General features: G+C 32.5%; 13 protein-coding genes across 22 annotated transcripts; 9 read left to right on the forward strand and 4 right to left on the reverse strand.

The window, feature by feature from the left end:
• The first annotated feature begins 3,530 nt into the window (after positions 1-3,530).
• LOC110408837 (UDP-glycosyltransferase 74G1-like) lies at positions 3,531-5,335 on the forward strand. Its single transcript, XM_021417943.2, has 2 exons — positions 3,531-4,257; positions 4,348-5,335. Exons 1-2 carry the CDS (start codon positions 3,604-3,606, stop codon positions 5,071-5,073), a joined length of 1,380 nt encoding a protein of 459 aa, XP_021273618.1. The 5' UTR covers positions 3,531-3,603; the 3' UTR covers positions 5,074-5,335.
• Positions 5,336-12,468: 7,133 nt separating this feature from the next.
• Positions 12,469-15,669, reverse strand: BIR1 (BAK1-interacting receptor-like kinase 1). Of its 2 annotated transcripts, none has more exons than XM_021417991.2 (3): positions 15,283-15,669; positions 14,013-14,979; positions 12,469-13,874 (listed from the first exon to the last, which is right to left on the reverse strand). In XM_021417991.2, the coding sequence occupies exons 2-3, from the start codon at positions 14,853-14,855 to the stop codon at positions 12,858-12,860; spliced, it is 1,860 nt and encodes a 619-aa protein (XP_021273666.1). In that variant the 5' UTR covers positions 14,856-14,979; positions 15,283-15,669; the 3' UTR covers positions 12,469-12,857. The 2 variants fall into 2 exon arrangements, with proteins under 2 accessions (XP_021273666.1, XP_021273667.1); XM_021417992.2 differs by lacking the exon at positions 15,283-15,669 and adding an exon at positions 15,147-15,278.
• Positions 15,670-21,165: 5,496 nt separating this feature from the next.
• Positions 21,166-26,891, forward strand: LOC110409159 (FRIGIDA-like protein). Its single transcript, XM_021418419.2, has 5 exons — positions 21,166-21,487; positions 21,752-21,835; positions 23,973-25,033; positions 25,687-25,859; positions 26,265-26,891. Exons 3-5 carry the CDS (start codon positions 23,983-23,985, stop codon positions 26,679-26,681), a joined length of 1,641 nt encoding a protein of 546 aa, XP_021274094.1. The 5' UTR covers positions 21,166-21,487; positions 21,752-21,835; positions 23,973-23,982; the 3' UTR covers positions 26,682-26,891.
• Positions 26,892-28,906: 2,015 nt separating this feature from the next.
• LOC110409602 (UDP-glycosyltransferase 74G1-like) lies at positions 28,907-30,567 on the reverse strand. Its single transcript, XM_021419003.1, has 2 exons — positions 29,890-30,567; positions 28,907-29,781 (listed from the first exon to the last, which is right to left on the reverse strand). The coding sequence occupies exons 1-2, from the start codon at positions 30,544-30,546 to the stop codon at positions 29,059-29,061; spliced, it is 1,380 nt and encodes a 459-aa protein (XP_021274678.1). The 5' UTR covers positions 30,547-30,567; the 3' UTR covers positions 28,907-29,058.
• An 8,571-nt stretch (positions 30,568-39,138) lies between these two features.
• On the forward strand, positions 39,139-43,931 carry ATSPO22 (Tetratricopeptide repeat (TPR)-like superfamily protein). Its single transcript, XM_021419406.2, has 5 exons — positions 39,139-40,760; positions 41,288-41,477; positions 41,566-41,598; positions 41,754-42,374; positions 42,532-43,931. The coding sequence occupies exons 1-5, from the start codon at positions 39,403-39,405 to the stop codon at positions 43,204-43,206; spliced, it is 2,877 nt and encodes a 958-aa protein (XP_021275081.1). The 5' UTR covers positions 39,139-39,402; the 3' UTR covers positions 43,207-43,931.
• Positions 43,932-44,631: 700 nt separating this feature from the next.
• LOC110409006 (Rhodanese/Cell cycle control phosphatase superfamily protein) lies at positions 44,632-47,481 on the forward strand. The gene is made up of 4 exons (XM_021418213.1): positions 44,632-45,477; positions 45,585-45,687; positions 46,509-46,748; positions 47,164-47,481. The coding sequence occupies exons 1-4, from the start codon at positions 44,762-44,764 to the stop codon at positions 47,209-47,211; spliced, it is 1,107 nt and encodes a 368-aa protein (XP_021273888.1). The 5' UTR covers positions 44,632-44,761; the 3' UTR covers positions 47,212-47,481.
• Positions 47,482-52,543: 5,062 nt separating this feature from the next.
• On the forward strand, positions 52,544-55,343 carry ATG10 (autophagocytosis-associated family protein). Of its 4 annotated transcripts, none has more exons than XM_021419415.2 (7): positions 52,544-52,792; positions 52,883-53,088; positions 53,170-53,229; positions 53,325-53,414; positions 53,580-53,679; positions 54,690-54,787; positions 55,130-55,343. In XM_021419415.2, exons 2-7 carry the CDS (start codon positions 52,888-52,890, stop codon positions 55,328-55,330), a joined length of 750 nt encoding a protein of 249 aa, XP_021275090.1. In that variant the 5' UTR covers positions 52,544-52,792; positions 52,883-52,887; the 3' UTR covers positions 55,331-55,343. The 4 variants fall into 4 exon arrangements, with proteins under 4 accessions (XP_021275090.1, XP_021275091.1, XP_021275092.1 ...); XM_021419416.2 differs by having other exon boundaries at positions 53,179-53,229; XM_021419417.2 differs by having other exon boundaries at positions 52,898-53,088.
• A 242-nt stretch (positions 55,344-55,585) lies between these two features.
• On the reverse strand, positions 55,586-59,231 carry LOC110409905 (bacterial hemolysin-like protein). 5 transcript variants are annotated; one of them, XM_021419410.2, is made up of 10 exons: positions 58,961-59,231; positions 58,561-58,642; positions 58,237-58,316; positions 57,981-58,083; positions 57,728-57,884; positions 56,773-56,901; positions 56,326-56,412; positions 56,083-56,127; positions 55,818-55,971; positions 55,586-55,723 (listed from the first exon to the last, which is right to left on the reverse strand). In XM_021419410.2, the coding sequence occupies exons 1-9, from the start codon at positions 59,058-59,060 to the stop codon at positions 55,831-55,833; spliced, it is 924 nt and encodes a 307-aa protein (XP_021275085.1). In that variant the 5' UTR covers positions 59,061-59,231; the 3' UTR covers positions 55,586-55,723; positions 55,818-55,830. The 5 variants fall into 5 exon arrangements, 4 of the variants coding, with proteins under 4 accessions (XP_021275085.1, XP_021275086.1, XP_021275087.1 ...); XM_021419411.2 differs by having other exon boundaries at positions 55,601-55,718; XR_002444620.1 differs by lacking the exon at positions 55,586-55,723 and adding an exon at positions 56,520-56,568 and having other exon boundaries at positions 55,877-55,971.
• Positions 59,232-63,107: 3,876 nt separating this feature from the next.
• Positions 63,108-64,110, forward strand: PSAL (photosystem I subunit l). The gene is made up of 2 exons (XM_021418479.2): positions 63,108-63,419; positions 63,502-64,110. The coding sequence occupies exons 1-2, from the start codon at positions 63,255-63,257 to the stop codon at positions 63,991-63,993; spliced, it is 657 nt and encodes a 218-aa protein (XP_021274154.1). The 5' UTR covers positions 63,108-63,254; the 3' UTR covers positions 63,994-64,110.
• Positions 64,111-67,964: 3,854 nt separating this feature from the next.
• On the forward strand, positions 67,965-72,262 carry LOC110409197 (alpha/beta-Hydrolases superfamily protein). Of its 2 annotated transcripts, none has more exons than XM_021418467.1 (13): positions 67,965-68,173; positions 68,259-68,313; positions 68,414-68,469; positions 68,571-68,671; positions 68,851-68,920; positions 69,078-69,147; positions 70,115-70,171; positions 70,293-70,360; positions 70,461-70,541; positions 70,672-70,749; positions 70,953-71,213; positions 71,344-71,496; positions 71,892-72,262. In XM_021418467.1, the coding sequence occupies exons 1-13, from the start codon at positions 67,994-67,996 to the stop codon at positions 71,973-71,975; spliced, it is 1,314 nt and encodes a 437-aa protein (XP_021274142.1). In that variant the 5' UTR covers positions 67,965-67,993; the 3' UTR covers positions 71,976-72,262. The 2 variants fall into 2 exon arrangements, with proteins under 2 accessions (XP_021274142.1, XP_021274143.1); XM_021418468.1 differs by having other exon boundaries at positions 70,953-71,108.
• Positions 72,263-73,152: 890 nt separating this feature from the next.
• On the reverse strand, positions 73,153-80,654 carry LOC110408935 (GTPase Der (DUF707)). Its single transcript, XM_021418088.2, has 14 exons — positions 80,495-80,654; positions 78,503-78,625; positions 78,142-78,201; positions 77,951-78,052; positions 77,035-77,115; positions 76,787-76,905; positions 76,589-76,690; positions 75,556-75,672; positions 75,248-75,313; positions 75,018-75,084; positions 74,591-74,644; positions 74,414-74,503; positions 73,724-73,762; positions 73,153-73,604 (listed from the first exon to the last, which is right to left on the reverse strand). The coding sequence occupies exons 1-14, from the start codon at positions 80,516-80,518 to the stop codon at positions 73,491-73,493; spliced, it is 1,158 nt and encodes a 385-aa protein (XP_021273763.1). The 5' UTR covers positions 80,519-80,654; the 3' UTR covers positions 73,153-73,490.
• A 16,011-nt stretch (positions 80,655-96,665) lies between these two features.
• Positions 96,666-100,231, forward strand: LOC110429387 (glutamate receptor 1.2-like). Its single transcript, XM_021445408.2, has 5 exons — positions 96,666-96,831; positions 97,414-98,747; positions 99,045-99,348; positions 99,474-99,856; positions 99,971-100,231. The coding sequence occupies exons 1-5, from the start codon at positions 96,687-96,689 to the stop codon at positions 100,229-100,231; spliced, it is 2,427 nt and encodes an 808-aa protein (XP_021301083.2). The 5' UTR covers positions 96,666-96,686.
• A 2,160-nt stretch (positions 100,232-102,391) lies between these two features.
• Positions 102,392-109,130, forward strand: LOC110409682 (glutamate receptor 1.2-like). Its single transcript, XM_021419120.1, has 5 exons — positions 102,392-102,697; positions 106,016-107,361; positions 107,800-108,091; positions 108,186-108,574; positions 108,668-109,130. Exons 1-5 carry the CDS (start codon positions 102,409-102,411, stop codon positions 109,061-109,063), a joined length of 2,712 nt encoding a protein of 903 aa, XP_021274795.1. The 5' UTR covers positions 102,392-102,408; the 3' UTR covers positions 109,064-109,130.
• Positions 109,131-136,659: the final 27,529 nt, after the last annotated feature.

Raw genomic sequence — 136,659 nt, forward strand, 5'->3', positions numbered from 1 at the left:
GTAACCATTGCCATCCCTAACAGTGTATAGCTTTTATGTATTATCACATTACCGAAATTGTCACTTCGTTAATGAGGTAAAACTAAAAATTTTTAAAAACTTAAATTTAAATATTAAAATTTTTTAATAATTAAATAAATAAAAAAATTTCTTTTTTTCTCTCTCCAACTCGCTCACAACTTTTTTTATTGTTTTTTTCTTTTTTATCTCTCTTTTAACTCCATTTTCTTTTTTTTCCATTGAAAATAAAAATTAAAATATTTTTACTTTTCTCCAAAACCTCCTTCACCTTTTTTTTTTCGTGTTTTTCAACAAGTATTCAAACCAAAATCCTGTTGAATCCCTAAAATACAGTGTTGCTAAAATCAGCGAGGTATTTGAAAAAGAACAACTAGTTATTACATTATAACCCTAAATTAATTATAAAAATCACTCAAAAATATAGCATTAAAATCAACAAGTAAAAACTATCTTGAAATCTCTAGAAATTACAAAATTTTGCCAAACCTAATTTTAATAGAAAGAGAAGGGAGAAGAAGGTAATAGAGTTAGGGAGGGATAAAAAAGAGGAGAACAATGAAAGAATGCTGTGAGGGAGTTGGAGAGAAAATATATTTATTTTTTATTTAATTAATTATTAGAAAATATTAATATTAAAATTTAATCTCTCAAAAAATTTGTAATTTTATATCACTAATGAAGTGACAATAGTTGATGAGATGATTATGTATAAAAACTATATACTGTTCATACATCAACTATAAACTCCAGTAATAAAGTACACTCATTTATGATTTTGGTAATCCTCATTACTACATATAAAAATATATTGATTGCAATATATTTTTATTCATGTGAGTGATGGATAATTCTAGAAATCTAGAGCTTAGACAGAGTGCTGGACTATTCATGAATAAGTTAACGATGTGTATATGGTCACAGAAGTAGAATTCTTATTTGTATAGAGAAAGTGCTTTCCACGTACAATTTTGATCCATATCCTTAATTTCTTGTATGATTCATTTTCAATACACAGCATTCGGTGATTCTTAGAACAATATTTTTATTTGAAAAATAAGAAAAACAAATTCGATTTCAGACTTTGGTTTTGGGTCTGATGGTCGGCACTTGGCAGCTGATGCTTATTGCCTATACTAAGAAAAACAAATTTAAATGTACTATATATTAAAATAAAAATTATAAACATATATTAGTAGTGAAATATTAAATATAGTGGAGGATGAAACTAAAAAGAGATTACAAATCAACTTCAATGATAGGTTTGTTGTACATTAACAAAATAAACCTGTGGTTAAGACACGGCATCTGTCATTGAAGCCGTACGACTATAAAGCTGGAAGTTATGTACTAGTTGTATTTGAGATTTGAATACTGTAAGTGCATATATTTCTTATTTAAATATTAGATTTGAATCTCTTTTTTTAATATTTATTTCACTAAAAAATGTTATTATGCATGATCTTTAGTTTAATTTAATTGTTAACATTTTTAATATTTTGACACGAAAATTCAGAAAAATATTTTGAATTGAGTGTTTTTGCGATTTTTTTAAATAATTAGAATAAAGGTCAACTATATTAATTTTAAATACCAAAATTTCAAAAAAATATTAAAAATCATTTAAAATATAGAAAAGTAAAAATTTTAGTGTATTAAAAAAGTAGACATTAAATTTGAAATGTAGGAAGTTCCACTTGAAAATTTTTATTCATCATTGCATTTATATGGCATTTTAACATGTTTGGTTTGTGGAATGAAATAGAATAAAATAATTATTTTATAAAAATAAAATAGAATAATTATTATATAGTTTGGTTCATGAAATGGAATATGATAATAATTGTTATTAAAACTCACTCTGATATTTAGTTGGTAGAAATAATTTGAAAATAATTAAGGAATAAATAATAAAATGACAAAATTATCTTTTATTATAATTTTGTAAATTAGACAAAATTACTGATTATTACAATTTAATAATATTTTTTCTTTTTTGATATTTTATTATTAAATTATTAATATGATATTTTTATTTCAATTTTTTATTTTTTCTCTATTTGTATTTTCATGTTTTAATCTTTTAATTTCTATTTTTATTAAAAATTTAACCATTAATAATTTATTATTAAATTATTAATATAATTTTTATTTTAATTTCTTTTTGCTTTTTTTTAATTTTCTATTTATAAGTTGTAATTATTTTTAATAAATAGAGATATTTTTGTCCAATAAATTTTTGACTCTATTCCATAGTCATGGAATAGCCATTAATATGGAAAAATAGAGAATGGTTAAACTAAGATTTTGGGTCACCTTAAAAACCAACCAAACAAAAGAATAAAAACGAGAAAAAGAACATGAGGAATGGCTTAGTTATTCCCCATAGCAAACGTGGCATTTAAGTATATGAGAAAATTGTGAGGAATAACATTTCTTGATAAGGGCATTTCAAAAATAACTATCAAAATAAATTTAATTGTTTTTAGCCATATTTAGTCATGACTTGACAAAAATACCCTTGAAACTGTTTCAAATAAATTAAATCATTCATCACAATTTCTTTCCATTTGTACTTTTGATTTTTCTCTCTCAATATACCACTCTCTCTAATTTTATTGATTTCTCTTTCGGCATTCGTCTACCATGCTCCCGATTTCTCTCTCTCGCTTTCAGATTTTTTTTTCCAACACTTTGAAGACACCAAACGATGGTTTTGATGTACTTGAGTGGATGACTATTTGAAGAGTTTGATTTTTAAGTATTTTGAATAAAACTAAATAATAAAAATGATAATAGATGTTTGAAATAGCTTTTATTTGGATCAATTCGGAATCTAGACACTAATAAACTTAAAAATTTAAAATTTATAAATTTAGGTTTTCAATGAAATTTTTTTTTCAATTTTTAGTCAAAATAGGTATTTTAGATAAGAAAATTTGTGTTTTGATTTATAAAAACATATTAAAAACACTTTAATCGGTGTCAAATTGTAAAAAAAATAAAAAGAAATAAAAATAGTTGAAAGAATTTGAAGTTTTGGTTTGTAAATAACAATAATAGTTTAGGCATTAAAATGTAACAAAATATTTTTGAATATGACATATAACAACTTTTTTTAACCATAGTGTGTAACATATTTTTGTAGCTGGCGTGTAACAACAATATTTTTTTTCAACATAACATGTAATAACCTTTTTTATCTAAGGCGTGTAACATATTTTGGTACATAGCATATAACAATAGTATTTTGTTTAAAATGACGTGTAACAATCTAACCATGACATGTAACATGTTTTTGCACATGACGTGTAACAACCTAATCATAACGTGTCACACGTTTTTGTACATGACATGTAACAACCTAATCATGACATGTAATATTTTTTTATACATAGTTTGTAACGTCATAACATGTAATTTCATTAAAAATATTTTTATCCAACTTGATTAAAAAAATTAAAATTATAAAAAAACTTTAAAGATTATTGTTTAAAATGTCCCTTTTAAGTATTATTGTCTGCGAGGGTTCCATAGCAGGGCTGGATAAAGCTGCGAGCACCTGCCAAACTGAATAGAGAGAAAATGGGGGAGGAAAACAAAGCCAAAAAAGCTCACGTTCTAATCGTTCCTTACCCAGCCCAAGGTCATATAAACCCCATAGTGCAATTCGCTAAACGCTTAGTCTCCAAGGACGTCAAAGCCACTCTAGTCACCACCGTCTTCCTCTCCAAGTCCACGTTTTCCGACCTGACCAGCTCTGTTGATCTCCAGACCATATCCGACGGCTTTGATGAAGGCGGCTATGATCAGGCTGGCAGCGCTGATGTCTACCTCCAAACTTTCTGGTCCGTAGGCCCTAAGAGTTTAGCAACCTTAATCAAGAAACTTGTTGATGCAGGTCATCCTATTCATGGCCTTGTCTATGATGGGTTTTTGCCTTGGGCACTTGACGTTGCGAAGCAGTTTGGGATACGCTCGGCTGTGTTTTTTACTCAATCTTGTGCTGTCAACAGCGTGTATTACCATGTTAGCAGGGGGCTTCTTCAGCTGCCACTCCAGGGCTCTAATGTAATTTCTCTTCCTGGATTGCCTCCACTTGAATTTTCCGAGCTACCATCTTTTGTTTTTCGTCATGGATCTTATCCAGCTTGGTTGGATGTGGTTGTGAATCAGTTTTCCAACGTTGATGAAGCTGATTGGGTGTTTTTTAACATTTTTTACGAATTGGAAAAAGAGGTATAGTGCGTATTGCTTTTTTAACACTGATTAATTTATAGATTATTATTAATGTTTTTAAAGGTCTTGATCTTCTGGATTTTTTATTAGGCGGTGGATTGGATGTCAAAATTCTGGAAGGTGATGACGGTAGGGCCAACTGTTCCATCTCTGTACTTGGACGGAAGACTCGAAAATGACAAAGATTATGGCATGAATCTCTTCAAGCCAAGCACTAGTGCTTGCATGAGTTGGCTAAATGGCAAGCCAAAGAGTTCAGTGGTCTATGTGTCATTTGGAAGCTTTGCATCACTAGGAGTCGAGCAAATGGCAGAGCTAGCTTGGGCTTTGAAAGGTTGCAATTGCTACTTCTTGTGGGTTGTAAAGGAGTCGGAGGAGGCCAAGCTGCCAGGTAATTTTATAGAGGAGACGGCGGAGAAGGGTTTGGTGGTGACTTGGTGCCCTCAGTTGGAGGTGCTGTCTCATGAGTCAACAGGTTGCTTTCTTACCCATTGCGGCTTTAATTCCGTTCTAGAGGCATTAAGTCTAGGAGTTCCGATGCTTGCAATGCCTCAATGGACGGACCAAGGCACCAACGCAAAGCATGTAGAGGATGTATGGGGAATTGGAATTAGAGCTCGCCCTGATGAGAAATTAGGTTTGGTGACAAGAGAGATTATAGAGCAGTGCATAAAGGAACTAACGGAAGGAGAAAAGAGCAAAGAGATTAAGAAGAATGCGATCAAGTGGAAGAATTTGGCGAAGAAGGCAGTTGATGAAGGTGGGAGTTCAGATAAAAACATAAATGAATTTGTAGCTAAACTAGTCTGTGACTAGTGTTTCTGTCTGGGAATGAGCACGTGCTGCATAACAATCCTGTATACTCGGAATCGTTTTATGATCTAATAAGCAGTTGTTGAAAACCCATTAAGACTAAAATAAATGTTGTACTTAAACACATACTTTACTGTTTCTTTTTCAATTTATCTTTTAATAATTTGCGTATGAGATTTTCACACCTTTGTTAGACTCGCCCACTGTCGGTGTCCAATGTAGAAAGGCAAATCAATCCACAAATCCTTTTTCAATCCCTTGTTCATATATATGTCTTTGGATTCCGAGATCCAATTCACTGCCAGTGAATTCTGCTTCTTGGTCCGGGCTGCACATGTCTATTTAACTTGTGCTTTTATTGTTTGAAATCACACGGTATGTTTTTTATTTTAAGATTTGAAATAGAAAATCATCAGATTGTGAAAATTTAAATTAATTTTTAAACATTAAAATATTCTTTTGAAAACAATAGAATAGTGGTGTGTATGTATAAAAAGAGGAAAGCCATGTTATTTTAGTCCAAAATGTCGATTGATGCATGTATCACTCAAAAATGGCATATTAATTAATTAAGTAATATAATTGGAAGGGTATTTGTTAATGAAAGTGGTTCACCTACTGAGACCTTGGACACATACGGCAGGATAAGGTATGGTTGAGCTTTTTTTGTCTTTTTATGTTTCCTTACCTTTCATATATTTGTGGAGGATAGCTGGACTCGTTAGATTGGATGGAGATGCATGAGTGCGGCCGACCCCCTGCCTCGTGTTTATCAACCTGTTTTTATATTCTATTTTATAAAATTTATCATTACCAAATAAATCCATAAATATACAATTTTTGTTAATATTAATTTTATGATGCAGAGGTTTTCCTTGCATGAAGGTCAGCACTGACGCATGCTTAAAGTTGCATAATTACTCTTTCATTTTGGGTTGAAGTACCCTATTCTCTCTCTCTAAATTTGTTTTGTCCAAAAGGTTTTTGTCTTTCAGAGTACGATTTAGCTGTGAGCTAAATTAAATCTTTGGAACTGACAAGACAAGCTGGTGCTTTAATTTTTACCCATTGGGAAAAACAAAAGTTGCAAATAGATAACACAGGAATAATTATACTAAAGAACAAAAAAAAAGGAATAATTATACTTTCAGTCCTAAACTTTTGCGTGTTCGACGCTGTTACACCTTCGTTAACTTCAAACAAACATCATTTCGCAGTGCTTGTGTGGATGTAATGATCGCCATGTGGGTAGGTTGTACCATGTGGCCATTAATATTAAAAATAATAAATGCTAAAAATTACAATAAAATTAAAATAAAAAATGCTAAAAGAATTGGAAAAACTTGGAAAGTTGCAGCTCTCTTTCTCTCAAAGTTACAGATTTAACTGAGGAGTAAGGGTTTTGTTTTTACCCTTTTTTTTTTTTATATATTGTGAAATTATGTTTCGGTAGAAAGTAAAATAACAGAAAACTAACAAGGAAAACGCAAGTTAGAATAAAAGTAATTATTTCCCAAGTTCAGAATTATTATCATAAAGAAAAAAACTCAGGGGCAATTTGGTCATTAGAAACATCACTCCTTTGTTTTGCAAACTGTATAATCATGCTTGGACCTTATTAAGATCAATCATCTTTCATGACTTGATGTCTTTATGTATTTCATGTCAATAAATATTGTAGATTTTGATTACTATCAATTCTCTTAAGAGCATGTTTGGTTCACGAAATTATATGCAGAGAGAATAGAATGGTTATTTTGTGATAATAAAATAAGATAGAAATAATTATTACATAGTTTGGATAATGGAATGGAATAGGATTTGAATGATTATTATGACTTATTTTAATATTTAGTTGATAAAAATAACTTTGAAATAATCAAAAAATAAATGAGAAAAAAATAAAAATGTCCTTTGTTATAATATTTGATTTTTAATTTAAAATATTTATTTATAATCAGTTATTAAACATATTATTAAATTATTATTTAAAACTTCAATATAATTATTTATTTATTTTTAGAATGCTAATAATTTATATTTCATTTAAAATAATAATAATTTATAATTAAATATTAATACCATTATTTTATTTTATTCTCTATTTTGAAAATATTAAAATTTTTTAATTAAAACTTTAATTTAATTTTAAATTTAAATGTTAATTATTATAGTTTATATTAAAATTTTAATTTAATTTTTAAATTTAAAATATTAATTTTCATAATATATTAAAACTTAAGTTTAATTTAGAGAGAGAAGGACAAAGGGAGATGGGTAAAGGGAGAAAGAAAATGTGAAAATGAATAAATTACATCTTATATAAAAAGGTAATTTTTAAAATTGATAAAGCGTAATTTTGTACAATATTATTTTTTGTCTAGTCCACCAAGTGTGGAATAGCTATTACCTTGGCAATGGCTATTCTAGTTTCTCTAGGAATGACCATTATTCAGAATAGTCATTCTCATGAATCAAATGTAGGAATAGGTAAGTAATAGAAAATGGGGGAAACGGTTATTCCATTCCCCAACCAAACATGTTATTAGAGTTGTTTTATACTATAATATTGTATAAAGAATAATGAAATTAACTAGAAGAAATAAAATACTACTTCATCTAGAACAATTAGAATAAGTAAAATACTATTTCATAAAAAACAACTAAAACAAATAAGCATTACTTCATGCGAAACAATTAAAATAAATGAAACACTACTCCATGCGAAATAATTAATACAAGTGGAACAACTATTTTGCACAAAATAACCACTTTACACAGATAACAGTGAAAGCAAATCAAAATAAGTGAAAAGGTTCACGAATTATTTTCATCTTGAGATGTTCCAGAAAGTTTGGCTCGGTGGCTTAAATGTGGAAGTAATTAAAGGGTCTTCTTTTTAACTTTTTCTTAGAATATAAGTATTTCTCTCTCTCAACTTTACCTCATTCTTTTTTGCCTATTTAAGTATAGCTTATTCTCTTATACTTGTTTGCATACATCTTTTTCTCTTAATTTGTTCTCATAGAGCTTTTCTTGTATATCTCATTACTATTACCTTCTACTTGAAATTAACTATTATTACACTTAATTACTTTACCAGTTACATAATGAGTTTCTAACCGTTACTCATTATATACCATAAAATTACTATCTTAATAACATAATAGCTTATAGTAATCAGTGCTCATATTAAAACTCCTCATAATTATGTTATTCATTGTACACATTAAAACCTATTCTTGAGTAACCGTCACTTTTGATACTATATATAGAGCTTTCACAATTCATTTGAGGGATTCTTTTCCTAAATTATAACATTATCGCCCAACTTCTCTTTCTAATTCTCTTCTACTCTCTAATTCTCCACCCATTCTCTTCTTATTTTCTTTACTTGCAGCGAAACTCAATACTTTAAAAACTGTTCATATTTTTCTCTCTGTCACTTCCAGTACGTCTTTTTACTTACTTACTACACTTCGTCTCCTTATCACAAGAACTCCTTTTACAAATATCAAATTATGTAACTTGGTCTCAATTAGCTTAGTAACTTAAACCAAAATTGAAATTGAAACTTTGCACATGTTTTTTTTTTTTGAAAGGTAAGCACATGTTGTTATGAAGAACTAAGTTCGGCAACGACCTAATTGTTGGAAAGTATGAGACAACAGCACATGACTATTTGGCAATTGCACATAAACATTTTTTACTGATATTGAATAAATGAAAGATTTTAAAGAGCATGCTATATGATCAAAAGCACCCCAAGTCAAATATCTAGCAATGAGAATCAATCACAGAGAGATTGTGTAAATTGAAACAACAAAGTTTAGTAATCATACATGCTATTGATGGATTTAAGATTGATTACTTGGGTTGTTGAAAATGCATACTATTATTACTTGAAAAAGGTGGGCTTTCACCGACATATAAGTGTCATTCTCATGGATAAGCTGTATGTGTTTATAGAGTTCGCCTTGATAAGCAACATGAGTTTCTGAAATTGAATTTTTGTGAGAGACAAATGAGACAAGGCATTGATAGCTTCTTCATGTTAAGCAGACTGAGTGTTGACCATGGTGCTATTCACAGAAGAAACAAATTTCCTTGGTTTAATGTTAATTAACTTTTTATTACTTATATTTAGTTTTTTAATATTTTAAAATTCCTTTAATTTTATATTTAATTTGAGTTCAATTGTTGTATATGGTACCATGAGCTTGTAAAGGCTAATGATTTGTTCATCAATAAACAAAATGTCTTAAATCTTTTATGATTAAAATATCTCCAGTAGTTTGGAATACTAACTTGTACTATATTCTTATAAAAAACTTTACGTGATAATTATTGAATTAAAAAAATCATTGTTTGCTTTCAAAATTTTTATTTTATTTTTGATTGAATTAAACTTAGGATGCTAGTAAATTAAACTTGGACTGTTCTATCGGAGATTGTGAGCGTAGCCATTGGTCTCCATGCATATTCCGGTGCCAACACTCAGACGATTATGAGGTAACAAAGGCATTGGATGGGGATTACTCTTAATCTTCTAGCCAAGGACTAGTACCGGCCATCGTCTCAGAAGAAGAGTAAAAGGCAAGGGCGAAGATCTTCCACCTGAATTCTTGATGAAGAGTTTCTGCTTTCCAACCTAAGAGAAAGATATCATTCTTCAGCAAAGGAGGAGAGAGCCAATGAGAGGGGAAGCAAAAGAAAATGAGGAGAGGAGGGGAAAGCCTAGAACAAATGAAAAAGAAAAGATAGGGTTTAGTATGAGATATTGTCACTGAAGAGCAAAGATGCCTACGATCTCATCAAATTTCGAGATGAAAGCAAAGAAAAGAAAGTGAGAAGTTACATGTATGACTTTTTCTTTGTCGCAATAGACCCAAGGCTTCTCCTCGTACAAATTAGTTTTCTTAAAACTCCTTTTCCGAGCTTTACTCATTTCAAAATTAAGGATCAAAATCGATCTCAGTTGTATATTTATCCCAATATCTGAAAGTTTAAACAAATTATTGTACAAACTAAATCTATATTTTTTGTAAAGTACAGAAGCTAATTGCATAATTTAACTGGCATTGCATTGTTAGCGGTATGCACTTGGCAATGAGGGTAATTAGGATTACGAGTCCAGTTCAAGCAAACCGTCACTTGTAGGATGCAGAAATAAAGGCAGCCGGTAATGTAGCTTACTTGGCTTTTATCATACACTAGTAGATGGTTGGATGCTTATAACCAATCAAGTGCCAGTGGTGCCAGGGGCACCAAGATTCAGGTCGCTAGAAAGTTACGTAAATCTATTGGTTTTTCTGATGAATGAGTTGTGATATTCATGCTTCGAGTGGTTTGTGTCCCTTTCTTATGCCTAATGGTGAACCTCTTACCATTAGAAATTGTTTCACAGTGATATGCCAAGGGTGAGCCTAATCAAGAATGAAAACTAGGGGTGGTACTGGCAAGGTTGACGACTCCAAAATTGCCAACTAAAGTTTCATACCAGCATAGCAAACATAGTTGGGGCAACTGAACATCCCATTCTGTGAAACCAAGTGACAACATTTAATCCATTTTGTGACCAAGAAGGGGGCAAAGAGAAAACGAAAAGAGGCCACTCTGGAGTCTAGATGATAGCAATAGTTTTACAGGATCAACTGCCTACTTCTCTTGACTAATCCATCAAAAACCATTATCAGAGATATTTGCTTAATAAAAGTAGTAAACTAAAATGTAGATAAGAAATTGTATAATAAAAATTTTAACTAATGCTTAAGAAGAAAAAGGTTCATAACAACATAAACAAGATGCATTCCCTACATATGATGTACTTGGCAACCAAATCAATTCAGACAAGCAGGACAGACAACTTAAATAAACTATCATTACCTTAGGAAAATGGACCATAAGTGTAGCATCTCCCAAGAAAATTTATAATCCAAAATTTACAAATAAAATTGAAGTACAACTTTAAAATATGCTGAGCTTTAAATAATAGAATCAATTAAAGATAATTTTAGACCAGTACCCTCCAATACAGTTTGAAGCCTTTATATTAACCAGTAGAAAATTTGAGCTTTAACTGTAAATATGCTCAGTTTGATATCTTATGGACAAACAAAAAGAAAAAAAACATAAGATATGCATGTGCTTACTTGCCTCGGAGTCAAAAGTAGCAGAAACAAATTCCTCAAAATAAACAAAAAAGGACTGTGGAATGATGTATGATAAACAGTTTGCAGTGTGACAAGGAACCTGAAGTGCAGAAGAAAATTTCACTCAAATATATACAAAGAGAAAAGAAGCTTGGCACGATTGGCAAAATACTTCCTGCTAACAGTCTGCACCGCTATTACATAAACTGAAATGAAACAAGCAATTTATGCCATAAAAAAGGTGCAGTAAACAGACTTAGGATTTCTAAAATTAGCAAACGAAGAAGGAAAAAAATGGTTAGTCATTCATGAGAAGAAAGAATTACTCCTGGGAGAATTAGCAGAAATCCATATTGGAGAACTCAACCAGCTTCTCTCACTATTTAATAAGAGTATTAGAATCCAGCTAAATTTCTTGATGAAACCTAAGCTGTCCATATCCAATTGAATTTATCAGCACCTTTTATCAGCAGATTAAAGATTATGTTTAGAGACAAGTGGGCAGAAAACCATGTAGTAACTTCAGGCCAAGAGCAGTAGCATATAATGTACTTGTGTCTTCTTGTGTGCTTTTTAGCTATGTATGCACTCACACACCAAAGCAAAGTATGCTGTACGGGATACGGTACTATCAGAGTAAGAAGTGAAAATCAAGATAAAAATCTTCAATGCTTTGAGGGAATCAAGCCTCCAAAAAGAGAAAATGGGAAGATGAGAGCCATACAGCATCTGCACATTCTTTTACAGCTCTCCACAAAATAAAGGAGAACAATTAAAATAGTTGAAGTTACTGCAATCCCCAAAAAAGATACCAATCCCAAGTAAAATTGAAAAGCTGAAGTTATGCGGTAAATACAGCAGTATCCGCACAAATACATGCAGGTGCATCTAGAAGTTTCCTGGTAATTATTCAATTAAAACTCTCATTGTAACGTGAACATGCTACTTGCATGCTGGCATTCATGCAGGTGCTCCATGATTCTCAACAGTGCATGAGAGAATTCTGTTATTGTTAGTGTTCTCATGCCAAATTTAAGATTCAAAATCCAGAAATTGCAACAGGAACAACAGTGACTCATTTCACCAATTAAAAGTAAGAAAGGGAAAAGACTTAAAAGTCTCACAACTGTAAGTTGTCTAGCCCATGTTACATACAGCTGTCAGTTGATTTAAATAAAATCACTCTGCATACAGAAATAAAGGCAAAAGCACTCAGCAAGATACAATATCACATTAATGAATAAAGGAAAACACAAAGGAAAACACTAGTCCCGCAACTATAAATTGATTTAACTTACATTACATATACCATTCACTTGGTGTAAATCTAATCATTCTGCATACACAATCACTTACGGAGAAAGCCTCAGGAGAAAAAAAAAAAATGAATCTAAAGTTTTTCCTCCAGGATACTAGCCAAGGATTCTAATACGAAATAAAAGATAGAAAGACCTAACATAGATGCTTGAAAACTATAACTGATGCCATTACAGTGAGTACTAAATTTAGAAAGTTGAAACTAGTAAGTAAAGCATCAGTACACATAAAATATCAATCTTTATTTTAAGCATGCACGATAACAAATACTTACACATGCACTATGCCAAGATGCACCACTCACCAACCCACATTTTTTCAATTATTCTCCTTGACTTCTCGAGCAACAATAAGTTCCTCTATACAATCAGCATCACCTATATCAGAAGGCATCGACAGTTCATCCTCAGCAGAAAAATTGTATCGCTCCCCAATAGCTCTTAAAAGCTGGTATACCTCAAACATGGTAGGCCTCTCCTTGGGAGGTGGCAATACGCAATTACTTGCAACTTTAAGAAATTGGAGAAGTTCATTATCAACACCCTTCCCAACCAAGAATGTGTCAATGGCATCTTGAAGTTTACCATCATTTGATAGCTGCGTAATCCATTCTACCAGATTTCCCTTGAAGCCATCAGGAGCTTTGGCTACATGGGTAGGTCTCTCACCAGTCACCAACTCAAGAAGGACAATGCCAAAGCTGTAGACATCTCCTTTTGGAGTAGCCACTAGAGTTCTCGCATATTCAGGGGCAACATAACCTAAATCCCCAAATTCACCATTCACAAAGGTGCTCAGATGCGTATCAATCGGGTTCATGAGCCTTGCAAGACCAAAGTCGGATATTTTGGGCTCAAAATCAGCATCTAGTAAGATGCACTTAGAGCTTATATTTCGATGAATTATACGAGGATTGCAGTTGTGGTGGAGCCATGCAAATCCTCTGGCAGCCCCTACCCCGATCTTAAGCCTTAAGGGCCACTCCATAGCCTTGTTAGCATCATCCACAAGATGCAAATTATCATTCAGAGTACCATTTGCCATGTATTTGTAAACTAAAAGCCTCTCCTTCTTTGCCATGCAGAAGCCTAAAAGGGGAACTAAGTTACGGTGTTTCACACTTCCTAGAGTAGCCATCTCTGATGCAAATTCTTTGTCAGAGTGTTGAGAATCCTGTAACCTTTTAACCATTAGAGAGGTTCCATCTTCAAGGACTCCTTTGTACATAGTCCCTGTTCTTCCTGACCCAATAATATTATTTTTGCTGAAACTGTTAGTGGCCTTCAAGAGATCACTTAATCTCATTTTGGAAACTGACTTTTCAAACATGGAAACCTGCAATAACATTACCTTATAAGTAAATCACAGATAAAACCATACTAATAATAATAATAATAAGAAACTACTTGCGGTTTCATAATGGAAAGAAGAGCATCTGCTGTATTCTGATGTGGATGTATTAAATTAGCTTGCCTTAATGCCTTTAGCTCCCTTTAAGCCCTTTGCCCATTTGTTTCCTTCTGGATCATCATCCTTCTTCCTCATGACAGATACTTTACGGAAATAGAAGAACAGACCAATACCCACACCTATTGCGGCAACTGTCACCCCACCAATAGCAGCCCCAGCAATGACTCCAGTTTTAGTGCCCTTTGAAGTAGCCTGACACGGATCCAAAGGCTTCCCACACAATCCTGGATTATTTGCAAAATTGTCTGCTGATAATGACGAGAAATTTGGAATTGGCCCTGTCAAGAGATTACTAGCTACGCTAAATTCTTTCAACCTACTGAGCAAACTGAGTTCTGCAGGAATCTGGCCCGTCAATTTGTTGTGGTCAAGTTTCAGAATGTTTAAGAAGCTACAATTTGCAAGGCTTGTCGGTATATTTCCAGAGAAATTATTAGATGAGAGATCAAGGGTAGTGACATATGGAAGAAGTACAGAGATATTGGTTGGAATACTTCCATAGAGTTTGTTGCTTGAAAGATCTAAGCCTGTCAAACTTTTGCAATTTATGATTCCTTGAGGAAACTCACCCTTGAGTCCCATATCTGAAAGCCGGATATTTAGAACCTTATTCTCATCCGGATGCCAACATTCAACCCCAGTAAATCTACAAATAAATCCTTCAGTATTGTTGTTGAAATTCCATGAAGAGTTTAAGTAATTAAAGGGGTCCTGAAGCGAAGCTCTGATGCTCTTCAAACAATTAATATCTTCCACAGAAGCATAGCTCAAACTACAGCGAAGCAGTGACCATGCGAAAGAACTGATAAGAACAGCAAAAACTCCGCTATGCAACACCATGATCATGAAGAAGCCCCTCACAATGGAAACTGAAAGCGTGGATTAACAAAATCCACTTGTGCAGCTAATAACAGCTTAACAGAGATTAACTGTCAAATCCATTAAACCATACTTCTCCTAACATTTAAACCTGAAACAAAGTTAAAAACAAAAAGGGGAAAAAAAATCAAATTCACCTTTCATAAATATTCGAAAACACTAACAAGAAAAGCTAAAGAAAAAGGGAGCACAGAGAACGAAAATTCAGCTGATAAACCCCAATTTCACAAAGACCAACACAAAAGATAGAAACTTTACGCCGAGAAACTTAAGCAAACCAATTGAAGTTGACTATTTGACTTAGATTCTGATCAATATAAGAGAGTATCAACAAAGCCCAGAAAAGGAAAGAAAAGAAATAATTAAACTTTGGAACAAAAATTCAAAGACCCACCTCAGATTTCTCAAGTTTTAACCGAAGAAGATCAAAGAACAGGCAGAAGGGTACTGGAAACTACAGCGAAGCATCCTTCTTTTCCACAGAGAAACTCGGAGAGAAGACGACCAATAGTTCATAAAGAAAGAAGACAAAGTCTACGTCACGGTTTAAATATTCAAAAGCATAATTCAAAGCTCAAAAATAAAAGCTCCAAAGAAAAAAAAATGAAGTGAGATATGTGTGTAAAGAGTGTGAACTAAAGATTGTTTTCTAATATTTTGGCATGATCGGGTCAAACAAGGAATGGCCAGTTTATGTGCTTTGGTGGTTGTTTCGTTTTCCAAGCCATGGAGACGACTGGACTCCAAGAGGGGCAAAGACTTTTCTAGTGCGCCTTGCTTGACTTGCTTTCCGTTGAAAAACTTTGTGCTGAAATATTATTAAAAATAAAAAGGTTAAATTGAGAGCGGGTAAAAAATAATAGAGGGAGTTAAATATATTTGTTGGATGACCTAGAAACACTTGTTGGCTCTCAACTTCACTGTTCATGGCCGTCCATTACACTGGTTGTTGAGTCGTGGAGGATCAAGCACCTGCCAATCCCCTTCTGCCGCGTCCAAATGGGAACGACGCCATGAATTCTTTTTGGAGATAAGAAAGAAAGCAAACAAACTTGTATGCAATATCTTTTTCCGCAATTAGCTGTCAAAGTAAAATATTCAAAAATAAGTTTTCAATACCTATAAATTTTATTTTTCATCTGATACTGTATTGTTTTAAAATATATTTGAATTATTTAAAAAAATTTAAATAAATTAAAAAATAATTAATCATTTTTTATTTTATATAATAAAAAAAATCACCACGTAATTATATAATTATGTCATATCATTATCGATCAATATATTATATCGACATAACGTAACATAATATAATAAATAATATTTTAATTAATAATAATTAATTAATTATTATTTGATAAAAATTTAATTAAATATAATACAAATAAAATTTTATTAAAATTTTTTTTAAATATTATACTTTAGTTTTTCCACTCATGATTTCAACTTGACATATTAATTGTCAAAATATAAGATTAGAAGGTTTTAGTATTTTAATAAAAAATTTGAATACCATGTCATTTGTGAAACCCTCCACTTTGCTTTAAATTTCTTAACTTACCATGACGTGGGTTTCACATGTTTATCAAATGTAGGGGTTACCACCCAAGTGTTAAAAAAAAAAAAAAAATGTTTTCCAAGTTCCGAGAGTGTTTGATACGGCTTTCACAATCTTCAAAGAAACAAAATAAATCATGAAATTTCTATTATTTACACATATGAATTATTATAATTATTATTGGGTTTTTACATTTTCATATTCGAACTATTTATGGGTATTTAAATGGGATTTCTGCCATTAGGTAAAGTAGTTTTAAATCGAAAAAATAATCTAGAGTTGGACAGTCAAAGAGGCAAGAAGGATCCACGAAGCACTACATGAAAAAGAGTATGGCTGGTGGATTAATGTTTCATTGCTAGGTTGCTTCAGAATCGTGAAAGTTCTGACTTTGTCAAATTAGGCAATCATTCGCAAAATCTAGCCACCTTGGCCTTTTTAATTTTGGGTACGTAAAAGGGAGTGAAAGGAGATTCAATGAGAAGTTTCCATACTTGATGAAGGCAAATTCAGTCGAAAAATAACAAGGAAAATTTACTTTACTTTACTGTGATCTTATATTATCTTTTAAGCAATCGTTTGTCAAGATTAAAATAGATAATGAAATTACATTAAGATTTAGTTATTATTTTTGGGATCAAACTCCCAAAGTGACACTCAGTTAAAATGAGACAAGAAAAGAGAAGAAATACCTTAGAATAGAGTAATAGAATCAAATTAGATTATCAACTTTAGGTTGCTCATCTCTTAACGGTTCTTCTGTACCCGCTTCCTTAAACCCAAACCTAATTATATATGTGTTATGTGTTAGATTTGATAGAGACGGCAAAATCTTAATGAGGGAGATTATAATGCCCCTAAATCTCACATTGGGAATTTGTGAAAGTTGCTATGATATGTATGTAAAGACTTGAATTTGTATTTGTGAAATGTTTTTTGTAGATAAAATTAAGGATGTAAATGGGTTATTGTTAGATGAGTGTATGTGGTATTTAACCTAATAACATAGGATTGGGGTATCTAATATTCGATTATAATGCAGATTAGGTTAAGACTTTTAAAATTCGACATTGATTCGAAGTAAGTTTCAAGTATCATTTTTAGGATACCTTAAACCCAAACCTAATTATATATAATGTTACAAAAATTTAAAATTTTGTGAGATTTAAACCTTTATCAATCTTACCAATTTTGTAACTTAAGATATATAAAAATTTATTATTAATAGGGATTGAACTCATAAGAGGATGGGAAACATTCCAAGGCTTTACCAATTTTGCTAACTTAAAATGGATAGTTCTTTACCATTAGGATTCAGTTTTGAATAATGTTTTACAATTTTAAGCGGGTTTTAATAGGATTTGAATACCTTGATAATTAAATAGTTTAGGATCTTCTACTATGGTGATGTCTTGTCTGTTGTGTTTATTGAATCTGATGGTTAAAGGAAGTGTTAAATGGGGTTTAGGGTGGTTTTTTGTTTTTCTTTTTTGGGAATTTTTCTGGCATGGAAATGTAGGTGTTGGAAGGGTAGGGTTTTTTTTTTTTTTGCTGTTTTTGCATATAGTACAGAGGCAATGCAAGCTCAAAGGAAAGTTTAGGAGGTATAATAGTGGATGATGCTGATATGCTAAGCTAAATCCTCATTCTAACCACCATTGATTTTGTACAATGTTCTGGAGGTGATCTCTTCTCACTCCCTCCAAGGTTAATGAAATCATTGTTGATCCTTCAAAAAAAAAAAAAAACTAGAATTAATAGTCTGCACAGCTAATAGACTTAGAGAAGGTGACTTTAATTTCTCCTTTCTCATTTCTCAAAGTACCCCCAATGCCCGTTGGCCTAGGGCATCTTTTTGTAGCACCATCCACATTAAATTTCAATTGTCCTTACATAGGAGTTTCCTAATTAATACCTTTATGGCCACTTTGAACCTCTTTAGCTACACGAACACTATTAGGTTGCAGATAAGTTCTTGGTGCGTTAGGAAACTCATTTGGCCATTTTGCTTTAGCCCACGTTGTAGTTCTGATTCTAACGAACTCCCAACATCTTGTAGTGTCCCAACTCTTACCGTCAAAAACCACTTCATTTTTTTTCCTTCCAGATAGACCAAACAATTGCAACAAACACCATTGTCCAAATTCTCTTATCGACCTTTTCTATTTGGTAGTCGTTCTAAGCCTTAAGGCCTGTTCTTGCATCTTTTGACAAAATTCACTTAACATAAAAAAATCTTGCACCATCAACACCATACCTGCCATACTTCAAACCAAGTGATGAGAAGATGGCCATTGGTTTCACCGTGTTGCCTACATAGCACGCATAATGTCACATTCTCTCTTCTAACCCTCCTAGCAAGTTCCTTCTTGACTCCTATTTTTCCATGCATTACTTGCCACACGAACACCTCAACTTTGTGTGGAGCCACCCCTGCCCATATATTTTTTCAAAGCTTTCGCCTTCTAATGCTTGCACACGTAATATTTTAGCAAAATGATTTTATTGCATAGTCCCGCTTGTTTCTCTTTTCCACACTATTTCATCTTTGAAGTTTTTACTAAGTTGAAAGGTCTCCCAACTATTGCTATTGTTCTATCTCCCAATCAAAAATGTTCCTTCTCAAGGTCACATTTTAGGCCAACATTATTAATTCTACTTTTAACATATAAAATAGATAATCATTTTGAGTTTCCTAATTTTAAATATAGTCATTTTATTGAGAATAGCATAAGCTATCATATTTAATCATTTGAAAGACTTTTTGTTATTTTGAATGATTTTAATGTGTAAATAATCTTTAAAGAATTGGATTGTTTCTTATATTTTTGTATGGTTATAGATAGGCTTTTGATTGTTTTATGAAAAAGCAAGATTATTGGAGTATAATGAAATAGAACCTCACACACTCTTTATCATCTTATCGTATATATAATTTTCATTAAATGATTTAAACATGTTATTTTTTAATTTCAACGTATGAAAAGAATTAAAGAATTAAGCATATGATTATTTTCAATTTAGCTTATCTACATGATGGATCGTATTTTATAAATGAGCTATGAAATCTTTTATTTTCTTTTGAAAAATATTTTAAAAAGTTATGAATTCATTCTCAAGGAGTGAGACAAGCAACGCTAGAATTAGTTCCATAATCCTATCAACAGGTTTTGATTTTTTGCTCAAACCTACCTACTGATGAATTATAATAATTAGTAATAATCATGAGAATTATATTATTAATAGAACTTTAGTGATGTGACTAAAGATGATGGAATTTTATGAATTTTAAAAATGGAATTTATAATATGCTTTATAAAATATTTGAAAGATGATATGTGCGGTCATTAATTTATAAATTTAATATGAAAATTTTCATTTTGATTATAATAATAATAATTTTGCAACTGTTTTGATAATATGATTTATTGATCACCTTATAAAAGTATTGAAACATTTTAGTTATTTGAGATTTTTATTATAAAATGCAATTGATTCTTATTTTGATGGAGAATTTAAATTCATTGTATTAATCTTTAAATTTAAATTAGACTTAAATAAATACTCGAGTATTTGATTCATTGGTTAATGTATGATCTTCTTGTCTAGAGAGTAAAATTTGAATCATCTCTTTACTAATTATAAAAAAAAATTAAATTTAGATAATTTTTACCAAAACTTTATTCGAGTAATTTTATATTTAAGATATTAGTTGAGAATTTGCTTTAGAGAATATGTTTGGTTTTATATTTAGATTTCAGATCAGGACACAAACAATGTGAAAAGAAGTGGCAAATTTTGATGTATTCTTTTTTCCTTTTAATAAAGACGCACAAATTTAGGAATTGGTATTAGCCAATCATCCAAGGTAGTAAGTTGAACAAGACGCGGGTGATGTAGCCCATACCCGCAGCAACAGCGAGACAAGCGTTTTGCTTTAGCCGGACCGCTGATGCGAGAAAAAAGGAGCACAACACAAAGCTCCACTGTGTCAGCTTCGTCAAAGTCAAAGTATACACTCTTGGCACCTTGGTTTGCTGTCATTGGCGCAACCTAAGATACCCAATGACTAACAACCATTTAAACCATCATTGAACAAAACCCATTGGAAATTAGTGCATGCAAAGAATAAAATGGATCAATAAATCAAGATTCATAAAATTAAACGATAGACCTTAGAATATTTTAGGAAGAAAGTTCTTTTTTATGGAAAAGTGTGACTATTATCCAGTTGTATCTCGTCTTAAAATTATCTATATTTGACATTTTGGTAAGGAAAGTAAATCATACATATCACTTAAAATTAATAATTAATACATAATTCCAACTTTTTGTTTTGTGAACAAATTAAGAACGAAAGTATCAGTATCCCTTTTTTTTTCTATTTTCTTATTTGTAGTTTACATTTTTAATTTTTAAAGTTGTATGAAGGAAGGAAGAGTAAAAAAAAAAAGGACAAAAAAAATATTAGACTATATTGACAAAAGTTTTTGTAATGATTTTGGTATTGGCCAAGCCCAGCCCGCTCAAGTTGTTCAGACAAAGGTCGGGTGCAGCAACCAAAATCCAACACCAACATGCCTCAAAATCTTGGTCTGAATCCAACGTGGCACAACTTTAAGAGCACTCCTAAAGCTCATTAACACCCCACCGGCTAAGACTCACTTTACAACGAAGCGCAGACACAATTGTACACTGTCATACAACAAAAACGAGAGTGCTCCAAAAAAAAAAATAAAAATAAAGCGAAAAGAAAGGAAGCGAGAGAGAGAGAGAAATGGTTGTGCAGTGCTTAATAAAACACTAGCTTTTAGCTCTCAAGACTTTTCTCCATCTGCCTCTCTCTCTCTCTCTCTAGGGATTGAAGAGTGGTAGCAGCCACACATATCCACTCTCCCAAACACCAACCCCCCTTCTGTCTCTCTCTCTCTGTCTCTCAAAAAGAAAAAAAAAAAAAAACCAAAGGTAAAAATGGATTGATAATTCGAATCTCCATCGAATTAGGTCACTTTGTCACTCCATTTCCCTTGGAATCAATCAGGTAATTTCTCTCTCCATCGCTATTCCTTTCTTTTCCTTTCGTTTTCACTCTTCTCTCCGGATCGGCACACTCTTTCTTTCTTTTCTTTTTTTTTTCCTTCCTGGAAAAAAATTATGAAAAAAACCCTCCATTTTCCTTCAAATTTGTTTAATTTTTCTTTTTGAACTTCGAACCTACTTTTTGAGCTACCAAATTTCGTGTTTTTTTTAGTGTGCAGTGAAAATTGAATATTGGACTGTTCTGATCGTGTTCTTTCGTTTTTAGGGTTTGGTGTTCTTGTTGGTGTGGTATAAACGATCTCTGAGTCGGCGTTGTCTTTCTGTAAATTTGAAGCCTGTAAAATCACTGGTGAGAGCAGCTACTTCTTTACTGTAAAATTATAAAAGTTTCAGATTTTTCCTTTGTTGTTTTTAAGTGCTGGGTTCTTTTTCGGTTCTCTAGAGTTTCAAAATAAGCTTGAGCTCTCAAATTTCTTTTTGGTCTTGACGACTTATTTATATAGCATTTGGTCTAGGGTTTAGCTTGTGGTTTGTTTCTATTTATGGAATGAAGGAGTGCTTACTTTAAACTTAATAATGGTGAACTTATGAGTGATAATGATACTAATTAATTTTGGAAAGCTGTTAATCTTTATGGTTATTATTGATGTAGCTAAACTTCTTTTTAGTGGTCCTTATTAAGTTAGGCCATTTTTTGAATTGGGAAATAGAGAAAGCTAGGAAAAAGTTTTAGTTTGCTGAAACTCATTATCTTCCAAAAGGGAGCTTAGGTTATTGTCATCTGTTATTTTTTTTGTTTGGAAAGTACTTCTTGTTGTGAGAGGGTACTACAAGTCTCATCCATGAAGCAACATTTATTGTTTCATGACGCTTTTGAGGGTGGAATTTTGTTGTGATTCAAGGTAAACCTGCTGGTTTTTGGAAGTAGTTAATGGAGACTAATGAAGGAAGAGTATAATGGTTGAGAACCAATTAAAATAGCATATAGGAAATTGCAGAATGGTCTACTGGAGGGTGTCTATTTAGATGGTTGGCCCGTGGAAGGCGTTCAGATGCATGTTATTGCAATTTTTCTCCTTTTCAATTAAGAGTGCTACAATTATTTTAGAAAATGGATCGAGTGCAATTATAATGGGAAATTTTGTTTGGTTACTTGGTATATCTCTATTGATATAGGGGTTAACAGTAACATTCTTATTGGGATCTTGTGATATTGTCTACTTATTCTTTCTGTAATTTTGTGACTTGTGGTGATGGTGGTTTTGGGGGGGTTGAGGGTTTGATGGGTATGAAAGAATGATTGAAAACTATTGAATATGATTGCTTGAGATTCCTTTTTTCTCCTTTTCTGATTTACGGTGAAGGATTGTTCCTCACTACTTTAAATTTTTGGCATTGGTGTGACAGAAGTAACCTTTTTCTGCAATGCAACTAAGTACAACTTTTACAATAGATGGATTGATTTGAAGGAGCAGAATCTCTCCCCAATCTCCCATCCTTCCTAGTTGTGTATTTTTTTTCTTTCTTTCTTTTTGGTAAATACTGAAACAGTAAATGCTCATTGTTTCTAGGTGTCTATTTGGTCTGCAAATTTGGGAAGTTTAGAATGATGTTTAGCCATGTCTTCATTGACTTCGTTACTTGTTGTGAAAAGTGTGGGAAGGAAATGTCAATGGTGGTGGAAAGTGTCATTAAGGAGTGATCTGATCCTTTTGGGAATTAAGATGCTTTGAAGAGTTTCTTAGTGCCTGCATCTTGGTTTTCACCTTGTCTTTTGAAGTTGTCTCATTGATTATCATTTGTCACCAATTATTGTAATTGCATTGTTGGTGAAGCTACTTGTTGTAAATGATCCTCTTTTTACATGCAACATTTATGATATATGGCTGCTGACGCACTTGGTGCAATCATCATTCATTCTAATGGGATTAGTTCATAGTTAACTAAGAACAAAGACTGTATAATGTCGAGACTTGTTTTCTGCTTCTAGAAGCAAAAAATGCTTGTGCTCTTGTACAGAAAGTGTTTTCTTGGACAGCTGCTAAGTAAGATATCTTTTCAGTGACTACTAAGGAACCTTTAGATGGTTCTTGCACTGGCTTCTAAATATAGCTGCTGAGTTTTTTTCTTGATATTCAAGTGGTCAAGTTGTGATATTTTGCCCTAGTTATGTAGATAACTATATAAGTCCTCCAGTTTTGTTGCTTTCATTACTCCATTATATCATCAGTTTATTTTGCTGTATTTGGTTATTAGCTTGTTACTGTTGTTCACAGACAATATTCAACTCTTTGAAAGAAAAAATGTGTATATTTATGTTGAACTTTACCTTCCATGATATTAAGTTTTTTAATTTTATGTTTTCTGTTCATTTTTCCCCTTTGGTTTTAAGTAAAGGTTTGTGTAGTTTAAAAATCTGTTTGGTTGTACATTTTGTCTTTCGTACTGCAGTGGGAATCTGATCTCTGCTGACATTTCTTTTTCAGGTTTTCTGCCATGGAAGATACACAGTCAGTTGCTACTCTCATAGACTCAACTACCTCTAAGATACAGCAGCTTCAGAAAGCATTTGCTGAACTTGAAAGTCATCGTGCTATAACACTTAATATGAAATGGAAAGAACTTGAGGAACATTTCCATGGGCTTGAGAAGTCCTTGAAGAGACGCTTCCATGAGTTGGAAGACCAAGAAAAAGAGTTTGAGACAAAAACAAGAAAAGCTCGAGAAATGTTGCAAAAGCGTGAAGCAGCTGTTGTAGCCAAGGAACAAGCCTCATTGTTTAGGTTACAAGAAAAGAGAGATGCTGCTGTTTTTGCCATTACTAATGCTCTAGAGAAGCATAGGAAGTTATCATCTGAAGAGCCTGCTGATGTCAGCTGTGATGGAGACAGTGGTGAACTGTCGGTTGAGGAGAAACCACCTGATTCTGTGCCTTCTGAAAGTAACTTGGAGGACATCAAAAGTTCTTTTGAGAATGGAAATTTTGAGGTGAAATCTTATCCCCAACTGGTAAAACTATGTGAAGAGATGGACTCTGAAGGACTGCACAAGTTTATATCAGATAACCGAAAGAACCTTGCTGCCCTAAAGGAGGAAATCCCTTGGGCATTGAAAGCTGCAGCAAGCCCAGCTTGCTTAGTCCTGGAATCTTTGGAAGGATTTTACCTTTCAGAAGTGCCAAATGTGGATGGAAAGAAAGATTCAAATCTATTGGGTCTCAGGCGAACCTGTATCATGTTGATGGAATGTCTTAGCTTTTTGCTAAGTAATCTGGATGTGGTTTCTGTTTGTGCTGTAATCTCTGAAGATATTAAGGAGCAAGCAAAGTCAATTGCTGAGGAATGGAAACCAAAGTTGGATGCTCTTGACATTGATGCCAGTAATGGTAACTCATTGGAAGCTCATGCTTTCCTGCAACTCCTTTCTACTTTCGGTATTGCCTCTGATTTCAATGAGGAAGAACTTTCAAGGCTGATACCAATGGTCTCTCGTCGTCGACAAACAGCTGATCTCTGCCGTTCCCTTGGTTTGTCCGAAAAAATGACAGGTTTGTGTTGGTATCAGCTCACATGGTAACATTTTACAAGTCATTTACAGAATGTACTTGTTTTTGTGAAAAACAACAATGATTTTGAAAATTGAGCTTGAATGTCTTTTTTACCCCATGGGTTTACATTTTATTCATCCATTTTGTTTATTTTATTCCATTTTAGTAAAACTGATATGACTAACCATGTCTGGTAAGTCTTTTTCTTATTATCCCTAAACAAGGTGATCTCTAGCCATTGGCTCCATGAAAACTCTTCTTTGCTCTTAGACCGATAGGCATCTTCCTAAAGTAACTAAATGCTTTTAGGTTTAGGTATTTTTGAAAAATATCTTTGTTTAAATGCTATTTTGGAGTTGATTGGACCATCCTGCATTGTGTATGACCTTTGAATGACACTTTTAGCTATGTGTCTTTTAGTATCAGTTGTTTGGAATGAGCTGAATCAATGTTAAATGATATTGTTTTTACTACCTTAAGTAGTATTCATGCTCTTGAAACAACAAGTGAGGGATTCAACATATGGTAATACAGTTGTAGAAATCAACCATTTCTTTCATTGTACTGGTTTTGTTAATTTGTGCTTTTCTTTCTTTTATTTATCTTTTCTATTAACTTTCTTTTATTCATCTTTTCTATTATTTATATTTTAGGTGTAATTGAAGTTCTGGTGAATAATGGAAGGCAGATTGATGCAGTTAACCTGGCTTTTGCATTTGAGCTTACAGAGCAGTTCTCTCCTGTACCCTTACTCAAATCCTACTTGAAGGAGGCAAGAAAAGCTTCTTCACCTGTCAAGCCTGGAAATGCCTCACCCTCTGCTCAGGTGTGTTCTTTACTCAACTACTTTAAGGTGATTGGTGTTTCCTAATACTGGCTGGCCTTAACCATATGTTTGAGGGGCAAGCACTTATCTTCGTCAGTGCCCACAAGGTCTTGTCTGAAGCAGATTGGACCAGCTTTCTGGCCAGCTAGCCATTCGAACATACTTGGGTCTTGTCTGATCATTTAGGATGATTTGGCTAGTTAGATCCAACTGCAATAGATCTCAGCAACCTGACACTACTTTGGAAGTTAAATTGTTTAGCATCTATTTACATGTCACCCAGAAAGCAGATTTATTCTTGCAACTTGAATGCATGAGACTGATTTGCAAATATTCATGCTCATGATTTTTTTTTTCCTGCTGCATTTTGGAAAGTGACTGAAATGCTTGAATTCTTTTTTTAAGACTGAGGTTAATGAGCGGGAGTTGACTGCTCTTAAGGCTGTGATCAAGTGCATTGAGGAGCATAACCTTGAGGAGCAATACCCTATTGATCCGCTCCAGAAGCGGGTTCTCCTGTTAGAGAAGGCGAAGGCAGACAAGAAGAGGGCAACTGAAGCTGCAAAGCCTCAACCCAAGAGACCTCGTGCCAATGGTGCAGGATATGGTCCCCGAGTCACTAACGTAGCTGCTGACAAAGCATTCTATCCTAGAATTACAGATAGGTACCCGCAGTACGTGTATGACAGACCCTATGTTTACACCGGACCTGCTGACAACCACGGGCCCTCTCTTCTTGGTTCTGCCACCTACAACTTCTCTCCTAGTCATGGCAACTACTTTGGAAATGGCTACCAGTATCAGGCTCCGTATCTTCACTAATTTCCAAACATGGCGAAAAGGTGACTGCGATCCTCTCACATTAGCTGTTAGCCTTAACCCTTGAGTTCCTTCCATGTTGCAGTGTATGAATGGATTTAGTATTAAAAAGAAACAAGAAAAAAGAAAAAAAAAATTGCCTTGTTAATTTTAATCTGGTGTACAAGAAGATATTTTGATCCTCTAATATATGCACTCTGTTTTGTATGTAAATACCTGCTTTACTCGTTTGTATTTTGGTATGGAATGGGTTGTTGCAATTCGCGTAGGGGTGTGTTTGGTACGCCAGATGAAGGATTCGAACCCGGATGGTACTTTTCTTAATGGAGGATGGAATGGAGTGATGAGCAAGAAGATTAGCAGTCTCCGTAGGAATATACTGGAGCTCAGATGGACTTATTAGTTGGCATGCCCAGCTACTGTTGATTAACATTACAAAACGGTTTAAACATTTTATTCGTATTTTATGCTTCCAAATTTTATAAACATAGAGGTCGTCTCTTGCATCAACAATATAATGTTACTAAAGTGTGGATTAAGATGGAGGCTTAGTAGTGGTATAGCTAATACAGAAGAGTAGTAAAGGATCACATGATATACAATATTTGCTAGCCTCTATAAGGAAGTGTTTGCAAACAATTTATTATAGGAATTCCCATATTCTTCGGGAAGGAAACTAGGCAACGGATTGTTTGTCTAATCTTGGGTATTCACATCAACAACTTCAGGTTTTCTCTCAAACTCGAGAAGAATTACAAGGTATTTTACATTTAGATAAAACTAACTTACCACATGTTAGGGTTAAATAAATGTAAAAGGAATAGTATTTTTTATTTATTTTTGCAATTTGTTTTTCATAGACTCATGTAATAGATTAATTATATTATTTATCTGTTATGCTCTTCAGCATGTAAAGAAAGTAATATCCTTATTAGGTATTCCTTTTTCAGTATCTCATGTAATTCTGGAGATAAGGTACATGTCTTCTTTCTAAATGTACGTTTTATTTTTTTTACTGTTGAGTCATGTGAGAATTTTTTGCATTAAAAAAATAATAACAAGATAATAATTAAATAATAAGTCAGGCGAAACTAAAACTCAGCGTTTAAAGAAAAAACCAGGAGACGATTCATAAACATTTCTTAAGGTAATATGTCTGTGTCTCGGCCTAGTGCAATTTGACTTCCATTAAACAACACTTGGGAGACAAATGGAATAAGGAGAATTCATGGGGAAAATGCCGTTGCATTTAGAAAACTAAGCATGCTTTAGCTTGTAATAAATTAAGATTAAAGAGCCGGCTCTGTGGAGTGAATCAGGAAAGTGGTTCATCCATTTCCTAAATCAAAATCCACGTAATTTGACGTACACGAAAAGGAACAAAAAAGCTATAATAATGAGAATTCATCATCAAAGTCTTTTCGAGTTTTGATATATCAAACAGATGATTGCGAACGTGGAAGTTTAAATATGGATCATTTCTAGCAACGTTTTAGAGCCGGCAACCGATGCTTGTCCTGCTTACGAATTCCTGAGGAGGCTCATCTTATTGTAATTAACATTAACATAAAAAATTGAAACCATAATTGTAGTCATCGTAGCTAAAAAACAAACAAAACGTAGAAATGTCAAAAGAAAGTGTTTGGGTGCATGTGGTTAATGATTTTTTACTTTATTTTGTTTTGGAAAGTGTTCAAACAATTTTTTAATGAAATATTAGTAAATTTATTTTTGATATGTCTAGTTTTGATATAAACTTGACTTTTGTTTCAATTTTCTGAAACATATATAAGTAAATGAATCTATTTATTCGAAGGAAAAAAAAAACAAATGTTTGTTATAAACCCATTACAGAAGTTTATAGTATATATGAATCTAATTAATTCCATTATATATGAAGAAAAATTAGGATTATTCATTGATTATAGGCGCAGTCTTGCCCAAGAAACTGGTTACAAGGATTCATTCGTGCCGACAATTGATCAAGTTATAGTTTTTTCGTTAAGAAGATAGAAATATAGTGAGGAGAGTTGATAAAAAAGGTGGGAGCTGGAACAAATCTTGCTATCTACACTTTATTCCGTTGAGGAACTAAATAAAAATATGATTGAAGGGCTACTTCATCTCCTATTTATCCCTCTTAAAATTCCTCCATCTTTTTGGAGAGGGGAGTCATTGATTTTCCACAAATGTTAAGAGATACCCCATTTGTTTAATTGACATAAAATAATTACTGCTTTACTTATAAGGTTACACTGAAATACGTAGCACAGCTCACACATCCCTATGTGAGATTGTTCTCATTATTCAGGCTTACTTCTACACATCCTGTTGCCTCGTGAGATGAAATTGAGACACCAGATCCATTGGAGCAACACTATTATTTAGCAAATAGGTCAGCTACAAATTGATTAATGTGCTTATCTGAGCTCCCACCTTCATCAATTGCCTCTCTAGCCAAATTCTTCCACTTGTTTGCATTCTTCTTAATCTCTTTGCCCTTTTCTCCCCCCATTATTTCCTTTATGGACAGTTCAATAGCCTGGCTTTTCACAATGCCTTTCTCGTCAGGCTGAGCTTTTATTCCAACCTCCCATATATCCTCCACAAACTTTGCATTAGTAATTTGGTCAGTCCATTGAGGCACTGCCACCATTGGAATTCCCAAGCACATGGCTTCCATAACAGAATTTAAGCCGCAATGAGTAAGGAAACACCCCACAGACTCGTGTGATAGCACCTCCAATTGGGAGCACCACCGCACCACCAAACCCTTCTCTGATGTCTCCTCCATGAACTTGGTTGGTAGCTTGGCTTCCTCTGATTCCCTCACCACCCACAAGAAGTAGCAGCGGCTTCGTTTCAAACCCCAAGCTATCTCCCTCGTTTGTTCAACATCTAGTTCTGCCATGCTCCCAAATGACACATAAACAACGGAAACCTTTGGCTTCCCATCCAGCCAACTCATGCAAGTGCCAGTGTCTGGCTTGAACAGATTTACTCCATAGTCTTTGTCATCTTCAAGTCTTTTATCCAAGTACATAGATGGGAGAGTTGGTCCTATGGTGCCCAGCTTCCAAAGTTTTGACATCCAATCCACAACCTTTTTAGGGAGAAAGAAAACAAGAAGATAAAAAAAAGTCAATTAAATCATTCATGAGCTAGCAAGACAACAAATTAATGTGTTGGTGAGATTAAGCAATTAATTAACCTCTGTCTCCAACTCGTAAAAGTCATCGAAAAGAACCCAATCTACTAGGTCAAGGTTGGAGAATTGATTCACGACCATATCAAAGAAAGCGGGGTAAGATCCATAGAGAGATACGTAAGAAGGCAACTCGGAAACTTGAAGTTCAGGCAATCCTGGAAGAGAAACATTAGACACTGAGAGAGGAAGCTGAAGAAGACCCTTGTGAACATGGTAATATATGGAGTTGACAGCGCAAGACTGCGTAAAAAATGCCACCCCAGCCACCCCAAACTGCTTGGCTACGTCAAGCGCCCAAGGCAAGAATGGATCATAGATGAGGGCATGAACAGGGCGACCAATTTCGCCTAGTTTCTTCATTAAAGTTGCTAAACTTGGTGAGCCTACTTTCTGAAATGTTGCCAAGTAGTCTTCACTGCTCTCTGCTTGGGCAAAGCCGCCTTCGTCGAAGCCGTCCGATATTGATTGGATATCAATAGGGGTGTTGGGGTCAACAAGCATGGACTTGGAGATGAAGGTGGATGTTACCAGCGTGGCTTTGAGACCTTTGGAGACTAAGCGTTTAGCGAATTGGAGCATGGGATTGATGTGACCTTGGGCAGTGTAAGGGAGGATTAAAACGTGAGCATTGCTGGCTATCTTGGGATCTGTCTCTCCCATTTCGTCTGTCTCTCCTCGGGTTCAGGCTCAAACAAATGCTTCAGTCCTGTAGGCACTCTTTGGTTTCCTGTACTTGGGGCTTGACTTGGAGTAAATTTATACAAGGGATGTCGTGTTAAATTATCCATATTGAAAAAAGATTTTAGATCTCTTATATTCAACTATTAATAATGGTACATATTTCTCCATTTTTTTAATATTTTATTTTATAAAAATATTTAATAAATAAAAATTAGAAACTTAGAGTTTGAAAAGCCTCTTTTTCCTACTTTTATGTTTAACATCAACATTATTTGTCCAATTTGACTTTTACAAAATTTAAGAAAAAAATTTTGAAATGTTTATATTCTTTTATAAAAATTTGATGTACCATGATTTTTAATACTAACAAATAAAAAAATCATAACAAATAATTTTAAAAAAGAAATGTTAAAAAAAAAGATGAGAGACTTTAACAAAATTGTAGGACATAAAAAACTTTTCCCAAAAATTGGAAAGAGTAATGGATAGGTATGATTGAGATCCAAGATGTGTGAATGACACATGGAGCAAGAAACTTATCTTTAGGTAGGTGGTGACATCTCCTTCATGTTTCTAGTTGTTAAATTTCATGCATCAATTATTTTGTTGATATATTAGAGATTTTAAGTTCCGGTATTAGAATAAGAGTAGTTGTGTTTATGGGATTAAAGAGGTTAGTTTCAATTATATTTATAATTCAAAACCATAATTTTTCAAAAAAAAAATTAATTTAAGTTCTTCCATAAAGTTTTCAATTTAAATACAAAATCTAAAAATAAGAACTTGAAAATTAATAGATTTAATCAGATTAACAATTCATGTGTGCCCAAAAAAAAATCAAATTGACCCAATGAGTTTAACAAGTTATTAAAGCAAAAAAGTTATTAAAGAAGTGCTTCAAATATAAGTTTTCCTTTATTCAATAAAAATAGGTTAATATTATATACGAAGACACAAGAAATACATTAGATTATTTGAAATTGTCACAGCTGATCATGGGTTTAATAAATTAAGATATTATTTATTTTCTCAAAATTTTAAATTACTTACATTACAAAAAGATTCAAACCGAAAAGCATCTTTCTCTTATACATGTGAGAGGAATGAAGCAAGAGAAAAAGAATAAAACTTGTAAATATTTATAAAGTTTAAGGGTTATTATTGTAATTAAAATAAATTTTATTTTATATTTGTCTTTATAAATACTTATTGTATTATGTAACTTAGCCGCAACTTTCAACCGTTATAAAAAAAGAAGATGATAATTCTAGAATTCTTATTGAATTTGCAGTTTTATTTTCTTTGTTTCTTCTTTTATATAAAGATTCTTTTATGGTATCAGAGCCACGGTTCGATTTTTAGGGTCTTTTTTTTTCACTTGTTTTTATCAAGAATCTTCTTCAAATTAGATTCTTTGAGCATATATCCACATGACTTGCTTTGGTACAAAATTTGTTTCTCCATTAGAAAATCCCCAATCACCGTTTCTCATCTACCATTCGAACCACCATGGTTCGATGGTGATTACCTCTAAACTCACAATGAATAATTACATTGCTTGGAGTTGCTCATTCCTTCTTGCACTCTCGATTAGAAATAAATCAAGATTTATTGATGGCACCATTCCAGAACCAAAGAATTCTAATGCACTTCATGCTCCTTGGACAAGGTGCAATAATCTCATCATTGCATGGCTTCTTGAGTCTTTTTCACCGCCCATTGCATCCACTGTATTTTATATCAACTCAGTAGCTCAAATTTGAGAGACATTGAAGAAAATATTTTCTCAACTCGATGATTCCAAAATATGCAATCTGCCATTCACCCTTTCTAACCTTACTCAGGGTATTTATATTGTTGATTCTTACTTTACTAAATTAAATGCAATATGAGGAGAATTAAGAAATTTTTGACTGTTAGATTAATTAGCTCAATATGATTAGGTCCAAGAAGGGGTGAATTGAACTATTTTCAGAATCAAAAAATCTTTTTAAACATAATCTTTTCTTTAATTCAAAAGCTAAGTTTAAAGAGAAAACAAACTAAATGGTTTTTAGATCCATGAAAGAGAATTCAATTTTCAAGTAAAGTGAATAGTAGATAAATCAACACAAGTGTTTTAAAAAGGTTTGACCTCCTTACCTATGTCTTCTCCCTTAGATTCATTAAGGAGTTTAAAATCCACTTCTCAATCAAAAAGCTCCATACAATGCCTTTTGTGGATAAAGTATAATCATACAATACAATGCCTTTTTATTGTTAAAGCACAACTACTCTACCTTTTCTATTGGTTAATGTATAACCACTTGAGCAAATACAATAAGAGAAATGTAGGTTCAGCAAGGGTGCTTCTTAAAGGCTGAGTGAAGAATTTGGTACAATACTTGAAGAAAAGAATGGAAGCTTAATAAATGCTTGACTAGAAGACTTTTTATATTTAAAAAGAGTATAATAAGTTGGGAATGTATCTTGGCTAATTCTTCTTTTTTGAGTTGTGTTTTTAAGTCTTCTAACCTTTATAAATGTTGAAGAAGCTTGTATTTATAGCTGTCGAAGCTTCAAAGGTAGTTAGGAGAGCATTAAATCTGAAAATAACCATTTTTCTCTTCATCCAATGCTCCAACGATCATTTTGTATTGATACATATGAAAATGTATCAATATATTGCCTTTTGTTTTGAATTCTCGTCGAGTTGTATCAACACATTTATTCATGTATCAATATATTTGAACTTATCTGCAGGGACCTCTGTAATCTACTTAAAAATGTATCGATACATGATACTATGCATCAATACTTTTATATCAGTGAACATTCTGTTCAAAATATATCGATACATTTGAGAAATGTATCGATACTTTTAGGTCAGTATGCATTCCGTCTCAATTCTATTGATATAATTGAAGATGTATGGATAGATTAAATTTGACTCTTGAATTTTGACTTTTGTTGAAGAACATGTATTGATACTTATTCAAATGTATCGATACATGAAGAATATGTGTCGATAGATTTGGACCAGAATGCATTTTTAAAGCTTGTTTTCACATCTTTTCTTTTCCAAACTTACTTGGCATTGTTTGAGGACATGAGACCTTTGATCCTTTGTGAGTTAGGCGAAATTTTGATCATTTCTTTTTGTCATTTCAAAATATAAAAGATAAATAGGTTAACATTGACCTTTACCTCACTGCAAATGTGGCGATTGTAACTCTCAATGCTTTCAATAGTATATAGATTTGGTTCCTAAGGACAATGTATTGAACTTCTTGAATGGATTAAGTGAGTCACACACTGCTTTGAGGTCACAAATAATTTTGTTGAAACCATTTCCAACCTTAGATGAAGCCTATAGCTTGGTAATTAGAGAAGAATCTCAGAGAAATTTATAGTTGCAATCTCAACCCTTTATTGGGAAGTCTGCCATGGCAAGTGTCACTGATAGCAAAAGGAAAGTTGTTAAGTCAAATTTGATTTGTAGTAACTGTGGAAAAACAGGGCATGTTAGAGATAAATGTTTCAGATTAATTGGTTATCCTAGTGATTTTAAGTTGACAAAGAATAAAGGTGGTCCAAAGAAAGTGGCTGCTTCAGTGAATTCTTCTATAGTTGATAATCAAGCTACTGAACAGGAAGAGTTTGCCAACACTTTGCCTCATCTTTCTTTTACAAAGTCTCAATATCTAAAAATCATGATGCTAATCAATGAGGAGAATATAAATCCTGGAGATAAGCCATCCTCTTCAAAGAACTGTGGTATGAATTCTCGTCAATATAAGCCTTTGATTGTCCATTCATTAGTGGCAGGTATCATTGCTAAACCTTCTTGCTTCAATTCACATAATTTTTATAAGATGATTCTATGCATCAAAATACCTTTGAAAATGATCCTTATCTCTATATAATTGATTTAGGTGTTTTAGATCACATAACATGCACATTAAATTTTTTTCATTTCATCAAGGCATGTTAAAAATATGTATGTGCAAATGCCAAATAATATTCGATCTGTTGTCACTCATATAGGATCAATTAGATTACAATAGAATTTGGAATTGCATGATGTATTATATGTTCCTAACTTCAAGTTTAATCCAATATCCATGAGCAATTTAATTGAGTAAAAAACACATCAATTGATTTTTATTGATTTAGAATGTATGATTCATGACACCCAGTAATGGATGATGATTGGTCTTGCTAAGGTTAAAGTTGGATTATACATCTTGCAAAATAAGGAAGGGGCTATTCCAAATGATCAAACTACATTAAAAGTCCCTGTAGCTTTTCTCCTCAATAATGGTGTTTTCAAAAATAATGTAGTGCCCTTTTCATATGTATATGCTGCATCTTGAAATTCTTTGCCAAAAACATTCAATTTTTGGCACTTTAGATTGGGCCATATTTCAATAAAAAGATTGCAAGCTATGCATAAAAAATGTCCAACAGTGACTTTTCTTCTAAATTCAGTTTGCGAAATTTGTCCATTGGCTAAACAAAAGAAATTCCCATTTCCAATTCATACTAAATCTACTGTTGAATGTTTTGAATTAGTCCATATGGATGATTTTAGTAAATTCACATAGGTTTACTTGATGAGAGCTAAATCTAATGTCCCTTCCAGTATTCCTATGTTCTATAATCTAATTTTGACCAAAATTTGATTAAAAAATAAAGTAAATTAGGTCAAATAATGTCCCTGAATTTAATTTACTTTAATTTTATTCATCAAAAGGAATTATTCATCAAACTTCTTATGTGGGGACTCCTCAACAAAATGGAGTGATAGAAAAGAAGCACCAATATTTATTAAATGTAGCTAGATCATTACTGTTTCAAGCAGCGCTACCAATTATTTTTTGAGGTGAATCAATTATGGTTACAGCTCACATTATAAATAGAGTGCTTACGCCTATTTTAAATAATTTGACTCTTTATGAAATAATGTTTGGAAAAACTCTTGATTATTCACATCTTAGAGTTTTTTGAGTCGTAATAGAAGAAAATTTTGATCCAAGAGCTAGAAAATGCATATTTATAGGCTATCTTTGTAGAAATGAAAGGTTTTAAATTATATGATCTGTAGACACAATCAAATATTTGTTTCCAGAGATGTTATTTTCTTTGAGCATATGTTTCCATATCAAGATTCACATCTCATTCATCAACCTCATGACTATGATAATTTATTTTCTGCAAATCTATTTATTGTTCCATCACATTCTTGCCTGGATATAAATTGTGATTCTAACCTTTTACCTTCTTTGGATGTTGATGACAACACTGTTGTACCCATTGATACCTCACCATCAAGTCTAATTGATTCTATTCCTCTCCATAACTCCTTGGATAATCTTTCTGAGCAAAATGCCTCTAATGAATTTGTTGTTGATAGTTATGTTGATGAACTACATACCACACTTATTCCATTTTTTGAGTCTTCACCAACATCCTCCCTCACTAGAAAAAGCACCAGAATAAAGAACATTACAAAATATTTGAAAACTTACCAACATGACTTACCTTCTCAATCCAATTTGGTCACCAATCGTCCAATTCAAAATGTACTTTCTTCTAGCTTGACTATCTTATCCTCATAGAATTTTGACTACTTCTTTAAGCCAAATTCTCAAACCTAAAACCTATAAATAGGCAGTAAAGTATCCTTGGTGGCAAACGGCTATGAAATCTAAGATCGAGGCTTTAGAGAATAATGGCACTTGGTCTGTGGTTCCTTTTCCTAATGATGCACGTACCATAAGATGCAAATGGGTGTATAAGGTAAAATTGCGAGTTGATGGGAGCATTGAACAACTTAAGGCTAGGCTGGTTGTGAAGGGTTAGAGTCAACAGGAAGGATTCGATTATCATGAGACTTTCAGCCTTATGATTAAACATTCAATAGTGAAGGTATTTCTCTCTCTAGTTGTAATTTATGATTGGTATCTATCTTAATTGGACATAGACAATGCATTTCTTAATGGGGACTTAGGGGAGATAGTGTATATGAATCTACTCGAAGGCTATCTAGTTCAAGGGGAGTGTTCAAGATCCTCACGACTAGTTTGCGCTTAAACAAGCTTATAGAAAGTAGAATTCTAAATTCACTATTACTCTCATAGATTTTGGGTTTCAATAGTCTAGGTTAAACTGTTCTCTGTTCACAAAAAAGACTGACAAAGGAGAGTTCATAGCTTTGATGGTCTATGAGGATGACATAGTAATTGGCATCACTACAACAACAGCAGCAAAGGAGGTGAAAAAATATTTAAAAACAAAATTTAAGCTCAAGGGCTTAGGACTTAAATACTTCCTTGGTTTAGAGGTGGCAAGATCAAAAAAAGGTATTTTTCTTTGTCAAAGAAAATACTCTCTAGATTTGATCAATGAGCATGGATTATTGGGATGTAAAACCTGTTTCAACATCCATAAACTATAATCATAAGCTTGCAAAGCATATGGTTAATGAAAATTTTGTGAATCCTATTATATAGAGGCAGCCGCAACTGGTGGGGAGACTTTTATTTTTAACTTTCACTAGACCTGATATGGCATATGCTGTCCATTGTTTATCACAATTTATGGAGAAACCTAGTGATGTTCATTTGCAAGCTGCATATACGGTTCTCAAGTATTTGAAATAGGTATCAAAGCAAGGCATACTACTGGCATCTCATTCTGATTTGCATTTGAAGGTGTATACTAACACTGATTGGGCTAGTTGTCAAGACACCAGAAAGTCTATTGCAGGTAGACCTGTCAAAATGGGCTTGGCCCGTCGGGTCAGTCCATTTTTTTTAAAATATGGGACGGGCCGGGCTTAAAAATTTAAGCTCGTATTAAAACCGGGTCTAAACGGGTTGGTACGGGCCAGCCCGACGGGCCGCAGGGGGGAATCGGGACTCGTGGGAGCCGGAGGGGGGCGGGCAGGGCCGCAGGGGGGAACCGGGACTCGTGGGAGCCGGAGGGGGGCGGGCAGGGCCGCAGGGGGAACCGGGACTCGTGGGAGCCAGAGGAGGGGGGGGCAGGGCTAGCCCGGCCCGACCCATGGGCTAGCAAGGGTTGGGCTGGGCTGAACATTTTGTAGCCCATATAAAATATGGGCCGGGCCGAGCCAGCCCATATTTTTTCAGCTCACAAGGGTTAGGGCCCGGATGGGCCGGGCCGACCCATATTGACAGGTCTAATTGCAGGTTTTGGTGTGTTCATAGGTGATTCTTTTGTGAGCTGGAAATCCAAGAAACAATTTGTTGTGGCAAGGAGCTCTACAGAAGCTGAATATAAGGCCATGGCTGTAGCATCTTGTGAAACTGTATGGATTCTATCTCCACTTGTTGATTTTGGTGTTACACATAAAGAACCAATTGATTTTTTTTGTGATAATCAATCTGTTCAACATATATGTAAAAATCTTGTCTTTCATGAAAGTACTAAATATATATAGATAGATTGTCACTTTATTAGAGATAAAGTCTTGGATAGAATCATCATTCCACATGTCTCCACAAAGAATCAGTTGGCAGACATGTTCATAAAGGCATTACAACCTGCACAGAATTACCACTTGATGGGCAAGATGAGCAGTATGAACATTTATGCCCCTCCGGAGGGGGAGTGTGAAGAATGAAACAGGAGAAAAAGGATAAAATTTGTAAATATTTATAAAGTTTTAAGGTTATTATTGTAATTAGAATAAACCTTATTTTATATTTATATCTATAAATATCTCTCGTATAATGTAACTTAGCCGCAGCTTTCAACCATTAAAAAAAAGAAAGACGATAATTTTAGAATTCTTATTGAACCTGCATCTTTATTTCTTTTGTTGCATTTTTTATATTCGGATTCTTTCAACATGATATTATTAGTGTTTGATTTTCTTTGACATTACAATTTTTGTAAGGAATTGTTGGAGAAGTTAATCCTATTAAATTGTAAGTTAAAAGGTAAGAGGATTACCTATCCTGATAGTATAAAACAAATTGCTTGTAGAAATTATTTGGAAAGAGACTAATCAATAAAGTATTTAGATCCAAACTCAAAGGTTAACCTTTGATGAAAAGGAGTCTACTATTAGTTCAAGGAGTAATGATGACCTTTGGATGAATGGTCATAATTAACTTATCTATAAATAATTAGTCAGAATTAATTGATTCAAAATAATTATTCTATTTCTATCTTTTAACTCTCAATCAAACTTTTTTTCTTTTGTTTTAATTTCATCACTACAGAGGGAATTCCATATTGGTTGTTTGTAATTTTCGGATGGTTTTGTTGAATTTTAGGGATATATTACCATTAATCTCAATAATCATATTGGAGGACATAATTACTTAAGGACAGTATGTGATTATAATCTATACACATCGAAGCATAGAATAATAATCGTCAAACTCTGTTCTTCAAATTGCATATAAATAACAAATTCAACTGGAAGTTCTGTGGGAGGGGAGGGGGAAGGTTGAAGAGAAACAGAGGAAACGAAAGAGAAATAATAATAATAATTTTGACATATTTGCACTATGCTATCTAAGTAAAATATAATCAAAATCATCAATAGGACACATGTCGTTTTGTTTTAATCTGCAACAAGAGTTATTGGTGTTGTTTTCTTCATCACAATAAAAGTTTATTTGAATATAAAGAACAGTTTATGCCACGATTAACAAGATGAATTTTAATTAACTTAATTTAAAAAGAAATTTTAAAGCCTGATTTTTTTGTTCTTTTCATTCATTGGATGCACTAATATAAGGTTTTTCAACTCGATTCATAAGGATCCTTCCACTTAAAAAAATCACTCTGTTTTCAAATTTTCGCGCCAGAAGAAGGAAAATGAGAATCGCAGAAATCTCAACGCCGGAACTCCGGCCACCTGCACATGACCCGCAATCCCCTTCGCACCACCAAGACAATCACCTCCTCTCTCAAATCGAATGCAAAATCAAACAGACCGAAACCCACCCACCCGATACTCCACTACCCGACTCGCTCCCTTCCGATCTCCGCCAACTCTTAACTCACCTGACTCAACTCCTTCCTTTCCCCACCACCAACAACTCTCTCAAACTCCACCTCTGGAAACTCAGCTACCGTCTCTGGAACGCCTGCGTCGACCTCTCTAACGCCGCCGCCATCCGCTCTCCATCCTCCAATTTCTCTCCTCAAAATGTCGCTATGCTCCGCCACGTGGCAGCCGATATGCTCTTCCTCGCCGTAGATGTCGTCGGCGTCCCTTCTCCGGTGATCAAATGCGCTTCCTTCTATTACAAGACAGGTCTGGTCTGGCACGATCTTAAAAACTTCGATCTAGCCTCAACATGCTTCGAGAGAGCCACGGATCTCATCTCGAAGCTCGATATAAGGAAAATATCGGACGCAGGAGAGAGGAAGCTTCTGTTAGATCTAAACATCGCGAGGTCTCTCACCGCGTGGGAGATTTCAGATAAAAATCTCGCGATAACATTGCTGAACCGGTCCAAAACTCTCCTTTTCGGTTCACCAGTTCACTTCAAAGCTCTGGCGAACCAGTTCTTAGCTTTTGCTAAGACCGCTTTATCGAGAACTGAAAATAATGGTAGCTTCAACGAAGCCTTGAAGCTTATGAACGAAGCTTTGGAATTATGCGAGAAAGGATTATCTATTTCCCGAACACGAGAAGAAACGGTGGAGATCAAGGAATTAAAATCCAAAACCCTGCGTTTCATCTCAGCCGTCCATTTGCAATACGGAGAGTTCGAAAGCGTGATCAAGTGCGTTAAAGTTTTAAGGGAGAACGGTGGTGAGAGTGGAGATCACCACGCTTCATTGCCGGTTTTGGCAATGAAGGCGTGGCTTGGTTTAGGGAGGTATAGTGAGGCGGAGAAGGAGTTGAAGGGTATGGTTGTTAATAAAGGGATTCCCGAGGGCGTTTGGCTTTCTGCGGTGGAAGCGTATTTTCAGGCTGCGGGAACTGCGGGGTTGGAGACTGCGAAGGGGATATTTTTGGGGTTGCTGGGACGATGTCATGTTAGTGCACGCGCGGCTGTGAGGGTGGTTCATAGGGTGGTGGGGGACGATGGTGGAATTGAGGGGTCGAGGATTAGAGCGAAGGTGGTGTCGGAGCTGGCCTCAGATGAGAGAGTGGTTGCGTTGTTTGCGGGTGAGGCTGTGGCGAAAGAGAGGACGGCCATGCATGCTGTTCTTTGGAATTGGTAAGTCGGTAGTTAGATTTACCGCGATTTTCTTTTCTAGGTGATTGCATGTTTTGATTGAGAAAAAAGAATGCATATGTGTAGAATATTCAATTAAAGGGGTATTTAATATTTTGACTTCACTGTTAGAATTATGCAGTTACATTGCTTTTGATTGTTCTGAGCTAGATGAGTATGGCCGGAGTAGTTTGGTTGCTTCATTCTTTCTTTCAATGGCACAATACCATTGTTACTTCAATGATTCAATCACCTTACTGACAAACATATTAGTAAAAGTTACGTAGTTATATAAGAGATAATTAAAGCTATATAGGGACAAATAAGATATATAAGATGGTACCATACATATATACTCCAAAATATATTTGTGCTTTACCAAGGTGTCTCTTTCCCTGCAAGAAATGTATGTGTTCTTTCTTGTTACAATAAACAATTGAACTCGCTTGATGTGACAGAATTACTGTAATCTACAAGTTAATTAGTATTTGTTAGCTTTGCTCCCTCTCAATTTCATTTTGCCTTTACAGTGGTTCAGGTAATTTCCGATTGAAAGATTATGAAACGAGCGCTGAGATGTTTGAGAAATCTATGCTTTATGTACCACATGATATAGAGAATAGAGTTCTTCGAGCCAAGGGCTATAGAGTTTTGTCTCTCTGCTACCTTGGTCTTACTCAACTTGATCGAGCTCAAGAATATGTCATTGAGGCTGATAAGGTATCTTGTGATCTGTGAATTTTAGTATCTAAGATGACAAGGGTCCAAGCACTATGTTGATTTGTCCCAATCTTCTCTATTTCTGCAGCTTGATCCAAACATCGTATGTGCTTTCCTTAAGGTACTCTCTTTCTCTCGAACACGCACCCCATGTATTGGACTTAAGACAAACACTGTCAATCTGTCACTGGTGGATTCACTAGCTTAATTACAGCTATGCAGTACTTAATTAATGGATAGTCATAATCAATTTTATGCCTATCCTGATTTATGCAGTTCAAAATCTGTCTGCAAAAGAATGACCACTGTGGTGCTATCAATCAGATAGAAACAATGATAACCTGCATGTGTTTCACTCCAGACTTTCTGTCTCTCTCAGCCCACGAAGCTGTTGCTTCCCGTGCTCTTCCTGTTGCTGTTGCCGCACTTTCCAAGTTACTTAACTTCTACACCTCAGGGAAACCAATGCCAACAGCAGAAGTTGTAGTGCTACGCACCTTGGTCGCAGTTCTCTCTCAAGACCTTGGTCAAGAGGCTGAAGTCCTAAAATTCTTGAAACAAGCATATGATAGAGCTTCTAAGCTTGGAGCTGACTGCTTTTTTGGAAAAGGAGAGGTTGGAAGACGAGAACAGAATTGGTTTGCCGTAACTGCATGGAATTTTGGAACAAAATGTGGAAAGGAAAAGCACTATGATTTATGTGCTGAATTTTTTAGACTGGCTTCTGGATTTTATAGTTTTGTTGTTGATGGACAACTGGAAGAAAACCATATCATGACTTGCAGATCATTGATACTGACTGTATCTGCAATGACTGCTTCAGAGACCCAAAGAATGATTCCATTGCCAGATGCTGAAGTAAAATGTGCTGTTGAGCTGCTAGAGAGAGCAGGGAAGGCATGTGTCATAAATTGTCAACTTTATTATTCTCCACAAGAAACTATTAAATGTTCATTTTGTGTTGCAAATGCTTGAAGGCTGCTGTTCATACTTGAATATTTCTTCTGTTGAAGCTGTTTTCCCATATAATACTTTGATTTGATGCATAATGCAGATACTGAATTCGCTCTCAGTGGGGTCCCAGCTAACCGATGATAAAGTTGATACCATTGAGTCTGACCTCTTTTTCATGTATGTGCTCAATGCCTATGATATGCATGGAAGACTTAACAATTTAGAGTCCCAACAACGCCTTGTTAAGAGCTTTGCTGGCACAAAGGCTTGCAGTCCTCAATACCTTCTCCAAATTGGCCTGAATGCTTCACAGGGTCCAAGGTTCAATGTAGAAGTGGCAACCTTTGCTCTCAGTGAGTGTCTCTCAGGCTTTCTTTCTTCTGCCTCTCCAGACTACCAAAATGTGGCACTTATTGTCCGAAGGCTGATTGCAATAGCTAGCATTCACAAGGGTGATACAGATGACGATGCGGTGCTTAGTATGTACAAGCAAGCATACCGAATAATGGTTGGGTTGAAAGAAGGGGAATATCCAACAGAAGAGGGCAAATGGCTAGCAATGACTGCATGGAATCGGGCAGCCTTACCTGTAAGGATGGGACAGATTGATGTGGCCAAGAAGTGGATGAATGCTGGGTTGGAACTTGCTAGGAAGGTTGTGGGGATGGAGACTTATCAGGCATGCATGGAGGATTATGTTGCCGGATTTGAAAAGAAATTTCATATGCAGGTTGCTGGTGAAAGCCGGCCTCAACTAGGGCAGCAGCATGTGTAAATCGCATAGATTTTAATACATGTTTCTTGAAAGAGATAGCGTCCATACATTCGTTAAACCTCATATACTGTATGTGTCGTGCCAAATGTTATGCAACAGGGAAAAAGAAAATGAAGATAAACATTTACTCTGCTTGCCATTCCAATGACTGTAATGCAATCTTTTTTTCCTGTTGTAGTTAAAACAGGAAATTATAAAAAAACAGAACAAACTAGGAAGCTACATCAGGATGAGATGTAGCCCCAATAGCTTGTATAAGTTCTGGGGTGCGCAACCCCTACAACAACCGCTAAAAGAGCAAGGGAAATACAATCAGGAGGCGTATTATACAAAACAAAATCCAGCTCCTGAGTGACACCAGCTTTGGCAAGGATATCAGCACAAGCATTCCCTTGGCGGGGCACATGCCTGACTGCTTCAGCTCCCGTACTCTGCACAAGCTATCTGCAATCAGCGATGGGGGAACCATAAGAATGATTAATGGTACCGTTAGCTGCAACTTCAAGTCCTCCATAGATGGCCCATAATTCAGCACTGAGGCTGGTAAGTGTCACCAAGCCTTCCAGAAAATCCAGCAATGAATTTCCTTTTATGGTTCCTGATGACCCCTCCTGCCCCAGTGGGAGCGGGATTACCCCAGGATGAGCCATCAGTGTTAATTTTGAAGTGACCTGTAACTGCAATCCAATCCTCTGGTGAGATGTAGTTTTAATATGAAACCAATACTTTACTATCTCAAACATAAATGGAAATATTACCTTTTTGTACCACTCCAGGCTTCTTGTCTGGACTCTCGAGATGCTCATGACTACTCCGTTAACATCTTAAAAACCACACATTTAAGTTAGGTATATTATTAAAATATTAAAAAAATAATTTTATATTAATATTTTAAATTCTTTAAATATATTTTAAAATGAAAATCAAAATAATAATATTTTTGAAAGAATGTTAACGGGTAAAGTAGTGTTATTTTTAAAATACCTTTAAATTGAACTACTTAAATCTTATAAATACGTGAATAAATTTTTAAATTGTTTGTTGAACTTATTATCTATTAATTATTTTATTAAAATAATTTTATATATATTATTAATAAAAATTAAATTAACGAATTAAAATTAATTTATAAAATAATAAAATTAAAGTTTAAGATCATACTTAGAATAATTAATAAATTTAATTAATATTTTATTAATTATAAAAAGTTTATAAATAAAAAATAATTTAATATATATTTATGAAACTAACTTTTAATATTAAAAATCATTAATCAAATTCAAATATTGAGCATCCTTCTTGAGCCTACCCCCAAATGACAAGAAACAATTTTTTATTTAAATTCGATTATAAAATATCTTGACTTATCCAAGTGTATTTGACAAGTATATCTTCAATTAATTGAGCCTAGGAAAGAAACTAGGGGTCAAGCCTGTTTTAGGCCTTTGAACTGATCTTGGCTAGTGAGAGCTCACTTTACCAAAGTTTCCCAGCCAGGCCAATCACTTTTACTCTTATCATCGTCTCCCTCTCTCCGTCTTTCTTGACCCTCATAATGGAGTCCGTTTCTGTGATCCACTCATCATCTCCACCCTTCCGAAACCATCCAAAGACCCACAAACCAACCTCCTCCAAATCCAATCCTTTTTTCCCAAGCTCCTTTCCCATCTCCACTTGCATTCCCCAAACTCCTATTAATCAGCAAACTAATTTCTTCACCAATAAACTGACCTCCCCCTCACCCTTTACTCACTCCCGAAACCATCTCCAAAGCCCTCTTTGGATTCTTAAAAACTCTTCTGTTTTACAATCTCTAACCCAAACCCATCTTTCTTTTACCTTGTTTAACCTCCTCACTTCTTTTCCTTGTCTCGCCTCTGAAACTGTTATATCCTCAACTGAGCCAGGCAAAGTAAGCCTAGAAGCAATCTTGGTCTCAATTGATGAATTTTTTAACGAAAACCCATTTTTTGTTGCTGGCTGCACCTTCATTTGGTTGGTTGCTGTACCTTTAACTAAAGAGTACTTGAGCAAATGCAAGTTTATATCTGCCATTGATGCGTTTGGGAAACTCCGTGATGACTCAAATGCACAACTTTTGGATATTAGAGATGACAAGACTCTGGCTTCTTTGGCATCACCAAATTTAAAACTTTTGAACAAGGATTCCGTTCAGGTTCAGTTTACTTCTGAAGATGAGAATGGATTTGTAGAAAAAGTTCTGCAGAAGTTTCCAAACCCTGCAAATACTGTTCTTTGTCTTCTTGACAAGTAAACCTTCGGAATTTGCCTTTCATTTTTTAACAAAAACTTTAACTTTTTTGTATCAAAATTTTACCGGCTATTCTTGTTTTTTCTTCTTTGTATGGCTAAGGTAGTTTTGATGGAAATTCCTTGAAAGCGGCTGAGTTATTGTATCAGAATGGTTTTAAGGAGGCTTATGCAATCAGGGGAGGGGTCAGAGGCAAGAAAGGGTGGCTGGTAAGTCTCTTTGTTGATTATTAACCTAAGGATTATTTATCATATGACTGAGTTCAGTGTTTATGGATCTTGTAGTGGAGCTCTGGTTTTTCTTTTTCTTTTTTTTTTGTTCTGCTTCTGGGGACAGTGATGCAAGTCCATTCTTTGTCGTGTCTGGTTAGTATTTTTTAATTATGTTTCTTCTACCGGAATATGTTTTTGAGCATTTCACAAGTTGGTTGGCTCTTGGGCATTGCCCTTTATATGCCTAGCAAAGTTGATAATGGGTGGGAAGGGGTCAATTAAGAGTGGCTATGTGAAATTATTCCAATGCTTATCAGGGATATGCCAGAGAGTTTGGGGTACTTGGGGATGATCTAATGTTGCCTAGATACGGCTAGATATGCCAGAGGTTTCGCTTCAGAAAGCTTGAAAACAATCATTAAATATGGGGTACAAGTTTGTATTATACTTGTATCTTTTAGAAGATATTGCTGTTGATCTGAGTAGATAAGCATTGAACTCTGGAGAAAAGCGCACTTGAAATAAAACATCACCTAAATAGGAGGTTTTTTGTTGATAGACTGAGGTAATTGAATTTAAAATCTCTCTTCTTATGTTTCTTTTTGTCTTCACTCTCAATGATAAAATCATTCCTTCAGTATATAATTCTTTGGACAGTTAAATATAAACATATAACTTGATAAAGTCTTGAGTAAGAGTGGTGTTGGTCTTTCCTTTGTGTCTAGAAACCCAAGATGGTTGAGAAAGTAGCAGTTATTGTTTATCTGCTGCAAGTCTAGAATGAAGATTATATGTATCATTCTTTTGGTTTCTTGCAGGCGATACAGGAGACCCTTTTGCCACCTTCTGTACATATTAAGCCTAAGAAGAAGAAGAAGAAGGTCAAAATATCTCAACAGTTTGGTGTAAATGGAGCAGTTGGTCAAGTTGAGGATAAGAAAGAGGATTCTTCTTCTACAAGTGCCCCTGTAGTAGAAAGTCAAACTATAGATCATGAAGTTACTGAATCCATGCCACATGCGAAAGTTGGTTCATGGTCCTCCTCTCCTTACCCTAATGTATGACTACACTCTTTTTGTTCTGCAAGTGCTTTTCTAGATGAAATTCAGGGGATAGATTATAAACCTACAAAATCTGTCATTTTGCTAATTGTGGTTTCTGGTCCTCCTCTTCCTACTCAAACATGTTATCTCTCTCTGGTGTTCAAGTTTCTCCATGGATTGATGTTAAAAGGTTCTGAGATCAAAGAGTAGAAGTAGAATGTGTTAACAATGATGTCAGAAACTCAATTCAATTACATGGTTGCTGCTATGGAAATAATGAAGAAGCTGCATATGATTTTTTGAAATTTTTTCTTGTCATCATTATATGTAGCTACTTTTTAAGTTTATAAAGCTTGCATTGTTTACTTTAATACATGAAGGGCTTAACATTTATAAAATTTACTGACATTTTCCCTCATTTTTACTATAGTATCCAGATCTGAAGCCACCATCTTCACCAACTCCATCAAGACCATGAGAATTATACAACACAAGTATCTCGGTCTGAGATCACCTACCCGCATCATTCATAGCTTGAAGGTCATTCCACTTTTCAGAAGTGACTTTTCATTTTTGTAATTATCCAATTTATTTAATTTCTAGTTTTGACTAAGTTGATTCTGCATATGATGGTACATTATGTGCAATAATTAGGGTTTGTCTTCTTTGTTTGGGTGGCAAACAATGGAATGACTGTAAATTCAGAGTATCAAATGTAGAGAACCAAAGTGGTAGATGTTATTAGCTATTTTGGGTATGTTTTCCAGTCAAGTATGGAGTTTCTGATGCAATTTGAATGTTTTGGAACTGAATTGATGTGTTAGGAATCTTTTAAGGTGAGATTCTACCAAGTGATCAGGCAGAGTATAAAATGTAAAGAATTATTGAATATCCAGCATTGGTGGGTGTCAGGACAAGTTAGATTATGCAATGGGCACATTTACTCTATTGATTTTTTCATCTAAAATGTGCATGAATTATAGATTGGATTCAGTCAATTAAAATTTTACTATGTAAGTATACATATTGATTATATAATATATAAGCAAGTAGAGTATCGATCTCACAGAAAATTGATTTAAAATTTTACTAAGTATTAAAATTATGATAATTTAATCTTATCTAAACAATCAATATCAAATAACTAAATTAATTAACTAAAAATAATTAATCAAAATTTAAATTAAAATGAAAAATCAAAGTAATAATAACTGGAGTAAATATCAAATCAAACAAACTTAGAATTATAACATTTTTACACTTTATTTAAATTTAAATTTTCTTTCTTAACTTATTTCGATGAGTCGAATTGTTAATTTAGAGTCCTTAATTATACATAAGAGTTTTTCGACTCATCTTATAAAAATATCTATTTTAATCAAAACACTATAACTTTATGTGAATTGAAATTAAAATAGACTGATTAAATTCAAGCTCTAATCTGGTTACATATAATTTATAGGTATATCTCTATCTTATATGCAAATCAATTAATATGATCATATGTTATCTCAATTTTAGTTTACAACAAATTTCATTTTTCAAATTTGTTTAAGTTCCTAAATCAATTTAATTGATGATTAGGCAATTAAAAGCATTAAGAACAAATTGAAATAAATAATTCAAATCCCATTAAAGATAAGCAAGAAAGAGATTAAAACCTTAAATTACATATGAGTTCAATTGCAATCATAGAAAAATAGTTTAGTTTATAAAATCTAATAAAAACTTCATCTAAAAAAATTAGTCATTAATTTAAGCCAAAGAAAATAAGAAAAACACAAAAGTAGAGAGACAAAACTAATAACTGAAACTTTATGATCATGATTCTCCCTCCAATTCTCTTGCTTTCTTACTTCACTTTTTGCTCTTGTTCTCTTGAGAAATTGCTTGTTGCATTTTCTCATAAACCTTTGAAAAAAACCCCTTAAATAGCCTCCAAATGTCCTAACTTCCAAGATCCCATAAACTTGTTATTTTTGAAAAATTCATTGAGCGTCGTGGCTCTCATTTTCAAAAGTCGTGGCTCTCAAAGGTTTTGCTCAATTTTGTTCTTTTGGTGCAGTATTTTCACTTCGATAAAGATTTTGACAACATTTTGCTTAGAACTGGATAAAGTTGTAACCATCAAAGTTGTAATCCTACCACTTAACTTTCTAATAGTTCAAAAATTATGTCATTTGGACTTCTATAGTGGGAGATGCACTTGAAAAACCGAAACATATAACAGAGTATTAGTTTATTATGCAACTTTCTTACAACCAATTGGAAGTTATTTTTTAATCCTAATCCTACAACGAAACATAAAAATAATATAAATAACATAAAACTAATATTATTAACTTAAAATAAACATTTAAACATAAATTAAACTAAATTCATAAAATAAAAGAAAACACCTAACTTTGATCTTAAATTTAGTCTAACGTAGACTAATTAGGCATTTAATCTCCCATTAAATATATGTATTTATGCACACACCACACTCCATGGCCATGTAAACATAGATATAATTAGAGAGGCCATGTATTCATTGTTTAGTTTAGAAATGAACCCTTCACAAGGAAAAGGATAGGAAGAGTAATCTTTTACTTCTGAATAAAATGAGGGGAAAAAACTCAGAAAAAAAAAAAAGAGGGAAAGACATGAAACTCAAATGCTAGTAGTTTGCTTATGGCTAAATACCTATGTAAGCTCTTAAATTATTTCAAAAAAATCAATTAAGCTCTTATCTTTTTATTACGTTCAAATAAACTCCTAAAATTTTGTTTTGCATTAAATAAGCGTCTTTCACTAACTGTTGATTAATTTTTGTTAGTCAACTGTACAATTAAAATTTTTTTGTCATGTGGTAGATGACCTGTATTAAAACTTGCGAATTAGAAATTGAGTTTTCTCTTTTTACCCATCCACATGTTCAAAAATAATTAGATTAGGGATTTGAACCAAAAAAATTAAAAACCTAATTGCTTCAAACGAAGTTTTGATTACCAATGTTCTTAACATGAAATAGGTTTTTAACAAAACAATGCAATTGAGTTTGAGAAAAAAACTCAAACGCCATGGGTTAGGAATTATTAAAGTGAGAAGACATTTGAGCAGACTTTTTGTTACAAATCTTTTTCATGATCATAATACCTTTAGGATGAATGTCTATTCCAGGCCTAAGAAATTTGTTTTCAATTTGCATCTATTTATCAGCATAACAAATTTCAAAGGGAGGGTTAAATTTTATCTTTATAACTTTGTGTTGGGGATTACAAGGAGTGGTTCTTTCAAAGCTTGGAGGTTTAGTTTTGATTTCGAAAGAATATTTCTCTTTAATATATGGGATATGCTAATCATCAATATCAGGCTTTGAATTCTCATTCTCACCATTACATGAAGGATATGTTTGGTTTATAAAATGGAATAGAGTATGATGAAATAGCCACTCTGTAAGAATAGAATAAGAGAGGAATAATTATCATATAGTTGGATTTATGAGATGAAATAAAATAAGAATTGTTATTATAAATTATTATAATGTTTGGTTGACAAGAATAGTTTCAATAATAGTTAAAGAATAAGTAATAAATTATAAGAATACCCTTCATTATAATATTTAATTTTTAAATTAAAATATTTATTATTTTAATAATTTATTAAAAGTATTATTAAATTATTATTTGAATTTTAATATCATTATTTGTTTTAATTTATAAAATATTAATAATTTATATTGCATTTAAAATATTAATTATTTGTAATTAAAACATTAACATCATTACTTTATTTTTTTTTATCTTTAACATATTAATATATTACAAATTCATAATTAAAATTTTAATTTAATTTTTAAATTTAAAATAATAACTTTTTATAATTTAAAATTAAAACTTAAACCTTTTATGTGAATTCATTTTAATTATTTCTGTTTTACTTTATTTTCTTTCTTTTTGTTGACCGGCCACTAGAGATGTGGCCAATTGGCATAATAGAGCATCATTATGTGCTCCTTATGGTAGGATCAGGCCAGGGATCACCAAATTAGCACTCCCTACGATCGAATCTGGTCATAAGTGCTAGATTCAATTGCAAAATCTAGTTGAAAAGCACCAACTTTGATGTTTCTCGTGATTGGTTTGGTTGGGGAGCACTTGATCGGCACTTCCTATGACCAGCACTGGTGTTGCCACTGCCGTCATCATTGGCCTTTGATTGTGGAGGGAATGTATAGAGAGGAGAGAGGAGGAAGAAGGGTAGAATAAAAAAAACTTGAGAAATGAAAATATTTTATATTATATAGGCATAATTTTTGAATTTTTAAAAAGATATTTTCATTTAATTGAATTTTTTTTTTATTCCCACCAATCCAGAATAGCTACTATTGAGGGAGGGCTCGATAATGGTTATTCCAAATCTTCTTGGGAATGACTATTCCAAAGAATAGTCATTTCATTGACATAAATAAATATTGAAGTTAGTAATGGGAATAAAGATGGAATGACTATTCCATTCCCTTAACTAAGTTTCCAACTGTGAAGCAACATTATGATCGGCTATAGGAGAGGGATGGATTGATTACAAAGAAAAGGGTTTCTTTAAGGGGTCTTGCTAGCGTTTGATATAAGGAAGTAACAACATATATATTACAATGTATTTAATTAAATAATATTACAGTATTTATTTTATAACAAATTACTACAATATATAATCACAGAGCAATCACATTACAGCTAATAAATATAGCATGATTGCAATCTAAATCAAGGTAATTAGATTGCATTGCACTTTGTAATTTTTTTAAAGACATTTTTACTTTTCAACTTTGCTACTTTATTAAAAATATTTTCCAATGTTAGAATTTAGTTTTAATTTACAGATTTCAAGTGATGTCTTTTTAGTAATCATGGTGATTGTTAATAAAATTATATTATCTTTTAAAGGGAAAAAGTTAAAATAAAATATATAATATAAAAAATTATATTAAGAAATGAAAATAAAATATATAAGATTATAATAAGAAATAAAAATAAAATATATGACATTATAAATATATTTAAGGGATGATATTATATAAAAATTAATAATAAAAAATATAAATATATTAAACTTGCATTTTAGTTAATAGGGGTAATTCTAGAAATTGATATTATATTTTAAGCAAAGTACTTATAAATCAAATATTGTAATATTATCTTTCATAGCAAACATTACAATATTATTTTCCCTATAATTATATTACTTGCAATTACATTACTTGTAATTATATTATCTGTAATTATATTATATTGTAAAGTATAAACACCACTTGAATCCTTAGTGACTTCTTTCTTAGTATCAATGGCATTGTCAAACAAGCTTGGATTGTCCATCATTATGGTGTTGAATGTTTCTTTATATCACCTTTTGGAAAAAGAGTTTCGGCAAATTATTTACTAAAGCTAGAGATCACGAAGGTGTTACAAATTCAAAAGAAGTAAAAGGAACAATTTCACTTGGAGAAATACTTTTGTTTCTCTTTAATATAGAAATTAATATAAATTTACATAAATAAAATAAAATAACACATCAACATGTCTTGTGGTACATGACGTGATATAAAATTAGTAATTGTATCATTAATTAATAAAAGTTAGTCGATAATTAAGGAGAGGGGTTTATTTGGTCTAAAATAAAAGTTTGGGGATTTATTTGAATATAATAAAAAGATAAGAACTTAATTAACTTTTTAATATAATTCAAAGATTTATTTAAGAATTTAACCTTTACTTAATTAAAAAAATTAATTTACAAGTTATTATAACAAAAGCTCCAAGTCCAATCAGTCCAAGGTCCATTAAGCTCCTTTTACCAGCTTACAGGGCAGGTTTCCCATCGAAGAAGCGTTCTGCAAAGTGCTTAACTACCCCACCTCAATCCCAGACGGGACCAAGGGACAATATCGAAACATATATCTCTGTTTCAGTCAAGCTCTTCAAGTTTAACTCCCAACGAACGGAATTTGAACCAATCATTCTACTCAGGAGCTTTTTCGATCACACCGTTCCTTTTTTGGGTTTACCAGATTTATGGAGGTGAGTCTTCAATTCCTATCCATAATTAAATTAAATTTCCGGGTTTTTGGAGAGAAAATAATTTTTGGACTTACTATTTTCTTATTTTAGCTTTTATGTGTTTAGCAACGTTGGAAGTGTTTTGGACAGTGATCGAAGTAATGATGGATGTTTGCAATTGGGACGGAACCGTGTCTGCAAAGGATTTCAGAATTGGTGCTCTCTCATTTGCTCAGAAATGGGAAAGTCTTAACTCTGCTTTTCCTCCATGGTCTTGGGTTCCTTGTCCTAAGCACTCTTGGCTTGCTTCTCATGAGGTTACTCTTCTCAATCTTTTTTAACCAATTCTTGTCTTAAAATAACTTAATGCTTTGAATTTGGATTCAACTTGTTTTTAGCTTTTGCAGGAGGAGGGATACTTGTCACTGGAAAATATATGCATTTCCAGGCCAAATGAGGTCCGGTTTCAGATTTAATATATTATATTTGAATATTTAAAACAAAGCTGATGTTTTCTTCTTCTTTTTTTTTTTCTTTTTTCTGTTGCGTGCAGGAAGATATTGATCAAAATAGTCAAACTGACCCTGGGGAAGAAGAGACCAGTTGCTCTGAGAAAGAAGATGATATTGACGATGCCACATTGGTATATACATTTTGGACTAGTTTTTCAGTTATGTAGCTTACATTGAGTGTAAAAAATGTGGGACTTGGGAGTAAACATGGATTTACCGATAAACGTTGTATTTTATTGTTCTACTGCCTGTTAGTTTTTTGTCTGACCTCGATCATGTTCATGTTCTTTTGCTAGGTCCAAAGCAATCATCATGAATTGCATTACTGTGACTTCCATGTAGTATACAGTTATACATTTAGGGTTCCGGTGCTATATTTACGTGCTTACTGCAGTGGTAAGTTCACCCAGCCACTTCCTCCCTCAAGGTAGCAATTATGTTAGGAAATTTTGTGTCAGCTTGTGGCATAACATACATGGTGACATAATTTAGCTTGTCTATACATGTCACTGTTTGAACTTTTAGATCAGATATTAGGCTGATGTGGCTGGAAGTCCGAACATATAATGGTTAGTATAATTGATGGTAGCATTGTAGCATGCTTTGTTAACTGATAGCAGGAAAAGGGGCCTTCTCCTTTTAGTGAGTGAAATCTTTTGAAGAGTGGTGTTGCTTGTGTTGCAGCTGGAATTAATGTCATGTTCTTCATTAAGGAACTCTTTCATTTCACAAGAATTTTGGTGGTTAACTAATTATAAGTCTTGTGAATCTTGTAATTCTAGAATACTGATTCATAGATGATGCTCTGTCTTAATACTTTAGCATTGTCCATCATCTCTTTGTTTTTCTATTGTCTTACAAAGAGTCTTCTCAAAGATGATAGGTGGTTCAATTATGGAGACTGTGTTTTAAGGATATTAACCTAGGGCAAATTTAGCATGGCTAGATGTGATTTGGCAACTTCAGACTATTAGAACCAACCTAGAGTAGGTGCTGATAAGCTGGGTTACCAGTAGGATTATATGCAGTTTGATAAACCTGGCAAGAAAACAAGCTAAGTTCAAGTAAACTTAACAGTACCAAATTTTATCACAGCAGGACAGACCCTGTGCTAAGGAATCCTTGCATATAGCACAACCATGCATTATTGGAGGACCAAGGCTGTTAGTGGCAAATGAAAGATTTTAGATTGTGTTTATCTCGGGTTGTTTGGGAAGCTGTCTGGTTGGTGTTTTACTTATGTTAGTATGTGCTGTATGTTGATGGTACACCAATGGAATAGGTTCTCGTGCTCTTATGTGTGCAGGCATATGTGTGGGTGGATGTCTATGGATGAAGTTCAGTTTTAAATTGTTCAGTGTATTAATTATTTGAAGAGAATTACTAATGGTTTCTACGCGGTGTAGATGGACGACCTTTGCTGTTGGATGAAATTGAGAAGGAGCTTCCTGCCTGCTCTTCAAAGGAATTGCCAGAAACAAAATGGGCGTTCATAACTCAAGAGGTATGTTTTCCTACCTTCGTTTATCTCTTTACCTTGGTTGTCTCTTCCTTATCATGCTAATGAATTTTAAATTGATAAGAATTATTCCAAATTCCTGTTATATTCTTTCTCAATCTATCTTACTCAAAATACTGGGTTATGTTCAAGATGGTTATCACGCATATTAGTTTAGAACGACCAAAGGATAAATATTGTTAAGTAGAGATCGTGGCAACCTTATGAGGCTGAATTCTACATAGAGCAAATTTTGCTTAAAATTAGCTGTTTTTGTACAAGGGTATCGTGCAGCATTTTCATGGAGGTTAATATGAAGGTGATTGTTGTGTGTATTTTCAACTGTAGGAACATCCATACTTGAAAAGGCCGTGGTACAAATTGCATCCATGTGGGACCAGTGAGTTTATGAAGCTGCTTTTCCTTGGTGGTGATACTGCTCAGCCTAAATTGGAGGTGGTCCTGGAACTCTATCTCCTGTCATGGTTCTCAGCTGTTGGTCAAGTGGTTGGTCTTACGATCCCTTGTAAAATGTTAAATGACCGCTGATAGTCCCGCCTTTTTTCTTTCCAGGTTCTTATACAGTTGAATCCAATATTTTTCACTCAATAATTTTAATTCTTTTTTCTGCAAAAGCACATAGAACCTCCTCTTTTCCCATGGCCTTCACTTTCAAGCTTCAACCAAAGTGTTGAACAGTTTGGGTAAATTACAACGCAGCATTTTTTTTTTTTTTTACTTTTGTTTGGCTAAAAGAATTTTACATCTTTCAGTAGCTTGGAAATTGAATAATTACATGTAAGTCTCTCAGTTCGCGTTATCGAGGGTACAAAAAATATATAAAGAAGCTAGCAGAAGATTGATTTCACTTATAAATCAATATGACGACTGGATGCAACCATTCAAAGCAAGATGACGACTCCCTGTTGTAATGAATCTGTCCTGCATAAAATCGTCCATGGCTTTACTCTTGCTGAAAAGGTTCACAGTGACAGTGGGGCACGATGTCACATATGGATGGATACCTAGCTCATACCTCATATGATACGCTATTCAGAACTTTTCCCTGAAGTCCGACTAAAGCAAACGAGAAATTCTGTATTACCCTCAGCACCTTTTAGAGGAGACTCAATCCATCCTTTGCTTTGAAAACCAAAGTTCTCTACACCCTTTATGATCTTTTCAAGAACCTACATGATGCAACACAACAAATCTTAAATTAGCTTTCTCAAGTAGTAGCTTTAGCCCATCATATGAGATTTTCAAAAAGTCTCTATCTTGATGATGTTATTTTTGCATACCTCCTGATGAACTTGGGGATCTCTCACAATCCCACCACTTCCAACCTGCATAGGGGGCTCAAAAAGGTTACTCGTAAAATCAACAGTTAGCCTAACGGAACCCTCACATACAACTAACACAATTTTTTAGGTGCTCCTTCAATTCTTAACTACATCACATCCATAATGGAAAATGAAAAACATACATTTTATAGGCATGTGGTATATATATGTTCACTCCACATGTATAAATATATTTCTTACTTGAGATCTACGAGCTTCAAACTGAGGTTTAACCAGGGTAACCAGAGTTGCCTCTTCCTTCATTGCATTTACTACAGCGGGCATGACCTGTTTACGAAAGTAAATAAATAACAAAAGATAATGACAAAGTTAACCATAAATGTTGTTAAGCATGGCATTGCTTTTAACAAAACTACTTGGTTATAGATAATCACCAATAATAATTCTGTTTCTTCCCTCCTTTTGACATTCAACAACAATCAACTGAAATAAAAAATAGAATGGGCAGTGTACAGGTGTTGAACGGCAGAGCATTGTTTAAGACAAAGAAGCCTTTTGATGAATCTAGGAAGTTCAGAGGTCTAAAGAGACAGAACGGAATCGTATGAAGAGACAGACTGAAAATAACAGTAAAACGTAATGCAAGCATGGTAACAAAGCAGTTTGGAAATATTTGACAATGCTTACCAAGAGAATAGAAATAAATGAAAGGTCCAGTGTCACCAAATCAACTTTTTGAGGGAGACCAGAAAGGTATCTTAAATTTGTCCGTTCAATCACACAAACACGTTCATCTCGACGAATCTTGTCTGCTACCTATTCAAAATTGAAATCCAAATGCAATCAAGAACCATTAAAAACCCAAAAGTGCACATCCATTTGAGACAGGGAACATATCATTTAGTACATTTTGCAATCAGTGAACATAGGGGATTGCTTCTGTATAGATAAAGCTTCACTATTCAAAAATTAAGGTAGAAAAGAAACTACTCTAAATAATTAATAATGTCTTCAAGGAGAACTTTTCTTGGAAAGAAGAAAGACTATCTTTGTCCTAAAAGCCAAAGCATCATTTTATTATTCAGAAAACTATTACTCAGCAGTGAGAAAATTAAATACATGTTCATTCCAAAAACAGCGTCTCAAAATGTAATTAAACCAAGCATTTTGTCCACACTTTAAAAATGATATCAGCTAGCTCTTGGGTTATGTAAGCGGGACTCACTAGAAATGCCAGAGGTAAAGAAAAACAAAAATATACCAGTTGTTATTTCTATAGAAGATGTTCTTACTTCTATAGGGATGTTCTCACTTTCTAATCTTTCCCCATTAAATGAGCTTCCTTGTGTGAGTTAACTTAAGCTGCTCTATAATTTCGGAACTTACCATGAAAGCTTCTGTCATTTACTTTCATTTCTACGAATTTTAATTCACAACCATAAGAGTGCCAGCCAGAGAACATTATACTGTGATACACATACCGACATACACCACCCATAGCTATGACCAAGTTGATTTAGCCGACCAAAGTTCTCATATTCCTTTATCAGTTTTAACATATATTTTCATTTAATCATTTGAAAAATGACATAAAAGTACTTCATCTGCACATAATGCCTATTCCAAATTGTCAAATTTTTACCTGCCCATAACCTACATCAACTCCATAAACATATGATGCACCATACTGAAGTAGGCAATCAGTAAATCCTCCAGTGGACAACCCAGAATCAAGGGCTACTTTGCCAGCCACATCAACACCAAGCTGTTCAATAGCAGCTTCTAACTTATATCCTGCTCTGAATCAGCAAAGGAAACATTCAAACCAACATTAAACATCTCAACAATATAATTGTAGAAAAATGCAAGATGGGTGATCTTCAGAGAATATTCACCTACATACATATTTAGGGATTTCAGCCATAATTTCTACAACAGCCTTGTCAGAGACAGGTGTTCCAGCTTTGTTTACCATCTTTCCATTCACATAAACTTTGCCTGCACCATAGATGTAATATAGAGAAAGATATGTCTCCATGATTTCTACAGTCGGGTCTTCATTCATGTAATTTACATTTCAAGAACTGGCACAACAATTGCACCAAGTGTATTAAAGTACAAGGATGCATGCAATTGAAGAATATTACTTACCTTGTAAAATCCATGACTGTATGAATGTTCGACTATACTGCTGAAACCTTTCAAGACATATCTCATCCAGCCTTTTTTTCCTGAAAATGTCATAAGAGTAAAGCACAATAAGATATAAAGCAACAAGACATGGACAGGTTTCAAGGACCAATATAAGACTCAGACTAAGCTAGGGTAAGTTTGCATCTTCTTCCATTACCAATAAAAATCAATTAGCAATTAATGGCATCCCCAGAATTTCACTGTTACAATATATATTACCATGTAACAAAACTATCTTTCAACAACTATGTAGCAGTCATCAATTGAGTGATATAGGCTTACTTTTTTGGTATTTGAAGTTTTTCTGACTTGAAAACAGCAAAGCTTCTATAGGGACTACGCATATGAGCTTTGACCGATATTACTGGAAACCGAATCCCAACAACCAAAGTACCAGAGCAAAGCCAAAACCAAAAAAAAAAAAAAAAACCGAATTCATTTAGTGCCCAAAAGAAAAGGTAAAGGAAAGAAAATAACACCGATAACAGCTTAAATAAAAGAACAACCGCCCTTTTCTTTTCTCTAATTCCATATACAATCAAAGTGTTTGTGAGAATTACTGAAGAGAATAACAAGAGAACCCAACTCGGTAACAGGCATGAAGACGTTAAATTTGAGTCCAACAGCATATTAAACTAAAAAAAATTCAATGTATGAATCTATAGACAGAGAGAGTGGGTACCATGAAAAGGAGAGTAAGATTTCGATAAGAGAAATAAAGTGGAGCTACCGTTACCGCAGCAGCGTGATATAAAGGGAAGCTTCACAATATGCAGTGCCATTTTCGGCTTCGTTTGGTTAAGTTATTTTTAAAGGTTGTTCAGTTCGATTCAAGAGGTGTAGCCTTGGGAAGCAGATAAAGCCGTGGCGATCAGTGTTAACGAATTACTAAATCTTAAAACGGAGACGAAAGACGAAAAGGCCTAGCCAGAAGTCTTAAAAGGGCCGTGAGATCTTCTGCCGAAGCCTGGAAACCCAGCTTGTATTTGGCAAGCAGGGCCTAATATCATTCTCTTTAGTCTTTTCCAATGGAAAGATTAATTGCCGTTACACCAAATGTCAATTGGTAATTTTTACACACGTAGAAAAATTGACATAGGCAAAATTTGAAAATTAAAAAATAATTTAATTAAAGAATAAAAAATTCTTTTTCTCATCACGTCAATTGACATTTCCTTTTTTTTTCTCAGGTCAATTTCATGTACATCCTTTGGAAAATATTTTTTAGGAAATTATAAGAAAGGGTCAATCGTATAAAGTCATTTCAAAAAAAAGAAATTGTGAAGAATAATTCTCCTGGTTAACCATCAACATAAATTTAATTATTTTTCGTCATATTTAGTTATGACGTGATAAAATTACTTTTGAACTATTTCAAATAAATTAAACTATTTATTATAATTTCTCTTCATTTGTATTTCTGATTTCTCTCTCCCACTATCCAACTCTTTTTAATTTTATCGATTTCTTTTTTCGTCATTCGTCTCCTATACTCTCGATTTCTCTCTCTTACACTTTCAAGACGACAAGAGATAGTTTTGATGTACTTGGGATGAGTGGTTTTTTAGAGAATTTGATTTTTAAGTATTTTGGATAAAACTAAAACAGTAAAAATGATCACAGATGTTTGAAGTAATTTTTAATTGGATGAATTCGGACCTAGACATCAATAAACTAAAAATTTTGAAATTTATAAACCTACGATTTCAAAGGAAATTTTTTTTTTGAATTTTAGTCAAAATAGGTATTTTAAATAAGAAAATTTATGTTTTGATTTATGAAAATATGCTAGAAACAATTAAACAAAAAGAAATAAAGAGAGCAGAGAGGATTTGAAGTTTTGTTCGTAGGTAATAAAACACTTTAAGTATTAAAGTGTAACAAATTTTTTTAAAATATTACGTGTAACAATAATATCTTTTCAACATGACTTGTAACAACATTATTTATTTCATCGTGTAACATGTTTTTTATATGGTGTGTCATAATAATATTTTTTTTTAATCATAGCGTGTAATATATTTTTATATATGACGTGTAACAACAATATATTTTTTTTAACATGACGTGTAACAATAGTTTTTAACAATAACGTGTAACATGTTTTGTATATGACATGTAATAATAATTTTTTTTAAAAAAAATGATATGTAACAACTTTTTTTAATCATGTCGTGTAACATGTTTTTATATATGATCCGTAACAATAATATTTTTTCAACATGGCATGTAACATCATGTAATGGTGTGTAATATCATTAAGGATAATTTTGTCTAACTCAGTTAAAAATAGTTAAAATTATAAAGAGGATTACTTTAAAAAATATTTCATGTTTAAGAGTTATTTTTTAAAATGCCTCTTTCAACATTTAAGGCAAATTAAATCATTTATCACAAATTTTCCTCTTAATTTCTTTCTCCAACATTTGTTTGTTGTGTTTTCGATTTCTCTCTTTCTATCCAACTTTCTTTAATTTTATCGATTTCTCTTTCCCACTATCTAGCCCTCTCTAAGTTTACTACCATCGTTTTCTCTTTCTCTCTATTTCTCGGTATATCGTCATTAATTTACAAATCAAAAAGAAGAGATAACATCAATTTATATTTTTAAATTTATTTATTTACATTCACAAAATCTCAAAATTGATGAGTTGAAGTTATATAACTGACTCTGTAAATTAGAACACTGCTCAGAGTTGTTACACACCATACCTGCATGGCGTTTAACAAATTTATTGAATATGGTATGGTTTAATCATGACATACAACTTGATCTTTATCTTTGTATTTTATTAGAACATAAACTCTTTGACTTAAACACTATAAACATGACATGTAATAATTTTTTTTTCAACATAACGTGTGATAACTTTTTCTTTTTCATATGACGTGCAACTTGGTCTCTACTTTTGTATTTCACTAAGATACAAACTATTGAAGTTAAACACAAAAATAATGTGTAATTATTTTTTTTAACATGATATGTAATAACTTTTTTTTTCATATAGCATGCAAGTTGATTTTTATCTTTGTTTTTTACTAGAAATGGGTGCAATAATTTTTTTTTTTCAACATGACATGTAACTTGGCCTTTATATTTGTATTTGACTAAGACATAAACTCTTATAATTAAATATCTTAAACATAGCATGTAACAACATTGTTTTTTTCAACATAGTATGTAGTAACATAATTTTGAACATGATGTAACAATATTATTTTTTGAACATGACCTATAACTTGATCTCTATTTTTATATTAGTAAGACATATATACTTTAAACATGATGTGTAATAATTTTTTTTTCAACAAGAACTTTTTTGAGTTGGTCTTTCTTGCACTGCATACCACCAGCACATCTTAGGGCTACAATTATTAAGGCTTTGGGATACCCATCAACTAAAGAAAAAGAAATAAAAAACTTATCAAAAAATCAAAATAGCCTTGCCTCCACCTCTCTTTTTTTGCTTCATTTGTTCATTTGTGCGTGCAAAAGGATGACTATGATGATGGCTTTTCTTTCTTTTTTTAATCTTTTCTTTTTTTATACTTTAAATATTTTTTTATTAACTTTTGCACCTCTGTATGATTGTTTTTGAGTAACGATGATGTTGATTTTTTCTTTTTAGAAAATAATAGGAGAAGATTTCAGAGTCATTTTATTTTAAAATATTTTTTAGTTAAAATAATTAAAATTAAAAATATAATTATTTTTAAAAATACCTTATTTTTTAAAGACTAAAAAAAAAAAGTTCATGTCATTTTCTCTTTTATGATTATTCATTACTTAAAGAGTTTTATCATTCGCCAAATTTTATATTTTGTTTAACTTTTTTAACTGCATATTAATGCCCTGAGACAGAGCCAAGTTTTGACTCGAGGGGACCAATACACTTTATGCAGCTATCTAATTAATTTTTAATCTTTTTAAAAGAGAAAAAAATTTATTGTAAGGCTTTTGCATTTAATATATTATTGTATTAAATGTTGTGAAACCTTGATATGTAAAATATTATAAATAATTGTAGTAAAAAAATAGGGAATAAAATTGAAGGTACAAACTTATATAGGTTAATAAACCAAAATGGTATTTGATCAGATAAATAAAACTGAAAGCATCCTTTAAGCTTAAGATAAAAGACAAAAGAAAAAGAGCATAAAAGGAAAGACGAGAGAAAAAAAGAAAATAGTAAAATATTAAATTCAGTATAGAATTTAGAAAAACTAAAATGTTGAATCATAGAATTTATAAGGATCAAGGGGTTGCATACCACAGCGCGAGGCTTCACTAGTGATGAAAATGGGTACCTATTATTCGGGTATTCACGAGTACTCAACCTATTTGATTATTTGAAAAATTTTGTAAATAGGGAATTTTAAACTCTTCAAGACAATTTTAATCATCTCAACCAACTTCCTTTTTTAAAAATTAATAAATATCAATATAAATCTGTGTCAAATGCTTGAACACATTATGTCATAAATGTTTTGTATAATAAATTAAAGACGTGGTTAAAATTTAATGATACATATATAATTTAATTTGTAGTTTGATATATTTGAGTCAATATGAATTTGAAAAACAATAAGTACATTGCTAATAATAAGAAGTTAGAAGGCAAAGCACGTAGAAAATATAGAGGTGGGATAATACCCAAATAAGCTTCAAACTTCACTAAAGGAATGAAAATATATCCACTTCAGTACAAACATTTTGGGTACTTGTCAATAGGCACCAGGTTGGATTACAAGACATGTCTGCAATATTTGGTGTTCTGGATAAGAGATAAGATTCCACACATTCTCCCATCCAATCAACAATATGCAAAATTAAGACCTCATCCTTCTCAGCCAGAACTTTTCCTGCAATTGATACCCTTGAGCCTACTTAGAAAATCTCTTTTTCTCTGTCTATCTCTGCTTGCATTACATATTTCTACCTCCAGTTTACCTTTCTGAGTCTTTTAACAAAATCAATGGCTGCCACTGCTTCTCCAATGGCGAGTCAGCTCAAAAGCAGCTTTACATCTTCTGTTACAAGAGGCCTGGTAGTACCCAGGGGCATTTCTGGAGCCCCATTCAGAGTATCACCCGGCAAGAGGACTCCTTGCTTCACTGTTAAAGCTGTCCAAGCAGACAAGGTAAGCGAGTGCCCTGTAGATTTTCTTCTCATGTTAGTGCTAGGCAAGTGAATAAGTTTATTCTGTTTCCTCCGCTTTGCAGCCAACATATCAAGTGATTGAACCAATCAACGGTGACCCCTTTATTGGAAGTCTTGAGACTCCGGTTACATCAAGCCCCTTGATCGCTTGGTTCCTGTCCAACCTCCCAGCCTACAGGACGGCTGTGAACCCACTCCTCAGGGGTGTCGAGGTGGGTCTGGCCCACGGCTACCTCCTGGTCGGTCCATTCGTTTTGACTGGCCCTCTAAGGAACACACCTGTTGCCGGTCAAGCTGGGTCCCTGGCAGCTGCTGGTCTTGTTGTGATCCTTAGCATTTGCTTGACAATGTATGGCACTGCATCATTCAATGAAGGAGAGCCCTCAACAGCCCCGAGCCTAACCCTGACGGGAAGGAAGAAGGAGCCTGACCAGCTGCAAACTGCGGATGGATGGGCTAAGTTCAGCGGAGGATTCTTCTTTGGTGGAATCTCTGGTGTCATTTGGGCTTACTTCCTTCTCTACGTCCTTGACCTTCCTTACTACTTCAAGTAGATATACATCTACATTTTCCCTTGTTTTGTTACTTAATGTAAATCTATATGTATTCTGGACGATCCCTAGGGAATGAATATCAACTATCGAGTGATTGTCACTGGATGTTCTTGTTAAGAGTTATTGCATAAACAAGTGTCTGTTTCACTGGCAAAATCAGATCAGTGGGTGTTATCTTAGATAAAAGGATAAAACATAATTATCTTAGATAGTCTTATCTCCTTAGGATGATCACAATGGGTGTTATCCTAAAAGTCCAACATCTCCCACTGGTACACAATTGGGACGCCATTCTATCACTCTCTTAAACCGTCCTATTACCAAGTTCTTATTTGGTAATGGATTGTGTGACAGCTCAGTATACTTAAATTTTGCTAGCATTATACTAAGAATCAGAGCCAACATAAAGACACCAACTATTTAAAAAATATAGTATTTCATGTGTCCTCAACTTGTTTGATCACATTAAACTGAGTATCTCAAATCTCTCGAAGAGTATACTTCTATTTCCTTCTGTAAAACATATCATATTACATAAACTTTATCTTATTAGTTAATACTAATAACTATAAAAATAAAGATATAGCAGTGTCTTTTATTAAAAATCAAATACGTAAATAACATAATTAATCTTTAAAACCGATCCCACTGGCTTGTACGACATACCTTGACACCTTCAATCTTTTGCTCTTGAATCCACAATCGACATAACAAAAGGATGAGCTGATAAATTTTGACTTGCCTCAAAGCAGTTAAAATGAGACATAAAGTTGGACAATACTTTCTTCTACAGTTATAACAAGTTAACTTGGCCTTGTCTTTCTTACCACCACGTTTGCCTCCATGGTGCTTGATAGGTTTTTTCCTTCGACGCAGATCCGTTATCAGTGTCCTTCCCAGAGGTTTTTAGACTCCTCATGCGCTTAGGCCCAGATCCCTTGCGTGAATTGAACTGAGTGCATCATTGGTAGTGATAGATTTAGCAGCTTTTAAGCGCTCGTCTTCCGATCTCAAATGACGTGATATGCCATCAAAAGGATGGACACTATCGTTATGTATCATGTTTGCCTTAATGTGCTCCCAAAAGTTAAGAAGAGAAGAAATGATTGCTTGAATCTGTCGCTCATCTATTAGGACAATCCTTGTCCCCTTAAGCTCACAGATCAAGTTAGCATCATTCTCAGATATTATTTCATCGAGTGATGTGCCTTTTTTCTAATAGGTATTGAAGTTTAAGTTCAATTAATCAAGTAAGTCAGAGACGACTCTATATTTATTATTAAAGGTTTGTCACGTCTCATGAACTATTTCATCCTACTCAAACTCACCTATAAGATCGTTTTACATGCTGCTCAGCATAGAAAAATGCACATAACGATCTTTCCTGCACCAATTTTGGTAGGCTTCAAGATCATGATGGTGTTGAGCTGTATTTCTAGCTTCTAGATCTTGAATGATCCATTGAGATTTTCCAAAATTCTTTTGCTCATCTAGGAGATATTGGATTTTACGACACCAAATGTCAATGCACCAATTTTGGTAAGCTTCAAGATCACGATGGTGTTGCGCTATATCTCCAGGTTCTAGTTATTGAATGATCCATCGGGATTTTCCAAAACCTTTGCTCATCTAAAAGATATTGGATTTTACAAGACCAAATGTCATAATTTTTGCCATTCAATTTCTCATATTTGTTCAAATCAACAATAATGTTCTTAAAAACCATACTTAACTACAATTTTTTTGAAAAACTGAGAAGGTATATTGTTAGTAATGTTAGATTCATAATAATGAAGAAATATCCAAAAGAGAGGTGTATTGGATTTTTAAAAATGCTTTTCAACAAATCAAATTTTTAATTAAAACAAGCTTGAACACAATAAGAAAAACTCTAATAATTTTAAAGCTGACATTTATTAATATTTCAAAATCAAGAGGGATACAAGTACAAGCATAAAAAACCGTAGCAAAGCAAAGCCAGTATGCGGTAAAGCAACCACTTGATACTACATCAAGATAACTTAATCCTTCCAAGTGGAAGGGCAAAATAATGCACAACAGATATCAATAATTAACACCATATGATAATATTTTATCACATAAATTCGAATCAAATAATGAAAATAATATACGAGTAATAGTTTCATTTTTAATAGGAAAGAGCTCCCAATGGGGGGACAGTTGTCCAAGTAAAAGTTGGGCTACAGATGTCCATTCATCAACTTTTTCTGTCATGGAAAGGGGAAACTTGCTTCAGGTCCTATAGAAAAACTAGTTGGCTGGTCAACCACCTCACGGATTGGATTGCTTTGAATTCGAATGGCGTATATAGGCCCTCCATTGAATTCAAATGGCATATATAGGCCCTCAATGGAAGCAGCAGTGGCAGGAGGTGTATTTCGAGATGGGAAGGGAGGCTACTCCTTCCGGTTTGGTAAATGCACAGCTTATAGAACTGAACTTTGGGGAGTTTTTAAAGGATTAACCCTTGCTTGAGACCTCGGATACAGAAGAATCAATCTTCAAGTTGATAGTATGTTGACAGTTCAAGCTATAACATCTCCTCTGTCACATCCCTGCTCCAACTCAAATCTGATCAAGGCCATACAGAATCTTCTTCAACGCAAATAGGATGTGAAATCTTGTCATATTTTTCGTGAAGGAAATAACTCGCAGATTTCATGGTAAATTTGGATTTTTCTCAAAACGAGTCTTGTTTAATTTATGATAATCCACCTTTAGGGTCTACAAACTTGCTTTTGTCTAGTATATTAGGTGCTTGTTTTCCACAATTGATTAGAATATAAATATGTTTTTCTTAAAAAAGACTATTTTAAATAATTATGCTCAAAATTAGTTTTAGGAGTAAAATTTAAAAAATTTCACTCAACCAAAACCTCCCACTTAGCATGGCATACCTAGACATGTTATTAAATTGCCTATTATATAAAAATGAAATAATTTTGCTTATGATTATACATGTGTTAATTTTTTACCTGTTCACGACTAATGCAAAGTGACTCTAAGATTTTGATTTTGAACGTCTTATGAACTCATGGTAAGAAACTACTACCAGAGAATTGAGTTGTAACCACACTCTTTCATGGTACAAGAACTTTAGCCTAACAATTGGTTTTTCTCTAGGGAGGAGAGTTTTCTAATCTTTTATTTCTAGAACACTCTTGATGAATTGTTGATGTTGTTTGGTGAACACCTGAACCTATTTATTACCCTTTAAAAAACACCGGATAACTTTTATTAAGATAATCTTAATAATATTTTATCGAAAAATGTTAATGTCTAATAATTTTGATAATTCCAATATATCAAGATCAAAAGGTAAACTATTATTTTAGATAGTCTTATCCAGACAGGATGATTATCATGGATGTTATCTTAAAAGTCCAACATAACAATTGACTTGAATCTTGTTATATTCAACCATCTTTTGAATGGTTTTAATCTTCAATTGAAATTTTGATTAAATCATACAAAATGGTAGCAAAATGAGTTCCATATCATGATTGGCAATTGAGACTACCAAAAGAAAACTATTTGTGCTTTATGTTCATAGAACAGGAATCCTATTCTGTCATAATACTCCTAAGCTCTTGACAGTAGAAACCAATTTGTACATTTCACTTTATACATAATTTAAATACCAAATACATAATTGACTCAAATATTGAATAATGGCAAAGATTCTATAGTAGGAAAATACGAAAAGAGTGTTCAGGATTCGGGTAGAAATAACAATTAAGTAGAATTCCATTAAAGATATGCTTTTCCTCATAACGAACAGTGTACGCACTATTTTCTTCTATGTGTAAAAAGAGAAACAAAACATAAGATGTGGAGTGCCATTGCATACAACGTAAGTTAATAGCAGCCAGAGAATTCCTATCCTCGTCACAGAGTCCCGCTTTATTTGAAAAGAAATAAAAAGAGGCAACGGTTACCCATCTCTTTGTTTGTCATAACTCTCTCTTCCTGAAACGTTATGGCAATCCAAGGCAAGCCCCCTAGTCTCTTTTGCCATCAGTTTCAATGCCCCCTTTACTCTCCCACTGCTTCTAAATCACTTCTATTCGGTAGGTCCTTCCAATCCAGGGCTCAACATCGCTGTAGAAAACCTCTCAGACTTAGCTGCAGGAGATCAAACGCCAATGAGCCACAAGATGTACTCTTTCCTTTTGAGCTCTTTGGTGTACATTACTATTGATTCAAACCAATAATTTGAACGTAAAAGATGTTATATTTTGCAGGATTATCTGATTGATGCACCTGTTTCAGCTGGTGATGGTTTTTCTTTTAGTGGAGGCACGTATACATTCATATGACAATTAATTTTTTTTCTTAAAGTAATGCAGTGGGTAAGAACTTAATGATTGAATGAAAATATTTGTTTCTTTTTGCACAGGAAAATATTCAGATGAGGCTAACCCATCTGATGAATGGTTTAAGCAAGGAAAATATGTGAGTAATGCATGCCTGCAGTCTGCAGATTGCCTGGGTTTTAGCTCTTAATTAGACAATGCTTTGGAGGCCCTTGTGTTACTTAAAATGCCTGCTTGTAGGTTAAAGCTCATCCAGTTGGTGGCACTGGTGAGAAAGCTAAAGATCCAATTTTTGGACTAACCATGGGAGCTGGCTCTCAAGCCTCAGGAGATGTTTTCAGGTAAATGAAATTATTACTTTTAAGTGCTGTTTTGTAACTTATGCCGATGGGTTTAACATGGGTTTCCTTTTATTGAGTTTGATTATTGTCTTTTCTTAGTATTAATTTTAGGTTTCCATGAGGTCTGATCATTTGCAGGATTGAAACATGCTCTCTATCTATATGATTTTATGAAATAGATGGTTTTGCGTGGAAAGTGGAAACGCTGACAATCATACCGTTATTTTGATTCATGGTTTCCCTTCACAGGTTAGTCCCTTTCAATCTTACATTGTGTCACAACGCTTAGGAATCTTGAACCTCCTCGGTAACTAGCTTTGAGGTGCCTTTCCATATGGTAATACTTATCAGATCCTGGTCAAATTATGGTTGGTCTATAAATGTGATGGTTTAGTTTTGTTGACAGGCATACTCCTATCGCAAAGTCCTTCCTGTTCTCTCCAAGAATTATCGTGCTATAGCTTTTGATTGGCTAGGTAAGATCATATATTCATTGTGAATTATATCAGGAACGACCAAGTTCCGAATACAGTTATAGTTTGTGGTCTTGGGTGTCTTGTGGGAAACTCTGAAGAATTCTTTGGTATCATTGTTTAAAGAAACCAGTAATGCCGGCTGACATTAATTGCACTTGCCTAATAGCCTCTAAAATCTAATTAGTACATTTTACGATACTGTAAAAGATGTACGAAACAGAGACTATGTTCTGCTTAGATGATACTATCTACTTTTATCTGATCACCATGTGAGTAAATAAAGGTTTGCTTTCGTTATGTATTTACGGTAAGAGGAGATTCATGTATTTTGACATGATCATCATTTAATGGGGGGTTTTCTACAGAAATTGTTTCCTTTTAGCTCAGAATTTGAGTCTGAAAGTGCAAGAGTTCAGTTTGGCTTGCAAGCCATGGCAATTTAGCAGATGAAACAGAAAATCATTGCAATTTTCATACTATCTTTATTTTTGAAAGTTAATTGTCATACAATCTTAAAATGCATATATATGCTTGTTCTATTTTTTGCTAATTTTTCATCTTCATATAGATGAGAATATTTTGGGTGCATGTGCTTTACTTCATGATTAAGGCTTCAAATACCATAAATCACATACAAGATTGTCTTCAAGGGACCACTTTTGGTGATATCATAGAAGACCTGCATTTTGAATTCCTTAATACTTAAAAATTTTCATAGAAGACCTGCATTTTGAAAGTTAAGACTTACAAAATGGAGAACCTGGCTAGGATTTTTAGCCTTTACGACAGGATAAGTATTCATTATTACAAAGCAGATGATTACAGTTTCTAGGCTTTCTCAATCTTGTTTCTTTCCAATATTAATCTCCTTTAATTTTCAGACTGCATATGATCCATACAGTTTTAAATGAATATAAGGTAATGGTGACAGCTTCTCTGCCTGCTTCTTACCTCCCTTGTTCTACAGGTTTTGGATTTTCTGATAAGCCTCAACCCAGATATGGATTTGACTACACATTGGGTGGTAATTGCTTTACATGCCTGGAAATTAAATCTAGTTTCAACAAATTTATTAACAAAATAAAAGCGTAAGAAATGGAGAATAATGCTTATCTACATCTTCAAAAAAATTTCATACCTAGCAGAATATGTCTCAGCACTGGAGTCCTTTGTTAATGAAGTTGCTCCGAATAAAGTTTCACTTGTTGTCCAGGTATGTTATCTTTCTGTATATATAGACAAGTAGACATAGAGTTAAACTTTTAAATTATGTAACATATAACTAAAACGCTTTTGATCTTTTATGTTTTCAGGGCTATTTTTCACCAGTGGTTGCTAAATATGCCAGCAAGCATCAGGAAAAGCTTAATGATCTAATTCTCCTCAATCCTCCTGTATGAACATCCTGAAACTTTAGTACTGGCATTATTGACTTTCCTTGTGCTATCAACTATAGCTTGGATTATATAACTATAGCCAATTTGGCGTACCTGACAAATACATTTTTAACCTTGATTATTGCAGCTAACAGCCAAACATGCCAATCTTCCCTCGACATTATCCATATTCAGCAACTTTTTGCTGGGTGAAATTTTTTCTCAGGTAAGCACGAGTGCATGATATATATGGCATTTACTAAACAAATGAGTTGTCTATGCCACAGCATATATTTTCTTGCATGTACTTGTGTTTAAGAAATGGAATATAGACAACTATCAATCCATTTTCATAAATTATTGTTTAACTGCTTCTAAGTGGTACCATGTAACAAACATTCTCAATGGCTTGTTCTTCTGCTGAAATAGGATCCTCTGAGGGCCAGTGATAAGGCGCTGACCAGCTGCGGTCCTTATGCAATGAAAGAGGATGATGCAATGGTTTATAGAAGACCTTATCTCACATCTGGTTCCTCTGGATTTGCACTAAATGCAATCAGTAGGGCCATGAAAAAAGAGCTTAAGGTGGATTTATCATTTATAATTTTAATTGTTTATTTTGTCCAAGTTGCACCTAACAGCTTCGACTTTGAGTCTGTGTTCACTCTTTCAAGGGAATCCTCTACCACAGTAATATTTCCATTGTGTTGATTCATCAATATAGCATTTGTCTGTTTTATCTTTCGTATTTTTGTCATCATAGGAGGTGCTGCTAAAAGCTCTTCTATTTACCATATTATTATGGTTGATTATTTGACAGGCCTATGTGGAAGAAATGAAAGTGATTCTTATGGATAAAAGTTGGAAAGTTCAAACCACAGTCTGTTGGGGCCAGAGAGACCGTTGGTTGAGCTATGATCAAGTAGAAGATTTCTGCAAAAGTTCAAACCATAAGCTGATTGAGCTTCCAAAGGTACAAACTTCCCACATTACTATTCACCCTTAGATGACTTCTGTGATGATAAAATTGCAGCTGCATATTTCTGAGGTCTCACCTGCAGAAAACAAAATTCAGATTTTTTTACAGGAGAATTTATATACTGCATTTTTTTTTCTAGAAACCCTGTTCCCATTGAGGATACAGATAGGAAAACCTGACTAATCTCTGTTGCTATAACTCTAAAAGTAGAGGTCATTTGGTTGTTCCCTGCTTCAAATTCTATTTCATTTCCCCATTATACTTCACAATTTTCATATGCCTGAGGTTTTTTTGTTTCTGCTTCGAATCATATGTATCTTTTCATAACCAGACCTATGGCTAAGATTCTTACGCAGGCCACACCTCACTTTACTGGCTGCTTTCTGCAGGCAGGGCATCATGTACAGGAGGATTGTGGTGAAGAAATTGGAGGAATCATTTCTGGAGTCATCAGCCAAAGGATCCTCAGGTGATACGTTATGATTGCTTTTGAGCTGTTGGCACTCCAAACAGTGATTCTTATTTCGTCCATGAGAGCAATTTCATTTTAAGGCTTAAGCCTTTTAAAGCTTGCATTGCAAGCAAGATTCGTTTGAGCTGTGTTGACATTCTTGTAAGAAATCAATTATTTAGAATCATTAGCATGCCTGCAGTGGGTGACTGCTAGTCCAAGCAATATTATTTCCCTAGAGAACTTCAAATAAAGAATCTTTGCCTTTCCATGGACTTAAAATTCTCAGATCAGTTGTAAAAGGTTGCAGCCGATAATATCTTCTCAAGTGGTAGGATAATGTCTTTATTATTTGCTGGTTGAAAGGTAAGATGCATTGATTTTATGCCTTTCCCCCTCAACTCAGTTGTTTCAATCAACAGATAAAGCACTCTCAACATGTCAAAAATCAGAGAATCACTAAGCAAACAAAAAGATTCTTTTGCATCAAGAAAACATGGTGGTTAGGCATAGCTAACTATTGAATAGCACCAAACATGTAGTCTTTCCAAACATGCAGTCTTTCCAACACAAGAATTAAGGAGAAAATTGCAAAAGAGATTAAAGAGAAAGCAGAGAGGGCTTATACCACAGCGTCACCAGAAAAAACGCTAGCAGCAGCACGAGGCCCCACCGCACATGCCACGCTCCAGCATGACGAAGACAGCTCAACTTGGTTCTTTTAAAGTTAGCCGTGGCTAACTCATCCTTAAATTGGCTGAGGATGAGAAGCGAAAGCAAAGCCCACAAAGCGAGGAGTGCCTGCAGGATGATCATCCATTGCTTCCGCTGAGACTTGTAGCTTGAAACAGATGGAAGAATTAAGAAAAGCAAGAGGGTGCAGGAAATGGCGATTAAAGGCAAAGGAAGCCCCATTAACATTGTGGCTAGGCTTGGGTTTTTTGGTTTTGCTTAATGCTTAACCTAGGCTTCCCATGCAGTTATAGTTAGCAACCAACCAGCCCCTTATATATAATAATTGGGTTTTGGGTTTTGTAATAGAAATGCGTTAATTACATATTTTCTTGAGTCATTAAGTTAAAAGATCTATCAGAGTTAAGCATGCTAGGAAATGGTCCAATTATAATTTAGTAAAACAGCATGATATTAGTGAAACAAAAGCTTCAGAATTGAACAAAAAGAGGAGACTGATTTCAGAATTGAACAAAAAGAGGAGACTGATTTTCGGGGTTTTTTTATTTTTATAAAAGAAATTGGCATTTATCCATACAGTTGATCTTCATGGTCCAGTATAACTGTCTAATAAAAATTAGCCGCAGCCCAAGGGTTTGCTACAATAAAGAAGCTTTTAACAACATTTTCTGGGTATTACATAACTAATTTAGTGTATCTATAGTGCAACACAAGTTTCCTGTAGAAGGTTTTTAAATATAATTCTTCTTGTTTTATTCCTTGCTTTGAAAATGCCCCTGTTTGTGACTCTTTACATGCACGTTCAGAACCGAATTCTTCCTCTAATCCTCTTATATGATCATTACTACTGCTTTTTGATCGATGGTTCATACGGATCAAACCAACAATTATCTTGCTTCACAGCTCTCTTCCATCTGTTTTTGAAGATCTCTAATTCAATGAACGATTGCTTTCTGACCTGTGGAAAACAATTTTACAGACAATGAATTGATGAATGCCAAGAGGCCTCTGGCCATCACTAGCTATAGAGTGAAGTGAGCTTGAAAGCTGTGCATAAAGAGTAAGTTCAAGGCTTACCTCAGATCTTCCACCAGGCTCACTGGAAGGTGATGGTACCTGCAAATCCAAAGGTCATTAAAGTATAATTAGGAGAGAGAAAGAATTGGATGGTGATCCCCTTAGTTTAAAGCAAACCCTTTCGGATATGAAACTTAATCCAACCCAGTATGAAATTAAATCCCTAGGCTCAGGTTGGACATGATTTGACTTGTAAACTGAACTGGGTTAGATCAGGTTAGACTTGAAAATGGTATATGTTCTGATTGGACTTTCTAGATAATTATCAACCGTAGGTGGGGTTTGTACAGATTGCGATGCCTCAGGTACTGAACTACTCATGCAGTATTGTCAATATGATCCACAAATTCTTGAAGAAGAGATTGCTTTTCGTCATTAAAGACTTAAAGTATCAAGTATATAATGGATGAGACTGAGCAAGTGATATGAAATAACTCACGGTGACCTAGTGTTTGTTACCCTGTAATGTACAATCAAGCTCTAGGATTCACGCCCCTCCCCCTTGGCCTTGTCCATGTGTATTAAAAATAAGGCATATGATCCTGGGGAACCTTTGGAAAATGCTAGATCCATCTCTGGATTAAATTGAGACACAAGCAAACCAAAGTTTCAAACTTTGGAAGCACTTCAGTCGATTGATCAAATTGAGGAGCCATATATACAGTGGCAGTAATTAATAAAGTTTCTTACCTTGTTTGCTGCCACACCTCCAAGCGTGGGAAGAGCATTGTGAACTAAGTACTCAGAATCAACAATTCCAATTTTTTGAGTTCGATCACCCTGTCAAATAAAGCTTCATAATAAGAAACATGTTCAGAATATCTTTTATAAAAAGGAGGAAAGGCATGATTGAAGGTATAGAATTGCCTGTGCACAGTAACCAAGCTGAAAGTCCACTCCCCATCCATAAACCAGGTCACTCTGATATGGGGAAAACCAAGAATGAGAGGACAGATAAATTAATGGCTAAGCTTTATGAAACAATAAAGCCATGTTAGACAGGCTTTTAAAGAACTTAGAAGTTTATTCACATTGGACCAAAACCATGTCACTGGTAAGAAGGATCTAAGCTGCATTGATCGAACCAAACAAGAAATATCCCACCTTCAACCTTATTATTAGAAATTTGAAATAAACAAACAACCTGACTATCCCTGCATTATCTTTTATTTGAGCCTTTGATATTAATAACATAGCCATTAAATTATAAATGGTAATGATTGTTTACTATTTTAATCAACCTTCAATTTTTTCCATTAGTTTTAGCATCAACTTTCTAGTTTGGATAACGTACCTGAATCATATGCCATGCACAACGCCAAGATGCTGTGGAGAAAACAGGAGCCATCATTTCTACAAACCTGAAATATGCAATGTCTCTTTCTTTTACTCGATGTGAATAGATAATTAAATTGCATACAGCATATTAAGCAAGAATTCAAGGAAACTTTAAAGTAAGGAAAGAGGTATATATTACATATTATGGTATTGTACCATCAACAGAAAAAGACAGGTAGATATTACCCTGTACAAGGAGGGCCTGTGCTGTTTTCATTGCATCTCGTCCTACCAATCACCTTGTATGTCCTCCTGTCAAATACACACAAGTTAGAAATATGCACAGACAAGTTTACTTCAACTAAAATCAGGGAATAAAAGTGATGACAAGCTTCCAGAAATTCTTGAGAATAATTATACAAAACAAGTTATTACTAGGATGAGCTGCCCAGCTCTACAAATGCAATTAACTTATAGTAAAAGCACTCCAATATTATCATTAGACAAAACATTTCCTCATTCCTGAATAGAATTTACTTAGGAAGATAGCGAACCTGTGTAGTGTTGATTTTTTGTCCCTTGATGTAATTGGATGATGCAGCTCTGACTTCTCAGCATCAAGTGCAGGCTGTGATATTTCAAGCCCTTCCTTTTTAATTATTGAAAGATACCTGTATTTTAAGTAATTAAGAGGAGAGAATCAGTTTTTAAACGGTAATGAAGTAAATCCCAAACTTATCTCCCCTCTCCAGAGTTAAATAAACTAAAGCATTTAGCGTTTGTGATAATAAAGCTACGTGCATGTTGCCAAAAAGAGATAAAGTTTCAAGCATTTTTATTGTACTGGATTATAATCTTTCTAGTTACCCCTTAATGATTCTATGAATAATGATGATAAAGTTTTGGATAAGGCCTTGTACCGAAAGGTCTTTAAAATTTATTACAAAGGTTTGCACACCTTATGCTAGCGTTTAGTAATGAACTTGCGGGAGATGCAGAATATCGTTTAAAATCAAACTAATGAAAAATTTATATTTTCATGTACATCCGCTTGTAAACTTATTCACAAAACCCAAATGTTTTTGAAAGCAGTGAGTCTTTCAAAAACATGATTTTACAAATTAACTCATGTTTTTATGGGTTATCATCAACGTAAAAAGGCCTTTTAAGAACATAATTTCGATAAAAATGTACTTTAAAAACAAAATTTAAATGAATATGGTTTTTTAAACATGTTTTTAAATGTGGATTTGGCAAAGAAACAGACAGGACTGATAAGTAGATAAGTTTAAAGGAGGATGGGTCTGGGAATATGTCATTTTTTTTAGCCGGCCTTAATTATTGACTAGATTTTTGTCATTCCCTGTCCACAGGCCAGGCCTTGATGAGCCATTGAACCATCAAGCACAGCACAATCCTTAAACTCTGAGAATCAAACTTCAGTTTCTTACAATTAGATGTTAGTTCTGGTGTAGGTGAAGCAGTGACTGTAAACCAATGTGTATGCTTTTAGAAACAAGCAAAAGATTGTATCAAATCACTATCAAAGGAAGTGAAAAGTAACAAAGCAAGACTTGCACAACAAACCTTGCCGCATTAAAGTGATCGACTCCAAGGTCTTCATCCCACAGGAAGATGTAGGAATACTCTGAAACAATATCTGGATGTAAAAAGCGCTTTGCAAACCACCTAATTCATGAAAGCACATTGTAGAATGCCAAGTTATCCAGAACTGAATCAACATATATAAAAGATGTTTCAAATCTAGAGCTAATGACCATTTACCACTTAGTTTGATTAACAGCAGACACGTGTATAGCAAGGTCATTCCACTCTAAGTCCTTCCACTGGTCCACAATCCCATCGTAATGGAAAAGCATCACAACAAAATCACTTGATGGAAACTGTGACATGGAACAAAAGGAGGAAAAAAGGGATGTATAACATAAATCTAACTTAAATAATGCAACAAAAGAATGACATTTAGCATAAATCTAAAATAATAACGTAAAATATAAAGTCTTTCTTTTCACCTTCTTGACGATTTTGTTGACACTTTCTTTTTGCTTGATTCCAACAGCAATGGCTAATAAGTTCATAGACAACTTTGACTTCTAAACAAAAGTAAAGGGAATGGATTAATGAAACAGCTATATTACAAATGTCCATTATAAAATCAACTTAACATGTTGAAAATAACAAAATACAAAACTTATGACAGAACAGCATAGTTCTGACAGAGGATGTAAACTGAGAAAGAAAGGGAATAGTATGTCTCTTCTTATTACTTTATATGAGTTTTACACTGCATTTTTAACAACAATAAAGGACATATTTGGGAAAATAAAAAAAGGGTAAATACATACATAGGCTTAGGCGCTTAGCCACAAGTCTGCAAGACTATAGCCAGATAGCACTAAAGATTCTAAAAGCTTATCACAGCGTGACCAGAAAAGCAAGTCCCAATCAAATTCCCCAATGATTTACTGTTGACAGTTGGCAACTGTTGCCTCTTGTAAATTTAAAATTCATAGAGATTCCAGACCAGAAAAAACAAACTAGGCAAAGTTGTAAACCACAGTAGATAAAAATGGAGGTCAGAGTTTAGTCAGATAGGTACAGTCCAATTGTGGCAATATCCAGTGCTAGAAGCGGGAGAAGACACTGACACATATGGATCATCTCAGCTTACAAAATGTTAAACTAAAAGGAACAAATGCAAATCTATATGCCACTAACCAGACTAACCTGAAGCCAAATAGTCTGAAATAAAAAAAAAAAAATCCTTAATAGCTAATACCATCTTGCAAAAGGAACAGTACTTGTCCAGCCATTATGTTTTAGAAGACAAACTGGACAACTGGAAAAAGTGTAATGCACTTTCATTGGGGAATGCATAACTACCAAAGGATTAATGTTGTCATTGATATAAGCAACAAAACAGCTTACCTTCTTATTCTGTAGGCCCCATAATGGTCGCATTTCTAAGTCAGATGTCTCAGAAATAATTCCCTTAGGTAACGTCTCACTTCCATAAGCCCTACACTGAGTCTAAGCTCAAGTGACAGGAAAAAGGAATACTTAAGAGATTCATGTACACAAGTAGAACACATACATAACATAAAATATACCAAACGAACCTCACAAGTCTTAGGTCTTGTATATTGCAAAACAATAACTGATCTCCATCCTAAAATTCTCTGCACAAAGAAGGCCCCAATTCACACATTATTTACTTGATTATAGAAAACATAATACAACAGTTTGCAAGAAAGGGTTGGTATGGAGTTTTTTTTTTTTTTCTTATTTTACTAATTAGATTGAAAACTTACTTAGGCATATTTAGCATGCATGAACTAGATAAAGAAAATAAATGCAAATTACAAATAGGAAAAGAAGTAACTTCTGAGTTCTAATGTCAGAGAAACCAAGAGGAAATCCTTTCTTTTTGAGGTTCGGTTAGATTTCAACTTTATGCAAACTGTGCTTAGACATGTATACCTCTTTATAGTCTGTGATTATAAATGCACTTCCTATGAAGAAGGCTGCGGAAAGCAAAAGAATCATGGGGAGGAATCGGTGCGTAAATAATCTCTGCCTTCTAGGTTCTGCCTTTAGAGATATCTGAGAACAAGAGGATACAAAGAAGATAAGACAGGATAAGATGCAAAATAGTTTTCATTTTATTTTCCTTTGAAGAGGTTGCACTTCAGACTACAGAGACAAAAGGAAACTGTTCTTCCAAAACCATATTCGACGGACCATTTATGAAAATTATATTTATAGTTGGAAGCAGTAATGAGAAATGAGACACCTACAATTTTATCTGTCCTGCCAGTAATCCCAGGCTTCCAAAGAACAGGTAAAGACAGTAACATATGCCAACATTAAGAAGTTTCCTAAACTACCACTAGAAAACAATTAAAAACAAGATCTCAGGGTGCAATTTGTTAATGCATGTAGTTGGTATGAGGAGGAGTTAAATTCCTCAAGATGCAAGAAGGAAAAGGCATTCATTAGGGGTTCCAACAGAGTTGAGATATACCAAATAAAATTTAAAATTTATTTCTACTTAGAAAGGAATATTATTAAGCATCAAACTCAACTAATTTGATATCCCGTTAAAGCTCCAAGAATAAGTTACTCCCCTACACCCTCCTTCCCCCTCCCACACACAACCCACCCCCCCCCAAAAAAAAAAAAGAATATATATCTACATATACATATTTATATATAGTGTAGATCATATTAATTATAATTTAAGATTTATACAACCGTCCATGTATGAAAAAAGAATTTCATACTATATAAATCTCTCAAGTCATTCTTATTAAACACGCAACAGTTATGAAAACAATAAGCATTGAGCAACTTCCTCAGAGTGATCAATAAACCTACACCAGCACTCAAGCAATATTAATATTCTTGTGGTTGGGTCAGAGGGGAAAGGGTCACTGGATCCTCATCAACAATGCTGTTAAAAGCTTTCAATTTTTCATTTTTAAGAACTCAAACATCCAAAAATGTAAGCAAGCCTACAAGATAACTGTGTAACGAATATATAGTTTGGAGCAAAGAAACCAATTACCAGAAGTGATAGTACATAATCAGTACATGGACATGTACTGACTGTTTATTCATTCAGACTGTTAGGTGTACCCACTTATCTTATCAATGATTGATTGAACCATTCACTTTCAACTCTAATTTACGGTATAACTCAAAACTCAAAATCCACCTTGTTTTCTGTTTGATTTGAAAGCTCATTTCTTGAAAACACTTCAGTGGACATTCCGGAAAAGAAACTCAAATTTCTCCCTGCATTTCTATAGTGATTCATGCTAGTAGTATGACTTTTAGACTGAGTAACAATTTTCCTGAAGGTGACATAGGATTTTAAATGATATTACTAAAAACCAAAATGGGAAAGTCCCTGTGCATCATTTTTAAGAACATGGCAAAAAAAAAAAAGTTAGTTATTTGGCATTTTCATGCTTCCAAGCAGTGCCCCAGTGGTACAGCTGCTGCAGTTTAATGAAGATGTTATTTTATTTTTATTGAAAACAATCCTCATACCCCCGATCCAACTCATTGACACGATCTAATCCTTTCCTTAACCAAGCAAAGCATGGAATGGCTGACCTTCATTTCTAAATCATTAAGCTTTTTCTTTTCTTTAACTTTTGAACTGAAGACCAAACAAACTGGATCAATCATATGCAACTTGTCATCACTCACCAATCATAACATAAACAGTAAGCTAACAACTCCTTAACACTTCCACTCAGAGAACAAACTAGAACAAAATCAAACCCAAAAACTAATATTCCAAACATCTTTCTAAAGTCAGAGAGCAAAACCCAAGAATATTTACCATGATTCCTTTAGAGAAAAGAAAAAACTTTTGTCAAAACCAAGAAGCCCAAGAAACAAAATAATAACCTTTCATAAGACAAACATGGGGCAATAAAATAAAGATAGAGAGAAGCTTACAGAAGTTGACATCCTCTTCTTCATCTTGATCTTCCATTCAATGGGATCGTAGTGTTGTTTTTTGTGGAATAAAAAAAAAAAAGCATAGCAGAGGGGAAGGAAAGCTTTAAAGTTACTTACGACTGTAAAAAGTGTTTTTTTTTTTAAATTTTTATGACTCTTTTTTTTTTTTTACGCTTAAAAACAAGGCAAAAGTAAAAAACGTGCTCTCCGCGTGGGAATTACAAACGCCATTGCCTGCGGCAATGGGTCTTCCATGCTTTCCATTGGGGGTTAAAAAAAAAGAGGAGAGAGGCATAAAGAGAATGAGAATATATTAATTTTCTGATAGGTACACTTATAATAAATTAGTACTAGAATTTTATTTTTTATAATACTTTAATTAAAAATTAATAAAATCTTAAATATAGTCCTATCCTTAGGTAATATCGTATTTTTTCTATAATTACATATAGAATTTATAAATTTAATAAGATGTGATCCTCATGATCAAGAAATTAATGGCAACTTGTTTTGTTTATATTTTTACATTCAAGGGTTAAATTTATATTTTAAAACTACTTTGAAAGAAGAATTTGAATTCTTAACTTTAGAATGTAATTATCATCATGTTATGGTTTTAACAATAATTTTGGGCTCTATCATTTTAGGAATATATATCAACAGAAAAAATCTAATACTATTTGGATATTTTGTGATTAAAAATGAAATACTTTAGATTTGATATTAATTGATAATCATATTTTAATCCAAGATCTAGTACTTAAAATTGAATCAAGAATTAATAATAAAGAATCCCTATTTTCATTGCGACTTGCAAGTGATAAGATCAATTATTGATGCTAAGACCTTTCATTTCACTTTTAAGTATTGTGCACAACGTCACAAGTTCTTTCTATTGGTTTAAAAGGAAGCTATCTCTTCTATCATTAGATAACTCATTATCTTCAACGCCCTCAGCCATACTTGTATTTTTCTTCGCCACTTCATCTCTTTTCTTTTGATGGCTTCCAAGATATAGGAACTAAATCATTCATAACCAAAAAATAATTTGAATTAACTTGACTCAATATGCTTTAAACTAATTAAGGAAAAAAATTGAAAATTGCCTAAAACTGTATCTACACTTGATCTTAGCCAAAAAACTGAGAAACGTATCCTAAAACTGTAAAAACCTATATCTAAAGGTCACGATTTCTCTCTTAAGTGCTCAAAATGTGATAAGATAACTCTATACTCCAAACTTAATATTTTACTAATCTTACAATAAAACCTAAAATAAAAGAAAATAATATAAATAAAGAAAACATCTAACTAGACGTAGGTAGTACCAAGTCACTAATCACCTTTAAATTCCTCCTAAATTATCTCATTTTCTCAACTCAAAACAAAACATAAATATTATTCAAGTTTACATTTCAACTCAAATGCAAGTTCATTCTCGAATAGATTCTCGTGTGTATGTGCAATCTCTTGCAATAAACATCAAGCCATCTTGGTAAATTTACAATTATGCAAAATTCAAATTAATCTAGAGTTTTATGTGTTTGCTTTTCATCTCTTTCTCCACTAATGTAGACTAACACTTAATCAAGAATCCTTATAACTTTATTAAGCTTGTAATGTATGGCTAAGGTCAATGTAAGATATGAGATAATATGTGGCTCAAATCACCTTAAGTGTATAATCATTATAGAACCTATATAAAGCTTTTTCCTTCATTTCTCCTAGTAATACTCTTTTCTTTTCTTCAACCTTTTCATTCGCCAAACACTTTATTCTTTTTTATTTTTTTATCCTTTTCTTTTTTTTTTATTTATTCACAATTTAATACTCCCAAACTTTTTTCTTTTTATGATAAGTAGTAAGTTGGGTACTAACACAAATTTTTTAATTTTTACAACTTTACGTTTTCTACCTTTTCATCACTTAGTTCAATATACTTCCTAAAATTACTTACAAACTTAGGAGTGATGGTGCAAAATTGAAAAATTATTTAAGCCTAAGATTATTTAATTATGTGTTTAACAAAGAAAAAGAAAGAAAAATTAGGCTTAAAAGGATATTATAGGGATAAATATATAACAATGTAGACTCGAAAGGCTCAATTGCTCCAAAGATGGTTTAAGTTATTTCCTTAACTAAGTATAGACTATGATTTCACTTTGAGAGAAAGTTAAAGAAATTTTAGAACTCAAGACATTATTCAAAAATTTACATTCATATAAATCTTCTCTAAATGTACACAATAATTCAAAGCAAGAAATATAGTGCTCAAATTATGAAAAATCTCATCTTACAATAATGCTTAACATAAAAGTTCAACATAATACTCAAATAATATTTACATTTATTAAAAGCAAAAGATGCAAGATAACCATTTTCATGATTGGATAGGTGAATCAAAGAAATTGACACAACTCACTCTAACTCAAGTTCTCAAACATGCACTAAATTAAATGATAAACAAACTAACTAAACTTAAAATCTTAAATCTTAAATGTCAAAAGATTAAACCCATGCTTAAAAACTTAAAAGTCCATACCTCCAAACTTAAAACTAACATTGTCCTCAATATTACTAAAATAGATAAAGCAAGGGAAGAGAATACTCCCGTGGAATTTTGGAAAGATTGCATTGAAAGCTCTATTCCTTTTCCTTTTTTTCATCATTATATCCAAAGCTAAAAGGAGGACAAATTGAATAAAAAGAACAAGAATAAAAAAATTAATAGTGAATTAAAAATAACATAAAAATAAAAATAACCAAAGCTGGAGGGAGGATAAAACGAATAAAAAGAATAAGAATAAAAAAATTAATTGTGAATTATAAATAATAAAAAAATAAAATAACTTTAAAAAAAAAGAGTAAGAGTTTTGAAAGCTTGGGTTGCCTCTTAAGAAACACTTCTTTATAGTTAATAGCTTGACTATGACACCCATTTTTACACTTCTTCACCCACGAAATAAGGCTTGAAGCTTAACCCATTAACCATGAATGCCTTATTATCAATCTCTATTATACCACAAAGATAAACCTTTACCACCTTGAAAAGACCCATCCATCTTGATTTGTGTTCTATGGAAAAAGCTTGAAACATGAATTATAAAGTAACATTACTTTTTGTCCAACCTCAAAACTAGTTGTTGTAAGATATTCCTTGTCAAAATCCTCCTTAGCCAACTCATCACCTGAATTTATTCTATATCAACTTTCTGTAGAGGAAAGATACTTAGCTGTATTGAATATATTAAACTTGACTACCTACTCTCCAATTTTGAAAGTTATTTTGTCATTTTTTACATCTATGATTGCTCTTACTATTGCCAAGAATAGTCATCCCAAAATCAGAGGAATTGCAACATCCTCCTCTATCTCAAGCATAATAAAGTCCATCGGAATGTACAACTTCTCAACTTTAATAAAAACAGCCTCTATAATTCCAATAAGGTACCTAATTATTCTGTCTGCTAATTGCAAAGTAATTGTAGGTTGTATCTCCTTAAATCTAAGTTTCTTTGCAATAGACAAAGACATAATTGAAACACCAACACCCAAATCATACAAAGTTTAGAAAATTTAGCACTACGAATAGTAGAAGGGATAGAAAAACTCCCTAAATCGTTAAGTTTTGGTAGAAGCTTATTTTGAACTATAGCATGGCACTCTTTAGTAAGTGTAACTATCTCAAAATCTTTCAATTTTCTTTTCTTAGTCGGGATGTCACTTAGAAATTTAACATAGCTTGGCATCTATTCCAAAGCTTCAATAAAAGGGATATTAATCTAGAGCTTTTTGAATACCTCGAGAAACTTTTTGAACTACTTGTCAAGTTTCTACTTTTGAAATTGTTAAGGAAAAGGTGGTGGTGGTGGGATAGACTTAGCCTTTTTTCCTTGAGCTTGTGTATCATAATTCTCAACCACTGTTTCCTTTTCAATAGACTTACTTGATGAATTTGTTTGCTTACTACTAACTTCTACCTCTTTGCCACTCCATATGGTGATTGCATTATAATGCTTCTTATTTTCTCTTTTGGATTGGATTCAATGTCACTTTGTAAGGTTCCTTGGGGCCTATTGTGAATTTATTTTTCTTTGCTGATTGGTGAATATTTTTATGAAAGTTTCAAATTTAATTTTATTTGCATATTTATTTAGACTTTAAATAAATATGATTAGTTGATCATTTAAATATTTATGCTTGCTTGAATTTTTAGGAATCTAGAGCAAAATTGTATCAAATTTTTTTGATGATTTCTTTATCTAATGATGATAACTAGTTATCTTATATTTTTAGCTTTTGGTGAATAAGGTTTTTATTTAGATTCATGATAAATTCTTTTATTTAGTATCACTGTTGGGATGTGATTTCTATAATTTTGAGCAATTTACCTCTTTCCTTGAATTGTTGTGAAAATCTAGAGAAGGTTTATGTAGATATAAAATTTGGATAATGTCATGAATTTTGGAATTTGCTTGATTGTTTCTTAAGGTGAAATCTTCGGCGATACTTAGTTAGGGATATGATTTAGGTCATTTTTAGACCATTTGAGCTTAAAAAACCAACCTTGATATATTTTTATCCTTATTATATCCCTTTGAGCCTAATTTCTATTTTCTTTGTTCAACCACATAATAATAAGCCTAGCCTTAAAATAAAATTTTCAATTTTGCAACCCTCATACCTAACCATGTATATTGTTTTAGAAAATATATATTGAGCTAAATGCATATGGTAGAAAGGTGATGTTGATGTGAAAAAAGTTCAAAATATTAAAAATCACCCCACTACTTACAATATAAAGAAATACGTTTGAGGATGTAAATTTGTGAAATTATGAAAAAAAAAAAGAAGAGAAAAAAGTAAAATAAAGTGTTGAACAAAAGAAAAGTTTAAAGAAAAGGCAAAGGAGTTCCTTGGAGAATGAAAATAAAGTTCTATATATAGGTCCTAGAATTATTATGTACTTAGGGTGATTTAAGCCACATTGTATCCTTCATCCTACCTTGACCCTAGCCATACATTGCATGTCGTATAAAGTGCTATTGATTCTTAGCTTTTTATTAGTCTGCATTAATAAAGAGAGATGAAAAGTAAACTTATAAAGTTCTAATACTGATTGGAATTTTGTGTTGGCATAAACTCATCTAGATGTCAATATATTTTTAGTAAAAAATTTCATACAGACATTGAAATCCATTTGTGAATATGCTTGCATTGGAATTAAAACATGAATTTGAATTATGTCTACATTTTTCCTTAAGTTAAAGATTGATAGACATACTTTTGAGAAAATTATAGGGAAACATTGAGTTGATGCACTTTATCTCTTGTAGTTGCTTTATTTATTTTGCTTTTATTATTTAAATTGTTTCTTTTCTATGTTTTACTTAAGGACTAGCAAAATCTTAAGTTTAAAGATGTGATAACTCAATGATATAGAGTTAATTGAACTTAATTGTGATAATAATTTAGCTTAATTCTTATAGTAATGTATAGAAATTAATAGGTTTTATTTAATTATTTTAAGTTAGTTAATTAAATGAGTCAATATAATCTTAATTAATCGTAGGTTTAAATTGATGATTATGTGCCTAAGATAAGTTATTATTGATTTATTTGTGTATTTGTAGGTGTTTACTGAAAAAAAAATTTTAATAGAAGAAGAATTTTTAATGTAAGAGGGAGAGAAATTTTGAGATGAAGACCTTCACTACCCATATGTCAGTTAAAATTCTACTACGCAAGTATACGTATCAAATAGATAGTATATTAGCAAGCAGAGTATCGATCTCACAAGGAATTGATCTAAAATTTTACTAAGTATTAAAATTAAAACAATTTAGTTTTATTCAAACAATTAAAATCTTAATTCTAATTGAATAAAAATTATGCAACTAAAACTAATTTGATTACAAATTAAAGCAATAAGATAATTGGGCAATGAGCAAATCAACAAGTCTAGGATTACAATATCCCTCACACTTCATCTAAATCTTACCTCTCTTTCTTATTCTTATTCATGGGTTGAATTGCTACACTAGAGTCCTAAATTATTTATAAGGGTCTCCCACTCATCTTATAAAATATCTATTTTAACTAAAATACTATATCCCTATGTGAATTGAAATTAAAATAGACTCATTAAGTTCAGGCTCTATCTGGCTACATATGGCCTATAGGTATACCCTATCCTATACGCAAATCAATTAATATGATCATATGCTATCCCAATTTTAGTCTACACTAAACTCCCTTTCCCAAGTTTGTTTAGGTTCCTAGATCAATTTAATTAGTGGTCAAGCAATTAAAAGCATTAAGAACAAATTGGAATAAACAATTCAAATCCTATTGAAAATAAGCAAGAAAGAGATTAAAAATTAGATTACATGTGAGTTCAATTGCAATCCTAGAAAAATAATTTAGTTCATAGTATCTAATAAAAACAATATCCAAAGAAATTTAGCCATGAATCCAAGTCAAAGAAAATAAGAAAAACACAAAGGTAAGAGAGAAAACTAATAGTTCGAGATTTGTGATCTTAATTCTCCCTCCAAATCTCTTGTTTTCTTGGCTCCAAATCTCCAAATAGTTGCTTGCTGCCTCGTCTCCAAAATCTTTGAAAAAGGCTCTTTAAATAGGCTCCAAATAACCTAATTTTTGAAATCCCGTTAACTTCCCTTATTTTTAGGAAAGTCGCGCAGCGCTGCGGCGCTACTTCCAGTGCTGCAGCGCTAAGCTCTCTGAAATTTTGTATGTGTGCTTCCTTTCATCAACGCTGCAGCCTTGTTCTCCCAGTGCTGTGGCAGTCTATCAACCTCAAACGTGAGTTTCACCCTGATATGTTAGGAACTGGGCAAAGTAGTAGACATAAAAGTTTTATTCCTGTCTCTTAACTTTCCAATGGATTAAGAATCACATCAATTGGACTCCTGGATTGAAAGATTTGCTCCCAATACCGCATCATGTTCAGTCTTTACATACTGCTGCAGTGGTCCGACTTTGACAAATATTTTGACCATGATCCAATCAGAACTGGGCAAATTGGTGAACATAAACATTGTATCCCTTCTTCTTATAATTCGATTGGTCTAAGAATCACCTCATTTGGAGTTTTTTAGAAAGAGATATGGTCAAAATACTAAAACATATACGAATGAAGCTATCACCATACTTTACTGATTTTCATCAAATGAGTCTTTTTCATCAATTTCCTATGAAAGCCATAAGAGAAATTAGCAATAACTACTCTTAAAGTAATTTAAAATAAATAACTTAAAATTTATCTAAAATAACTTAAATTAATTACTTAACAAGTAATCAAACTTAAACTAAAAAAACACCTAAAATGCTAAAATTCGAACCTAAAATCTCAAAGATCTAGCTACTTAAGCTCCCAAAATGAGTCAAAATAACTCTATATAATAGAGTTATCACCATATCTTGGTATTTTGACCATAACTTGCTTTATAAAACTCCAAATGAGATGATTCTTATATATTAAAAAGCTATGAGAAAAAGCTATAAATTTTATGTTTACCATTTTGCCTAGTTAAGCTTGAAAGGTGATCAAAACCCTTGTCGAAGTTGAAACACTACAATAGTCCTAGAGATATCATGATTTTTCCAAATGAAATGGTCAAGGTTGTGGCTTTGGTGGAGGTAGGCCACTGTTCACAAAGTTTGATGAGGAAATATTGATTAGAATTGACTTCTTTCTTCACCTAACTTGGTTCTAACTTTAAAACTTTATAAAAGTAAACTTTCAGAGGACTTTTAAAGGTATGAAACACCAAACTTAATGTTAAGATTTAGCCATAAAAAAACATTGAAAAAGCCTCATTAGAGCTGAGAAGAAATTGAAGGATTTAAGAAGATTTGAACAACAAGATTTTCACTCTTGGAGTTTCTTTATTTTTTTTTGTTATTTTTTTATTTTCTTGGTTTGATTTTGATGTTTCAACTTTATCTGATGATAATGTGTGACATTATGGGGAGCTAATTTAGTTATCTAAGATTATAATTGAAATCAATATGTAGTCTGAATTATTTATCTCTCTTTTGTTTATGTTTGATGGTTTTAAGTTGTTTATTCTATTATATTCTTAATATTTTTAATTGTTTGATTACCAATTAGATTGATTTGAAAATGTACGTTACACCTTGACAAAGGAGATTTAGGTAAACTTTGAATAGAACAACGTATGATAAAATGCACTTAGTTGATTAGGTGGTTTAATTTGCATAAGGGAAAGACATATACCTATAAGACATACGTAGTCAGGATTATAATACAAGCTAAATGAATCTTTCATCAATTTAATTTGCATAAACATATAGTAAGTTAATTAGAAAAATATAGTTTTATGAGAACCTCGATAAAGACTTGTGTATAAATTATAACTATAACTTAACAACTTAATCTATTAAACTAAGCTAAGAGAGATAGACAATATTTAGATGAAATATTAAGAGATATCATAATCTAAGGTCTAATAGTTAAGTGAATTTTATAAAATAAATTTTTTATTTAGTTTTAGTTTCAATTTATTAGTTTTAATTTTTTTTATAATAATTTTAATTTTTATTGTTTGAATAAAATTAGGATGTGTCAATTTTGATGGTTAGCAAATAGGAATTCAAATAATTCTCTGTGAAAACGATACTCTACTTTATCACTATATTCTTTGTTTGCGATTCGTGTTTCTGTGTGAGCACAATGCCAAAAACTTGTTATTGATTTCTCACGCAAGTGCATACATCACAAACAAGGAATATAGCAATGAAGTAAAGTATTGTTCCCATTAAGAATTGTTTTAACTCCTATTTGCTAACTAGTAAAATTGATACACCCTAATTTTATCCAAATAATTAAAATTTAAACTAGTATAAAGAAAAATTAAAACTAATAAATTGAAACTAAAACTAAATGGCAAAATTGTTTTATAAAACTCACTTAACTACCTTGGTCTTAACAATTTGGGTTAAGAGTTATGAGAGCTTAAAGCAGGCTAAATGACTATCTAGATTTTGAAAATTTCAAATTTTAGAAAATTCCTTTTTAATTTTTCCAAAATTAAATTTTAACTAATGTTTGATAAATTTTCTTGTAAAACTTCATAAATTTTGGATATGTGATTTCTACTATATTTTTACATCTAAAGGTATATATATATATATATATATATATATTATAAATATCATTCTCATGTTAGTAGATTTTGTAAAAATATTGAAATTAAGGAAAAATTTGCTTTATTGATTGGAAATGTTCCACAATTTCAACGGAGGTTGCTACACACCCTAAGTGCTTAGAATAGTCGGCGAAAAGTCATTTTGTCGAATTTATTTTTTAATTGAGTTTTGATTTTTGTATATATTTTCTGTTATATTAGGCAGCTAAAAAAATTTCTTGATTTGCTATTTACAAGTCAACTTGACAAATCAGGTAAGTGATTAATATCCCTTCGGTGTTTTTATATCTTAAAAATTAGACTCAATGTGAATTTATTCTTGGTATTTGATGTTTTATCCTATGGTATGTTAAATTAAATGAGCATGATATATATATATATATATATATAAAGTAAATAGGACCTTTATTCTAATTTTTGAAATATGATTTCGATTTTGTTTTTTGAAGGTGATTTTTGATCAATGTATGCATATATGTTTTTGTGAATGCAAACATAAAATATTTAATGTGAAACGAATATGCTTTTGAAATGCTTAAGATGTGTTTTATGAAAGTAAATATATTGTTTTGTGATATTGGGTAATCAGAAAATATGTTTTATTTTGTCTTCTAGTATGATTATGCTCTGACTCTATCAATGAGAGTTAAATGTTGGCTTTGTTCATATGTATTTTGTGATTAGAGATCGATTTTTAATCCGTACCACTAGTTACAGAATAGTAGTATTTGTGATATTTGTTCAGTATAACTAATTGTTGCTTTTGATATATATTTGACCCATACCACTGGATGCAGAATAGTAGTATTTGTGATGTTTGTTTAGTGTAACCAATGGTTACTTTTGACCCATGCCACTGGATTTATTGTGATTCTAACTCTAACTCATGCCACTAGGATTAATTATGGTTTTAATTCTGACCTATACTACAGGGGTTAAGTGTGGTTATAACATGTTTTAGGATATCAATAAATCTGCAGTTATTGTGAAATCATATTTACTTTTGTTATCTAAAAATAAAATTTTTTACTAATATGATTCTGAATGAGATTATCCAAAAGTCTATTTTGATACCTATATGAGTATTAGTAATTTGGCTTAAATGTTTTAAGCATGCTTAATCTAGTTGAAGAGATATTAGTTACTTACTGAATCGTTGTACTCATTCTTTTTTTCACATTTTTTTATAGTTTGTGATTTGATCAACCACAAGGAAAATTATGGAGAGTGACGTTTTGTAATCTACTATATGAATTTAGAATGCCTTAAGGTTGTTTAAACATTATTGACTTTAAAGTATCATAAATTGGTTATTAAGTTTTTTATCTAGACATGTTGACTTCATAATATTGGAAACATAATTCTAAACATTATCGAATTATAACCTTTTGAATTCTGTTGACAGATTTAGCTTTTATAAATCATTATATTCTTCAAGTTTACTGGCATCTTTTAGTTAGTTATATAAGATATATGTATATAAACAAAGGAAATTAAGATGTTACAGCCATATGCATGATATAAGCTATGACTGTATGTCTCAATGGATTTATATATTATGACAGATGGACATAAAAAAAAAAAAGCCTTACATGTCTATAGGATTATATATTGCAAGTGTGCCGCGTCTATTGTGCCTCGGGTTTAGAGCATGACAAATTTGGTGATATCATAGCCATACTTACTTGATTTAATAAACCATAGGGCAAATATCATATACAAAAGCAAATTCACATTGATGCTGATTTTTAGAGTGTGAAAATATCGAAAAGATATCAATCACTTAACTAGACAAGTTCATTTTCAAGCGACAAATAAGAAAATTCTCTCAATTGCGTATTATAATAGAAAATATATACAAACATCAAACTTAATTTACAAATAAATTTGCCAAGATGACTTTTGGCTGGCCATCTTAAGCACTTAAGATGTGTAGCAACCTCTATTGAAATTGAAGAACATTTCCAATTAATAAAGCAATTTTTTTCCTTTATATTAAAGAAATAATAAAAGTAAAATAAGTTGAAAATTAAATTTAAACCATAAAATCGGTAATGATTTTAATTTTTGATAAAAATATAATATTAATTTCATTTAAAAATTATATTTGTAAGTTCCTTCCTTAATTTCAATTTTTTTTTACAAAATCCACTAACATGAGAAATAAATTTATTATATATATACCTTTAAATGTAAAAATACAGTAGAAATCTCATATTCAAAATTTATGAAGTTTAATAGAAAAATTTATTAAACATTAATTAAAATCTAATTTTGGAAAAATTAAAAAGAAATTTTCTAATTTCTAGCATTTTCAAAATCTGGATGAATATTTAACCTGCTTTGAGCTCTCATAACTCTTAACCTGTATTGTTTCTAGTAATAAACCTAAGACCGATTTGAAGTATTCATATCATACTATAATATTAGAATTTGTTTCGATGAAATAATCACTAGATTCCTTAGTTTTAGAAGCCAAAAGTTTAAAAATTATCACAGATATACCTAAATTTTTAAATTTTCAATATCAACCAACCATCTTTGGACCTTCGATTCTCTCAACACAAAAACTCCTAATCGAGCCATTGATCAAAATTAAATAGTACATCTCATATTACAAAAAACCCCCAAAGAAACGACTTAAAACCTTACTAGAATGTAGAGTTTCGGTTACTCAAAATTCATTCGTCAAAATTGTTAAAAATGAGTTTCTCAATTAATTTCAAAAATTTGTATTTGCTTAACCATAAAACCAAATGGGATGTTACAAAAAGCATTAGAAAGATCTTTTCGAAACCTTTCCATTAGTACCCAATCATGCCACCAAAAAGTCAGAGGAACAATATCAGATTTGAATGAATATTAAAGAAACACAAAATAACTTGGGACTTTTGTGCCCTAACTATGAAAATACAAAACCTCATCGTACTTTAATTAGCACTTTCTTGAATGTATATTCCCTTTCTTTGTTTTTCTTCTTCTTCTCCTTCTTTTGACTATCTTTCTCTTAAGCTTGATGATGTAAAACTAAGCTACTTTTCCTCTTTTAAATGTGATAATGTTAAACTGCTTTAACTTCCTCTGATTATTTTTCTTTAAATGTGATAATGTAAAACTACTTTTCTTTGAGCATATATGACCTCTATCCTAATTTTTGGAATTTGATTTCGATTTTGTTTTTTTTTTAAAGGCATGTAACTATATCGATTTTGTTTTTGGAAGGTGATTTTTGATCACCGTATATATATATATATATATATATATATGTTTTGTGAATACAAACATAAAATATTTAGTATGAAACAAATATGCTTTCGATGTGTTCAAGATGTGCTTTTTGAAAGTGAATATCTTGTTTTGTGAAATTGGATAATCAGAAAATATGTTTTGTTTCGTCTCCTAGTATGGTTATGCTCTGACCTTGCCAATGGGGGTTAAATGTTAGTTATATCGATATGTATTTTGTAATTAGAGATTGCTCTCCAAACTGCATCACTGGTTACAAAATAGTGGTATTTGACATATCTGTTCAGTACAGCTAATGGTTGTTTTTGATATACTTTTAACTTCTGTCACTAGGGTTAATTGTGGTTTTAATTTTGACCCATACTATTTGGGTTAATTGTAGTTTATTTCTAACCTATGCCGTAGTGGTTAAGTGTGATTGTAACATGTTACATGAGACCAATGAATCTACAATTGTTATGAAATTATATTTACTTTTGTTATCTAAAAATGAAGTTTTGTAATAATATGATCTAAATGAGATTAACAAAAATTTTGTTTTGATACCTATATGAGTATTAGTAATTTTGAGCTAAATGTTTCGAGCATACTTAATTCAACTAAAAAAATGTTAGTTACTTGTTGAACCATTATACTTATTCCTTTTTTTAATATTTTTTTACAGATTGTAATTTGGTTAACGATGCGAGAAAATTTGGGGAGTGACGTTTCATAATCTAGTATATGAATTTAAATTTCCTTAAGATTGTTTAAACGTTATGAACTTTAAACTATCTTAAATTAGTTATTCGAGCTTTTATCTCGATATATTAGGTTCACAATATTGAAAACTTAAATCTGAATATTATCAAATTATGACCTTTCGAATTTTACTAAAAGATTTAGCTTTTACAAATCATTATATTCTTCAAGTTTATTGCCTTTTTTTAGTTAGTTATATAAGATATATGTATTTGACCATTACATTTCTGTAGGATTATATTTTATAGATATGCAATGTCTGTTGTGCCTTGAGTTAGGAGCATGACAGAGAGTATACAGAAAGAGCAAGTATTGATTATTTGATAATTAAGTGTTTGTGGTTTAAATATAACTGTTATTACTTTGAATAATAGTATTTTTAAATATATATATATATATATATATATGAAATTTTATTAAGATAAAGGTTTATAAAAATTATTTGTAAATCAACAACGATGCAAGACTGCATAAGAAGAGATATAAAATCTCCTTCTCTGTTTGCTCTAAATATAAAAACGAACTCAAACTAGTCCGATTACGCTGAAATCAAACAACAAATAATATTCTCACATTGATCCCACCACAATCTGAATTGAATCATTCCCGTGCAGAAGTAATACCAAAACAAGAATTATTTTGCATTTCACAAGGTTCCCTGTCCAACATCAAGCCCCCAAAAACTCATGTCAAACCTACACATGTAAGCATCCAAAAATACCAAAGCAGACACAAGACAGAAACCATCATCCCACAACATTCCACATCCAACATCAAGCCTCCAAAAACTCATATCAAAAGCACAAAAGTCAGCATAAAAAAAAAAGAAAAAAGAAAAAAAGCAGGCACAAGGCAGATATCATCATGCAAATTACCCTGACAGCAAAGCACTCCGCCAATGGAAGACCAGTTTCTATGACATTATCTGTCCTGATAATGCTCCAATTATTTTGTTAACAATCATTTCTAAATAGCCTTTCTTTTTCTGTAAAAACCCCTCCTTCCCCTTCATTTCCCGCTATTCCTTAATACATAAGAGATTTCATGCTTTCTCCTTAAAGGAACTCATATTCAGGTTTAGTGTTTGACCGTTATAGGGGTTTTCGTTTTCATGTTTTAATAGAGTGGGTAGACTCAATTTGAAGATTCTTTGGTCTTGCCAATTGATTTATTTAATATTACTAGAATCTAAACAGTCTTCGAGATTAAGTCTCAATTTTCTACTCAGGAATTAGTACCCTATATTGCTAAAATTCTAGAATAATAGACCTCTTCATCTGGCCAAAGAAAAACGAAGATTTAAATAAAACCTTTTCAAAGAAGTTTCATTGAGTGACTTCCTCATGAGAATTGAGACCTAGAAATTGAAAAAGAAAAAAGAACTAGAGATCAAAGAGATAATACATTTCAAATGTTTGAACTTTCTTGTTTTGTTTGATCTTCTAAAGTCCTTTTTGCTCGTAAACCTTTTCTAAATTGATGATTTAATTATACAAATGTTAAGCATGGATGAAGTCAAAATTTTTTTTTCATTTATGGTGCCGATGTAAAATTATCTATTTATTGTTACTATACATAAAATTCAAAACATTTAACAAGTAATTCTATATTAAATTAAATAAATACAACATACTAAAAAGGTACAGACAAAAAGGGGAAAGATGGAGCAGTAATAAGCTATGTTACCTTGTCCGGGCATTGGATACGGTTCTTCTTTTGGCCAAGCGTGATATGATTAATTCAACAGTGAGTATAATAATAGTAAAAGAATTAATTAAAATCTAATATTTTTGTGCAAAAGTTTTTTGGTACTTACTGAATTCTGAAACATTTATCTTATTTTTGAAATTTGTTCAAATGATTTATATTTTTGTGCACTTAATCTATTTAATGACAACTATCAATTTGTGAAGGTTGATTTTCAGTTTAATTTTATTTAATTATTTGTAAGGAAGAATTTCAAAAACTAAGTGCTTTGCTGCTAAAGGAACATAAAATAAAATTTTAAATTATTTTAAAAAAATTAAATAAATTTTTATTTTTTGTTATATTCAATTAAGTCCGTATACTTATATTTTAAATCAAATAAACTTTTATAATTAATGATTGACTAATTATCATTAATTAACATACCACTTATCATTTTATATCCACATGATACCAACATTGCGTTAATGTAGAGGATTTATGTTATCATGTCACATAATCATCAATTATATTATGTCAGTATGTCATGTTATTATTAATTATGATATATTAGTATGTCACGTCAATATTACGTGACATAAAATAACAAATGATATTTTGACAAATTCAATCATTAGTCATATGAATTATTTGGTTCAAAAAAAATATAAAAACTTAATTAAACATAATAAAAATATAAGTACTAATTTAAATTTTTTTTAATAGCTTTTTTAAAATAGTTTAAGAGATTGTTAGATATTATGCTAAATACTTTCTTCCTTTCAAATGAAGAAAGCTGGGGAAAAGTTATCTAAATTTCTCCTCAAAATTTATTTCATTAAAACGACAGTATGCTAAATGTTTTATTGTAAAATTTTGCTTTACATTTCTAGTCAATAGAAATAACAAATCAAGAAATTCTAAGTTCGTTTCTCCCGTATTTTCCATGAACCAAACAACACGTTAAAGTTTTTGGAAAAACTTCTTAACCCAATGATACTGTCGAGAAATTTCTTTGCATTTCATGTAGGTTGAAAATCAGCATTCAGCAGTTCCCCAGTCAATTTTTACGGAAGTCCAATTTTCACATCGACCATTATATATATAAGGAAGCAAAGATCAAGAAACTGGAGAGTTAATCACACAGGAAACTAAAAAGGTCTTGCACTCTTATGGAGATGAAGAGGAAGAACCGAATTTTGCTATTACTTGTCATCATCAATTTAACCAGCTGTCTTGGCAAGTTGAGTGCCAAACCAGTACTTACTAACAAGACAGAAAATGAAATGGTTAATGAGGTTCATGTTGGAGTCATCCTCGACATGGGGTCGTTGGAGGGAAAAATTCTTCAAAGTTGCATTTCCATGGCAATTTCTGATTTTTACGGCGTGCACGGTCACTATAAAACGAGGCTAGTTCTCCACACAAGGGACTCCAAAGGAGAAACTCTCAACGCTCTTTCAGCTGGTAATTAGCTTTCTTGAGTCAATTACATGGTGCAACATGTATTATTTTGTCAGTCTGTTTATGATTTTCTTGCATTCAACAGATGAGCAATGAGTGCTATGCGGATCTCTTTTTTCTTTTTCTTTTGTTTCTGTTGATAATCTTAGCCAACTATAATTTATTTCTTATGTGCAATATGTAATACACCTGCATCTGCATCAAGTTTAATATAATTTTCGACTTTTAATTAATACGACGTCGTCAAACCATGATTGTTTAGTCATTCTGGTAGACTTTTCTGTCTGTTGAATGACTTGGCTATAGCTTGTGTCCCTTCAGATCTGGTGGTTAACTACCGACCTCTTTTCCTCTTTTTCTAACTAAAAAATAAAACGATATAATAGTCTTGAATTTGATAGAATGACAGCAATACACAAGTATACAACCATGCATCATATCTGCTCCAAGCCTCCAACTTTATCTGTACACGGTTAATTAACAGAAATACATCTGTTAGCAATGGTTACGTTGACAGGTAGACTTGCTCGTGTATATTTGCCCAAACCTTTGTTTATAGCATAATTGCATCATTCCATAATGCAGCTGTTAATCTTTTGGAGCACAACAAAGTAGGAGTGATCCTTGGTGCGCAAACATCAACAGAAGCGAAGGTTTTGGCTGAGTTGGGAAAAAAGAATAAGGTCCCAGTGGTTTCTTTTCATCCACCAAGTTCTCCATCCTTAATCAACTATCCTTACTTTGTTGAAATCGCACAAGACGAAAGGTCACAAGTTAAAAGCATTGCTTCCGTCGTTGAAGCCTTCAAGTGGAGGAATGTCATCCTTGTCTACGAGGACAACTACGATTGGAAAGATCTCACTCCCTATATTGTTGACTACTTGCAAGACAAGGAAGTGCACATTGTGCGCAAGACAGCCATTGCCATGGCTTATGAAAATGATCAAATCATTGAAAAGCTTCATGAGCTCATGGCATTGCGAACTTCAGTCTTTGTTGTGCATATGTCTTATTCTCTTGTTACTCGTCTGTTCTTGAATGCAAAAAAGGTTGGAATGATAAGTGAAGGATATGCTTGGATTTTGACGGCAAAGAGCATGAATCTTTTACACTTCAAAGATTTGTCAGTCTTGGAGTCGATGCAAGGAGTGGTTGGTTTCAAGTACTATGTTCCAGAGTCAGGGGAGCTGCAGAATTTTACCTCGAGATGGAGAAGAACATTCTTTGCTGAGGAACCTGAAATGGAAGCGATTGAGTCAAGTGTATTGGCTATGAGGGCATATGATGTTGCCTGGTGTCTAGCAAAAGCAGCAGAGAGGGTACGGAAAAAAATCCCTCTGAACAGAAGTCCTACTCGATTGAACTTGAAGGATTTACATAGCATGAGAACATCTGTTCAAGGTTCAACATTTCTCAAGGAGATCCTGCATAGTAAGTTCAAGGGTTTAAGCGGTGAATTTCAATTCAGTAAAGGGAAACTAGTCTCGAATACACTTGAGATAGTTAATGTGATAGGAACAGTGAGGAGAAGAGTCGGATATTGGATTTCTGATGGTAAAATAACAAAACAATTGCACTCCAGCACCGATCGCAGATACTTATTGCCATCCTCCGGTGATCATCAGTTTGAAGCCATTACATGGCCTGGTGGATCTGCATCAATTCCTAGAGGTTGGACAGGGAGTTGGAAAAAACTAAAAGTCGGTGTTCTACAAAATGCTGGATTTCCAGAATTTGTGAAGGTACATCATGATCCTCAAACCAACATGACAACTGCGACTGGCTTCTGCATAGATGTCTTCAAGGCTGCCCTCGAGGCTTTAGAATATGAAGTAGAGTATGAGTTTATACCATTTAAGAAGGACAGCGAAGAACTGGCCGGAGCTTACGATGATCTTATTTACCAGGTCTATCTTCAGGTACGCTCTATTCAAAAATTAACCAACTCTTTGTTTAGTGCTAAAAGCAGAAGCAGTGTTTTGAGATAAGTCTTGTAATGATGTTGTTTTTAATTCTGGAAACTTTGCATATACTCTTCTACGCATGCACAACACACGAGAACATAACAGAAATTTAATATTCATAGCTGGTTACTTTGTTAAGAGCTTTTTCTTTCCTTTTTTTTTTCTTGGATTAAGTTGTCCCTTATCTTCATTGTTACCAAATGACAAGTTTCAATGTTCTTATTGTTGAATCCTGCTACTTGGATGAAACAGAAATATGATGCTGCTGTCGGGGATATAACCATTACGCCGAACAGATCTCTATATGTTGATTTTACATTACCATACACCGATTTAGGCGTGGGAATGATAGCCCCAAAAGACGTCAAAAACATATGGATATTTTTGAGGCCACTGACAGCAGATCTTTGGCTATCAATTGCTGGCCTTTTTATCTTCATCGGCTTTGTTGTTTGGCTGATTGAACGCCCTATTAATAAAGAATTCCAAGGCCCGATGTCACATCAAATTGGAATGATATTTTGGTTCTCTTTCTCAACTCTCGTCTTCGCACATAGTAAGTATTATCTCCCTTCAATTCAATTCCATCGGAAAGATAGTTTAAAAGGCATTTCCTTCGCCGTAAAATAACAGAAGAGAAATACCATATGCATTGACAATATTTGTACAAAATTAATACAGGGGAAAAGCTACTAAGCAACCTGTCAAGATTCGTAGTCTCTGTTTGGGTGTTCGTAGTGCTCATATTGACTTCCAGCTACACTGCAACTTTGACATCAATGATGACAGTTAAACAGATTCGACTAAACTCAGAAAAGAATTACATAGGATACCAGAACAATTCACTCATGCCTGGAGTTATCAGCAATCTGAATTTTGATAGTTATAGCCTTCACTCACTTAATTCACCTGAAGCATACGCTGATGCTTTATCAAAAGGAAGCAAGAGTGGTGGGGTCTCTGCTGTCATTGATGAGATACCGTACATAAAGATTTTCCTTGCCAAATTTTCCCAGGATTTTTCACTGATTGGATCCAGGACTACCACCCGTGGTTTTGGCTTTGTAAGCATGCTTTAATTTCTTCAAAATTATTAACATATCTATCCATATGATGCAACGTAAGCAAACACCTCAAGTAGAAAGTCTAAACATTTTTGACATGTCAAACATTTACAGGCTTTCCCTCAAGGCTCGCAACTGGCTCGTGACATATCGACGGAAATTGCGAGAATGAGACATGAAGGGAAGCTTATTATGCTGGAAGATGCATGGTTCACAAGTCAAGCAACTTTTACATGGGAAGACAGTTCAGACAGTGGGAGCCCTCTTACCACTGATAGCTTTCGTGGTTTATTCCTCGTCAGCGGAACGTGCTCCTGTTTAGCGTTATTCATGTTTCTTGTGTTCGGTCTTTACAAGAAATATAGGGTAAAATAGGGTAAACAGAAAGAGCAAGAATCGGTTCTCCTTTAGTAAATTTTTGTAGTTAAAATGATGATCGTTGTTAGTTTCAATGACAGATAACACTGTACAATTAAACTGTCATTGAAATATTTTTAAATAGCCTTTCATTTTCAGTGAAAGCCCCTCCTTCCCCTTCATTTCCCCCTATTCCTTAACACATAAGACATGTCACACATTCTCCTGAAGAGAACTCATATTCAAGTTGTAGCGTTTGACTGTTAGATGGGCGTTTACTTTTTTTCGTGTTTTAATCCTGTGGGTAGACTCAATTCGAGGTTTCTTCGTTCCTGCCAATTGATTTATTCAATCTAAACAATCTCCAAGATTAATTCTTGAAGTCTCAATTTCTACTCAGGAATTAGTACCCTATGTCGAAATGAAAGACATGATACATCAGAGAAGTCTGAGCATTTTTGTTTTATTTGATCTTTTAAAGTCTGTCAATTGATGATTCAAGTATGAAAACAATTTTTGCGTAATGGTTTGTTTGTAGGCATTTGTCTGTAATAAGTCTGCCGTCTATATTCAAAGCTAAAGACTTCAAGCGGTATTAATAAATATTCAAACCATTGGCATTACTTCAAGTACTTTTTCTTTTTTTTTTGAAACTTGGAATAATTCATTAAAGGGAGTAACAAATGGTTAAACTCCTATCAAAAGCACAAAAGAGCTGCAATCTTAAGACCTATGCGCGGTCCCAGTGGTGGCATAACCCTCAAAGTTACATAACTGAACAAGCAAAGGCCACTAACGTAGATTTTCCAAAGCAATCAACCCACAATTCCCGCTCCTATGGATGTTGTCTTTAATCTTTACCTTTCAATCAGAGCACATCAGCATCAGGCAATCCCTATCACCACCTCTCCCTACCTCAGGAACCAGTGGAGCAACAGAACATCTGTCATAGTCTATCTCCAACAACAAAACAAACAAGCTGTTCTCATACCAGTCAAATTCACAACTCCTACTTGGAGTGTCCGCCCAGACGTTCACCGGGTCCACCTCTCCGCCTAGTCAAATACTCTATTTGCCTTTTAAAAAAATTTATAAAATCATTTTCTAAGGTTTTGTGAGTTTTAAGCAAGGATGAAGTCAATATATTTTTTTTCATAAATAGTGCCGATATAAAATTATCAATATATTACTACTTTACACAAATTTTAAACACTTAATGAGTAATTCTGTGTTAAATTTAAAAAAAAAACTAAAAGAAGAAAGTACAGAACCAAAAAAAGAGAAGATAGAACAGTAATAAGCGATATTATGTTGTCCATGCATTGTATATGATTCTTTATGATATGATTAATTCAATAATGAGTGTACTAATAGCAAAATAATTATTTAAAGCTAATATTTGTCTGTAAAAGTGAAGTGGTACTTATTTAATTGTGAAAATTCAGTTACATCACGTGAATAAGGTATTAAATTTGTTCAGATGATTTAGAATTTTGTGTACTCAATCTATTTAATAATAACTATTAATTCGGGAATGTTGATTTTAAGTTTAAGTTTTATTTAATTATTTATAAGGATAAATTTCCTAAAATAAGGGCTTTGCTGCTAAGGAGAGAGTCAAACCATCTGCAGTCCAAAAATTTTCATCAAGAAAGCGAGGGAAAAGCTATTCTAAATTTCCTCTCAAATTTTATTTTATTCAATTTTCCTTTATATTTCTTACTCTTACCCAAACACAAAAAATAACAAATCAAGAATTTTAAATTCTTTTCTCCCATATTTCCGAAAAACCGAACAGCACGGAAAAGTTTTGGGAAAAACTTCTCAAACAAACTCATCTCTCTTGGTTTACATTTCTATATTTAACTAATTTTCCTACCTCATTAATACAAGGAAATCTTTTTAATTCGAATAAATAGTAAACTGTATTTTTTAATTCTGCAATACAGACAAGCAAAAGGAGGGAAAAGAAAAAAATTCTATGTCAGGACTCATGCTAAAGAGAAAATTTCTTTGCATTCCCTTAAAGGTTGACTAGTCAGCATTCAGCAGCTTGCCAGTCAACTTTTAGGAAAGTTCAATTTTATCTGCGGCCACTAATATATATATATATATATATAAAAGAACATGCAGAGATCATGAAACTGGAGAGTTAATCACAAAAGAAAATAGAAAGGTCTTGTAATCATAAGGAGATGAAGAGGAAGAACCAAATTTTGCTCTTATTTGTCATCATCTGTCTTACCAGCTGTCTCGAAAACTTGAGTGCCAAACCAGTACTTACTAAGAAGAGGGGAAATGAAATGGATTATGAGGTTCATGTCGGAGTCATCCTCGATATGGGGTCGTTGGAGGGAAAAATTCTTCAACGTTGCATTTCCATGGCAATTTCTGACTTTTACAGCGGGCACCATTACTATAAAACAAGGCTAGTTCTCCACACCAGGGACTCCAAAGGAGAAACTCTCAACGCTCTCTCTGCTGGTACGTTTTCTCGAGTTATTTACATATGGTGCGACATTTATTGTTTTGTCGTTTTTATGATCTTCTTGCATCCAACAGTTGACCAATGAGTGCTGTGAGGATTGACCTTTTCTGCTACTCATTTTTTTTTTTTGCTTCGGTTGATAATCTTAGCCAACTAATAATTATTTCTTATGCAATATTTATTGGTCAAAGAACGATCCTTGCACTGTAAATTTTTCGTCAATTTAAATTTTTTATTTTAAAATTAGTTAATTTAGTCTTATATTTTGAGATATTTTATAATTGAGTTTCTCTGTTTAACTCTGTCCAAATTAACTGTTAATACTACTTACATAGTATTAACGTGGTATTGATAAGAAAAAAAAAATTTACCACATGGTTTTTCTTTTTTCTTTCTTTTCTCCTTTATCCAAAACTACGTCGTTTGGTGCAACTATTTAACACACTCTTTTTTCCTTTTTTCTCTTTTAACTAAGATCCGTGTAGCACTTGAGTCTCGTATACTTACAATGAAATTAAAAGAGACTATTTATAACTCATCTTAAACTTAGACCTACTTGATATGCAACTAAAGTAAATAACATAAAAAGAAATATCTTAATTTTAGATTTACTTGTAATATAAGTAAAACAATCAATAAGTTCGAAAATATAAATACGAAAAATGTATTATTCCTAATATAATATATTTAGTCTAACATTGATTACTTTAACCGTTATTTCTTAATAATATTACAGAAAGAGCCCAATCCTAGTAAACAACCCATATGTGCGTAGCCCACAACTACGTGGGCCTCATGCGCCAAGCCCACTAATTCACTTTCCCATCATTCTACGTCTTATGTAGCCCAATCTCGCAAAGTGTCTTGTATGCATGACAACCCCCCATTGTTGCTGATTCGATAATTGCTTGGGCTGGACTTATCATGGATTCGCAAATCGTGATATATTTCTCAATTTGATTCTGACATCATCCTCGTTGTCAAGTGAAAGTGTTCAAATTTTTCATTACGCTGTCTTGGCACTGTCATGCGAACACTCACTTTGCCCACCCTTGCCCTGTGCTCGGATATTGGTGCTTAGTTTATCCCCGCCATCTGACATTGGCCACTGGTCTGTACACCCCAAATTCACCCTTCTCCTACATGAGTTACCCCTCTGTACACCTTCCTTGGAACAGTCTGGTCATATTACTACCTTGGCTTTATGGCACTCTGCTACCACCACATGTCTCAGTTATAGAACAACACCCATCTACTTTGGACTCCTTGTGGTGCAAGCATGTCCGGTCTTCTCGCCTTTCGATCAAGCTTTCTTTGACTGGCATCAAGCTCCCTTTTCCTGGCTCATTGCAAGGATACCCTTGCCCAACACACACTATCTTATGTGTATGCCACTTCTTTGAGTACCTCGATTGCGTGCTACCTTTACATGAAATACCTTTCTTTTGAGTGAATTTAGACTTGATTCAGCTCAAAACCATAAATCTAAGCTCCTTAGCTTTCAAATCGCACTCATCTTCCTTGTGAATGAAGGCCACTAAATTCCATCGATACATTTAAGGGCAAAAAGGGCACTCATTGTTGGGGGCAAAAGGTAAGGAGAGAAAATAGAAAGAAGTGGCTAGGATGAAAGAGAAATGGGGGGAGCCTTTCATCAACAATTTCATCGGTAATGTCATTGCCTAATAGACTGAACAATCCATCGGCCTTTCCATCAATAAATTCCAATGGTAAATAGAAATATTGATGAACAAGATTAGTAACATTATTCATAACTTCCTTATTCATTACGTGCCAGACAATTACTGACCGCTTTCGTAAAGAATGGACTTCATTGGTATTCCATCGGCATTTTGCATATCACTAGTTGGTCAAAAACTCAGTTAATAATCTGTTGATGATTGCCAATGGAGCGTTACCGATAACAGTCATTTTTTTGTAATATAGTTAAGGGATATTTTCAAGTATTATACCATTAATATTAAACTTCCAATAAATTTTTTTTTCAAAATTTAATTAGAATGTACTAACATTGTGTTTGGTTTTATGTTTACCATGTTAAAAAGCACTTTTGATGCGATGTTAATGTAGTTTAGTTTGACTCAAAAACCTTTTTTTTTATCATATTTTTTAAGTTAAATGCGTAAATACCTAAAGATTGGTTTTGCGGTTATCAAAAACATTTTTGAATATCGCACTATCAAAATACTCCTTTATATTTTTTGAATTTCAAAACTACTTTTGTAATTATTCAAGTATTTTGAATTTAAAATACAATTTTAGTACGTTTCAAAAAAAAATAAAGCTTTAGTGAGAATATAATTGTTTAATTTCTAATTTGGAATAATTATAAATTTTTAGAAAATTTAAAAATTATATTTTTTGTATATTTTTAAAATTAAATTTCCATATAATTTATTTTTTGATACATCTTAATAGTTATTACTTAAAATATAAAAAATTAAAAAACTCGATATTTACTTTTTAACATCATGTTCTTTTCAAACATTTTAACTCTCTGTAACACTTTTCGCAACAATATGAAATACTCAAAACTTTCAAGCTATACTTTTTCCCGACAATTACTATAACACCTTTAGTATGCACTTTTTCTAATCCAAACTTTGTTAGCCACAACAGTAATGCCAAACTGGGCCCCATTAAATTTAGGCTAATTAACAAAAGATATAGGGTAGTGGTGCTGCTGATTTTGTTACCATAAACCAAACCCCTGAATGTATATAGACCTTTTTAAAGTTTGTACTACTTATAAGACTTTCCCAAGAAAAATAAAAAGATTTACAGAACAAATTAAAACTAGCATATGATTGTGAAGCTACTAGAGTGAGAGCTGCAAATGCAGAAGACTCAAGCAATAGAGATCTTCCCAACACAGAATAGGAAGCATGTACCAGGTTCTTCCTGTCTTTTATTTTCCAGGAAATTAGGGCACATGACAGTTCTAGTGGCAGTGAATAGTTATGGTGCGATTGTTGTGCTTTTGCTGGAATGTTTACTTCATTACAATTGTATTGATGTATTGATGTGTCGATTGAATTCTGGGGCTGAGTTGTTTATGGTTGGGTTGTAGAGGGTAGAGTGTTATGGAATTTTTTGCTGGGCCTAAGGGAAATAGTATGTGTTTTGTGCTCGTATACCCCTATTATCTTTTGTAAGGGGCATAGCCTTGCAAAATCCTTCAAAAAGAGGTGATCAGTGGTTCCCTATTTTGAACAATGCATTATGAAATTTCAAAAAAAAAAATATGATTGTGAAATTATAACTCGGAATCCATTGCAATTTGCAAAATACAGCTCTTAATCTCTTGGAAGATGCCAAAGTGGGAGCAATCCTTGGTCCACAAACATCATTGGAAGCAAAGTTTCTGGCTGAGTTTGGGGACAAGTACAAAATCCCAGTGATTTCATTTTCCACACCTGGTTCCTTTCCGACCACAACCAGGTCTCCTTACTTTGTTCAAATTGCACATGACCAAAACTCAGAAGTTAAAGGTATTGCAGCTCTTATTGAACTATACAAATGGAGGAATGTCATCCTTATCCATGAGGAGAATGATGACTTGAATCTTGATAATACCATATCTTTCATGGCTGCTTTCTTTGAAGAGAAAAACATACGCATTGCATTTATGAGTGCAATTGCTGCATCATCTGAAGATGATCAAATCATTGAACAACTTCATGAGCTCAGGACATTGCAAACTGCAGTATTCATTGTGCATTTGTCTCATTTTCTTACATCTCGCCTTTTCATAAATGCAAAAAGATTGGGAATGATCAGCGAAGGGTATGCTTGGATTGTGACTTCTAAGGGCATGAATCATTTGCATTTAAGAGACTCATCTATCGTTGAGTCAATGCAAGGCGTCCTTGGTTTTAGGTCTTATATTCCAGCATCGGAAGAGCTGCACAATTTTACTTCAAGATTAAGAACAAAACTTTTTACTGAGGGGCCCCATGCGATTCAAGACATGCAGTTAAATATACTTGGTTCATTGGCCTACGATGTTGCCTGGAGCCTAAAAACTGCAGCCGAAAGGGTAGCGGTGAAAGTTTCTTTTAACAGCAATCTAGATGCTAGATCAAACTCAATGGATTTAGATATCTATAGAACATCTATGTATGGTTCAATACTTCTCCAAGAGATACAGCGCAGTAACTTTAAGGGTTTAAGTGGTGAATTTCGATTCATCAATGGGAAGTTAATCTCAAATGCATTTGAGATAGTTAATGTGCTAAGTAATGGGGAAAAAAGAGTTGGATTTTGTACTTCCACTGGAAAAATCACAAGGGAAATATATGAATCCAATCATAGAAGACAGCTGTCTTTCACCAACAATCTCGAGTCGATAATCTGGCCCGGTGGGTCTTCTACCATTCCACAAGGTCGGATGTTGCAAACGAGTGGTAAAATCCTTAGAATTGGTGTGCCTTCACAAGTGGGGTATCCGCAATTGCTGGAGCAGAAACATGATCCTCGCATCAACGCTACAACGTTCACTGGTTTCTGTATAGATGTTTTTAAAGCTGCCATAGAGGGTTTGGACTATCAACTGCCATATCAATTCATCCCTTTCGAGGATCCCAACGGAAAGAGTGCTGGAACTTACAATGAGCTCATTTACCAAGTTTATCTCCGGGTATGTCATTTACCTTCAAGCTAATAAACATTTTCAAAAAATAAATAAATAAATTAGAGTATTTGTCCATAACCTTTTCTTAATATTTTATATGATATCCCCCCACTAACATGTAAAAAATGTAAGCACAATTCGTCACAGATATACCCACTTAATTGCCAGCAAATTCTATCCATACTAATGAAATGTTACCAATGAATGTATAAGAACAAAACCTAAAATTCATGGATAAATAATTGAGTTTTAAATCACGATTAAACATTAATTATTACTAAATATTTATGAAATAACGGTGAAATTTACTAAAACATATATGTAATAAAGAAGCTCTAGATAAAAAACAATGACTCCTAGGTTACTGTTTTTTATATTAGATATTATTATTATTATCAAAGTTTGGCCCCTTGCATGTCACGTTGCGATCGGATAACCAAATAGGAATTTGACGCTGTCATCGGGGACACAACGATCACAGCAAATAGATCCTTGTATGCAGATTTCACGACGCCATACACTGACATTGGCGTTGGAATAGTGGCCCCAACCGAAAATAAAGACATGTGGATTTTCTTCAAACCGCTTACGCCACAACTTTGGCTAACAATTGTCGGTTTTCACATCATAACCGGATTTCTCATTTGGCTAATTGAATGTCAAAGTCCTCGCCATGGCGCTGAAGGCTTACCGCCCCAACGAAGTGGGTTCCCCTTCTCAATCCTCGTTGGTCGTTGTAAGCACCTTTCTCTTTCTGAATCAACATATACGAGATGTGCTATATGTATCAGAAATAAAGGATTAATTTGTTTGTGCACTTAATATTTCAGGGGAACAGTTGAGAAACAACTGGTCAACATTTTTAGCTGTTGTTTCGCTGTTCGTAATGTTTATATTAAGTTCCAGCTACACTGCCACGCTGGCTTCAATGATGACGGTCCAGCATATTGAATTGAACTCCAAGGGAAGTTACATTGGATACCATGCGACTTCAAATATCACGAAAGGAGTTTTGATCAGCAACCTAAATTTTGAAGACAATACCCTTAAGCCATTTAGTTCCATAGAACAATTTGCTGATGCATTATCAAAAGGAAGCAAAAATGGTGGCGTCTCCGCCATCCTTGATGAGATAACATACATCAAGATATTTCTTGCAGAGTATTCTGCCGATTATTCCTTGATCAAAACCTTTTCTATCACCAATGGCTTTGGCTTCGTGAGTATATCAATATATCCCTTCATAATTACAATGAGAAAATTGTTATTTTTTTTTATGTTTAATTTCTAATATTGTTGTCAATTTGGTCAGGTTTTTCCCAAAGGTTCACCACTGGTTCCTGACATATCGAGGGAAATTGCGAGACTGAGGGAAAGCGGGAGGCTTAATATGTTGGAAAATACATGGTTTAAGAGCAAAGCATCACTGACGTCTGGGGATAGTGTAGACAATGTGAGGCCTCTTACTCCTACTAACTTTGGCGGGTTGTTTCTTATCAGCGGAATTCTCTCTGTTGTAGCATTTCTCATATTTCAAATCCCTCTGCTCAACGAATATTGGCATGCTGTGAGAAATCGGATGATAAACCCCATCAATGTTTGGAGGCAAGTTCATCGGTTTGGAAAGGAGTATTTCCTTTCTGATATTGTTAGAAGGATTAGGACAGTAAATTCTGCTGCAACACATCCGCAGGTGCAAATGATTTAACTTCAGCAGAGACAGCCTGTCAGGACATCTTATGACATCTTATTCCCCTTTTTCTAATTCCTTAAACATTTTTTTTTTTAATTCTTGGTTTGGTTTTTATTTATGTTACATTCTTAAATATCGTAATATATTCTTATTATCCATAAAGAGACAATTAAACGGTTAGAATTTGATATTTTAATTTTAAAAGTTCGATCCGAATCTATGATATAATAACTCAACGTATTTCTTCCTTTTAGAAAGTACGATTAAAAAGGTCATAAAATTGTCATTTAGGATTGCAAGAACTCATAGCGGAAACTGGAGTGACCAATCCATTTGGTTCGAATGAAATCGAGCTGGAGGATTCTATTCATGAGTTATAATTGGTCCCAAACTCTTGGGCCCCATTTGACATAACGGTGAGATCTGATTCTAATGAAATGAAGCAATGACGGTGGTAAATTGATAACAAGATTAAAAGTTGCACTGATAAAATTGAAATTAATGACCAGAAAAAATAACATAATTATATTGTGAGAAGAGAAATGATTACAGTAAAATCTCTTTAAATTAATACTTGACAAATTAATAATTTCAATTAAAAAATATTTTGATCGATCGTAATATATTAATAATTCATTAATTGATAAGGTAATACATTTTTAAAAAAACACATAGGTTCCACTTGATATATAAATTAATAAACTCCTTATATGTATATATATATCAAAATTATATATATATATATATGATTCATTTAGAAAGTTTTTATAAAATATGATCTCCAATGTTACTTGTTTTTTTCTTAAAATTGATGTTTCCTTAAACCTCATCTTTAACTTTTCTCAATGTATTAAAATGCTATGAGATAATGTTCGTGTATTATAAGAAAAGATTATAGTATGTGATTGCTGCTTTAAGTGTATCTTAACGTGAAACAAGGTTCAATATAGAATTATCGTTTTCAATTTCATTTTCTTTGTCATTTCTCATGATATTCTCAACAATTTACGCGTCTCGAATAATAATAATTTGTAATTCGGTAAATAGTTAATATTTATATAATCACAATACACAGCATATGTATTCAAGTTCAATGTTTTGAAAAAAAGATTAAAGAATACCTTGATAAAATTTTTTTATTAATTAATGTATCAATTAAAAAATTATTAATTTATTAATTAAATAACATCTCGATTATTTAATAGATTTTAATGGTCCCAAAGTGTTAGAAGTGTTAGCTTAATGAACAAGTCACAAGAATGTCTAAGAGAGGGTGAATTAAATTTTTAAAAATTTTGGAGAATGAAAAACCAACTGTTATACTTGACTATAATGAATCTCTAGTCGACTATGGTTGTGATCCTATTAACCGACTAATTTCAATTCCTTTCAATAAATTTTTAGTCAACTATGAAAACTTAAGGATTGATCTTAGACCAGAAAACTTATTTTTAAAACTTTTAAGAGGAATTTTAACAAAAACCTTAATGTACATGCAAGTTTTAATCATATCTACTCAATTAAACATAGACAAATGATCACTTTGAAATGCTTAAAAAGTTATTCAAATGTAAACCAAATAAAGGCAACTTAAAAAAATATCTCAATAAATCTTTTCAACAAGAATTACATAAGTAATGATGATAGAAAAAGATTTAACAAAGATACCAATTAAGATGTGAAGAGTACGAATCAAACTACAAGTATTTTATGAAATGGGTTCTCTTGAAATAAAATATGGCAAAACAAAACAATGATAAAATGATGACATTAGGCAAATATCAAAACTTCTTCAAAATGGATTTTCTACTTGTGTTAAAATCAAAGCAAATGATTTTTATAAGATAGAGTTTCAACAATAAATCACGAAGCATAAAAGTAAATCAAGACAAAAAGATTTATAATGGTTCGGCTTTCAAGTGCCAACATCCAGTCCCTTGGTTCACTAAGAAATTTTCAATCTATTAAAAGAATTCTAGCTTTTTATTGAGAAGCGATAACCTTACAATGGCTTTTAACAGGTTCAATCATAAACCTATGGTTTTAACAAGTTCACTACAAATCCATGGTTTTAATGGGTTAATTAGAAATCCATGTTTTTTAACGAGATCACCACAAACCCATACTACCTTTTCAAAGCTAAGTTAGAACATTTACAAGGATAACAATGGTGCCTCTAAGAGGTGGATTTTGCTTGTTTGGTACAATCGAGGAAGAATGCCCAACATTGGGTAAAAAGATAGGATGTAAAGATGGAAGTGAAAGCACAAAGAAATTTTAGCTTTAAAAGGCTTGGTTTCTTTCATTTTCTTTCAAGACTTTGATCCTCAAGAGTTTGGCATTTTTCTTTCTTCTTCCTCAACTTGAAATGCTTTCAAATAGTCTTTTTTTTTATAGTTGAAAGAGTCTTAGAGCCGTTGGAGGTGATTAAGGTAAGAAACTAATATTTTCCTTTTGAATTTTATGTCTAATGGTCATTTATAGTTGAGTATCAAAATTCTTTAGTCGATCCACTTTTAGAATGCTTGTATTTTTGAAGTCTGGCTTGGTGTAATTGACTATGGCTTCTTTATAGTTAACTATGTATGTGTAAAGTCAACTTTTTCATGCTTTTGAATTGTTAGGGTCAACTATAAGAGTTTCAAGGTTGACTATGGCTATGTATTTTTCAAATTTCCTAATCCATTCTTGCCCATTTCATTGTAGGATTGACTTGCCTTACTCTAAGATCAATTGGAGCTTTGTTTCTTCAACATTCCTTGACATTTTCTCACTTAACTTCAACTACTTCTTCCTTGCTTCTTCCCTATGATCAAGTGTTGAGTTGATAATGAACTTCTTGGCTTGAGATAACCTTAGTGATCTTTGAATGCTTTGAGATAAACTTCACCATTTGAGAACGTATCTTGCAACTTCAACGTGTCAAAGATAAATGTTAGACAAATCATAAATAGAACTCTTTTAAGTAAATTTAACCCTTGTACAGTTACGTCATTCAAGCTTGTAGACATTTGTAGAACAAGTGTGTGATAATTTAATAACTTCAAGAATTCACACAACTAAAACAATCAAGCTTTTAATCATGTAAGAACAAATGTATAAGAGCTAAATCATTTCAAGAATATATCAAGAATCATTCAAATATTGTTCAAGTAAATTTGATCATTTTGTCATAACCAAAACTATAATCATTTTAAAGCTAACACAAAGGTATTAATTTATAGAAGTTTTACTGTATTAAGTATATTAGACTAATGTTGGTTATAATGTAATTTTTTAATATATTCTACATTTAAAGCTAATGAAATTAATAAGATTAATAAAAGTTATTTTTAAATTAAATAGTTATAATTATCTAGAGCTAATAAAAAGGACCAAAACAATGAATTGAAATGCACATAAGAAAGCTATTTTTTAAAAAAAAAAGTGAAGGAAAGGCCTTTACGATAAATCCTATATTACTTGAAAATAGAGCACCTCGAGTTCTATAAAATGGTAGGAAGAGGGGCTGATATGTTTTTGTTGTAGTTCCTTTATCAGACATTAGTTAGACCTATAAACAATGGTTTTTTTTATGACAAAATATTTCGTCGATAAAAGTCAAATTTTAATGGACATATTCCTTTTCAACCAAACTTTTAACGAAAAAATTTTGTTAGATATTCCTAAGTTGGTTATGTTATTCTGTCAGAAAAGAAAATTTTATTGGTAATAGTTAAACCATTATTGAAGAAAATTTCTATTGGTAATAATTTAAAAAATCTGTTCATAATAATTTTTGAAATTATTAAATTTTATAAAATTTGTTGGTAATTTTCTTCAAAAATCAATTGATGATAGTCAAAAGTGACTTTTTAATTTTCTATTATTTTTTCTTATTTTATTTAATTTTTATATTTACTTTAAAACTAATTATATGAAAATTAAAACATAGCTAAATAGCTAAAAATAAAATAAATAAAATTCTAAATTTTTATTGATAACAAAGTAATATTTTACAAATATGTTCATAATTTCAATTTCATTAGTTTTTTTTATTTATATCTTATTGGTCACCTCAAATATGATTCTAAACTTAACTTCATTTCCAAGTTGAAAGGAAAGGTTTTAGTCTAGAAAATGGATCTGGGTTCCAAAGTATAGGTACGCCCGAAAAAGGTATTAGCACCTTTGTGATGTGAGTTTGAAAAACAATACCAGTTAGCATATATTATCTTAATTTTATCCACGATAACTAACCTTTAACTTTATATTTAATTTTATTTTCCTTAATTATCATTTTTTTCTTTTCGTTCCTTTTCTTTTGTCGTATCTTTTTTTTTCTTATTGTTGAATATTGGATACTTTTTTTGAGTTTTTCCAACACTTTTGGTAAAGCTAAGGAGTCACTCACCTCAATAGTATTGGTATATTATGGAAAGGTTTAGATTAAATCTTCTATTCTTTTTGTTTTTCTTTGTTCTTTTCCTTCACTTCTTTTTTTTCATGAATTTTGTTATATATTTTATTTTTCCCTTTTTATTATTTCTTTTTTTCTTTAGAATTAATGAAAACCCTTCATGCTGAAATTTTTTTAAAATTTTCTAACACTTTTGACAGAATTTTAAAAAGATTTCTCAAATACGAATTTTTAGGAAAATTGTCACTTTCAACTTTCTTAAAATCCCATCATTGGTTGATTTTCATTTCCTTGAATTCTTTATACCTTTTATTTTTTTCTTATTCTTTTTATTTTTCCTTAATATTAAATGAAAACCCTTGATATCGAAAAATTTTCTAAATTTTCTAACATTTTTAATAGAATTTTAAAAATTTTCCTCATTTAGAAATATTCAAGAAAATTGTCACTTACAATTCCTTTAAAATGGTGTGGTGGGGATGTGCTAAACAACCTAATAATTTGTTAGTAAATGATGTTGTGAGGTTTACTAACTTCGGGATTATATCGAAGGAAGGAAAAAAGAAAAAACAGATTGTTAGATGGCAAAAATCGCAGAAAGGGTGTTTAGAATTTAACATGGATGATGCTTCTTGAGGAAATCTAGGAGAAGTAGGAATTTGTGGTATCTTAGGAGACAATAAAAGTAATAATGTAGCTTTATTTTCCAAGGTCATAAGGATAGCTGATTTGATAAAGCAAAACTACTGGCTGTGAAGGAAGCTTTTGCCTTTTATGCAACATCTTGGTGGGTAAATACACATAAAATTGATTGTTGAAAGTGACTCATGTAATGAGGTTAAATGGGTGCATGATTCTAGTAGTGTTCCTTACTACTGGTTGTGAAGGACGCTTTTATCTTTTATGCAACATCTCGATGGGCAAATACACATAAATTGATTGTTGAAAGTGACTCATGTAATGTGATTAAATGGGTGCATGATTCTAGTAATGTTCCTTAGAGAATGAGGAGTACTATTATACAAATTTACAAGATAAGTGAAAAATTTTTAAATTGGGAAATTAATCATATATCCAAATCTGTAAATGAAGCTATAGATCAACCTGCTAAGGAAGGAGTGATGAGGGCATAAGATTCGTATTAAGTTTAAGCTAGGAATTGGAATATAGTAGGAGAAGATACGACAAGTAGTGGGGTAAAAAACTTATGTTTGACATGATTTAAAATTGAGAAAGTAGATTTCAAGATTTGGATATGTCTGGACTAGGTATTTTTAAGGGAAGGTTATGATCTATGTCAATGGAGGTTCAACTAACCTTTGTTTTTCTAGTTACGAGAGTGTTTGTTAAGCATTAGCTGATTGTTTGTAAAGGTGTGCTTATACTATTATACATATCATTAATTGTGTGGTGGTTTGTTAGCTAGCGGCAACGAAATTGCACAGTAAGGATATATAAATAAAATATGCTTTTACAAAAAAACTCTTTGTTATGAATATATGTGAATATCCATTGTATTTCATAACATTTAATGTATCTCCCCTTATCCAATGTATATTTTTATGTTGGTACATCCTTATATCTTGGTTTCATTCAGTGGATGTACATTCCTATCTACTAAATTCATCTCCTTTATTTATGTAAACTCATTAGTCTCCATCTATCTGTGTTTATAAATAAAGGCATTGTAGATATACTGGAACAAGAAATGAAATAGAAGATCTTCTTACATTTTTACTACTTCTCAATAATATTCTCTTTCAAAATTATATTTTATAGCACGTTATTAGCTCGAGGCTTTAACCAATTGAGAAGTTGTCAATACAAGTGCAAATGGGAATCATGGAGAAAAGAGAAGATGTCTGTTTGCTTGATAGTGCAACGACATATTCCATACTTTGTGGCAAACACTTTTTCTCGAGTGTGACAATGTGCAAGGCAAATGTCCATACAATATCAAGTCCTATTGGGATTATTGATGACTTCGAAAATGCTACAATTATTCTACCAAATGGCACCACCTTGCATATCGAGGATGCATTTCTAAGTAGTAAATCAAAGAGGAATCTACTTAGCTTCAAAGATGTATGCCGTAATCGGTACCATCTTGAGATAATTTATGAGCAAAATAAGGAATGCCTCTGCATCACTTCATATAAGATGGACTAGAAGACCATCCATGAATAGCTAGAAGCTTCAAATATAGGATTGTATTGTGTTACTATTAAAGCTATTAAATCCTACGTTACCATATCTTGAAAATTGGTAAATCTCGATGAGTTTGGACTTTGGCATGATCGTCTAGGTCACTTGAGAACTATGATGATGCGTAGGTTAATCTAACATACTAGATGACTCCCTTTAAAGGATAGAAAGGTTTTATTGTCCAAAGATTATACTTGTGAAACTTGTTCACTAGGAAAACTTCTATGACAAAGGTGAATCTTGAATCCTTTTCATTCTTGCAAAGAATTTAGGGTGCTATTTGTGGACCAATACAGCCTACAAATGGGCCGTTTTGATATTTCATGGTATTAGTGGACATATTCTGCAGATGGTCCCATGTTTTCCTATTATATATGCCCAACGTTGCCACATGTTTACTTATGTAGATTATAAAGCTCTTAGCACATTTCCCTGATTATCCAATCAAGAGCATAAGGATGGATAATGCTGGTGGATTTACATTAAAGAGCTTTGATGTGTATTGTGCTTCACTAGGAATCCAGGTTGAACACCCGATTTCACATGTTCATACTCAAAACGGATTGGCAAAGTCCATAATTAAATGCATCCAAATTATCACTATGGGACAAAACTAACTATTCAGTGTAGGGTCATGCTATTTTACATGCAGCAACACTAATTAGATTGCGCCCCACTGCTAGTTTGTTACAATCTCCCATGTAGTTGATTCTATGCTGTGAACTAGACATTTCACATTTACGCACCTTTGGATGTGCTGTGCAGGTGCCTGTAGTATCATAAAAAAAATAATATGGTTCTCCAACACCGTTTAGGCATTTACATTAGGTTTGATTCACCATCCATTATTAGGTTCTTCGAACTAACAACGGGTGATTTTTTTACTGTCAAATTCATGGATTGTCATTTTGATGAAACAATATTTCCACCAATTGAGATACTAAAGGCATCCATGGCTGAGAAGTAGAAACCAATTGAGATTTTCTCTAAGAATGAGAAAAATCTATCCCAGTTAGACCCAAGAACTCTTGAATGTGAAAATGACGTGCGGCATATAATCCATTTATAGGCTATTGTTAATATACTTCTTAACGCATTTAATGATGTTGCTAAGGTTAAAAAGTCTCTTACTCCAACTATGAATATTCTAGTTGGGATTGTTGTTCCTAAAAAATAAGTTGAAATGAGTCAAAATGACTTACACTTGAAACATGGAAGACTAATAGGATCAAAAGACATTGTCCCTAAAAAATGAAGAGGGGTGATTCAAGAATCCACCCTAAAAGAGCTTGGTGTTGAGCTTGTTGTAGAAAAGCCTATTGTCCCTAAAAAGGCACAAACTCACCAAAAAGCAATCGACTCTGGGAATACTGAGATTTCTATTACATATCGAAATGTGATTTGAGATCGAAATGAGATAATCATCGATAATGCTTTTATACTCTTAGTTGCTCATGGGATTATAAATGATAATTATCAACCACGATCTATTATCGAATGTTGTCAAAGGCAAGATTGGCCTAAATGGGAGGAAGCAATTCAAGTTGAATTAACTTACCTAGCTAAACGAGACATTTTCAAGCCTATAGCTCGAACCCTCAACAATGTAAAGCCCTTTGAATACAAGTGGGTCTTTGTCTAAAAATGAAATGAAAAAAATGAGGTCAAGAAGTATAAAACCCAACTTATTGCTCAAGGCTTCTCTTAGAGATTTGGGATTGATTATGATGGATATGATTATGTTTTGTTTCCTTATTAGCTTAACAGTTTCTAAAAAACTAGAAATAAGTCTTATGGACATTGTGAAGGCATATCGATAATGTTCGTTAGACTTCAATATCTATATCAAAATTCTCGAGGGATTCAAAATGCCTAAAGCATACAGTCCTTGCAACTTATTCTCAATAAAGCTGCAAAAGTCTTTGTATGAATTAAAGCAATTTGACTACATGTGGTATCAAAGCTTAAGTGAGTACCTAATTAAGAAAAGGGTACAAAAATGATCCTATCTGCCATGCGTGTTTATTAAGAAATCAAAAACCAGATTTGCAATTATAACAATTTTTGTCGACAATATGAATTTTATTATAACTCGAGAAGAGTTATTTAAAATTGTTGAATATTTGAAAGGGGAGTTTGAAGTTAAAAATTTAGGCAAAACAAAACTTTATCTTGGTCTAGAGCTTAAACATAAAGCAAATGGAATTCTTGTCCATCAGTCAACATATATTTAAAGACTGCATAGATGTTTTAACATGGACAAACCTCACCCATTGATCATCTTTATAGTTACTAGAAAGTATGTACTTGCAGCCATTTAAGTAGCCCATGGTGAGGACATCTTCTAAGTAAATCGTTAAACCTTTCTCAAGCCCTATATAGTGATTCTGAATCAAATTGTATAAAGGAAGTGATATCATTTTGCATTTTTACTATCTTAACTGGTGGAAAGAACTTAGCTAAGAATTTTTGAGCCAAATCGTCCCAAGTACTAATGAAATGAACTAGAAGTGAATTCAATCAACTATTTACCTTGTCTTTCAATGAAAGTGGGAAAAGCATCAATCTAATGGCATCATAAAAAATGCCATCAATTTTAAATATATCACAAATCTCTAAAAAATTCACAATATGTGCATTAAGATCATCATTCGACAATCCCCCAAACTGAATGGAAGTCTGAATCATCAAAAAGATTGTTAGCTTAATCTCAAAGTTATTGACTCGGATAGTAAGTCTATAGATGCTAGAATAAAGGCCTTGTATAATAGGTATAGCATATTCCTTCAAGGACTTGTTCCCTTTTTGTTGATCAGCCATTATGTCACAGTGAGTTGAAGCTTGTTGATTCTCCCTCTGAAGTCTATGAAAGATCTTTTCAATTTCCAAATCAACAGGAATAATTTCCATATTTCTAACTTTTCTCATACAACAACAAAAAGCACTTGAAAACAAAGAAAAAGAAAGTTTGAATTAAGATTAAGATAGCTTGGTATTAATAATAACAAAAAAAATTAAGAAAAATAATTCGTTAGCGACGACACTAAAAACTTGTTGTCGGATTTACCACGTAAGTGCATATATCGTTAACAAGTAATATAATAGAAAGTAAAGTATCATTCCCACGGAGAATTGCACAAAATCTTGTCCTAAGTACTAAAATTAATACAACCTAATCTTATTTAGACAACCAATTTTAAAGCTATTGAAAATTAAAGAAAATAAAACTAAGAGAATTAATGAATCAAATAGGACTTAGAATTACAATATCCCCTCAACACTTCATTTAAATCTCTTTTACTCTTTCTTTACTTATTAGATAGACTCAAGTTGTTAACCTAGAGTTCTAATGTATTTATAAATCTTTGTTGAGGTTCTTACCAAAATATCTCTCTTAACCAATTCATTATATATCTATACAAATTGCAATTAAGAAAGACTTATCCAACTAACTTTACATTCATCATACCAAACTTATTCAACATTTCTGTAGTGTATTTCGTTTGGTTGATAAAGATCTTATCCTTACATTGCTTGATTTGTAGACCAAGGAAGAAGCTTAATTTTCCCATCATACTTATTTCAAACTCACCTTGCATTTCCTTAGCAAATTTCTCACGTAATTTTTTTCAGTAGCTCCAACGACTATATCATCCACATATATTTGAATAATAAGTATACCATTTTTGCTTTTCTTAATAAAAAGTACAATATTTACACTTCCTTTAGAAAATCCTTTTTCAAATAAAAATTTTTAAAATGCCTTTCATTCCAAGCTCTAAGAGCTTACTTCAATCCATATAGTGCTTTATGCTATTTATAAACATGATCAATCTTTTTAAAATCTTCAAAACTAAGGGGTAGTTCCATGCATACCTCTTTTTGGATAAAACCATCTAGAAATGTAATTTTAACATCTATTTGGAACAATTTGAAATGTATATAATATGTATGTGCAAGAAAAAGTCTAATTGCTTCTAATCTAGCTATGAGAGCAGAAGTTTTATCATAATCAATATTTTTCTCTTGATTGTAGCTTTGAACAACTAATTTTGTCTTGTTCTTTTCAAATTGGCCAAGTTCTTCTTGTATAGCTATTATCCAACTCTCTTCCTTTTCAACTTCCTTAAAATTCTTAGGTTCCACTTGAGATATGTATGCCACAAATTCATAAGCTTCCCTTAGTCCTCTTCTAGATTTGACACCTTTAAAGGGATCTCAAATTATTTGCTCCTTAGGATGATTTCTTACAAATTTTCAAGTTTAAGAAAGATCATTGTGTTATTCTTCAATTCTTTACAGGTCTTCCAATGGTGGTTCTTTTTCATTTCTTTTCTTAGAGTGGCCTTCATCATCTTCTTTGTTCTCTAAGTTTATCTTGTCCTTTTTCTCCTCAATAACATTTGCGTCATCATTGTGCATTACCTTTCTTAGTGTAGCATTAGTCTCATTAAAAACAACATGAATAAATTCTTCTACAACTAAAGTTTTTTTGTTAAACAATTTATAAACTTTAGAATTTATAGCATGACCTAAGAAAATAACTTCATCACTCTTAGCATCAAACTTTCCCAAGTTGTACTTTCCATTATTTAAAACAAAGCATTAGCATCTAAAACTCTTTAAATGTGCAATGCTTGGTTTTCTTCCTTTATAAAGTTCATAAGGAGTTTTTGAAATTAAAGGCCTAATGGAAATTCTATTTAAAATGTAAGCAATTGTGTTTACAACTTCAACCCAATAATATGTTGGCAAGTTGTTCTCATAAAGCATTATTCTTGCCATTTCTTTTAAACTTTTATTTTTTCTTTCAACAACTCAATTTTGTTATGGAGTTCTCGAAGGTGAAAAATTGTGATCAAAATCATTTTCATTGCAAAATGTTTCTAAATCACCACCATAGTCAATTATAATGCTAACAATGGCAAGCCCTTTCTCATTTTGCACTTTCTTACAATGTTTAACAAAAGCATGCAATGCATCATCTTTTTGAGCAAAGAAATACACTCAGTTATACCTTTAGTAATAATCAATAATAACAAAGTCATACGACTTGCCTACCGTGCTAACAACATCAATAGGTCAAAACAAGTCAATATGCAATAGTTCATGTGGTTTAGAAGTTGAAATCACTTTCTTTTATTTAAAAGAACTTTTTACTTGTTTTTCAAATTGACATGCATCACAAATTTCATCATTTTTAAAAGATATCTTTGGAAGTCCAACAGCTAAATCTTTTCTTAAGAGTTTTGAAATGGTATGCATGTTAGCATGTCCTAATTTCTATGTCACAACCAACAATCACAAACATCATTGGCCATAAGACAATATTCATTTTGGATATGAATTTCGTCAAGAAAAATCACATACATATTTTCAACCCTTTTGCCAATTAATACAACTTTACTAATGTCAATGTCAATCACTTGGCATAAATGAGAGTCAAAAGTAAACTTTAAATCCTTTATCACAAAGTTGACTAATGCTTAATAAGTTATGCTTTAAACATTTGACAAATAAAACATGCTTGCTTTGAGTTTGAGAAGTGTTAACAATAGTTCTAATTCCTTGGATGATACATTTAGAGTCTTTAGCAAAAGAAACATTACCACCTTTCATTCTATCAAGCTTGACAAACAACTTTTCATTTTCAATCATATACCTTAAGTAGCCATTGTCCAAGTACCAAGGTTGTCTCTCATTGGTTAAGCTTTCAAACATTGTTTCTTTTACTTTTGTGCAGCCTATAAAATAGTTTTTCATTTTTCTTCAAAAGTACCCATACTTTGATGAGTCCTTGAGGGTTAGTGGGCATATAAGAACGTTTTGGCACCTAAATCATTTTAATTTAAGGAGACTATTTCCCTTATAATACCAATCATAGGAGAAATGACCTCTCTTGCCACATGCATAACAATAAAATGAAGATACATTATTCTTCTTTCTAAAAGTGACATTTCTTTTTGGTTTCTCTTCTTTGTTCAATTATGTTTTGAATTCTCTTCCATTGAAGCTTTAAAAGCAACATTCTAATCCAATGCCTTTTGCAAGGCCTTAATTTACTCTTTAGTTCCAACTTCAAAGATTCAAAATCTATTTTGGAATGCTCTAACTCAATTTGAAAAATGTTGCTTTGATCAGAAACAAATTTGAAATCACATTTAATCTTTTTTAAGTCATCATATAAAGACAAATCTTTCTTTTTCATAACTTTATTCTTTAGAGCTAACTTTTCAAATTCAGCATATAAAGAATCATACTCATCTTGAAATTCATCATATGAGATTTCAACTCGATCAGAAATTTTCTCAAGTTCTTTTGTTAAGTATAAGCCCTATAGCCAATCGGATTGCTCAAGGTTTATATCCTTAATCATGTAACAGATTACTCATAATGAGGGATCAAAGGTTTTCCTTCATCAATAAGCTATTGTACATAGGCTTATTGGACGAAGTCCAAGGAATTAACATGCGTTGCAAGAGAATTGTAAAATGTTACAATTATGATATCCCTATGTTTTAAAGCATAATTCGTAAACTATTCTTGGTCAATGTATCATTGAGACTGAATATCAATGATGCTTAGAAACTAGCACATTCTATACTCCTTGTGAAGTAAATAGCTACTCTTATAGATTGAAGTATGGAGACATTTGAAACTAGAATGTATGTGCTTGTTTTTGGAACACGCTCACTAAACATGTCTTGACATGAAGATTCCATTTGGTATGTCACTCAAGTATCTATAGAACATATCTTTATGTGATAGTCATGCAAGTAATCCTTAAACTTGAGACATTAGGTTGTCTTATATGAAGATTTCTATACTTTGATATTATCCCTTCGAGTCTTAACCAAAGATACCCAAATATGATGTTATTGGGTATAGCATGAAACATATGAAGACAAACGAATGGTCAAGAAGGGATTCATTACTCTAAGTGATTAAGAAGATGTGTGTTAATTGATCTTGCCTTAAATTAACTTAATGAAGTCTTTGACTAAAGCAAGATGGATTTTGGAAAAGAAGTTTTCCATAATCCATGTTAGTTAATTAATGGTTGCAAGAACTATTATGGAAAGATCAAAGAGAAGACACTATACCATGCTCCATGTTGCTGAAGAGATTAAATGGCATTAAAAGACTGATCACTAAAAGATTAAGTCAAACCATCTTGACTCTTCTAACATTTAGGTGGCCATGATAGATTGCTAAATCTCGCTATTAATTTATGAACTTTAGATAGTTAATTTAATTAATGATAAATTCAAAGTAGTTTGAACTTATCTAATCTTAATTTTAACTTAAGGATTATATCTTAAGTTCATTGCCAACATGTTGGAAGTCTAATGGTTGACACACCCAAAATGAATATTGAAAATAAAATGAAAAAGGTGATTAAGTTGGACTCAATCAAATTAAAAGTTATAAGCTTGTTAAGGACTTAATTAAATAATTTAATTAAGTTATTAGGTTAATTGGTAGTTAGATAAAAGTTATGCAATTAACCTAATTAAGGCTTAAATTAATTCAAGGTATAAATACCTTGCTATAGCCTCCCAACACAATCAAGCCTACCCACTTACAAACACTCTTGCCCTAGTTGCACCCCTTGTGAAGAGAAAAATGTTTTTTCTCACTTTGTGTTTAGTGTGTTTAGCCCTAAGGCTATTTGTGTGGGAATTTGAGTTTATAAAACTCATCTTTGCTAGCACATTACCATAGCATAGCACTCCCAATCCTTAGAGAAGGATTTTTAGGTTCTTTGGGGTGGATTTTCAGGTTCTTTGGGGTGAATCATTATTAGAGGCTACACAAGAACTCATTAGACATCTTTAGTTTGCAACAATGGGCTAAGGTGGTTGAGTCTTTTAAGAGGATGCTATGGTGGTTTAACAAAGGATCCAACTTCCTTTTTTAATGAGGTAATATTATCTGATCATATAGTTATATCCTCATTTTGTTTTTGTGTTCAATTCGACAAGAAAAAGATATTAGAAAGGTTAGTTGCATTTTGTACTTTTGTTGTGATTTGTTTGTATTTGATACATAACCAGCCTTCACCCAATACCTTTATCTTTGGTCATTCAGCAAAAGTTAGCTTTTGTTTTTATTTTTTTTTCTTTCACAACATCCGAGCCAGAGGAATCGCTATCAGACTAAGTAACTGCCACCATTGCTTTATTTTGCTTCTTGTTATTCTTTGAATGTTCCTTCTTGAGCAATGGGTAATCAGATTTGAAGTAGTATGGTTTCTTGCATTTATAACATACCACTTCATCTCTTATGTTGATTAAACCTTGCATTAATTAATTAAAATCCCTTTGTTTGTTTCAGTGTGCATTCTAGTATTCCTTTAATTAATTAAAATCTTACCTTAATTTATTAAAAGCTTTTTGCTTGTCCTAATGTCCCTTCCAGTGTTACTTTAATCATTTAAACCGTGAGTTAATTGATTAAAATCTTTTTGCGAAGCTTTGAATCCTTATTTTTTTTACTTGTTTGATTAATCAAACTAAGATGTTAATCGATTAATCTTCATAAAATGTCATTCTATCTTGCTTGAATCACTTTCTTTGGACTTGAGACTTATCATGGGGAATTAAGATGTGAGATAAACAATAATATATCAAGTTTACCCCTGCACACTGAAGTAATATAATTAGATTTTAAGGAATGAGATATGTTTTGTTATCATCAAAAACATATGGAGTCAACAATTATTACATTGATATAAATTATGATTTTAATCTTTTACCTTCTTTGAATGTTGAGAATAACACTTATTTTAATACTGTACCATTGATACCTTACCATCTATTCCAATTGATTCCATTCATCCTCCTAACTCTAATACACAATTTGAAACACATACCCACTCTTTTGATAATCCTTCTTATCAAAATGCCCCGAATGACTTTGATATTGATCGTTATGTCGATGAACAACATACCACAATTACTCCATCCTTAAAATCTTTATCAATGCTTTCATCTATTAGAAAAGCATTAAAATAAAGAGTATTCCCAAGTATTTTGAAGCTTACTAGCATAACTTACCTTTCCAATCCAATCTGATCACCAATCATCCAATTTAAAATGTACTTTCTTCTAGCCAACTTCTTATCCTCATAAAGTTTTTACTTCTTCTTTAAACCAAATTCCAAAACCTAAAACCTATAAACAGGCAGTGAAGTATCCTTAGTGGCAAGCAACTATGAAATTTGAAATTAAGGCTTTGGAGAATAATGAGACTTGGTTTACGGTTTCTCTTCATAGTGATGCACACACCGTGGGATGAAAATGGGTGTACAAGGCAAAATAGCAAGCTAATGGGAGCATTGAACAATTTAAAGCTAGGCTAGTTGCTAAGGTTTACAATCAACAAGAAGGATTCGATTATCATGAGACTTTTAGCCTTATGGTTAAACAAGCAACTGTGAAGGTATTTCTATCTTTAGCAACAATTTATGGTTGACATCTATCCTTGTTGGACATAGACAATATTTTCCTTAATGAAGACTTAGAGGAAACAATGTAATGGATCTACCTAAGGGTTATCTGGTTAAAGGGGAGAGTCCAAGATCATCATAGTTAATTTGCAAGCTTAGAAAATCATTATATGGGCTTAAACAAGCCTCCGGCCAGTGGAATTCTAAATTCACTACTACTCTCACATATTTTAGGTTTCAACAATTCAAGTTTGACTATTCTCTGTTTGCAAAAATGGTTGACAAAAAGGAGTTCATAAATTTAATGGTCTATGTTGATGATATAGTAATTGGCAGCAACAGAGCATGTAAAACAATAATTAAAATCAAAATTTAAGCTCAAAGACTTATGAGGGCTTAAATACTTCCTTGGTTTGGAGGTAGCAAGATTAAGAAAGGTATTTTTCTTTGTAAAAGGAAATATGCTTAAGATTTGATCAATGAGTATGGGTTTTTATGATGTAAACCTACTTCAACACCTATAGATTATAATCATAAGCTTGCAAAAGATAATTTTAATGAGAAATTTGTTAATCCTACTACATATAGGCAACTAGTATGGAGAGTTTTATATTTAACTTTCACTAAACTAGACATAGCATATGTTGTCCAATGCATATCACAGTTTATGGAAAAACCTAGTGATAGTCATTTACAAGTAAATATTTGAAAAAAGCTCCAAGACAAAGTATACTACTAGCATCTCATTTTAATTTTCATTAAGGTGTATACTAACAATGATTGGGCTAGTTGTCAAGACATCAGAAGGTCTATTATAGGTTTTGGTGTGTTCATAAGAGATTCCCTTGTCAGTTGGAAATCCAAGAAACAATATATCATGGCAAAAAGTTCTATAAAAGTTGAATATAGAGCCATGGTTGCAACCTTTCATGAACTGTATCAATTCTCTCTCTATTTGTTGATTTTGGTGTTACACATAGAAGACCAAGATGATTTCTACATGTGATAATCAATCTACTCTACATATACGTAAAAATCTTGTTTTTCATGAAAGGACTAAACATATAAAAATAAATTGTCACTTCATTAAAGATAAAGTCTTAGAAAGAATCATCATTCCACAATATGTTTCCACAAAGAATCAATTGACAAACATGTTCACAAAAGCATTGCAACCGGCACGGTTCTACCATTTGATGTCCAAAATGAGCATTATGGACATTCATGCTCCTTTGAGGGGGAGTGCGAAGAATGAAGTCTAAAAGATGGGTAAACTTGTAAATATCTACAAGGGTCAAAGGTTATTATTGTAATTAGAATAAATCCTAATTTAATATTTGTATCTATAAATACCACATTGTACAAGAAGCTCAGCCGTGTATTCAACTATTCAAATAAAACAAAGTAATTCCAGATTCCTTGCTCTCTTGAATCTGCATCTCCACTCCCATTTCCTTTGGTTTTTCATCTTTAAAACTTTTAGAGGAAGAATGTGCACCACTAGATTGTATGATTGAAGTAGTTTAAAGGGTGCCACCAGCATTACTAGTAGAAGGTTAGTGACGATGTAGCAAAAATTATCTGGTTGGACTTATTGAACAACACACTCATAGAAAAACAAAGATGTTTAAACAATATTCTATTATATATTGATGACGTGTTGAGCAGTCTACTAATAGTTACATGAGACGGACAATCATAAGCTAGTTGCAGATACAACTTTGATCTTTGTTTTCATGTAATAACTGCATTGAAGAATTAACTTTAATTATCTTTGCAGCAATGATTGATAGTTGAAAAAAAATTATTTCGTTAGGAGAACCCCTCCACAAGGTGGGTTCAAAACAAGCCTATGCCTTTGTTCGCGAATTTAGCTCATAAGTTTGAAGGGTTTTGGACTAATTGCCAAGCAGAAATTCAAGAAAATGGGTTTATTGATGATTCAAGAGTTAACAATGAGTAGGACAAGATGTTATACATCGTGGAATTACTAATAATGTTTCTAACTTTGGCATGCTTTATTTGTTTTATTTTAAATAGATTTATTATCTAGGATTAAATTGGTTATATTTAATCATTGACAACTTATGTTTAACATTTTATATGTATGGTATTATAATAAGTACTTATTTATGATAGGTCAGAAGTTGTTAGTCACTTTGCTTTCGTAGATAATTAAATAAGACCAACAGATAACTGGTAACATATGTAATTTCCCATACTATCTCTTATAAAATTTCTAATTAATTTTAAACCGTTAAAAATGTTGAGACCCTTAATTAAAAAAGCAAAAAAACAAAGATGATATTTATAAAGCTACGAGATAGTTTATATGATGATTATAGTAGAATGAATTGGGAAGAATCTGCCAATCATGTCCTTGAACACTCCTTTTACAATTATATCAATTACAATTTACAATTTGTATCCTTTTGACTGATAGTAAGTATATTTATCTATTATTTAAAAAGATAAATTTAACTTTCACTTTTTTCCTAATAAAAAAAAATAACGGCTCACTCACGATAGTAATTAAAAGCGTTAAAAAATATTTCCACGATTATATGATACCATTTTGTACTTTAGATCCACTCCAAATGCAGGTATTGATCAATACATTGAACAACAACATGAAATATAGAAATCAAATTGAAAGATAAGAGTCAAATGTTTAATAGTTAGTAAAGATATCAACTTTACCAACTTTATTATTACTTATATGGTCACATAAAATAGTTCAATTGTACCTATATGCATTTTTTTTGCACTCTTCATTTATGTCATAGCAATATTTGAAACTAAATACATGCCCTGGTTGGTCTGAAGAAGTAGGAGGTTCTATCTAAGATTAGAAAAGACTTAACTTATTATATTAACTTCCTAATTATAACACTAAAAATTAAAATTAATCAAATTAAAAAATACCTACCCAAATTAAATTTATAGCATTACTAGCTACTAAGCTATTAAGCAATATAATATTTTCTCTTGTATCCAAAAACCAAAAAGCTCACTTAGAAATAGTAGTTACATAGTCCTAGTAGTCGAGGGGGGAATTGGGTGAGTTGGATTGGGTCATGTGGGGTCGGATCATATAAGAAAATTTAGGTTATTCTGAATTTGAGCCATTTTAAATTTAGATTTTTATTTAAATTTTGATCATTTTAAATTCAAATTATTTTAAATTCGATTTATTCAAATTTAACATTTGTAATATTTGATTTCAGGTTATTTTAGATTTGAATTATTTTGTGTTCAAGTTGGATGAATTCAAAATGTTGATTTTTTTCTAATTAAATCAGATTGGATTGAATCCAAATTCAAACTGATGAATCAAGAAATAAAATTTTCAAATTGGGATCAATTTTACCATCTCCACATAATAGGTTATGATCAAGAAATCATTTTGGCTTTTAGCCTTATATAGCATCAAGTTGAGGAATCTTGACTAAAAGTTTAGTCAAGACTGATTAATCTTTTCAGCTATCAATTTCTTCTTTTTATACACTCATTCTGACATGTCAAAGGATTAGAAAGAACTAAGAATTGGGTAAAGTTAAAGAAAGAGCTAAGGTTTGGGTAAACTTTTAGGTTTAAGTTGTGATGAAAATTGTTGAAACTCTATGCGCGACATGATTAGTCAGATTTCATAGTCCTTTGTAGATTACTCTTTTTAGGTTGCTAATTGACTCATGTGATTCTATGCCCTCAAGCCATTTTCATATGCCTTTTAAGACTATATTAGATAAAACCAATGAAAAATTCTTATAGTAACAAAGAATAAGTTAACCCAAAATCATAAAGAGGATAAATTATTCAAAAAAAGAATATTTTTGCCAAAATTTGACCATTCAAATCTAATCTGACATGATAGTAAAAATAATTGTTAAGATTAAATTAAATTACAATCAATATAATTGTGCATATAAATTTGGATTTAATTTTTTTCTACTAGCAAACATGTTTATACTATATATTTATTAAAAAGAGATCCAGTTATATGGTGTAAAATTAATAAATTTTACATTGTTATAGCTTTTTATAGGAACAATAGTTTATAAAAAATAACCCTTACATATAATAATATCTTAATATCTATAATGCATATAAATTTTTAAATCAATTTGATATTGATGTGACATTGAGAATATCTTATATATATTTAATGGTTAAAATTTTTATTATACAAATAATTATATTTTTTAATTAATTTAAAATTTTATATGTATGAACCATATATGTAAAGAATATAAAATCTAATGATTTAACTGTTAAAAAGAAAAATTATATAAAAAATAAAAAAGATGTAAAACTCAACAAATTTTACATCCCTGGTTTTATTTATTTATTTATTTATTTATTTATTTATTTATTTACTGATATATATATATATATATATATATCTGAACTTTTTGCAGTTTTGAGATGCGGAACATCAGATTCTAACCAGCTTTGGTTGTTGCAGCCACCGGCGCCAAGCTTACGCCAGGACCGCAAATGACAATCTCGTAATCCAAGCAACCTGGGGGCATTTTAGTGAACTTAACCCCACTTTCAAGAAAGAAACAAAAGAATTTGGTCCTTCACTTCAGCCTACGCAAAGGACAACTTGTTCAGAGGCCCACGCCCACTGCCTCTCACGTGGCCTCCACGTTCATATTGATCATCGACTCTGAAAGTGACCCTTTTTAACCTCCCTTCGCCTACTTCACGCGCTGCTAACCTACATTGAGTGACAATCTGGTACAGTTGAGCAAAGCGATCACATTTGGTCGTGTACTTGTGTGTTTTACGGTATTTCCTATCAAGATATTGTAGCGTACGAAACAAGTGTCAAGATTTGGACCGTTTGATCTTCCAGGCATACCTTCCACCCAGACAAAGAGGCGGATTTCGATACGTACCTGGGATCATCAATTATCCCGAAGCCCTTTTAACCCTTATTAATTATCTGTAATTAATCCTTTTTATGTCCTTGTTTCGTTTTTTTATTTTTTACTATGCTTTTTCTTTCTTGCTATGGGAAACTGTTGGAATTCTCCATTGTTTTTCCAACTACCATTTATTAATCTTTAATCTTTTGCTTTTTATTTTCTTGTTTAAGTAAACAGTCTCTTTATTTTCAATCTTTTCTTTACTCCAAAAGTTTGTTTTGACTCTGCAGCAGTGCAAGTGGGTGCTTCCTGCTTCATTTTTGCAGTTTCTTTGTACTTTAATATGAATATATATATATTTTTTATGTTTTTACTGGTTGAATTGGGTTTAGATCTGGGACTTCAGTTTCAAGGTTGTTCTTCATAAAAGTTTTTCAACTTAGTTTCGTGCTCTTTTCGGTTTTGACTTTTTCAGTGAATTTTAAGGCTAGGGTTGGTTATGCTTGTAAAATTTAGAATATTTAAGTCCTTTTACTTTTAATTCTTCTACTAACACTTTTTTTCCCTTTGGCTTTCAGTGAGGAAACTGAGTTTTGTTTCTCTAGAAATTTTGGTACTGTTTAATTTTGGACTTTGTCTTTGGTCTTATTGCTGAGAAATATGGAGAAAACAAAGACTAGAAAATTTTGGTTTATTTTTTATGCTGTCTAGTTGAGACAACCTCAGTTCCTTTACCTTTCATTTCTCTTCTGTTTAAGCTTTTTGCAACTGCAGCTGTTTATTATGGTTTCCAAATCCAATAAATTTTTCTTAGTGGCTTTTGATTTTATTTTTTTCATATAAAAAATTTGCAAAGCTTAAGGTGTTTGATAAGTTCTTAAAACCTTATAAATTCTTTTAGCTTAAGCCTTTATAATATGCATGATTGCATATAGAAGTTCCTCCATTTCCAGCTTGTCCAGCTAGAGAGAGTCCAGAATCACTGGTGAGTTTTTGGTGAATAACAAGCTCCATTTAGAATGAAAAATATGGGTGGGATTGTAAAGGTTTCCTAGATTTTTTTTGGTGTAGTTGTCATCTGGATCAAAGTTGTTTATCTAGCGTTGCATGTGATATTACTTCTTTTCGATCTTAATGCTTACAAAATTATGTTTTGTGGATCTATACTATCTCGTCGTGAATTCTAAGCTGTTCACTTGATGTTTTGACTTTTAATTCTCCATATATGTTTTTTATTATCCGAAGTTCAGTTCTTGCCTGTTGAAAGGTAATTCCATCTCCTTCGTTAACGTTTGAAAAGAAACCCATATTTCTGTGAGTAATACTATATAGATCCCTTTTGTGTTTTTGGTGCTGTTCATGGGGATCTGAATATTGTTTTGCTTGGAGTGTCCGTGTCATAAATGATGATGTTTATGAAATGTAAGATATTGGTGGCTTTGAAGAAATGTTGTTAGATGTCAACATGTGTATAGAGATTTTGTGCATGGAGTATAATAAGGAGTTATGAATGGTTTCTGCTGGAGTTACATGTTTCTTTTTCTGAGATTTTCTGTCTTTAACTTTTCAGGATTGTTAGAATCATGAGTTTTGGATGCAATTCTACTGCTTTAGGGTCAATGGAAACTGAATTTATGAAGTTCAATGACATTTATATTATTTTGAGATTCAAAACAGCTTGGTACTTTCTCAATTGTAAGCAAACCACTGTATTTAAAGCTTCTTTTCTGTTAACTAATGCTTCTCTGCAATATATTCTTACTATTTCTCAATTCTCTTTGCAGATTTTACTCTGAGATTTGACACATTATCAATTGACAACGAGAGAGAGCACGCTTGTTGGCATTCTTGGAAGGACACGGATGTGTACAAGCGTGCTCTCTATCGTTGTCATATGATATCAAAGCTGTCTTTTCTCAGTTTCTTAGTCTGTTGCTGCAATAGCTAGCAGGTGATTCTGTTCATCCGGAATTTCAATTTTGCTGCAAAATTTTTTAATGAAATATATATAGATAATAAGATGGTTGTTATTATCATGTTATACAGTTGGCAGGAATTTCAATTTTGCTGCAATTTTTTAATGAGACATAAATAATAAGTCAGTTGTTATTATCATGTTATACATGTGTGTGTTGTTTAAATTTACTTATATTTATTTCTAAACATTTATCGAAAGATTGGTATAGTAATTTTCTGTGTGATCATTCATAAAATGCTTCCTGTACTTGTATGTATTTTTTAATCTAATCATTGATTAATGACTGTTATAATTGTAAACTTGAATATACATTTATAATTCCTTCTTCTTTATTGGTGAGTCTGCAATGATTTGCTTCACAAGATGCATCAGTTGCCATCTATCAAATGATTTTTCCTGACCTCTGCGCTTAAGTTAATTCTTTCAGAAATATTGTTGCGTCCATTGCATTGAATTTAATATAAGACAAGCCTTAAAATTTTGTTTAGGAGGTGTTGTCTTAACCCAATCACAAGTTAGAAAAACCCCTTGAAAATGTGTTGTTGTCTATTTCCTTGTTATCACTAGATTGTCTCACGACACACACTGCTAAGACTGGGACACTGCTTATGATATAAATCTTATTAGTATATGATAACATAATTAAGAACCGAAGATCATTTTTCAAAGTCAATTTTAAGTGCATTACAAGCTCGTACTTATTCTCCAATAAAGCATTCTAGTAAGCTAATCTTACTTTTATTTATCTGCTGAGCAATTCTTGATACAATAAAGCAACTATAATCATAACTGCCACTATTGTTGCACCACTAACAATACTTGCTTCACCACTATCCTTGGTATGAAACTAAGTGCAATTACTTTTACTTCAATTTTTAATGATTCCACTGCTATTGGATCTATGGTGACAACTATTATAACCATTGAGTGTTCAATGTAAATATTCAAGATGGCGTATCGCATGTGATTCATAGATATGTGATGCCTACGAATAAGAAGTGTCTCATTTGTTTTTGATATCTTGATTGGTATTAACATAAAATGTTATTAATAATTTAGTGTTTTGTAATTTTTTTAGTTAAATAAGGGTATTTTTGACCAAAGGTTTTATCTCATCTTTGCAAACTGGTTTTGAGATATCAATCTTCTTAAGTTACATTGACTCTTATTTTAGTTGAACAAAGTATTTAAGATTGCCATCAAGATAAAAGGTGCCCTTTTCAAGATTACTAATAATGCTCCAAAATTTCTCAAACCAATGCACCTTTGGGTTATCATAGTCATTACCATCAACAAAGCCACTTGTGCCATCCCAACATAATTGTTATTCCAACTATTTCAACAATTTCAAATTGATATCATGACCATGAAAGTCATCATAGATGTCATATCCATTTCCAGTTTTATTTTCCTTTACACTGTTTTTTTCCTTCCTTCTTTTCCTTAGAATATTGTATTAGAACTTTTTTCTCAGCTTCTACTGAAAAAATAGAAAATTGAGTAAATTGTTTTGATAATTGCTTATCTAAAATGGAGTAGATTGCTTAGATGAAATTCCTTCGGATTTATAGTTTATTAGAAATATGATCTGTGATAGGAAAATTCTACGTTTTCTTTATTGAACTTTATCACATTCATTTAAGATTGACATAGAAAATTTGTAGATGACTGGCAGGTGACATTAAGATGGCGTTTAGTACCTAACAATGCAATGTAATTGCAAGTAATGTGATTGAAGGAAGATAACATTATAGTGTTTGGTATATAAGTAAAGTAATGATTAAAATACAGAGAATATAACATTGCAGCGTTTGGTTTATAAGTACTTTTATTAGGAATGTAATGTCTGTTTTCAAAATTACCTTTATTAATAAAAATGTAAGTTTAATATACTTGTATTTTTTTATTATTAATTTGAATATAATGTTATGTCTTTAATATATTTTTAGTGTCATATTGATTTTCATTTTTTAATATAATTTCTTGTATTATATATTTTATTTTAATATTTTTTTTTAAAAGATAATATAAATTTTATTAATAGAAAATAGCTACCGAGAGTAACGAAGAGAAATCCTTTGAAATCTATATAAAAAAAACAAATAACATTGCCAAATGCCTTTAACAAAGTAACAAAGTTGAAGGGCAAAAATGTCTTTAATAACATTACAAAGTGTAATCCAATTTGATTATATTGGTTTTGAACTGCAATCACAACACATCCATTGATTGTAATATGATTGTATTGCAGTGATTTGTTGTAAAACAAACACTGCAATGTAATTTAATTTGACATATTTTAAGAAATATACTTTCACATCCCTCATACCAAACACTACTTAAGATTTTGAAACTAAGTTTTAGTGTGAAGAATTTAATATTTAGTTTAGCATTCTTTAAGTGAGATCTGAACTTGTTTGGATATCTGTCAAAGTAGTGGATTTGAGGGAATGAAGTTATTTTCATCACTAGGAATAGACAGCTTAATAAGGTTTTAATCCAAGCAGGTACATGATTTATCTATTTTGTTTTGAGGATTCTTTTAATTAAAGTTATGTTCTTAGGATTGTACTGTGCACCTACTAGATATAGTGATTCTCTTTTCCTCATTGTTTTGACACACAGACTTACATTATCATAGTTAAGATGATGCAGTTTTGATGTGTCTGGCTTTTCTTTGTAGTTTGTGTTTATTTTCACAATCAGGTTAAATGGTTATTGTTAGTTTTGATCCATAGTGAATTAATGATCATTTGAAGCATATTTCAATGATTGCAAAAGGATCTTTTATTGTCAACAGGTAAGACCAATTGTTCCTTGGAATCCTTTTATGTTAACCATTCATGTTGGCTTTTTAATTTCTTTTCTTATTTCAACATTATAAGATCTAATCTTCCTTTGATTGCATTGTTCCATGTACACTGTAAATATATTAGGCTTATATGCTGTGTGTTGTATGAGAGCTGCCTCATTTAATTTTCACTGACATCAAAGAGAAATTTCTCTAGATAAGTTCTTTGTCTGTGCTTGCTGGATGTGACTTATTGTATAAGAACTTTTTCTCAACTCCAACTGGAAAAATAAAAAATCACAGGAAATTGTTTGGATAATTCCTTATCTAAAATGGAGTAGATTGCTTGGATAAAGTTCATTCGGATTTATAGGTTATTAGAATCATGATCTGCAATATTAAAATTCTATGTTTTCTTTATTGAAATTATCAGAACACTTAAGGTTGACATAATTATAAAAGGGATGCTTGATGAATGCGAAAGGAAATACAATATAGAGATCTTTTGGAGCTAGTTTTAGCCCAGGGCAACCTTGATATACTGGTTGTTACTTGCCAGTTGCCATTGCCCTTACAAGCATAAGATGTCTTTTTTTTTTTTGCTCAGCAATAAGATGTCATTTTTATTACTTTGGATTGACAATAAAAATATTTGTCTGTATGTCAACAATGACCTTTACTATATGATAAATGAAAAAAAAAAATCAGTTCTACCTTTTTGGAGCATTGATTGTCAAAAAAATCATTCAAAAAAAAAAAACCAATTGTACTTTTTTTTTATGCAAAATGGCCTATGCTTGTGATGATGGAGCATGGAGCATTGACAGCTTGGTTCAAAGTTTTAATCGTCTTTTGAAGCCAAAGGCTAAGGTCATTAGCAGGTCTAATTTATCAGTTAAGTGGTTTTTGGTGTGCAGGAGTATTATATTAATTTCATGTGGCCTGCTTGGTCTGGTCTTGGGTTTATTCAAGTTTTTAAGGCTTATAATTTGCATAAGTTGAGTCTGTTTTCAAACTCTAATGATTTCAGGATGATAATTGTAGTTAGTTTTCGAGTAGTCTAGAAGTCTTTATATGTACCTTTGTGATCTTCATATTTCTCTAGGCTTTTGTTCAAATGAATTGTGAGTACTTCAGTTTATTTAGGCATGTGTGCTTAGGAAGATAGTTTATGCTTTTTTTCTTTTTTCTTCATCTTCTTCGCTCTTTATTGCTATGGCATTTTCATAACACAAAAATAGCCCTTTAAACTGCTAAATGCTAATTGTGCTGGTGCATGAATTTCTTGCACTCTTTTAATTCTCATTCTATTCGTAAACCATAAGGTTTAGTTCTGCCATTGCCACAGATCTAAAATTCTTTTCTAGCCTAAGCTCACCATCATAAATCCTAAGTAGCTAGGTTTTCCCAAATTTGTTCTACACTCATGCAAACTTTGGCTTGAAGGTATCAAATAGTATGTATGAGTCCATAAATCTGATGTTTGATTGCAAGATTGCAAACATGTGGGGGATTGAAGATATTAATAGATAATGAAAATCAAATTTTAAATTTACTAACATAAATTTAAACACGTTAATTTAGTTTTCTGATTTTGTTATATAAATCTTGTTTGGAAAAAAAAGATAAATTTATTTAAAAAATGTGTTTGATATCTGTATATATTGACCTTATCTAGTTTGGGATGAAGGCTATATTGATCTATTATAATTGGTTTTTATACTTGAATTACCAACAGCAAGGAGTCAAGTATATTTATTTTCTATAGGATAGGTGATATGTAGACATAAAAATGCAAAGAAAATCAAAATTAAATACTAAGAATATTTGAAATTGTGGTCTCTATTAGTTTAGGACTGATTTAAGCTTGAATGGATATTATTAAGTTGAAATCTTATGCCTCTTTCAAGTTA

The sequence above is a fragment of the Theobroma umbraticum genome, unplaced genomic scaffold, assembly GCF_002168275.2.
Source record: "Theobroma umbraticum cultivar Fairchild unplaced genomic scaffold, ASM216827v3 scaffold_44.0, whole genome shotgun sequence".
NCBI classification, from domain to species: Eukaryota; Viridiplantae; Streptophyta; class Magnoliopsida; order Malvales; family Malvaceae; genus Theobroma; species Theobroma umbraticum.

Coding starts and splice junctions, on each gene's coding strand:
- LOC110408837 (XM_021417943.2), top strand. CDS start 3,604: ATGGGGGAGGAAAACAAAGCCAAAAAAGCTCACGTTCTAATCGTTCCT. Junction 4,258..4,347: donor TTTACGAATTGGAAAAAGAG/GTATAGTGCGTA, acceptor ATTTTTTATTAG/GCGGTGGATTGGATGTCAAA.
- BIR1 (XM_021417991.2), bottom strand. CDS start 14,855: ATGATCATGGTGTTGCATAGCGGAGTTTTTGCTGTTCTTATCAGTTCT. Junction 13,875..14,012: donor AGGGAGCTAAAGGCATTAAG/GCAAGCTAATTT, acceptor ATGTTATTGCAG/GTTTCCATGTTTGAAAAGTC.
- LOC110409159 (XM_021418419.2), top strand. CDS start 23,983: ATGGAAGATACACAGTCAGTTGCTACTCTCATAGACTCAACTACCTCT. Junction 25,034..25,686: donor TTTGTCCGAAAAAATGACAG/GTTTGTGTTGGT, acceptor TTTATATTTTAG/GTGTAATTGAAGTTCTGGTG. Junction 25,860..26,264: donor ATGCCTCACCCTCTGCTCAG/GTGTGTTCTTTA, acceptor TCTTTTTTTAAG/ACTGAGGTTAATGAGCGGGA.
- LOC110409602 (XM_021419003.1), bottom strand. CDS start 30,546: ATGGGAGAGACAGATCCCAAGATAGCCAGCAATGCTCACGTTTTAATC. Junction 29,782..29,889: donor TTTACGAGTTGGAGACAGAG/GTTAATTAATTG, acceptor CTCCCTAAAAAG/GTTGTGGATTGGATGTCAAA.
- ATSPO22 (XM_021419406.2), top strand. CDS start 39,403: ATGAGAATCGCAGAAATCTCAACGCCGGAACTCCGGCCACCTGCACAT. Junction 41,599..41,753: donor TCGTATGTGCTTTCCTTAAG/GTACTCTCTTTC, acceptor TGATTTATGCAG/TTCAAAATCTGTCTGCAAAA. Junction 42,375..42,531: donor TGCTAGAGAGAGCAGGGAAG/GCATGTGTCATA, acceptor TGCATAATGCAG/ATACTGAATTCGCTCTCAGT.
- LOC110409006 (XM_021418213.1), top strand. CDS start 44,762: ATGGAGTCCGTTTCTGTGATCCACTCATCATCTCCACCCTTCCGAAAC. Junction 45,688..46,508: donor GAGGCAAGAAAGGGTGGCTG/GTAAGTCTCTTT, acceptor GGTTTCTTGCAG/GCGATACAGGAGACCCTTTT. Junction 46,749..47,163: donor CCTCCTCTCCTTACCCTAAT/GTATGACTACAC, acceptor TTTTTACTATAG/TATCCAGATCTGAAGCCACC.
- ATG10 (XM_021419415.2), top strand. CDS start 52,888: ATGTGTTTAGCAACGTTGGAAGTGTTTTGGACAGTGATCGAAGTAATG. Junction 53,089..53,169: donor CTTGGCTTGCTTCTCATGAG/GTTACTCTTCTC, acceptor ACTTGTTTTTAG/CTTTTGCAGGAGGAGGGATA. Junction 53,230..53,324: donor GCATTTCCAGGCCAAATGAG/GTCCGGTTTCAG, acceptor TGTTGCGTGCAG/GAAGATATTGATCAAAATAG.
- LOC110409905 (XM_021419410.2), bottom strand. CDS start 59,060: ATGGCACTGCATATTGTGAAGCTTCCCTTTATATCACGCTGCTGCGGT. Junction 58,317..58,560: donor AAACTTCAAATACCAAAAAA/GTAAGCCTATAT, acceptor TGACATTTTCAG/GAAAAAAAGGCTGGATGAGA. Junction 57,885..57,980: donor ATCCCTAAATATGTATGTAG/GTGAATATTCTC, acceptor TTGCTGATTCAG/AGCAGGATATAAGTTAGAAG.
- PSAL (XM_021418479.2), top strand. CDS start 63,255: ATGGCTGCCACTGCTTCTCCAATGGCGAGTCAGCTCAAAAGCAGCTTT. Junction 63,420..63,501: donor AAGCTGTCCAAGCAGACAAG/GTAAGCGAGTGC, acceptor TCCGCTTTGCAG/CCAACATATCAAGTGATTGA.
- LOC110409197 (XM_021418467.1), top strand. CDS start 67,994: ATGGCAATCCAAGGCAAGCCCCCTAGTCTCTTTTGCCATCAGTTTCAA. Junction 68,470..68,570: donor GGTTTAAGCAAGGAAAATAT/GTGAGTAATGCA, acceptor GCCTGCTTGTAG/GTTAAAGCTCATCCAGTTGG. Junction 71,497..71,891: donor AGCTGATTGAGCTTCCAAAG/GTACAAACTTCC, acceptor TGCTTTCTGCAG/GCAGGGCATCATGTACAGGA.
- LOC110408935 (XM_021418088.2), bottom strand. CDS start 80,518: ATGAAGAAGAGGATGTCAACTTCT. Junction 73,763..74,413: donor GAGGTGTGGCAGCAAACAAG/GTAAGAAACTTT, acceptor TTGGATTTGCAG/GTACCATCACCTTCCAGTGA. Junction 73,605..73,723: donor AGCCTGGTGGAAGATCTGAG/GTAAGCCTTGAA, acceptor TGTTTTCCACAG/GTCAGAAAGCAATCGTTCAT.
- LOC110429387 (XM_021445408.2), top strand. CDS start 96,687: ATGGGGTCGTTGGAGGGAAAAATTCTTCAAAGTTGCATTTCCATGGCA. Junction 98,748..99,044: donor TTTACCAGGTCTATCTTCAG/GTACGCTCTATT, acceptor TGGATGAAACAG/AAATATGATGCTGCTGTCGG. Junction 99,349..99,473: donor AACTCTCGTCTTCGCACATA/GTAAGTATTATC, acceptor AAATTAATACAG/GGGAAAAGCTACTAAGCAAC.
- LOC110409682 (XM_021419120.1), top strand. CDS start 102,409: ATGAAGAGGAAGAACCAAATTTTGCTCTTATTTGTCATCATCTGTCTT. Junction 102,698..106,015: donor TCTCAACGCTCTCTCTGCTG/GTACGTTTTCTC, acceptor TGCAAAATACAG/CTCTTAATCTCTTGGAAGAT. Junction 108,575..108,667: donor TCACCAATGGCTTTGGCTTC/GTGAGTATATCA, acceptor CAATTTGGTCAG/GTTTTTCCCAAAGGTTCACC.